We start from the raw sequence: 144,179 nt of genomic DNA on the forward strand, positions 1-144,179 counted from the left end.
AACGTGGCACAAGGCGTGGATCAAGCTTACACTATGTGGAAAGAAAACAAAAATCAGACGTTTCTTCCCCTTCAAGGAATCAGTCTGGGGGTTAAATGCTGAATACATATCATTCATTGCCTCAAAGAAACATAGCACATATGACACAAGGGTACTGGTCAAAGGTGCCTTCACATTTTGAAGCATGTGCACGCATAGGAAGAATCGATATCGAAGGAAATTTGATACAAAAATCCTTGATTTCAATAGCACAAAAAAGTGGCTTATGAAGATGCTGACATACAGACTCTACAATCAGCATCCAAGAGTGGACTATTTGCATTTATCTAATAGCTGAATTTTGTACACAGAGGCTGCTCTATCTGCCATTGAAAATTAGTGCAATTCACATTCTTCATACATCTCAAATGTTTCAGGTTCCATGTTACTCATAGTTCCTCACTTTTTTTTCGCAACAACTTTCACCCTGTTATTTGTAATTTACCACAAACTGAAAAGAGTGTGCAACAACTGAAAAGGAAGGTGCACACGAGAATGAAAATATCCAAAACATTTCTTGGTCAACAGTAAGTACTAAAACCTAGATATGATAATTCTTCAAATATATAGAAAAAAGGGACAGCAATATGCTGGAACATTTTCATGTCAACTTGATTTCAAACATAATATTCGTTAATACCAAATGGAACACTTTTTAATTGTTTCACTTTACTTTCAAGCCTTATGAGGACTTAGAAACTGACAGAGAATAATTGGTGATTTGAAAGAATGATATAAATAGCTTTGCTGCTCAGCTTTTGCTGCAACTGCAATTATGATACCAAAAATTTCCCCAAGAAATGAAACGCCAATCATGAATTTGCAGTCCATGAAACATCTTTGGACATAATTGTTACTACATTACGGCAGTAAAACAGTGGAGAACATCTTATGCACTTTTACAATCAGTCAGAGACAGTATTACCAGAATTTGTATCTTGATTATTTCATGTCAAACTGCAGCATCAGGGAGACAAGAAGCATCAAATGATTACCATTTCTGGCTTGGAGTTGCACTTTTTCCTCAAAATTTCTCCCAAGCTTTCGATTGCAGTCCTTACAAACAGGCTCAGCCGGCTTTACTACTAGTCGACGAGCATCTGCCGAATCATGTAGTTCAGGATTCCCCCGTTGCGATAGAATGTCAGCTCCACATCGGTATCAAAGCGCACAATGACCTCAAACGACTTTCCGTCACTGACCTGAAAAGGACAGGAATTATCAAGAGATGACATTTGCTGGAGATTAGTGCAAACATATCCCTGACCTGGATATCATTCTCAGTAAGACACAGACTACTTTTTGCAAGTAAGAATTACACTTATACAAGTAGAAGTAATACAGCAATTTTATTGTCATGTATTACACGCATGGCTAAATGTAGTTCAATCCTCGAACTATAAATTGTTACTTTGTGGGTTTGTTTTGTTTTTGTTTTTGCTTTTTTGAAGGAAGAAATGTATCCATGCAAAACGGCAGTGCAGCTAAATGGGGTAAATTCTATATATTTCATAAACAGTTAGAGACATAGGGTGATTTCAAGATTGTTAACAGACATAGCGCTGGCATTATTTCCTTCATAGACTGCCTTAAATAAAACTCTAACACTGACAGTCAGATTAATGGAAGCTATTGGATACCTGTCACAACTATCTATCCCCAACACTAGAGATATCTTCATACCATTGCTACGTCTATAGGATCATGCTGGAATTGCACGGTGTAAAAGGGACTGCATTTGATTCAAGTCAAATGTGACAAAGTACAGTTATGAATGCTTAGTTTTAGACATGTGCTCAGGAAGATGGATTAAAATGCCACAAATTATGCCACTTCTCAAAGGATCTTAATTTTGCTCCCCAAAATTAGATTTATGTGGTCATTCTCAGAGCGTTTGTGTGTGATCTACAGGCGACTATTGCATAAGCATAACATTGACCTTGTATCTGAAATTTTGGTAAAAATGACTTTTTTGGATTAATGGTTAAATAATGGGTTAAGTGATGTCCTGGCCAAATCCAAACTGTCTTACTCCAAAAATGAAGCCACCATGGCATGTCATATGAAAGGCTATCCCATTCGCTATAGTGCTTTGTCCGCCATGTTTTTGGGCTCTCCTGAACATTTGACATTTTGTAGATACGAGGTCTTGTCACCCCAGCGACGATAAGTTATGCACACACTTCTTGTGAGAGGGGATGATGTCTCATATAAATATCAATGCTAAAACCAACACTGAACTTGAGATGGTAAACTTGATTATCCCTAGAGGCTGGTGGTAACTAATGAAGATAAGACACATACATCGCCACATCTCGAGTCGGCTTTGGCCCATTCAGTGATTTTCAAGCAGGGTAACTACAGGCAGTTCAGGTTGCTAGAAGATTAATGACAGCAATGGGGCAACCTAAAGCTGTATTCTCACTCACCTGGACACTTATCCTTTGCCCTGCTGAGAGGTCCTCAGGCATGGAGATGGTGTACTTTTCCTTTCCCGTTAGTCCCAGAGACTCGGCCGTCTGTCCCGGTAGGAACTGGAGGGGTACGATGCCCATGCCCACCAGGTTGCTGCGGTGAATCCTTTCATAGCTCTCCGCTATTACTGCCTGCACACCCTGTGTGATTGACAGCCAAGACATAAAGTGTGAAGAAATGAATGTCTAAGGAGCCACGTGTTTCTCACTTCTATTCTAAGCAAATCAGCTCACTCATTAAAAATGCTTTATACTCTGCGGGACCTTGTACAGGGAGTGAGTTCAAAGCAAAAACTCTGTCATAATAAGATGCTAAACAACATAGACTACACCAACATGGCAAAGCATCCTGGCTTTCAACCAAAGTATCATACATCCTCCACACTTTTAACGGCATAATAAAATTGTAGTATTTCTTGGCTTGTCTTGTCCTTGCGACATTTGATTTATATTAGGACTACATAATCTCCTGTTTGTAAATAACAAAATACACCCCCACATATGCAACAAGTGTGGGTATTTCAGAATAGCAATATATTGCTAACCACAAATGCTCAATTGTAACAAATCTTTTATCTTTGAAAACAGTAGATCAATTACATATCCCCCCCCCCCTCCTCCCTCCCCTCAAAAAATACCAACAAACATGCAGAGCCCTCAATACAGCAAAAACAGCGTGCAGTAATCAGTCACATGTTTTCATAGGTTATAATATTTTAAAGGGATAGTAGAGTATTGGTGGAGATGAGAATTGGGCTTTTAACTTTTTGCGAGATACCAAGAAAACGCTTACGATATGGTACAGAGCATACCATTTCAAGAGGAATTCAAAGTTTATTTGATGAAAATCGGGTTTGGAATGACTGAAACATCCAAAAACAAAGTAAAACAAAGCGATCGTAATAAAGTGTGGGTCCCACACTTTATTAGAATTGCTCTTTTTTGGATATCTCAGCCATTTCAAAACCAATTTTCATCAAATAAACGTTGAATTCCTCATAGAATTACATGCTCTTTCATATTTCATAAGAGGTTTCTCATTATCTCACAAAAAAATATTAGAAACCTGAAATTAGGTCTCAACCAAACTATACGATCCCTTTAACTTTGCATGAATTCCTACACAAAGGTACACATATTCTACCACTGAAAAAACCCCCAAAAACTCTTCAAATTCCTATTTGGCAGGTTGTCCAACCTCCCTCCTTCAATTTCAGAATATGAAAATGAGTGATATCAGTGCATATTCTACCTCTAAATGAAGCTGAGATGAAAACCTCAACGACAGAAATGCTTTTACTTCCGTGGGAATTGCACATATCAATTTCATGCATCTAATATTGTGGCATACTAATAGTTACTCCGCCAATGGTAGTTCAAGGTAAACTCTAGCCAACCCTGTCGCTAGTTCAACAGGGAGGTGGGGAAGGGGCTTTACCTGCATCCATGGGCCCTTGGCTGCCCAGTCCCTTGAGGATCCAGCTCCATAGTCCTTGCCCGTAATGACTACCAGCGGATGCCCTTCCTGCCGATACAGGTCAGCCGCATCAAACACATCCATGGTCTTGCCGGAGGGAATGTGTATCGTCTTGGGCGCCGCCTTTCCGATGAACTTGTTGAGGAGTCGGATGTTGGCGAACGTGCCCCTCGCCATGACGGCATCGTTGCCGCGGCGACTGCCATAGGAGTTGAACTCGCGTGGCGTGAGGCCGAGGCTCGCCAGGTAGCGTGCCGCAGGGCTGTTGCGGGCGATGCTGCCGGCGGGAGAGATGTGGTCCGTCGTCACAGAGTCACCCAAGAAGAGCAAGACATGTGCCTCTTTGATGGTCCTCGGTGGTGGAAGCTCTTTGGTCTGAAGAGAGGGTCATTGAAAATCACGACCGATTCTCATCCATACACAGTATTAGAGAACAGTCGCACTCCATTACAGTAAACATCCTTAACAAAAATATTGGCAAACTCTCATAATTTTGCAGCCAATGGCTTTTATGCTGGATCATTATCTGAGATCATGATATACATCCAGAATCAGGGCTGATAACCTTTGTAGATCAAAAATCATACTTACGCACACTAAAAACTTAGTTAAGATGCAAGAAACATACTTTGGTTGTAAAATATTAGAAGAGTATACATAAAGCATGATACACTACATATCAGATAATCACATTCTTCATCTCAAAAGTACTTGTTTTTCATTGGAATGAAGAATAAAATTGCTAAACATAAAGCATAAAACATACAAAGGGGCATACTACCTCTACACTACATGAAAGGCAATGCAAAATGTAAGAAGCAGACGTACCATTGTTTCAAAGAAAGGAGGTGACTTGATGTACGTTGACTTTGGGTCCCAAGGATATAGCATGTCATCTGATGTCTCTAGGGCATTCCAGCTGGCATTTCCCTTCTGCTCATTGAAAGAAGAGGCAGGGGGCAGGGGGGGGGGGTGGGGCAGTGTAAAGAGTGAGAGAAAGTCATTGTCATTTGTATTGTATTTGCACTGCTGTTGAGGGTGAGGACAAATTATAAATTTTCAATGATCTAAGGGTGCATTCAAGTGCTCTCCCAAAGTGTACCATATCATACCCGTGCTAGAGTTGCGATTGAATGCTCCAGAAGTGTACCGTACCATAATATCCAGAGCCAAATTCCCGATGTGCTCTAAAAGCGTACCATTACTGTATCAGGTGGCAAGAGAAGAATGTGCGTAACACCCACATACATCATAATGCAAGGAGTTGGTTCTCTTTGTCCTTGACACCTGTAAGTAGCGCGAGTATACCAGGTACATGATCATGTTGCCACAAAACGTATGACCCCCTCTACAAGTAACTTACAAGGTAAGCTTTCTCCACAGAGCACTCATAAGCTCCAAATCTGGCATGGTATAGTATGGTACGTATTAAATTGGTTCACTTTGGTTCACTTTTGAGCTCTCAAACGTTGTCTTACAAATGAAGTACACTTTCACATTTCTGCACATGAGTTCTGTGCCCCCACAGGAGCTCTTTCTGCCAAAGATTAACAAAGGAAGCACTTCGTACTCTCTGAAGTTATCAGCATGGCTCATTATACTCAATAAATCTAATGATTTGAAGAAATCGTCTTGATATCTCCATCTAATCTTAACAAACGATCGATACAGCACCAAAGCGGGCACAGAGAGACCATCAAAAAGCACTTAAGACCTGTGGATGGACTACTCTCATGCCCACAAAGTCATTGTTCACCCATGAGCAAAGGGGAGTACCTAAAAGATACCAATTTGTCCAAGCCCTCTGAGCTGTCAACACAAATGACACTCCTCAGGGAGTACAGCTGTTGAACACACTGTGTGCAAACATGGCATATCCAGTAAATTGAACAGTATGTCTACTCTTGGAACCATGCAATATCAAAAGAAAATCTCCTTCGTTATCTTTCATTTTTCTTTGGGAATTGTTTGAATTCCACTCACATCAATCTTTGTGTAGACCTCCTCAAACATGGAAGGAATGACATATTTCTTCTCCACCTCCTGCAGCTCTGCCCTGGTTGGCCAAATGTCCATCAGGAAAATATCCTTGCCATCGGCATCCTGACCTGTAGACAGAACAGAGAGACAGATAGATAGTAAGATATACCGGGTGTCCCAAAAAAAGCGGAACGGTGGATTTTCAGTACCTTGCGGTCTGAAAGTTATATATCTTTTGACATCATTAGAAAGAGCATCTTCCGCAGAAGACTATGATACCAAAATCATTAAATTTGGTTCAGTACTTTTTAATCTACGCCAATTTCTGAAAATGCAGTCATTGTCAAATTTCGCCGGATTTTTGCGACTTATGAGATAATAATTTGAGTGCGACACGCGATCCATACGGTGAATATTGTGTAAGCTCGGTGATCCATGTCAACAAAAGATACAGCTTTCACATTGGGCACGGCCAGGAAAAAACAGTGTGTGTGTGTGTGTGTGTGTGCGCGCTCCCAATATGAAAGCGTTATCTTTTGTTGACATGGATCAACGAGCTTACACAATTCACCGTATGGAACGCGTGTCGCATCCAAATTATTATCTCATAAGTTGCAAAAAATTGAAAATGATTGCATTTACAGAAATTGCCGTAGAATAAAAAGTACTGATCCAAATTTAATGATTTTGGTATCATGGTCTTCTGCGGAAGATGCTCTTTCTAATGGTGTCAAAAAATATATCACTTTTAGAACGCAAGGTACCGAAAATCCACCGTTCCGCTTTTTTTGGGACACCCGGTATAGACAAACAGTTAGATACAGTATAGGTAGATAGATAGAAAGACAGACAGTTAGATACAGTATAGGTAGATAGATAGAAAGACAGACAGATAGATACTGTATATGCTATATATTTCGCGAGTCTAAATTTTCGCGAATCGGGAATTCCCGACGATTTTGCGAGTGGTTAAATTCGTGATCGTGGAGTCTGTACAGAACGGAGAAGTGTACACGCGTACGTCACATTCACATCGGGATCAGAGTCAATATTTTCGCATGTCTTTAATTTCGCGAATAGCACCTGACTCGCGAAATTCGTGAAATAAAAACTTCGCGAAATATTCGGCGTATACAGTAGATAGGTTGATAAATAAACAGGAAGATAGATAAAACAGATAGAAAGACTGATACAGACCATCCCATAAAGACCAGCGAAACAAGATTCTGCCAATCACAGCAAAAGTACTAATATGATTGACGACAGACATTGGAATGCTTTTTCTCCTTAAACCGAGTACAACATGGATGTTTTCATATTAATCACATAATTAACAAAATACATTGAATGCAAACATACAAGTTATGCTAAGACAGGTGGTCTCATCAACAGAATCTTGGTTTGGCAATCTTTCTTTTTTGTCGGCATACCCAAGAAATCTGATGAAAAATAGTAGAAAAATTATTACAAAATATATGTCACATAATTCACTTGGCCACACAAGTGATGTTGAGGGGATCATAAATCAACACAAGCCAACATGCATTTGCACTGCACAAGTCCTTCAACATATTGTCTTCAAGACATTGCAATTTTCCCATAAGACTTCATGTTAGATACACACAGTTCCTGTAGGAAATTAGTTTAAAAATGGTCCTGATCAACAGTTAGCATCATTACAAATAAGTACTATTTCTGTTCCTCAAATTTGGCTGGTAGGACACGACAGCAAACATGCCAATCGAATAAGAAATGCCCTTAATGTCCAGGTATCGGTCTTACCTAGAGGTTCTTTCTCAAAGTCAATGGTGACTCGTCCCGCCAGTGCGTACGCTATGACAAGGGGTGGAGAGGCCAGGTAATTGGCCCTGGTGAGGGGGTGGATCCGACCCTCAAAGTTGCGGTTCCCTGACAGCACACCACATGCTACCAAGTCACCCTACAACAAGTTGGGAAAAAGATTAGTTTCATTATTTAGTTTTATTATCATGAGCTTTACTACGACTTACTTTCTTTTTCAATGCAAATCTCTTTAAAGAGAGCATTCAATACCCAAATCTTTAACTGTGACATAATGATATAACTTTTCTGAAATGATATTTCATCTAAATAACAACAGGACCAAACAAATACAAGGGCTGAACATTAGCAGTGGCTCTGTGACTTGGTGGCCCAGTAGTGCGGTGGATTGGGGCCACCAAATCTTCAAAAAGGCTATCTTTTGGTGGCCTGATTAGGCAGCTAAAATTCAAAATGAATTGTGATATTTGCTACTATATTGGGCTACCAAAATTTAAAATTCAAAGATTTTAAGAGAGAAAAAAAAGATAGTGTGGAGCCCTGACAACACAATAGCACATATGAAATAAACACTGTAATCAGTGCACATAAAGCAGTGCAGGTCTCTTACATGTAAGCTAATGTAGTTAAAGAAGAGAATGACATTTATCATAATTCATATTGTCACTTGACAATGGCAAGTTCCTTTTCAATTTACACAACATTTTGAAGCTCAGAGATGTCATGCATTCAATGCTTGCTATCCCTCCGAGAAAAAAAAGAAGAAAAAAAAAGAAGAAGTTTCCACAGTTTCAGCGAAATGTGATTTACAACATCATACCTTCTCGATGGCTTGCCCAACTTCATCAGGTAGGGGGCCAGAGTTCCCAATACACGTCATGCAACCGAAGCCCACAATGTAAAACCTGGTGTACAGAAAGCATAACAATGTTAAATCTGCATGCTGAAATGATGTACATTGTGTAAATACAAGAGACATATTTACTTGATAACGAAATGCATAATATATAATATAATGTGACCCTGCATCACAAAACCACCCAAAAGTCGCCAAACATGGATTTATACTTAAGGACAGATTCTGAAAGAGCAGACTCTAAGCTTCAAAATGAGGTATAACTTAACACAAATGCACTTTCCTAACTTATCTAAATAATGGAGAGTATGTACACACTCTGGAAAAGTGTTTACTGAGAAAAGAGGCTTTGAAGTTCAGGGACTATTCAAGAGCTTAATCTCACCAAGCTGTGCTCTCTCCAATGAACTGGATTAAAAAAAAAAAAGGATGTAAAACTCCATAACAACCACAATGAAGGGATTATCAGATCAAGATGAAATTGTGCACACTCTAGGCACATTCTATGAATGTCCGCTACAAATTTTCAATGCACTGGCATTATTTTCTTTAGAAGTTATTAGAGTTGAGAGCAAAGAGTGTGTAATGAGTTTTTAAAACATGAAAGGGGCCTCTAAAACATAACTTATCACACTACAAAAAACTGTATTCTACAAAAAGTTGCACTAGAAAAACTGTAAAAATACAGTTTTCCGTTTGCTATACCATCAAAAATTTTAGAATGAAGTAGAATTTTTTTTTCAAAAAATATTTTACATCAGTTAAGACAGACTAGGTTTACCAATTTCAACTATTTTGAGTTTTCACATAAAATTTGGATCATGCGACTTGATGTTAGAGATGCACGGTCACATATAAAAGATGTATGATACAGCTCCTGCATCTTCAAGCGTTTATGTTCAATAAATGATAAGAGTTGTCCTCTACAATAGGCAAGCTGGGAATATAATAACTGCACTGTGACAATTCCAATCTTATCTTGAGATGAGGGCGACACTGTACGAATTCATCATAACAAGTGATCAGCAAAATTCCTCAAGTTTGCAAACTGTCATTCTCATACATTCCACTATCTTCCATGCCACAGAAGAAAAAAAAAAAGAGATGAATTTTATAATCATCACTCAGCCAGCACATACCATCTTTAAGGTCCTGTTTACCTTTGGGAGCAGTGATTTAAAACGTTTTCAAGATATTACATATTTGATGCATATGTGTAGGTCTGTTGTATCACGAAAAATCCTACCATATAAAATTTGGGCAATAAAGCCTAAAATATAAGGAGATATTAGTATTTTTCTCATTAAACCATAACTGTACATGGTTTAGTCTGGAAACATCTTCATTATAACTATTGTTCACATTTTGTGTATTTAACAATACTGAACATCGATTACACGGATTCAAATTTTTACAGTGGTTGTTTCTATCCCTAACTCACATTCTAGAACTATTTCCAAGCATTAATGCTGGGTTTTTGTTTCATCTGCAAATGATAAATTATGCCTTTAAGGCAAAAAGCTTACCCAAGCTGCTCTAGGTAAGGAATGACTCCGCTCTCCCTGAGGTAGTAGGTGACCACCCCACTGCCTGGGCTTAGACTGGTCTTGATGTAGGGCTTCACGCTGAGGCCAGCTTCCACGGCCTTCTTTGCTAGCAGACCTGCCCAGAATAAAATTGTACACAGAACCTTGATAAACACTGAGAGTGATTACACGGATATTGAACAAGTGATGAAAAATCATCATAAGTGAGTACATCTATGATATGGCCAAGAAAAGGAACAACACTTACCATCACTAGTTGGTTTTGAACTCTGGATATTTTCTTTTCCAATCATGCAAAGGAATAATTTTGTTACAAAAGAAAAGAAAGACAATTTCTACTATTTGAATACCAAACTAGTACAGAACTTATGCTGGACCATTAAAATGGGAAGAACATCTCTGTCTTTTGTTTTCTTTTAATATAAATATCTTCTTTGTATCTTTTGCAGACTTACATGACTTGAGAAATAAGGCTTTAAAATCACTATTTCTTATTATAGTTATGTCGAAGAAGAAACATATTCCTGGAAAAGGGCATCATGGGTCAACAAGTGCCCACTCAGTTGTTGTGTCCAACAAAATCTTTTAGCATCTTTCACATCAGTTTTTAAGCACCAATCTTATGAATCAGAAGACATACAATGCAGGCAATATAACTTGTTCAGGGTCCCAAAGAACATGACTTTTATTTTTGGGGTGGGGACGGGCTGGGAGGAAGAGGGGATTTTGAAGACAACCATATCAGTACTGTACAAAATGAATCAAATCTAAATTGATGGATTTACTCACCGGCACCCAGCATGACGGAGGGATTGCTAGTGTTGGTGCAGCTGGTGATGGCAGCGATGACGACAGAACCATGGTTTAGGGTGTACTCCTGCCCGTCGTAGAGGAAAGGTACAGTCGTCGCCTGCTTGTCAGCGGGGATGTCGAAGCCCTTGAAGCCCACCTTGTTGTCGAGACACTGCTGAAAGTCGTCCTTCATCACACTCACCATGACCTTGTCGTGGGGGCGCTTTGGCCCGCTCACGCACGAGTTGACCGTCGCCAGGTCCAGCTCTACCACCTTTAACAAAGAATGAACGTTTGGGACAAAATTCTCAAGTTGGCTGACAGCCGCTGACTGTACTACTTGCCTTATAGACCCAGTAATGTGGGGACACAATGGAGTAGGAAAGCCAGCCCGGTTCAAATACTAGTATATTCAAGAACCCCCATAATGAATTGTATACAGCTTTATCACCGATCTCTATGTAAGTACACACACAGGCGACAAATCTCAACTCGAGTCAACTGTTACCACTGAGCTCACACTTCTATGGCCGTATTCACTGACACATGGCTGACGGGCGCTACTAGTGGTTTTTTCAATGCCTCCGGTGGGTAGCAAGTTAAAATGGACCACCCATGTTTCCCCAAACTACAGGGTCCTTAAAGGACTTTGTCAGTCAAAGTAGAGGGTTCAAGACCTACTTTACATTGAACAGAGATCTTCAGCATGACTTTTGTTTCTGCTCACACTCTACCAAAGTGTATGTGGGGTTACCTGAAAGGGTGGGAAGTGAAATGTAAAATAATCTTGACCTAGCCAAGAGGAGAAGCCAAGCAATGCTCACTCCAGTATTGATATGGCAGACATCACTCTCTGATTCTGATATACATGCTCTCATATCATGAATAATGACTATCAAAGTGTACCAACAAAAAACAAACAAACAAATAAACAAATAGATAAATACCTGCATCTTTATCTTTAACTCTCCCTGTAAAATCATCAAGGAACACTATTTACACCTAATAAGACTACCACTATTTTGACTATGAAATAAACTTGGCTTCCTGTCAGCAATCTTTGGTAAGGCTGAAGAAAAGCTTATGAAATGACCAAGTTTGATAGATGTTGAATATAAGAGTACAGAATGGTCAAAACTTAGCCAAGTACTGGACCTTTGTAACATCAACTGATGCAAATGTTTTTCTTTGTTGTTTTTTGGTCCATATGCTAAAGGATTATCACTGCAGCATACCTGAGAGAAAATGGGATCCTCATCTGCTTTGCTGAAGTCCCTGAACATCTTGGTTGCTTTGAGGTATGCCTCTATACACCTAATCTTGTGCTCATCTCGACCTGACGAACAAGATTTTCAGAAGAACTGTGGTAACAAACATGGAAGTGTTGTGCTTTCGGAAGATTTCGAACTCTGCGCAGGCACGAGCATAAAGCTAGAGAAGGACGTCAATGCTGTTTGAGGCTGATATACCTATGTTATTATGGCATTCATCATGTTATGGCATAGACAACTTTTCTGCATTATCTATATGTTTCATTGAATGTGTGCGTTTTGCAAATTGTGCTTTGGTGGTTACATGATCTGATCATCCATGAACATTAAGAAGTAGCCATATTTGCTTTTCTTCCCCACTTTTTTTATTCAATGCAGAAATATTTTGATTATGAAGGTATACCATATCAAGATGAATATAATTTTCTCAAAACCATATGGCTGATACCCACTGCACTTGACCCTTGAGCATTTTAGGTATCTTATTTTTAATTCTCTATTTCATCCTGCTACAAATCCAGCTTTACGGAAAACAACAGCTTCATATATAATAACATTAATCAACATAGAAATCATGCAATATTTGTAATAGTATGGTCCCCACGGCAGCATCAGCTGTGTTAGCAGTGCTCTACAAAATGCTCTTCCACTATCATTCCCCCAGCAAAGACAACTTTGTCTCAAGATGACTAGGCTAGTTCAGTGTTCCGCTTTGCTCATGAGCAGAAAAAAAAAAGTCGTTTGTACCAACAGACATGTTGACTCTTAAATTTACTGAGATAAGCATCTGTGATAGAATGATTATTCATGTAATCCTTTTAAATAAAACTGGCCAGTTATATTCTTCCTGACAAAAAGCTTGGTATTTAGCAATATTAATAAAAAAGTTTGTAAATGCATTTCCATGCAAAATTATGAAATGAATGCTTCCCCAAGTGCTGAGCCACACCGGGCCCGAAGAACTCCACAAACTTTCCCCACCACCCCAATTTGTCTCAGGTGCTGGGCAAGGAATATTTAAAACAAAAAGAATGGTCATTTTCACTGAAAGCACCCAGCTACACAAAGCAAGAAATCAAAGGAAAGATTTCTGCCGATTTGCATGATAGCTAACTACTATTTAAATGAATACAAACTTTCATGACAGCATCTCATATCAACTATTGTTATGCAGCCATGACTTGAGTGTGTTCTAGATGGCACTTAAATACTGTTTGCATCTGCTTTTTGGTCCTCAATTTTCACCAAGGGAACTTTTACTTCCAGCAGGCTCTCCATCTACAAAATACTACACCACCTCAATTTAGGATTGATTCTGTTACTTCACATCATGCATGTTCACCGAGAGATCAATGTAATACAGAGGGGATAAGAACTGGCCTTCTAGTTTAAAAAGGATACCTTACAGGTACTTTCATATATAACCCTAAACTACACAATCAATCTCACTGAAAAAAAAAAAGATCCTGTTAAAATGCCATATTACCTAGATATGGTTAGTCTAGAAACCTTCCCTATAAATATAAGAAAAGTGTCATATTAGCATTGTTTGTGTCACATCTCACTACATGTGTTATCTGTGTTTCCAACATCAACAAATTGTCTCTTTAAAATGGAATAATTTGAAGATTTATCTACTCGACACTATGTAGATTTCATTTAAGAAATAAAAATGTTTATATTTTGATCAATTTTGTTAAGACTCATGAGACATGAATTGTCAATCTGACCACCACAATTCATCTTACCTTGGTAATGGTCAGCACAACATCAGTGGATGTGGCGAGTGGGTTCATCGCTCCGACGAGACGGTAACCTACGACCTTTGGCAACACCATGCTGATGGCCTGTCCGAGCATGACGGCTTCTGCCTCAATGCCACCAACACCTTGGGAGAAAAGAGGGAGACTTGCATCACACAACCTGCATAGCATTCCATCACAGATCTCTGTTAACCCTTCTTTTTCTTCTTCTTCTCCTTCATGTAGCATAATGCACCTGGTTAACACCTTTTTTGCTGACTATTGCGAGTAACCTGGGGTGGACCATACAAGATGGGTATCATTAGCCCGTATCATTATCATTAACTGAAACACAGGACCTCCATTTAATGTCCTATTCGAGGGACATCTGGCAACCCTGTAATGAGGTGTCTTCACATATTCCCCTTGTGGTTTAACCTGGTCTGTGTTCACGAAAGTATAGCTCACATTTATTTGAAACCCACTGGCATGTAAGCCTGATAGAGTCACCAATTGTTGATTTCTTGAATTTGGTAAAATCAATTTTCAAAGTCTCTAAGCTTCCAAGTGACACATAATTTGTTGAGAGAGTATACTTGATTTGTTTGTCCCACGATGTAGCAAACATAGTGTGACATCTGACACTATATCGTGTGACAACATGTGATGACATGCAACATCGTGAGACAGCCAATCACCTATACTCTCTCATCATCCTACACCAAGATGATCAACCTCTTCCATTATATTGATACAGAACTTGTTTCATTTTTCCAAGAAACTTGCAATAAAAATTTCTTTTAAATCCGGCCACCACACAAGCACAGTTTTGAGAAGGTCAATGTCATTTCTGAAGTTTGATGCTTTCAAGAAAAGGCATTTGAACACATTGGTCAATATATTACTCTATAGTTAGATGCTTCATAGAACCAGAGCGTTTCAAATTTCAAAACATTGTCACACTAAGAAATTTTGTACAAAAAGGATTTAAATTGCAAACTTGCAATGTCCACTCACCCCAGCCCACAACTCCCAGTCCATTGATCATGGTCGTATGGGAGTCGGTCCCGACTAAGCTGTCAGGATACAGGATGCTGTCTGTACTGAAGACTACTCTAGCTAAGTACTCAAGGTTTATCTGGTGGACGATGCCGGACCCCGGTGGGACAATCAGCATGTTCTGCAAGGCCTTGGATCCCCACTGCAACACAGAGAGAGAGAAACATTATCATTACTGTTTACTCAAGGCAATTTTTTAATCATGAAATATCTAAGTTGCAATTTGTAGTAGTGATCACTCGCTCATGAGGGGGTAAAGGGTCAGTATAAAGTTACTGGGAACATCTTACCAAGAAAATGCACCACGCAAAAGTAAAGACACTGTTTAATACTGAGGTGTCTCAAGTTCTGTACAATGTACAATACTGCACAGTGAGGTTCAAATGGTTGACAAAACAATTAAGCATATAAAAGGTCTAAAAATTATGCTATGATTATCGAGAACTATCATGAAGATAGTTGCTTTAATTTATGCATTATTTTGTCACCACTGTCTATGGAAAATTTTGAGTATGGTAAATCCAGTACTTCATCGACTTCCACCTTTTAAGAATGTATCTACATTGTATTTTCAACTGCTATTGTTGTATGACTTCAAGCAATAACAGAGAAACTAGCTGCATGTAAAAACCATGAAGTTCAGAGTTTTTAAACTGGATATATTCTTAAACACAGTCCCTCAATGTTATACTCACACTATGATCTGTGGATCTTTCCTACATGTGATGCACATTGCCAAAACTTTTAAAACAAAAAACAAGTTTAACTTTCAAGCTCTTACCTATTGCACTCTGACTACAAATTAGAAATACTACTTTCAAAAGCAATCCTGCAATAATGGAAATTATATTCTAATATCTCACATACACTATGTGTTATGCCCTATATAAACATAGCTGTTGTAGTTATCTATTGATCTATCTATCTATCTATCTACCAATCTATCAATCAATCTATCTATCTAGATCTACATGTATGTATCTCTTTACATAAGGTATGTAGTGGTAAAATGTTGATATTTCAACATTGGTTCTTCTCATCTCCAGTAGGTATCATAAGAGAGACAGGTGGTGACACAGGATATATTGAGAGGGCAGAGTCTCTTTTGAATATATAACATATTTGGAATTGTATGTTTTTGCAGAATCTTTTCATTTTTTGAGCACATAGGGACATTATCACTTTGTGTTATGCGCTATATAAAAACTGTCAATTATTATCATTATTATTATTGTTATTATCATTACTATTATTATTATTATTATTATCATTATTATTATTTATGTCTACATTACATACAGAGAGAGAGAGAGAGAGACAGACAGACAGACAGACAGACAGAGACAGAGAAAGACAAAAAGACATAAAGAAACAAGAGAATACAAAACTTTGGCATATAGCTCACCTTGAGGAAGACAAATCTTTCTTTGTTTCTCTTGAATTCAATCTCCTGATTTTTCTGCAAGGCTTCAGCACTGTATTGGGATAGCATAGAGTACAGAATAATGCAATGACTGATAAATTGGGGGACAAAAGAGTAATTACTACAAAAATGCACATTCTGCACTACTTGTCCACATTTTCCAGATGACAAAGGGATATGGAAAAGTGCAGGGCAAGGGAGCACTAAGCCACGCAAACATGCAAGTAGTGTTTTTGTTTGTTTGTGTGTGGGGTTGTTTTTTTTGTGTGCACATGATGAACTACTGCATGTACTAGCAGCAATAACGTGCATTGATTTTACACAATACATCTGTGTTTTCTCATGAAATGATTTGCATGACACATGTGACAATGATTATCACACAGTCCTGGCCACACACACACACACACACACGCTCACACACCTCTAATATGAGAAGCTCATTTAGCAGCCGTGTCAGAATATAGAACATCACAGGTATCTTGAAGCAAGGCATCCTATGCAAAAACTTTGTATGGCATTTGCCAATGAACTTGCAGCTATATATGTAAGTACCATGTATACTACAATACATGTAAAGTTTGTTGAGAGGGCAATTATAGTAATCAATGGTACTGCATTAAAATTGCTGGAGAGAATGATAATATTACTCTCTATTTTACATTTCCTTTTTTATAGTGCTTTATTGTCGTTTTTTCACATTTAGCACACATTATAAATGTTCATATACAATGCACATACAAATGGTACACTTTTTACATGATTTCCCTAAAATTTAAATTCATACAAGATGCATACTGTAATCACACACTATCTACACACATACATCTTCATCAGACGTTACAAATATGTAATTGATGAGTGCCTCAGATGTTTCAATTTAGTATGAAATAAGAACAAACAAAAACAACCATACTTGAGGCAGAATGTATGTTAGGAAACAAACATTCAAGCTGCACAAATTCAACATTCAGAAACCAAATAAGTCCATATGGTGTACGACTATGTCAATCATACCCTAGTACGAACTTGACAATCGAGCACAATTGATTTGAGACATTCAATAGTCAATAACTCAATTAGCACCACCTGCAAAATCCGGGTAAAGCTAAACAAGCAAATCAAAACCTTGACAACAAAACATAAAAATGATGAGTTGAAGACAACTTGTTTCATTCTGAAAGTTGTATACTGTTTGAATACTACAATGGTACTGCAATGGAATCACAAACATGAAATGGCATAACTCCACACAAAATGGAAGTAAAGAAAGGAAAGACAAGTTATAAAAGAAATAAAGTTCCTCCTATGCACTAATTTGACTGGAAACATAATGTTTTGTCCGCAGGTTCATAAATCAATATTGTAAGAGCACAGAGTTATGGTGAGAAAAATAAATCCTGGCAGCCAAATCAATATTGTAAGAGCACAGAGCTATGGTGAGAAAAATAAATCCTGACAGCCACGGAAATGTGTGAAAGCAGGTGTTCTTCCTCTTTTTCGTGCTGCGACAAAAATTCTTTTTCTACCATCACTTTTGCCCTCAGATTCCAACTTCACACCCTTCTCCTACAACCTACTTCACCTTTTCATAATTTCCTTGCTTTTTAACAACTATCGGTGTGTATTTGCCCACAGTGCCTTCTCTTGTGTTTTTCCTTTATTTTTCCTATTCTAACATTAACTTGTTTCACACGCTGTGAAGTGCATGAATACACATTCCAAACCTGGACCCTGTTTCATAAAAGATGTTAGGATAGCAATTCTTGCTGGAATAGCAACTTCTCATGGCAACAGCCAATCAGTAAGCTTGATTATTGTCCTTACCATGACAACTGTCATTCCAGCAAGAGTTGCTATCACAGCAGTTTTTTATGAAATACGGCCCAGGTGTGTCTCTACAAATTATAGGAACTTAGAAAATGCAGTGCAAATGCATGTTGACTTGTGTTGATTTTATGATACCCTGATCATCACTTTATGTGGCCGAATGAATATCTAAATATGTGCCATATACATGTATGTTATGATAACATTTTTACTATTTTTCTTCAGATTACATGGATATGCCCCCCCCCCAAAAAAAAAAAATCCTCCAAACCGAGATACTGCCAGTATGGCTATGCGATAGATATTCCTTTGGCCAAATATCTAAAGTGATGATCAGGGGGGTGTTTCATCAACGTTTGTCAGCGCTGACAACTTGAATCACCATAGTAACAGTCAGTGACCAAAGCATCTCAGCCAATCAAAACCAAGGATTTTGCTGAAATTGGTCAGCGGCGACAGTTGTCGGCGCTGACAAGCGTTGATGAAACACCCCCCAGGATATTATTGATCAACACACGTCATTATGCATTTCAAATGTATAGCCCCTCCTAGTTTTTGTACTTAGCAATGCTATCGAGTTTGTAGCATCTTACACATTTCTAGGGCTTCACCACTCTATCTGTGTCTATGCAGACATACAAAGCAATCAGTTAGCTGCAGTGTGTATGAAGATGAAAGCACACACAGGTAAACATGCACTCACCCACATTTACAACAACGCATAAATGTATTTCAACACACTCCACATCTTCTAAGCAGAGTGAGGCCATATATGGCGCAGACAGAGAGAAGAGAGGTATTAGAAATGCAGTGCAAGAAAATTAGTTGTGTACATCTAGCTATCACAAACAATCACAGAAAGTCATACATACAATACATGCTTTATCCACACAGATACATACACCGTAGTCAGTCACACAAATACGAAAAACATGGAAGCTTAAGACAGTAATATGGGGACAGTAAATGCTCCCATGGAAGGCTATTTCTGAAAACACAAGCATAGACAGAGACTTGCCTGAAAAACAGCAACAACAAAAGAGCCAGAAATAAAGCTACACTATTAAGAATATCATTTTTTCTGAGAACTTTGCACTTCTTTTACAGGTTCATTCATAGAGGCTTCTATAATATCACCCACTGTCATAATGTTTGTTTGTTTTTTAAACAAAAGCAATATCCATTAATTTTCCCTCCTGACCAAATACTCTGAAGTATCATCATGATAAACATCCTTGTTCCTAATCAAGACTGGGTTATTCAAATTATGTTTTGATTGTAAATCAAATACACATGTAGATTGGAATTGGCAAAATTTGGTAATTAAGAGATGAAGATTTATGCTTGAATGATTCATCTATGTACAGTATTTGTTGGCTCTACATTTAGTGGGTTCTGCAGGTACGTAAAACTTGCCTGTCTTTCTTAAAATTTCTTTTCAAATATCAAGAGTGCCTAATTGCCCAACTCTTATCTTTTTAAAATTATTGGATGAGATAGAAACTGAAGCTACACTGATAAAGGAAACTAATGTTGAACAGTATCCCTGTGAAAAAAAGGTTAAATGCAGTACTAGGTTTTAGTTTCCTTTATCAGTGTAGCTTCAGTTTCTATCTCATCCAATAATTTTAAAAAGATATTTGTTGGCTCTACATTTAGTGGGTTCTGCAAGTACGTAAAACTTGCCTGTCTTTCTTAAGATTTCTTTTCAAATATCAAGAGTGCCTAATTGCCCAACTCTTATCTTTTTAAAATTATTTGATGAGATAGAAACTGAAGCTACACTGATAAAGGAAACTAATGTTGAACAGTATCCCTGCTAAAATGGTTAAAGGGGATGGCTAGTAACTGATCAGTGGGAATCAGTGGGAATGCTGGGGGATGATTGTTCCAATCCTTGTTGAATTCATTTAAGAGTGCCTTATATATCTATTGTTGTGTGAAAATTATTTGCTTCAAAATGGTGTCATATTCAAGTAATGTGCAGTTTAATGTTTCCAGGTTAGCATGCCTGTACAGTGACGGGGCGATCTTTAATGGCCCGTTAACGATCGCCCCGTCACTGTACAGGCATGCTCACCTGGAAATATTAAACTGCACATTACTTGACTATGACACCATTCTGAAGCAAATAATTTTCACACAACAATAATATATAATGTACTCTTAAATGAATCCCACAAGGATTGGAACAATCATCCCCAAGCATTCCCACTGATTCCCACTGATCAGTTGCTAGCCATCCCCTTTAAATGCAGCACTAGGTGAAAATGCTGAAAAGCTCCCCAAGAAAGGAGTGCAGTGAGAGCAATGTTGGTGTGAGTATGAGTCTGATGTACAAGGTGATGAAATGGTGCAAAGCCTTTTAAGCACTACAATGTAGTGGAGAGATGCCATACAGCAAACGACTGTTCTTAAGTTTGTTATGCTTCGAAATGAAATGGTTAGCCAACAGTCCCAACAGCCAACAAAAACACATGCAACAAGCAAGCAACGCGAGCGCAGGTCTACTGAAGAACAAAATGGAACTAACTGTACTCTTTGTAACACAGTTTAAAGACAGTTAGCACACAAGTAAACCAACACAATGAACATTTAGTACACTGTACATACTAGATTACTACATCCTATCAAGTTCTGACAGTCTGATATGCAATATGTTGTATTGTGTTTGTACAAGCAACACTGTTTTAAAAAAGAAAGAAGTTAGCTAGCTGCTTACCAAAGCAGATTTGATGCTGATATCTCACCAATCCCTTAATCAAACATTTACATATGAACACCTCTGCATACATATGGGAGATTTATCAACTTCTTTTTTCATTCTCAGCAATAATGTTGAATTACGTTTTTAAAAAATACATTAATTTGACTATGCCACATTCACAGGGAAATTTAAAATGACTGAAACTAGAAGTAATTGCCCCCAACCCCTTTCCTTCAAGAGAACATGACCCAATCTCAAATTTACCAATCTGAGGGCAAGTGATGGTACGGACAGATTTCGTCTAGTATGGGCAGCCGGTAGCCCTGTCCTATGCATGCTACACAGCTGTCCACTGCACCTCCACAGGACGACCGCCCTGCATCACCCCCACCTGGGTTGGGCGTATTGCGCGTTATCCTGGGACGGAAGCTGAAGAGGTAGTGAAACACCATCACTCAGGGGTGTTAGCATTGAAAGTCAGGGAACAGGACTCAACAAATGGAGGGGGGGGGGGGGGGACAATGTAGCTATGGTACTCTTGGATTTGGTGGCAGTATGTTATGAATAGTATGTATACATTATCACAACAGCACAAATATGGCATTTGGAAATGTCTGTCCACATTTTTCATATATAAAGATTACATGTATCTAATACTCCTTACTTTAAAAAAAAAATCTTAACTTCAAATTTAGATACTAATTCCCATATACAGTTGTATAAGTTTTGGTTATTTACATGGTATGTCTTATTCATACCCAGTGATGCATCTACAGTATCACAGCACAGGATGGTGCTCTCACTGTGTGTAATAACTGCCTGATATGTGGGCAACTGCTAATGACTGCAACTCTTCAGTCAACAGCCAAAGAGCCAGCTTTAATCAATGTATACTTTGATCCCTCTTTACTTCAGGCCAAAATGGCTGCTAACATGCAATCTTCTCATCTGCCACACACACACACACAGAGCAGACTATTAGTGGTTGTTTAGTTGTTTTTTTTTCCTTCTTTCTCTGAACAGCTTGGTATTTGCATTTACTGTTCTTTTTGAAAGAAGCTTGCAAAGAGCTTGGATGCATTACTAGTATGATGCTGATCTTGAATTAGCCTTCAAAATTTTAGGTTCCTGCAATGTTAGTTATAATCATTAAAAGTTATGACAGTAAACCACAGGGTCCCATGTACCGTATTTTAGCATTTGTCTCTTACTTTAGGGATTTTGCTTTTGAAAACTAATTCAAATCCTTATTGACAAAATAAAGTAAAACTTAGTTATACTGACAAAAATTCAGACTAAAAAGTATCATACATGTGAAATCTATTCAATGTGGCAACAACACTAAAAGCTTATATACAATGTATGAAAATACATAATGTTGGCGTTGGATAAGTATAGAAAGGACACATACAAAGGAAAGTACTGCTCTCAATATCCCCCTTATACATCAACACAAAAGGGAAACTGGTTAAATTGCTACATAATATTTGATTTAATCATACATGACTAATGTATGATTAAAGAAACGTGTGGCTTCTTTTACTTGTGACAACTATGTAAAAAGCATGTAATGGAGAAATTAGATATGCAACACTAATAAATTCAAGTAGATTATAAATGTGATCCATCACCATGTTACCCTGATAAAGTTGCAGAAATAAATGCACCACAAACAGAATGTGTGTTCCAAAATCAAAAGACTGTTATCCTTTCTTCAACTTTGTCTTCTTCTATGATCACAGCCTAAGAATATTCTTAACATAAAATAGACTTTTCTGCTTTCATGAAAGATACCACTTTGGTGGTGTAAATCACCACACTGTGTTTTAATCCACAATCATGAAAACATCCTTGTCCTGCAACTGAATCGAAAAGCTGCTGCTCATATTCATCAGGTGATGAACTTTTGAATCTGTTCTGTGGTTGGTTCGGGGGTTTAGATTTGGAGGATCAAAGCTTTATAGTGTCAGAATTCAATTATGTCAAAATCAGCACGTGGATGTTCATACAGCGACTCTGTCAGGCTTTCACAGTGTAGGCCATACTGTATGCATCAGCAAAAAGAAGCAGCCTGCATGTGCCTAATCAAAGCACTACCGAAGGGATTAAAAAACAGCATTTTAGTGTTCACAGACCATTTATGCCCATGCAAATCTACTGACATTTAAAGTCACTAAACTTATTCACATTGGGAAAAAACGTCAATGGATAGGAAATTCACATGGGGTGCTTTAAACAAAGCTGCCATATAAATAAATTGCAGTGAATTTATATAGATGTTAACATGCGGAAAAATGAAAGGAGAGTATTACAATGTCAGATGCAGAGTAATGTCACAGCAAAGAGAAATGAAAATATCTAAATAAGTTTACGGTTCATCACACAAATCACACTCAATGCAAATAATTCAAGAAATGCACTCTGTGACACAACAGATCAGAAAAACATAACTGTAATTAAACTCTGAATATTTAAAGGAAATTTGGGCCTCCAGTTTCATCTGTACAGATGAAATCACAAGTTGTGTCAATCACTTCCTTTCAAATTCTTTTATTTAACTATTTTTTTCAAGTTGCTGTGGTCATTTTGTAATATATCTCCTATTTGTGGTGAATCAAAGAACTACTAAATACTCCTTTTTTTTGTGTACATCTTTAAATGGAACTTTAAAAACATACACTTTGTAGGTGATGTATTTCAAATAATTCACAAATTTTATTCGAATTGCGAGACAAATGTTCAAGTCTCATGTCAAAAATGAAATGACTAGTGTGTATTATGTATGAGAAACACATCTCACTCCCAAATATTTGGTGCTTGCTCTGAGAGAGATGAAGGCCCACAAGACTAGCTCACCTCCGCGTGACATCTACTTGGACCGAGTGGTCGATGACCAGGTCTGCTGGACACACAGGGTTGATTTTCTCTGGGTTGCCGCCTAGCCGCTTCACCGCATCCCTCATGGCTGCAAAGTCCACTATGGCAGGTACACCCCTTTGGTTCAGAGCAGGTGCAAAGAGAACTGATCAGTATTCGTAACTGACATTGTCATTGCAACTAATTGACAAATTGCTCTACATCGACATAAATAAGCACTGAATTGATCAGTGTTTTAGTAGTAGCCATGATAAAAGAAATCATGGGCATACATACTCGAGCAGGATTCGAACCTACACGTACGACCTCCTGGGTCCCGTTTCATAAAACTTGTTATCAGTGACAACTGGCACATTTCTATGACAAATTTGCTCTCAGCCAATCAGATGCAAGGATTTCAGTAGCTTATGACAACTATGACAACTTGTCACTGATAACAAGTTTTATGAAACAGGGCCCTGATCTCCAGACAGGCGTCATCTCCACTAGACCATTGAGATTCCGAAAGTGTTGGTTCTAATCCTTATTGCATGTAGCAGGTCATTCTGACATTGTCATTTCAGAATCTGCACATTTCGCTCCTTTTGTTTGCATCAAAAGTTTCCTCTATCCCTCTAGTCCATTTCTTTGTTGTGTCTATAAATGGAATGATTGATATCATTTACAGCAGATTCATTCTTCTCTCATATCATTCATAAGTGAAGTGCATTGTGCATAAGAACATGTCAGTACAACTTCCCAGTGTTCTGCCACTTTCTACACCATCTATAGTTTGACAATCATGCACACAATGGAAGTGGAGAGACATTGTATGTGAATTGATCGCAAGTGTCAGATTTCGGGACTTTGACCCAATGGGGAAAGGTAGACCAAACAATATCCCAGTTTGCCTACAATTCCCTACCAACTGATTTTCAGTGGGTACTAACGTGAAATCTTGCATGATCACTCTCGCTGGCTTGAATGGAACTTCGACCGAGTTGTGTTGGTTCGCCTCCCAGTTCAAGATGTTCTCAACATCCTCCTCCTTGATGAAGAAGTTGTCACAGTTTCTCATGGCGGATTCCAGCAGCACACGTATCGAATATGGCAAGCGATCTGTTTGGTGAGGAGGGAAGCATAGATCATACATTTTCTATGAATTTGTATTGCAATTTTCACTAAATTTCAATCGCAATACTGGGATGTTACGCAAGCGATAACACAAGTTTCACAATAGTCATGATTAAAAGAAGAAGCCTGGTATGATGGTAGAAGGCAGGAAAATTCAGCACCTTGCATACACTAAACTGACATGAACTATGACTATGTGTAACTGTCATCTCACCCTACGACACATAGTTAATACTTTGATATGGGAATATCATTTACCTGTGGTACATGTTTCAAATAACAAGAGTTGTATCAGAGAATTCAACATAAGACAAAGAATCCCTCTCTATGGCCCGAATTCACAAAGGTGGTACAAATGAAACCATGGTTTACACCATGGACAAAAACCATGGAGCGTCAAGTGTCGCACGTAATATTTTGTTACGAAATTGGTCATTTCATTGACAAAATGACTGTTTCGTTAACAATCATTTCCTGGAAGAAATGTTCATTTAGTTACAAAATGTTGTCATTTCGTTACAAAATAATCATTTCATCGACGAAATGACTGATTTCGTAACGAAATATTCCATGCGACACTTGGCGCTCCATGGTTTTTGTCCATGGTTTAAACCATGGTTTCATTTGTACCACCTTGGTGAATTTGGGCCTACAATTTTGTTCCCATTTAAAGCTATTACACATACAATGTAGCTACTGACAGATAATTGAAAAAGAGTAAATTATGTACAACCTTATTGTACATATTTTAACTTTCTTACAGTTGTAGATCACATGATATGGGTGGCTCTGGTTTGTTGCTTTCATACAATGCTGGCTTGGAATCGCTACGTGATTTTCAGTAGTGCACAAATACAAAGTTAGGAATCTGACACAAAGAAAAGGCGAGGGGCTTCTTTCACCAAATACTTTGCTGAAACCTTCACCCATGACTGCAGTTCCCACAACGCATTGTGGCAAGCCCCAATCAACTGTATGGTACTGTACATGTATGTGTGTTATTGTTAATGTCATTAGAACTACCTACATTCATTGTGAATTGCAGTAATTGAAACTCTCATCATCCAACCAATGGTCTTGGACTCACGCATTATCTTAATGGGGTAATCAAGGAGAGTTGAGAAGGATTCAGTTTGACATGTTACAAACATAACTGAAACATGGTACAGTACATTTGTACATGTACAATGACACAGAGCAATCTTTTATTCATTCAAACACGATCCCACTTACATGCGTATCTTTTTAGAGTAATTGTATATGTGCCTTTGATATCATGTTTAGAAGGTTGTTCATGAAAGACATGTGAAGAATAAGAGCTTACAGGTGTACTGGTAATAAACAAGAACAGATAACAAGTCAACGAAAAAATGAGTCTTTGAAGATAACCTCTATGCTTACACTGTGTATAAACGCATGCTTCATAATGAAGTGAAATTTGTAGGTTAACCAAAGTAAATATTGAAAGCTTTCAAACTCTAAGATGCTTTTTTCTCTCTGTTTGACACTCAACCACAGTTGTGCATGACCTCTAATGACCCCAAAAGTGGAAGGCAAACTATGCCTCAGAGAATTCTTGCCTAGTTCAAGCAGCTAGTAGATTTTAAGGGTTGCCTAGTGCAGTCTATGTTAATGATCATGATGGTCAGATTTTACAAGTTTACATTTATTCCTGCCTTGGTTCAGCAGCTTGTAAATTTCAAATTGACACACAAGTAAATACGAACAAATAGGGCACGGCCTAATTGGTTGTGAATTTACCAATTAGCTGCCGAAGGCTGTCCGTAGGTTTTAATCCTGAATGTAATTAGAGTGCTGCGAATGTTGTGCTGTGTTTGATACTAAACCAGGTGTCTGACCCACATTTTTTTTTTAAATTATTATCATTTTTATTTTTATTTTTTTCTAACTGAACATGCATGAGACAGCCCCTTACAATCTTGGCTTTGTTTCTTCTACTTTTTGGTAGACATTACATGAAGAACTGAGAAACATTGGCCTGGGTGTTTTGCTTTTAAAGAAGTACGATCAGTACAGAATCATGTGGATGGAAGTACATGTACTGCATTTAACATGATTTCATGCCAACATTAATTTCTGAAAGGCTCCATCTAAGTGATTTACACTGCTGCAGATTTCCCTGATTGTACGGTCATGTGACACTGAGTAAAAAATCTCACCATATCTGCTGTCATTGAGAGCTGTGACATTGAAGAACTGGTAGCTCTTGCCATCCACTTCAATAGCCTGTTTAAGGCTGTCAAACTTGTTAGATCCTGAAGAAAAAGAACAAAAAATCTTATATTCAATGAAACTGTAGTACAAGAAACAAATATCTGACACGTTTTATGCTGCAAAAATATATTTGAACTGCAACATTTGCTCTTGAATATATTCATACTTTGCATATGTGACCGCCCAGCTCAAAAGCCACAAAAAGCAGGCCAAAATGAATATCAATTTTTTAGTTTTCCACATATAAATTAAAAGAATAAGGTCTAAGCTTACATATAATGATATATTCAACCATCCTAACCCATTCAAAAAGTGATTTACATTGTAAATAAGAGAGAGTTAGGAGGTGAAGTTTCATAGATAATGAAGAAAAGAAGAATTAAAGATTAGGGGCACTCAGACATGCCATGCAGCAGTATCAATGAAAACATGTCTTATACATAGTGAATGCAGCGCCTGTCTAGGAAAAAAAAAATAGAGGGTCCAGACAAACTGCTAATATCTTGTTTTCAGTTCAGTTATAAGCAGCCAAGTTTTGACGGTGGGCTGAGAAAAGATTACTCTCCGATGTAAAGTTTACAAATTTTAATCAGACAACCCAAAGGACATACAATTTTTGTACTGTACTTTGGTCCATTACAGAGAATTCTAATCTGTGACTTTGACCCCGTTTACATTGTGCAAAAGGCCAAATGCGAGGCCAAAATTGGCCGTGCATTTGGCCATGCTCTGGAGGTGGTCTCGGCCATGGCCGAGCTGCGGCCGAGCCCGGCCTTTTCTTGGTGTAAACAAAAACTGGGCCAAATGCGCGGCCAATTTTAGTCTGGCTTCCAAACCCCGTTGCCTGTACTATTTCGCTATTCAGGATATTAACCCCCTCAACATCGAAAACTAGTATAGTTTAAAGGTGGTTTTGTCCTGCAAAGGATTTTTCCTTCGGCAAAGGCCTTTGCTCGAACGATGACTTCGTCGCCACGGAATCCAGTTGGCAAAGGGTCTGAAAACCAGACTATACCAAATTGCGTTTGTTTACAAGCAGAGCGCCACTACGAGAAAACATTGAAAGGTTTGAATTAAAAACGCGGCCGAGCCTTGCAGTGTAAACGGACAAAATTGCGGGGCTCGGCCTCGCAATCGAGGCTGGGCTCGGCCGCAGCTCGGCCCAGCCCTGCACTGTAAACGGGGTCTTTTAGTGGGCTTTGAGCAGGGCAGTCACAAATTGTATCTACTGTAGTTACATATGTCACATCGATCACATAGATTAAGGAAGATGGGTTTCCTCATCATAAATGTTCATACTCTTCTTCACTATCAAAAGCAATTTCAGTTTGACACTGTTTTTCAAAGGATAACAAAACACTCAATTTTGAAGTGCACTAAGACTTAACTTTGCTAAATCTGATAGCTTTGTGACAACACATTGCGAGGCTACAAGGTACGTGAAGATCTATTTTCTTTTCTGTCATATCACTTGGGCAGTTTAGCTTTCCGTCAGATCAGCGATCTCCTTTATTTACAAATGCAATTATCTGAAATGTACAGTGTATATTTTAATCTCATTCTCCCATGGCATTATTCAGAAGGAATATTTGTCTCTTATCAGCACTGCCAATGAAAATAAAACAATACAGAGATATTCTTTTCAAGTGCACTTCAAATAAAGTGCTAAATGTACAGAGTACACTGACTGACCTGCACAGTACCACAAAGTGAGGTACTTCACAAACAATGCAAGATTCAGTACAAAGTCTAGTTTATCAGCAGGGCAATGCGTTTATTAAAACAAAATGATAAGTGCATTCACAGCACAATTCTTGTAATCACAGCATATGTTCAGGGTCACGTTAAGAGGTCATTCAGACAAAGGACACAGTTTTTAAACTCTACTTACTCTAATCATCGGCAAGGTAAACACATAGATCATGAGACAGAAAAACTTCTTCAAAACCAGAATAGACTCCTATGGAGAATCTTTAATGATAAGTGTGCAAATGCACTAAACAAAAAGTATTGCAAACCAAGAGCTAGCCTATGAATGAAATATTCAAAGAATCTGATGAAAATATGGTTGTATATTTAAGTCATCTGCTATCACATTTAGAAACTCTTTAGTATATGTACATTGTGTATACTAAATATACTGTCCCAGTTTAGACATAATATTCACAGGGCTTGTAAATAACCATATGTACATTGTACCAGTGAGAACCAATTGTACATGTAAATATCAGGCCATACCAAGGAAAAATCAAATAAGAAATGAATCTGGTATAATGACAATGAACCAGAATGGATTCATGATAAAAGAGTGGATAAACATGCTCATCTCTAATTACGCAGATGATATGCGACTTTATCTGTCTTTTAAACCTACTGTGTCTTCACTGTCATCCGGCATTGCAAAACTTGAAGCATGTTGCAAGACCTGAAAATCTGGCTTGCATCCAATGGCCTTAAACTGAATGATAAATCTGGGTTTTTATTACTGGGTTCAAAGCACATGCTAAGTAAGGTCGATTATCAATCATGTCATGCCCGTATCGGTAGCATATGCTTTATTCCATCAAAAACAGCCTGTAATCTAGGTGTTTTAGTTGATAGGAAATGTCATTTCGAAGTCATATAACTCAAGTTCAGCAAAATGGCTAGAGATTTCAGCTGCGTAATTTACAATGTAAGTTTTATAAGAACATTTTTGTCGAAACCCGTGCAGCTGAAATGCTTATTCATGCATTGATTTCTTCTCGGTTGGATTTTTCGAATTCGTTCAAAACTTATGTTTCATGTTGACAGGGAAGAAGAATCAGATCAGTCAAAATGTGGTAGCACTGATTAGGAAGCATATTAATCCATTGAAGACTAGTCGCGGGTATACTCGGGCAGGTGCCTATGGGAAACGTGTGCTATTGCAAAATCAGCTGGTCCCCAACGTGTTAAAGGACAAGTCCACCTTCATAGACATGTGGATTGAGTGAAGGCAACAACTATTAGTAGAACACATCAGTGCAAGTTTGGGGAAAATCGGACAATCCGTTCAAAAGTTATGAATTTTTAAAGTATCTGCGCAGTCACTGCTGGATGAAAAGACTACCACAGCGTATGATGTTACATGCGTGCAACGATATAAGGAAAGTAAAAAGAGAATTTCACAAAACTTTAATTTGTTAATAAAGTGCACATTTCTTTGACTTGTTACTGACGTATGTTAAGGGTAATAGTATTCCCTATGCCTTCTGAAAGAGAGGAGTCGAGTGTTCTTTTGTTACGCGAGAAAAGGAAGAATATGTCAAATTTTCTTTATACTTTCTTTATGTCGTTGTACTCATGTGACATCACAAGCTATAGTAGTCTTCTCATCCAGTCGTGACTGAGCAAAAACTTCAAAAATTCATAACTTTTGAACAGATTGTCTGATTTTCCTAAAACTCTCACTGATCCATTCTACTAAACCCACATGTCTATGAAGGTGAACTTGTCCTTTAATGAGGGTCTTACAGCATTTGACAGTCTAAAATGACATCGGAGTAAAATTAACTGCTACAAGATCATAGCATCGATTGCAATTATTGACTGCAAAAGTAGTGCATTCAATTGTCTACCTACATTGTATTTAGATGTCAAAACACTAATTATGTCAGTTGAGTGTTGTGTGCCTTACGGTAAATCTAGCTGCATTGAGGTGATTCCTTCCTTATTCATTGCTTTGTGTCTGGCTAAAAAAGACTTTATAATGTATCTACCATACTGTCTTTTTGCTATTCTCTTCATACAACAATGTAAACACTAGGTTATAAACAGAAACTCTGAGCACAGAAAGAAGGCAATCTTTTCGTTTTGAAGCGCCACGAGCACTGAAAGGTGGGCCTGTGCGCTATACAAGTAGCCACTAATATTATTATCATCATTATTATAAACCCTTCCTAACATACACTAGTCTACAGTCTACTTGAGCATCTAAACAATCTCTGTCTCAGTATTGCTGCGTTACGCTCCTATTTCAAAATCAGAATATAGAATCCATAAGAGTGAGTCGTTTTGAGCAATGACATGAAAGTCAAGGTCAATGTTGACATTTCAAGATGTTTAACTGATTTCAGATTTAAATAGTATGGGTTAGTCAACTGGGTTGGGTCATCTTTTGTGACATACTATTTGTACTCGAACTCAAAATTATCCAGACCTCATTACAAAAAAAAAAAAAAAAAAAAAGTGGGCAAATGTATGCCAGTAATGATTTCAGAAAGAATATGCCATCCAATTACTGTAAAAGTGGATATTTTCGCATGACCAATGTTTTGCGCTTGGCCGAGTAAGAAGAGTTTCGCATGTTTTTAATTCCGCGGAATCAAGACATCAGCTATACTGGAACACATAGCAAGCAAAAATATCCGTATGCTTTTATTTTCCCGCTAGTTTTTGGTTGCGCGAAATGCACGAAAATTTCAACACCGTGAAAATTTTAACTTCTACAGTACCTAAGTTTTACTGCTCAAGCATAATGGGAATTGCAATTTCAGACCATGAGAATTTATTGCAAAAGTTACTTTGTATTTTTACAATGTACATGTAAATGTGATGTCCATGTATTAATGGAGGTAAGAAAATAAATTTGCAGTGCAACAAATCCATGAAAGAGTTCAGATTTAAAAATGCATCAACTATAGCACGGGGTAAAGTTCATATTGACACAGTAAAACATAACCACATTTGAAACTAAAGAAGCACTCTGAGAGCGCAGACAGCTGCCAAGCAGCTGATTTCCACCAATGATCTTGTTCTTCCATAGAGATCAGTGATTTCCTCCCATATGTATACATATTGAAAATCATCCAAATTCACCAAATAGAAGCCTTTTGTTATGTCATCAACCCTCAGCTGCATGGCACACCTTGTCCTCGCAGAAACTAGCAAATGCACTTTAGTGCGCGTATGAAAACCTCAAAAATGTGCAGCTGGAACTCCGAAGTTCATTGACCCTACCTACAAAAATATTGACAATCCTTCATAAAATCCATGAAAATTTCTCGATCACTACCAAAATTTAATCATCTGTTCCTTGTGTCATTCTCAAGTTTTCCTGCAGGTTTCATTTAAATCCATTCACAACTTTTTGAGTTAGTTTGCACACAGACAAGCAAACCAACTAACAAACATTAATGAAAACACAACCTCCTCCCTTGGTGGAGGAACTAGGACCCCGTTTACAGTGAGTGAAAAGGCCGACTCGGCCGTGGCCGGGCCCGGCCTTCATTTCACTGTAAACGCGCAAAAGGCCAAATGCGGTACCAAAATCGGCCGCGCATTTGGCCAAGCTCTGGAGGTAGTCTCGGCCGAGCCCGGCCTTTTCTCACTGTAAATGCAAACTGGGCCAAATGCGGTACCAAATTTAGTCTGGCTTCCAGACCCTCTACCCGTACTATTTCGCTATTCAGGATATTAACGCCCTCAATGTCGAAAACTAGTATAGTTTAAGGTGGAAACCAGACTATACCACATTGCGACCGGCGCCTGCTCCCACTAATAGTGTTTGTTTACAAGCAGAGTACCACTACGACAAAATATTGAAAGGTTTGAATTAAAAGCCCGGCACTGTAAACGGACAAAATTGCGGGGCCGAGTACCGCAATTGAGGCCGGGCTCCGCCGTGGCTCGGCCCAGCCCCGCACTGTAAACGGGGTCAATGATCTTCAGTGTGAAGTTAAAAAGCAGAGAGGTCTCCCTCCATTAGACTCATATCTAGTCAGTAGTCTAGTACATAAATTGACAGCTCCTGCCTTCTTCTTTCGTGAACTGCTTTCTTGATCCCACACCAACCCATGCATGAAGCTGCCTAGACAGAAAGATCCGTCTGTCCGGAGGACTCTTTTATATTTTGCCATTAACGCTGTCCTCCGTAGACAGACGGAAGGTTGCAGTACCCATTGCTGTGTGGATGTTCTTAACCACTGTCTCTATTGAAAATTGGGTGAGGTACCTCACCCTTCTCGATTGCGTCTAATTCACGGCCCTAGGTCGGCAAATTTAAGCTTGTATGGTGAAATTATTTTTTTAAGAATACGTTACACTCACCAGATTAATGAATAATCCAACATTTTAGGAGAATTTTCAACGTAAAACACAGCCTGTCGCGTCGTCACATTTAAACTGCAGAAACATACTATATGAATCTATTAGCCAATCACATGCGAGGTAGTTTCTACGTGTTTGTTTTACTAAAACACATACCTCGCATGTGATTGGCTTAGCAATTGTTACAGATTCAAAATGGCGACTTACTGCTCGCGAACGGCGATGTTGCGATATCGATAAAATTTCTGCATTATAACCGAGGTTATGTGAGTATTTCGATTGCACAATGTGAGAAATTTATCCCAAATATTGCTGCATAATGTGTCATGTCATGTCATACTTGTTTGAATGTAAAAAAGCTGTCTGAAATTTGGTTTATCGTAACGTTTGATCTGTGCGCGACTGCTCCACACAGGAGCCGCAATCATTGACTTCGGTCTGTATACGGAGGGGATCTGTGAAGCCAGACGCAGTCTCCGCGGAACATTCCCCGACGGACAGATACAGACCGATCTTTCGGTCAAGAAGCTGCCATATCATCATCCTTGTTCATTGTGATACAAGTTGTACGTTTTAAATTTTGAAAACATTCTTATTCCTCATCCAAAACACTACACATTGTCATTTACTTGGTACCCAGTAAAGGAACCTACATTGTAAACCAATTTTAGTTGTTCAAATTTAAAAGTCTGAAAGTCATCCGGATGGCAGAGGTCTCCTTTTTTACTACTTTTAACGTTACTTGGGCCTGGATTTCAGTCTAGGGGGAGTTTAGTTTGCTACTCCTCGCACTTGTACAATGAAATCACACACATTGTTGGAGTACAGTTAATTCTGAGCATACCGACGGAACTGGAACAGAAACAGAAACATGATTACCAACTGGAACAGCAATGCAATGCCAGGCATAACCGCAGCATGCAGCAGTGACTGGTCCTGGTTACAGAGCCCCGCGCCGGGGTTATGCCAGGCAGTGCAGTGATACGACCACACTTCCCAACAACTAAGTTTGATTTAGATACACCACGCGGTGCGTTAGGATTTTCCTCTAATACAGTAATGACCTTACGATCTTTATGAATGAATGAATGAAACAGAAAACAAACAAAAAACAATGGCCAGCGTACAGCCACAGATCAGACAGCCAAGCGGTAAAGGGATCGAAAGCCACTGCTGCTGCTGCGGATCCTACGAGCGAGCGGAGCTGGCAGCAGAGTTCGGCCGGACAAGAGCCGCCACGTTAAGGCAACTGTACCGCTTTTCACACGCGCCGGTCAGCCACTACATCAAGGTCACCAAACTGGCAAAAGGCCGGGTGGTTCGGGAAGTCTAACTTTTCACTAGCGCCTCCCTGTCTACCTGTCTGACAAACTGATAACTATATCCTTCACATTATAAGAAAGTGTTGATTATCAATAGCTACCATATATTCAATAGTAATTCCGACAAAAAGCGTGAGGAAAAGAGAGTCTATTTACGTTTTAAGTCCGCCATGACGAGTCGTCCCCAGCTCACGTATGCGTGCTCGATGTTTTGTCAACGCTATCGCTACAATGCATCACCAATGCATGTGCGATCAAAGATCGTATTGGTGCGATGCTCCATACAGTATGCATGCGATGCATGCGCTCGCTCGCTGCTAATCGCTCACGATCGCTAGTTAAAAGAAGCTCCCAAAGGTACACGTCACACACACACATGCACACACACAATCAAGATCGGCTCGATACGACTCGACGCGATGGATCGGAGAATCGTGTACAGTAGAGTAGTATTGTACTTTAGTTTAGTTTAATAGTTAATTAATTCAATCACCCCATGGGGTATGCGAGTTCAAAATAAAAAACCAAACACAAAATATGAAAACAGCGTATGTACAGAATGGCAATGACCCAATAAACTTGATGTCAAAATCTAAACTCGTACAGTATACGCGGAATATTTCGCGAGGTTGTTATTTTCGCGAATATCGCGAGTTAGGTGCTATTCGCGTTAAAGACACGCGAAAATATTGACTGATCCCGATGTGGATGTGACATACGCATGTATACATTTCTCCCTTCAGTACAGGACTCCACGATCGCGAATTTAACCACTCGCGAAATTGTCAGGAATTCCCGATTCGCGAAAATTTAGACTCGCGAAATAATGGCGCATATACAAGGGCAAGCCAGGGTGCTTTTTGGACGATAACCGATATTATACTTACAATCGATGCATTCGGCAAAGTAAAACATGTTGTAGTTGTTGAACCCTTGTTGATTTTCATGTTGAAATAATCATATTGCGCCTTTATAAACCATTCAGCAGTAACTTGTAATACAAACAAAATAATAATGAATTTCCGTGTTGATTTTCCTTTTTTTTTTGTCAGCATGATCTATCAATCAAAACATCATGCACCACATGAAATAAAAGCCAGAAAGCGAAGGTTATACTTTCGGCCCAGATGGGAATACAATAAAGATATCTTAATGTTATCTTATGCAGTGATTATTTCGCTTTCTGGCTTTTATTTTATGTGGTGCATGATGTTTTGATTGATAGATCATGCTGACAAAAAAAAAAAGGAAAATCAACACGGAAATTCATTATTATTTTGTTTGTATTACAAGTTATTGCTTGGCCGGGCCGGGACAATCGGCTCAAAAGTTTTGGTTAAAACCATGTGCTGTCATTGCAGGATAAGAAGATCTATCCCTGCAGCAATTCGTCATCATCTTATAACAATAATACTAGTTTTAGATAAGGATAAGAAGACTATACAGCAATTCGTCATTATATATCTTATAACAATGATACCATACTAATTGTACCAAATTGACTACTGTCATTGACGTAATTGAATGTGTTTGATCATGATCACACAACGTTACAACATAAAGGAATACATTTTAAAAATAGATTCTCCACTCACAGACTGCCAGAAGATGATTAACAGAGATTACAAAAAGCTGTTTCATGCATTGGCATTCTCTCTCTGTATACCCAATACACCCTATAATGCCTATGGGTCTATCACTGCCTATTACAGGGCTGCCAACATCGGAAACTAGTTGAGAGTGAGACTCCCATAGGCCAATGCTGTAATTTAGGAGTCAAAATGAGTGAGATCAATAGAAATGCATGCAAATGAAATAAAGTTTTAGAGTGAGAAAGGACCAAAATGAGTGAGAGTTGGCAGCCCTGCTATTATCATATCAGCCCCCAAGGGGGAAGTTTCCTTTGTTTTGTTTGTTTTGTTTTGTTTTTTGTAAATGATGGAATGGTAACATGGAATTACATGTTTGATGTATTGATAAGTGACAACTAAAGAAAAACTATGAATTGAATGTGTTTAATGACATCCAAACAGATCGACCCCTGCTCAGGGCACCGGGGGAATCGAGCTATCATAATATTATTATAGGCCTAAACAAATGGTCCGTGCTTTAACACAGTATTATTGTGATAAAAAAGAACAACTACAATAACAGCTTGGCTGGTGGCAAACAATGTATAGCCATGTAAAGCGATTTTTAAAAAAATCTATATGTTTTTTATTATTAATATGCTGTTTGTTATTATGTCTCGTATCACGGGTATTGTACAAGATCTTTCTGAAGTCATAAGTCAATTGCTATTTTTTGTCAAATGCTGGTGTTTTTTTTTTTTTTAACTGGCCAGGTGCTTTCCATTTCATTTTTTTTTTTCATTTCATTTATTGAGTTTCCACACAAATCATTAAGTGTTGCGTCTACAACATCATCCATCCATGGCAATGTAAACACATAAATCATAAGTTATACGTTCAGTGTATATACAAATAGCATTTACATAATGGCTATAGCACAAAATCAATTGAACATCATTCTCAAGGGTACATTCATGACGGATAAATAAAATTGTGTGTGGAGGGAACCTAAATTGTCCACTCCCCCCCCCCAGCTTCACCAGTCACTAACTTTCAATCCTTTCTTCTTTTCCCAGCTCATCTCTCACACCACTATTCTCCCCTTTATCTACTTCAACATTTTTTTTTTACTGGCTAGGTGCTTTTCATTTCATTTTTTCATTTCATTTACCACTCAAGTTTCCACACAAACCATACAGCGTTGTGTTTACAACATCCATCCATGACAATGTGATAACACATTTCTCACACCACTATAAATTCTCCCTTCATCTATACTTCTCATCATTACTTAGGGGAGATGGAGGGGGGGGGGGAGGGACAAGAGGAGATGAAATTTCTTGAGGGGATGTGTAGGGTTTTTAAACAGCTTGTGTGTGTGTGTGTGTGTGTGTGTGTGTGTGTGTGTGTGTGTGAGGGTGTGTGCGTGTGTGTGTGTGTGTGTGTGTATGTGTGTGTATGTATGTATGTGTGAGTGAGTGTGTGTGTTTGAGGATGCGACTGGTGGGCGTGTGTGTGTGTAGGTAGGGCCTACGTATTGTGTACGTTTGTGCAGGTGTTTGTGTGTAGATTTTTTATATGAATTATACATTTTTGTTATTCATATCAATCAAGACACCGTCTGTGCAATGCTTTTGTTTGTTGTGATTTGTAAGTTTGTTATATACTATTATCATTTATCAGTGGAAGGCGAATTTCTGTATTCATTTAAGAGACAATAACGTTTCTTGTATCCTTGTACACATAATAACTTGTACAGTGTATACCATTATTATATGTATACATGGGCGTCACCAGGGGGGGTGCGTTGGGTGCGAACGCACCCCCCTTCAGATCCTTAAAAAAAAAAAAAAAAAGTCTGCGAGCGACCTCAACGCCGGGCGCTAAATAATTATTCTTTTCTATTTTTTTTTCATATTTTGCACCAGGGACAGACACACACACACACACACACACACACACACACACACAAAAGAAAATCGTCGGCAAAAACAATTCGCACCCCTGGTTCTGGCAGCACTGATTTTATAAATATCTACATATAGTATTCTACAGTGTTTACTATTTATCGATGTACTGTACATCCGTACGATACGGACCACTTATACACCACACGTTTGCATGTACGTGTGCTACTTACAAGTATGTAGGGTCTATGTACGTTACTTCTGACCAATCCATATTGCCAGCCCAAGAGCGAGCCTTAGCCTCATTAAAAAAAAAAGAAAAAAAAATGGAGGGGCAAGCATATTTTAGTTTTGCCCCCCCCCCATGATTAATAATTCCCGAAATGAGAAGATTTTCTTGCTTTTGAAAGAAAACAAAAATGTTGCCCCCATAAAAATATTGGGGGGCAAGCGCTCCATTTGCCCCACCCCACATAATCATAATTCCCGCGATGAAAAGATTTTCTTGCTTTTTTGTTAGAATCAAGAAATCTGTCCAATTATTTCACCCAAAAGCAGTGGCGTAACTACGGAGGGGGGGGGGGGTGCGCCCCCTCCCAATCCGCTGGTAAAAAAAAAAAAAAAAAAAAAAAAAATACCGAAATAGTAGTTCAAGTGTTAGTAAACTGCTTTTGAATGAAAGGGTGATCCAGAAATAAGATATTTTTCTATGATTTCTTTTAACCATAATTAAATAGGTATATAGTGTGAAACATTGTTCAAAAAGCCCGGACCCGACAAAAGATTACGATTCCTGGTTGGCATTCTGCAAATAAGCAGGATGTGCGCAGTGTACTCAGTACATCCGAACGAAGAGTCGCTACAATGTTGCGCAATGTGATGTAGAATGTACACCTTTGTACCTTACGCTTCGTTTTATCAAAGCTAGATCATTGCATTTTGCAGTGTTGCTTTACATACTAGTCTATATAAAAATGTCTTGCATTGCCAATAAAAGACTTGACCTGGGCTAATTCCTAACTTTTCCATGTATATAATACACACACACAAACAAACACGCACAATTAGTTTAGGGGATGCTCTAAAGTGCAGATTTTGGACATCCTTTCCCTGCTTGGTCACTTCGACGCCACCTCGCTGGTCATACCTCCCCCAGTCATGAACATAAACCCACACCCTGGACTACCAGTGGCGGATCCAGGGGGAGGGGCGCACCGGGCGTCCCCCCCCCCTTTAATTTCCAAAGCGAAAAAAAAAAATAAAATAGTTGCAAACGGCAGTTTTTGGACAGTAAAATGTCAAAAATTTTCAAGCTCCCTCGCTCCTCTCGCTCGCATTTAGTCGTAATGCCATTCTCCGAAGTTGCTGCCAGTAATTGCCGGCAGTTGCGCCTGGTGCATCCCCCCCCCCTTAATTTCCAAAGCGAAAAAATATAGCCATACAAACGGCAGTTTGGGGACTGTAAAAGATGATGTCAAAATTTTCAAGCTCGCTCGCTCCGTTCGCTCGCACTTAATCTTTATGCCATTTTTCTGATGTTGCTGCCAGTAATTGCCTGCAGTTGCGCCCGGTGCGCCCCCCTTAATTTCCAAAGCGAAAAAATATGGCTAAGAACGGCAGTTTTTGGACTGTAAAATGTAAAATTTTCAAGCTCGCTCTCTTCGCTCGCTCGCATTAGTTGTTATGCAATACACCTGATGTTGCTGCCAGTAATTGCAGCAGTTCCGCCCGGTGCCCCTCCCCCTTAATTTCCAAAGCGAAAAAATATGTGTAAGAACGGCAGTTTTTGGACTGTAAAATGTAAAATTGTCAAGCTCGCTCGTTCCGCTCGCTCGAATGTAATCATTATGCTCTCCTGATATTGCTGCCAGCAGTTGCGCCCGATGCGCCCCCTTAGATTCTAAAGCGTAGAAAAATAGCTATACAAACGGCAGTTTGTTTGTTTTTTACTGTAAAATGTCAAAATTTTTAAGCTCGCTCGCTCGCTCGATCGCATCTAATTGTAATGCAATTCTCCTGATGTTGCTGCCAGTAATTGCCGGCAGTTGCGCCCGGTGCGCCCCCCCCCCCCCCTCCTTTACTTCCAAAGCGAAAAATATGGCTCCAAATGGCAATTTTTGGGCTGTAAAATGTCACAATTTTCAAGCTCGCTCTCTTCGCTCGCTCGCATTTAATTGTTATGCCATTCACCTGATGTTGCTGCCAGTAATTGCCGGCAGTTGCGCCCGGTGCGCCCCCCCCCCTCCTTTATTTCCAAAGCGAAAAAAATATGGCTCCAAATGGCAGTTTTTGGACTGTAAAATGTCAAAATTTTCAAGCTCGCTCTCTTCGCTCGCTCGCATTTAATTGTTATGCCATTCACCTGATGTTGCTGCCAGTAATTGCCAGCAGTTGCGCCCGGTGTGCCCCCCTTTATTTCCAAAGCGAAAAAATATGGCTCCAAATGGCAGTTTTTGGACTGTAAAATGTCAAAGTTTTCAAGCTCGCTCTCTTCGCTCGCTCGCATTTAATTGCTATGCCATTCACCTGATGTTGCTGCCAGTAATTGCCAGCAGTTGCGCCCGGTGTGCCCCCTTAATTTCCAAAGCAAATAAATATGGCTACAAATGGCAGTTTGTGGACTGTAAAATGTCAAAAATTTCAAGCTCGCTCGCTCGCTCGCTCGCATTTAATTGTTATGCAATTCTCCTGATGTTACTACCAGTAATTACCGGCAGTTGCGCCCGTTGCGCCCCCACCCCTCCTTTATTTCCAAAGCGAAAAAGTATGGCTCCAAATGGCAGTTTTTGGACTGTAAAATGTCAAATTTTTCAAGCTCGCTCTCTTCGCTCGCTCGCATCTAATTGTTATGCAATTCTCCTGATGTTGCTGCCAGTAATTGCCGGCAGTTGCGCCTGGTGCATCCCCCCCCCTTAATTTCCAAAGCGAAAAAATATAGCCATACAAACGGCAGTTTGGGGACTGTAAAAGATGATGTCAAAATTTTCAAGCTCGCTCGCTCCGTTCGCTCGCACTTAATCTTTATGCCATTTTTCTGATGTTGCTGCCAGTAATTGCCTGCAGTTGCGCCCGGTGCGCCCCCCTTAATTTCCAAAGCGAAAAAATATGGCTAAGAACGGCAGTTTTTGGACTGTAAAATGTCAAATTTTTCAAGCTCGCTCTCTTCGCTCGCTCGCATCTAATTATTATGCCATTCACCTGATGTTGCTGCCAGTAATTGCCAGCAGTTGCGCCCGGTGCGTCCCCCCCCTTAATTTACAAAGCAATAAAATATGGCTATAAAACGGCAGTTTTTGGACTGTAAAATGTCAAAATTTTCAAGCTCGCTCGCTCCCTTCGCTCGCATGTAGTCGTTATGCCATTCTCCTGATATCGCTGCCAGTAATTTGTCGTTTCACACCGTCATTCCATAATCCATTTATAGGGGGTACAACCCCCTCCGGCACTTCCACACCCTCCCCCCACCCTTGCTCGCTCCCTCGCATACTAACCCCCCCCCCCCTCCCCCCCCCCCCCCCCCAAGATGAAATCCTAATAGCTAGGCCGGTGCCCCTTCCCCGCTTGGTTTCCCTAAAAAAAAACAGTAAAAGTCTAGGGATCGAGAGCTTCCTATATTCCAAATGTCTGTCTAAAAAATCTCGCAAACATTTAGTCTCAAAACGCACCCCCCTTGAAAAAAAGCTGGTGACGCCCCTGGTATATATACTAATGCATTATTGTATTTACTAATTAATGTATGACACAGGACATTACACTTTTGTATAATCATGGACCTACAACACATGGACATTCATCGCTCGTTAATTAATTCGTGCACCTGTTTCTGTAAAAAGCGTCACAAAAACACTTTGAACATGCTTTCCTGCTTTGATCCAGTGTTGCCGATAGCCAGCCTGGATAAAAACAAGACGGCGCTTTGAGAAATCTAAAAACTACATGCGCAGAAGCTAATAACTCTCTTAAATCAAGAAAAATGCATGTGCAGTTGTAGTGTATATTGCGAAATCATCGCTAAAGCAATTTCATTTGCGAAATGCAAGTACTTTACAAGGAAAAGCAACTATATCAAGCAGATTGACTGTGATTTGTAATCTATTTTCCCCATTTGTCGGCATTGTTTCAGAGTAAACATGGGCAGTGACAGTAGACGACATGCTTGTCTTGCCGTTCAGGGATGTTACATGCATTGCCGCAAGTGGCCGCTTCAGTAATTACCAATTTTGTGACGCAAAATTTGTCCTTGTTTCAGGTTTGGTGCTCCCCATCATTGGTGTTTATTCAAAGGCAATTGAGTCTGAAAAGGCACCTCAGCCAAACAGGACCAAAATGAGGGAAACCCGGTTCTTTTGTCAGTGATGATGCACGATTACACAATCGTCATTGTCCAAACGTCTGAATGTACTCATTAAGATGCACATAATCAGGTGGTGGTGGTGAACATTGGATCAAAGAAAGACCTCCGTTCATGGTCCATGTGTAGTAGGTCCATGGTATAATCAAGTAGCCCATACACAGTCATGACAAGCTGAATGCATAACTCAAGTTATTCAGGTATCCAGATAAGTCAGTAAGCCAGTAAGCTGAATGGTCACACTGCTTGTTTTAAGGAATTAATGTTCTCTTCTTGAGGGGGACTCGTGTTTGTAGCTTGGCTGAATGATAATAATGATGATGATAATAATATGATGATAAAATGATAATAATAATAACTGCATTTATACTGCGCTTTACACGTCAGTGTTTCTAACCGCACTGGTGCTATTGCACACACACACACACACACACACACACACACACACACACACACATACAAACAACAACAACTATTTTCTCTTTTGACATAAAATAAATGAGAATATCATTAATTATGGTCTTTTAATAACATAGCAACAATGACTCTAAGAGAAAAAAAAACAGAATTTTCTAAATCTGCAATGGAAAAAAATATATTTTTCGTATACAATTGAACCAATGGGAAAGCTTGAAGGAGGTGGTGGTGACCACATGAGTCTCATCTAATTTCTGTATTTGTGAAAGCATTTGAAAATTTAACTCTTATTTCTATGTTGAATCATTATTGTGATACATTTTCTTGCTATTGCATTCGTCTTATCTTTACTCTAGTATCTAAAAAACAAAAAACAGAAACATAAAACCATAACACAGACCTACGTGTTCGTGTTTACGTGTATATGAACGGAGAGGGCGTAGTGCAGTGAAAAGCTGAACTCGATCTCCGTACCACGTACACAGTGTACATATACACCGTAAGAAGCGTAATATACCTTGCATTGGAACCTGTGTGAAACCCCAAATCTACGAAGAGCAAAGAAATCCAAGAAACATTCGTGAAGCTGTAATCAGGTAGGAATTAGATATGAGGGAAAGTCTTAGGGGTAATAGAATATATGCCGTACGTGGTATATAGTGTAATTTGTAGTAAAGTACGCAAAGGCTGACGTTGTTTTACTCCTTTCAAAGGTCAAAACCATCTGGCGACCAACGCCTTTCTCCTGCTCCCAAAGCGATATGTGTACGCTCTAGATGCGTGTTGTGTGTATATCTTGTCAATGCTGACACAGTAAGCAGTGTATGGGACTAAATGTACGTCTACATCGGTACTCGGCAAAGTCAAATTCTGGATATAAATAATGCTAAGGATGACGCTTGAGTATGGTGGACGGTTGCGCAAATATTTAGGCGACATGATGGTGCAAGTAAACTAAAAGACTAACAGGTTAGAACCTAGAATCTATAGCTAAAAGTCATAGAAGTGACTAACTATACACAGCCCAGTCGCTGTACATGGTATAGCCAGGTGCCCGCACCTCGTCAGGGGCCCGAATACCGTCACCCCGCTTAAAATCGTTTTGAGCGCACTGAACAAAAATGTATGCCCGGGACTGTGTTCTGTACGCTTGAAACTTGGCAGGACTACCACAACCAAGCAAATTGTGGTGAAAACCGAACAGTTTTTCGCGAAAATCTGAAATTTTAATAGGGCTATATAATACGTGTTATGAATGTCACCCGCACGCATCTTTTACGTGTATGTCTACATGGGAACATCACGGTCACCCGCACACGTCTTTTACGTGCTAAGTCTATGGGAGAGCGGGTGACGAGTTGCGGGCCCCTTCCTTAGCGCGCAACTTTTTCGCATCGTTCGCCTTTGACAACGACAGCTGCAAATTTTCAATATCAATCAGTGAACTTGTGATTCCATTGGAATTTTCAGCATTTTTCCTGTATGTGAGTTGGATTTCAAAGAATTTCAGTGGCGAAATGTGATTCAATTATGGGCAAACATTAACTATGACGAGGTGCGGATCACCCAAGTATACGTCGCGACATAGCGTAACAGCGTCTGGTCGGGCTAAGAAGGGACTAGCCTATCCGCCTAAACTCAGAGTCACAGTCACACGCAGCTGCTGTCGCGAAGTGACACTTTTACTCCTTCACGTCTACTAAACTTACTCCTTCGCAGACGTTGTTATTTTTCAGTGGTGGGTGTACGTTTCCTTCATGAATATCTTTATTAATCATGGAAAACTAAAATATAAGGAATCCCCGTAATCTATGATAATAATTCAATAACTAATTGGTATGCATATTTTTTTTAATTACGTCAAAAACCCACTGAAATCCGTCCTCAAAATTAGGTCTGTAAGCGTCCGTATTGCTTCACTCCTCATACTCCTCTTCTGCGTGTTATTGAATGGCAATCACTCTCCTATACTACAACGTAGCTAGTCGGAGCGGAAGTGACGTCAAATCATGAGAGCAGCACGCGCGGAAATACATGTACATAGAAGACGACAAGCTTTACGTAACACACAAAACGCACGGACGTACATAAAATGCTACCACGGTACCTCGGGTTGAGCATTCGTGGTAGTTCGTTGATTTTGTGAATCATCGCACAATCTACTCTGAAAAATTCAACAATAAGGTTTGGATACCAACAAAACACCAAATTCAACTCAACCATCAGCAAAATACGATATAGGTGGGTGGTGTTACTGTTAAAATCAAACAAAATAAAAGACATTTTTTGTGGTCTTGCCGTCAAAAGTGACGGTCGTTTACAACGTTTAAACGCTAGTACATGTCAGACTGCTGTGCTTTGCACAGCTGTCTGTCAGGCAACTATCCGCCTAGACTTATTCAGTAACAATTTAATGTGTTACTGTTAGAATAGAGGTACGAGGTCTAGGATCTACATGTATATAATTTAGCAGCATAGGCGTGCTACCTCCGGCTTAAAGTGCGACCAGCCCAAACGCTTTGCGTTATTCCCACAGTATAACTGTGTGAAGGAGCGCCCTGGGGTTACCTCCGGCTCTACTAATCTCTTTTAACTTTGCTCTTCATGTCAGGCCGGCTTTTAATAATACTGTTCATTTTAGTATAGTTCGGGATCACACTCCTCGCCTCGATCCTCGGGCAGCGGCAGTGAGTAAGTAGACATGTCTTCACACTGGACTCCAGTGTGAAGACATGTCTACTACCTGCAAACTATATTTCTGGTGCTACTTCCAGGTTTCATCTCATGTTTTCCTTGTTCTTTTTCTTTTTACAATGAATAAAGGGGGGGGGGGGGTGCCTGCCCGGTGCACCCCCGCTGCCTCTGGATCCGCCACTGTGAACAGTAGCAACAGTAGCCAGACATGAATAGCAAAACTAAAAAAGAAAGAAAAAAGATATTCAGATAAATAAGTAGGCACTGATGTAGTTTTGTACTCTCAAATTTCCTTTGCCTAGCAAATAACCTGTTTAGACTGTAGATATGTAAATGTAGAGTCTAGAGTAGTTAGGTGTACAATTTTGTAAAGCCAGAAGGCAATTTAGACAGATGTAGACGTCAGCACTATTGTAATTCTATGAAACTGTAATTAGATTCTACCATAACCCATGTCTAAGTTTACAGATCTAGAACTCTAGTTCTACTATTCTAGTCTATAACATAAGAAATATCAAATTTGTATGACTCCCACAAGAGTAGTAGGCCTCCCTCCTGACCTACACAGTACAACTTACAAGACTAGGACCGATGATCTACTGACTGAATTACAGTATGAACCACTCTTGCTTGTACATGTAAATGTGTTTCAAATCATGTTTACGAATCCAAGGCTACTACTTTAATGTTAAACATTCAACAAATTCCGTTCGTATTAAAGCTGTGATTACCACCATTACCACTGCTAAATGCAGAGATGCTAAGCCAAGGTCAGAGAGCAGCTAAGCATAGGCGTGAAATTTTGTGGTGCATTTTTATGTTTACCACTGCTCGGGGGAGAAAAGCATGGCAACCGAGCAGGCTGGTGGGAGGGGGATGGAACTTCAGCATTTTTAATCTGTAAGGTGTACATCATGTGATCTGGTGCATAGCAAATGTAATATTTGACTCGCTCTGATTAAAAAAGAAAAAAATGATTCCATTTTCTTTTCTGTCGAAAATTCATATTTTATTTTGTTTGTTTGCTTCTTGTTGTTGCTTTTTAAGGGGGGGGGGGGGGGGTGAAGTGTGCGGAAAAGCTTTTCAGGCATGAGAGTGTAAAAAAGACCTGATGCATGAATCTCATGCCTAACATGTAAGACTTAATAGGTCTGCAAATCTGATAATTCTTCAGATGAGCAAGTGGGTGATTAGTTTCAAAGTTTCCACAGCTTTTTTTTTCCCACTCACATAGGCACATGCACAGTCACCACCTATTTTGTTTCTTTTGTTGTTTTATTCTATTTTATTATTTATGTGTTTATTTGTTTTTTACTAGACTCGGCGCTGTTTCTTCATGTTGTCTTGTCGGGTTAGGGTTTCTTAAAACTCATAAAATCATCAATTTAAGTGTATAAAATACATGTATCATGATTAGTTACAGCTCTGTTGTTTGCTCTATGTGATTGTAAACTTATGTTGATTGTATCCAATTCTGTCGTTTTGGTGTTCTTGCAGCCAAAATGTCTGACCGAACCAAGGTTACCAAGGCTGAACTGGAAAGAAAGAGACTTCGTCTCCAGCAGATCAGAGAGGACAAGAAACGTCGTGAGGAAGAAAAGAAGAAAGAGGTGTGACATTTATTTGCATGGATTTATAATCAAGGTGGCCATTCAAACTCTTTATGTGCCATGGTGGAAACCCCCTATATGCCACATTATTCTGAGACACCAACGTAGTCATGCTTTGAGAAAGCGTTCAGTTAAAGTTGTAGAGAAAATGCCAAGCTTTGCTCTGATGAAAATTGTAAGACAAATTGATGACTGTTTTTCTTTGAAACGACCAAGAGCTATTTGTACATAACTGTAAAGGCATGACTTTTGCACACAAAACAGTGAAAAAAACTTAGAATTTACACGCAAATCTATTTGAGAACACCGCTTGATAGTCAATCACCACATAAAATGCGAGCTTGATGTGAGACGAACAGAAGCTTAAGAAAAGCTTTCATTGTACTCTGGCATTTGGCGATTTATCGATCGGTTTGGGCGGGTTTGTGGGTTTGAACAGAATATGCGAATTTGGCATGTCGTCGATTGATTTGGACGTGCGAACGTTACACATAAAGAGTTAAGGGAGCACTCTAGTGCTCTTTAGCAAACTATGTACCATGGGGCTGACAGCTTTGACAAACTTGTCAATGGACATGTAGTGAGCATAGATATCAATTAGTTTTTATGATTTGAGATTGCACAATTATAATAATTGTTAGATTATGAAATGATTGTAGTGTCTGGAGCATTCATTGAATTCATTAAAGTAGTGAAACAGAGAGATATATCTAATTTTTAGCACCATTTTCTCAGATTGTACTACTTTGAAAGAAAATACTGTACGATAGACCTACATGTCATAGTCTGCTGTAGACACAATTCTGAATCAAATACAAAATTCTACAACACATTCTTTTCTGTTTTGACTAGCTTTAATGGTAGAAGAAATTATGTCCTTGTATTTGTAAGGAAAGTTGAAACAAAATAATTTTAAAAGCCCAATGTTTTATTTAAAAAAAAAGTGATCATGCCAATCTATCACATCTGACAGGTATCTGCTTATTAGTATCTGGTGTACACTGTTGTGAACTATAAAATGAAGATACTCGCACACGTGTTATTTATGTACCAGGTGAGATCTTGTCTACCCATGTACAAGGCAGAAGAGAATTTTCAGGATGTGGTATTGAGAATAAAACAGAGCCATATTCATTTGAAATAATTGTAGGTTTTGTCATCTGAATTCCATGTGGCTTATAGCCACTCCGCTTTGAGTCACTTTGTGAGCAACATCTTTTATTCTGTTTGTGTTTTGTTTGATGTTTTATCCATTCAAGGCTCAAAATGCTGCCAAAGCAGCAGCCGCGGCATCCGCCGCGCCTCAGTCAGAGCTGGAGAAGAAGAGGAGAGATGCTGATGATATCTTGAAAGACCTTGATTTACCTGAAGCGGGTAAGAATTCAAACTCCAGGGGTGCATCTAACATCTTGTTGCCTGCCTGGCAGAAGGTCCCTTGTAAGAAATTTCACCCCAAAATCGAATTTTTGTTCATGACATAATTTGACAGAGTTTTGAATGCTCTTTCATATGATGCAATCATCATTTTTTCTTTTTGATTTTTTTTTTTTTTTTTTTTTTTTTTTTAAGTCCACAAGACTTACGGCCCTTTTGCTAGGCAGGCAACAATTATTCTGCACCACTGATCTGTGTGTGAAAAAATGGACAGTTAATGAGTGGAATATGCAGAGCAAGTACAGCTGACTCATACAAGTCTGCACATTTCTTAACATCAAAATGTGTCTGATATTGAGGGGGTTGCATTGTCATTAATCAGTGTGCCTTTGTATCAGGTGTTTTGGAAGGCGTGATGGAAGTAGGCCCACAGTAATGTATGTATGTATGTATAGAAACCTGTTGGTGCTTGTAGTTGCAGGACATTGGTTATTTCAGATCTGCATGGGCGGCATATACAAGTTGACATATTTAAGCATCTTCATTGGGCTGCAGTGCTCAACTCGGATCCAAATTTTAGCTGTCATTACATTTGTAAATGTATCACTCTTTAGCCTGTGTGCACACTACCTATGCAAATTTGTGCATCATGCGAAGTTCTACTGGGTAATGGTAATTGATCTTTCAAGTAAGTCGAGCGGTGTGATTACAACAATTTTTGTTTTGTTGTAAAAAAAAAGTAACAGAAGTTACATTCTGTAAATAAAAGATATTGTCTCTGCTCTAAACATTACTTCTTCCTTTGGAAATAGTTTAATTGAATTTCATAAATGATGTGAGCTTAACCAAGATGCTATAATGCCCAAGAAAGTTTGGCTGTGCCCAAATTTAGGCTAAATCACCTGGAACTATTAGAAAGAGATAATTTGTGGAATATTTAAGCTGTACCAGTAAATAAGATCATATCTATTGTCATCCACTGCGCTTAAAGGGTTTGAGGACAGCCGTATTTTGTACAGCTATGGAGGATTCACAGTAGATATTACTGAGTGAACTCTGCTTTTTCTATAAGACTTGTATGTGAACAATGTCAGTGATAGAAGTTACATAACATCTTTGTTTTTTTTTATTCGCATCCTCTGTCACAGTTCCAACTCCAGCAGCTCCCTCAGACGAGGGTAAAACTCTGGATTCATCCGACGCAATCAAGCCAAAGCTCAGGTAATCTAAATGACTATTAAACTTGTTCTCAAGAGACATCTAGGGGTGCGTTCAAGTGCTCTAAAGCGAACCAAAGTGAACTGAACCAATGCGTACCGTACCGAACTGTGCCAGTTTTGGAGCGTTCGAGCACTCTGTCGAGAAAGGGTACCTCACAAGTTATTTTTAGAAAAGGTCACGCTTGTTTGTAGCAAGAATGTCATCCACCTGGCGCTTGAACTACTTACAGCTGTCCCGAACAAAGAGAATGATGTCTTTGCATTGTGATGTATTTGCATCAATGGAGGTAATCAGTGGAAGTGGATTCCCTTCATTTGTTTTGTGTCTGATTTTGATTAAATGGTGTGATGAGTAGTACTGTTGCTTTTTTAAGCTCAATGCAAAATGTCTGTCATCACATTGTTTTTCAAGATTTGTACATCTTGTTCAATTAAGGGAGGGATTGTTGGCCCCAAGAAATTAACACTCACATGGTTTCCCTTTCTTTACCTCATACATGCTTGGGGCAGCATCTTTTTACTGGAGCATTTACCCCAGTCAAAATGCTTGACTTGATATTATTTCTTCCAAGGCGATACAGGGACTTTTTCAGTTGAATTAATCAGTCGTCAATCTTCTTCTTTTTTTCTTTTTTTTATCCATACAGTGCTAGCCCCAGACACAGGACCAGCAAGCTGACAATGTCTGCCACGACCCAGGCTGGGTTTCCACCAAAAGAGATGGTGACCTACAGCAAAGAAACACAGACTCCCACAGAAACGGCAGATGATGAGGGTAAGTAGCCTCAGGTCACCTGTAGAGGGCGTGTTCCATGTCAATTGCCGATACATTTCTTCCAGTAAGAGCAAGACCTGTCTCAGTTTCAGGAACTTTTCGATTTTGTTCATTTTGCAAATATGTGTTCTAGTTTTCACTACAATGAGAGTACACCTATTTAAAACAGAAAATGACACACAAAAGCAAAACAAATTTTGTATCTATGCCATACTTTGGCTGAAGAGGTTAAAGAGTGATTGAATTGAGTTCGTGAAAGAGGAAACTCTGAGCTCCAGGTATTTGTGATAATATTGCATGTTGTGAAATGTGCAAGTTAGTAGGTCTCAGTGATAATGATATCCCCATGAAGGGGCAGAATTTTGCTTCTGTGATTTATGTCAGTACAAAATTTGTACTTGAATACTGCTCTTTCACAGAAAATGTGCAAGGAAGAAACCAGCATATTTATATCTGTTTGCAGCAGTATGGAATGATAAAGAATGTTGCTTCTTATGCAGGATTTTGTACAAGCACATTTTATGCTTACAAAACAAAACCTGAACTGATGCACTCTATCTTTGTCACACAAGTAGCCATTGATAATGATTATATTCATATCCATATCAAGTTTATAAGTGATGCCACTATGAGAATAAAATACTGCACACTCTACCCAGTGTGGTATATTAAAGCACTCAATTTCTTAACCAGAAGGGCAAATCTCCTTTAACTGTCCTTGTGCCAGTTGGACTCATGTATGTCTCTATTAAGAGGGACAACAAAGATATGATTGCAAAACAAAAGAAGGGGAATGCTGTTTGTTATTTGTAATGCAGTATACTTTGATTTTGCATAGCAAGCTGCAATGTCAGTTGATGTGTACCACAAATGGCACAATAAAAGAGAAGTTCTGTGCAGCATAGCAACTGAATGTGATTTTGCACTGGATGCTATTTTTTTTTTTTTGCTGCTGCCTCGCCAAGCATCCAATATTATCGTGTGTTGTGCTCTGCTCTGTCTTCCTCCACTCCAAGTATTCACAGTTTTTTCTTTGAATACTATGAGCGTGATCTGTTTAGAAGCAGCATTTTAATATATAATATAACGACTTGATGTTGAGATGCAAAGCCATTGTAATCTATTACCGAATTCATGTGCCAATATTTATTTGCACTCTTATATCCTCATCCATTTTGCATGTAATGATGATTTGTGGATGATTTTCATTCTGTCCATGAAAGGACTTTTTGTATGACCACTCTTACTTGTGTCTAGCTTGATTTAATTCAGTTCCTTGCAAGGTTTATTCTCTATATGGATGCATTTCTTTTTCTCCTGTGTTGTATCCCTCTGTTTTCCCCTTCCCTAACACCCCTGTATTTATGACAATGGAATGCCCCGACAGGACACTCTGAAGGTAAAATGTCTTGTTGCTTGTTATGGGGATGCCTCATCCTGTGCCCCCCACATAGACATGCTAGAATCCTGCCTTGACCATTTTTGCATCCCATGCATCTCAGTCAAGTGTGAAGTGCTTGAATTTGATGTCGTGCATTGTTTCAGTAGTGCTACATGCTTTTCACCCACTGTCTGTCTCTGTCTAGCATATAATCTAGGTGGAGGATGCAGCTATGGTCTTTACTGTCACGCTAAACGTCTGATGCTGCGAGACTATTGTCTTTGCTAAGCGATATGTCTGATGTGGTGAGACTACCAACAGTGGATGCGTGCGAAGCATCCACCACCTGTATCCACTTGTCTTGCTTTAATCGTTGTTTTCTTATTATCATCTCTGAATCTTTGTCAGTTTTTCGTGCAAAAACTGCCACTGATTCTTAGTCGATAATAAGAAAACAACGACTAAAGCAAGATGAGTGGATATAGACGGTGGATGCTCCAACTGTTCATAGTCTGGCCGCATCAGACGTATCGCTTAGCAAAGACAGAGTCTCACCGCATCAGACATTTAGGGTAACAGCAAAGACAATAGCTGCATCCTCTGCCTAGATTGTAGGCTAGTCTCTGCCTTGTGTAGCTGTGTTTGTTCACTGCCAATCAAATTTCCCTAAACCAAGGAAACAGGAAGTGTAATCCAGCGAGGGAGTGTGCTGTAGTGAGGCGCAGTGTTGTAGATGTTACAGATTAACACCTACTACCTTTTCATTTTTTCCCCCTTAATCTTTACTGTGATGCTAGTTCAAGCTGAATTAGGCCATATCATGCAGTACCCGAGAGAATGGAGTCTTTGTGGCAAAGCTTAATGTATTCCCCTGGAAATCACATGAGTATTTGTCCCACTGAAACATTTTGTTGTGGATAGAATAATGCCCTACTCTGTTCACTGTTGTAAAGTCCATTATGGCTTATTTACTTCATTGTTCAAGATACTTGTTAACATTCCCATAACAAAATATATTGCATTCCACAGTAGATGCTATGTGCATACATATTTGTACAGCAGAGCACTTAAAACATTTCATTCCCTTTAACAGTGCTTTATTTCAGCAATGATGTATAGCAGACAATTTCATAAAATTATTTCATATCATACCACAACATCAGGCAGCCATACAAGCAGAAGACTGACTTCTCTAGTCCTACGTACATGCAGGCACAGACCTATGAATCCACCAAAGGTCAAATGAATCCTTATGAGAATGATGGGAAAAACAAATTCAGAACTAGTCACAGATTAGGAATAGATAATGCCACACTACACTGAGAAATACAGGCAAGCACATTTTCTTCAGTATGAATTGTATTAACCGTGTTTAAAGGGATTCTGTGCTAAAGACATTGTGTCCGATGCATTACAACTGTGTTTGGAGAAGTTCTTAAATACAGCTAGAAACATATTTCATGGTATATTAACTGGTTGAATGGGTTTTATGGATACTAAGTTTATCAACACAGAACTATGATCATTTCTTTAATGTCTTTGTGTCATCGTACATGTCTCTTCTCAATCAGGCTCACATGTATATTATGCAATGGAAGTCAGCAAATCCGTATGTGCCTCCAATGATAGAAACAATTTTTTTCCCTTTCCTGAGGAAAGATGCAAGCCTTTTTTTTTCATAAACCATACTGTGGTGGCATCTATTAGCAGAAAATTTATTTCCGAAGCATTTGAGGAATATTGCAACTTTTCCAAATATGCAGAACAGTGTGATAAAAAGCCAAAACAGTAAAACACTTTGTATCATAAGCATTAAGAAAAACAGCATCACAGCTTTGTGAATTTTATAAAGTTGAAAAGAAGGATGGATCTTGTGGAGTTGAAAAAGAATATGAATTACATGCTGATCTATCTTAGATCTATTCATGCTGCAGTGTCTTCATCTAGAACTTATTCTGTCAATGTGAATTCCCCCAACCTAGTGCTGACTCACCAATAATGGCCTAAGTCCTTTTGTGTTGTGTTGTGTTGTCGTTGTTGTTGTCATTGTTGTGTTTTCATCAGCAAGTGAATTCCTTCCTAACTTTTGCTAAGTAGAAAGTGCCTTGTGTTTTTTGTCTTTGGTTGTGTGCAAAGTGAAAGTGTCTTGTAAAATTTGTGAGCTAACAAATGGTGGCCTTCTTATAAGATAAAGACAGTTTTCGTGAGTAATTCCATGTCATGAGTAACTTACTCTATATTGCCACATCAGTCCCATCCCATCATTTTCAACAGACTGCACTCTTCTTCAGTTTGTTTCAGAATTGTTCAACTTTGAACATAATTATGGGTGTTTTCTCAATGCCCCCTACCATTTCGTATTCCATGAAACGTTATGTGTCCACCACTGACATGTAGTATATACCAAAACAAAGCTAATGATTGAAGTCTCGTACTGATATGTGCCCATGTCTTTCTCAAGGTAGCAATGTACTGTTCGTCAAAGAAAGGATTAAGGTGAAATTGTGAAATGTGCATTTGCTTGTGGCTTGTCTCACTAGACTAGAAGAAACGTGTGCATTTAAATACATCCCTGCACCTTCTCATCTCTGCTATGATGCTATGTGATTGTAGACCAGTTTGGCTTCCCTTTAATCTTTAATGTGCCCATCGAGTCTTCCGTTAGTACCGATGTGCTAATTTCCCACTGCCACATTTTAATTGGAGGCTTCAAAGTAATAACAAGGGGGGGGGGGGGACAAACCTTTTCCAGCAAAGAACCCTGAATAGAACAGTCGTTGACTGTAGCAGCACATGTCCGAACAGGCAACTATACCTGTTGTTGGAATGCTGGAGGATCGCCAAATTGATTGAGTCAGCCAGTGTTACATACACTGCAGTCTGCACAGATTAATAAGCATAGACAGTGGATGCATATTAATTGTGAGAAAATGTGTGAAAAGCACCCTGCAATGCGCTGGTAAACATGAATATGGCACTCTCTCTGAAGTTTAAGAAGCAAAAATGAATGTGGCAAATTGAAGATTAAATGTGGATGAATATGGCACTCTCTGAAGTATAAAAGCAAAGATGAATGTGGCATATTAAAGATTAAATGTGAAGCCAGTCTGTACACCTAGATTTCCTCAGACTTTGATGCCAAACTTAAGTGCTTAGTTCAAGTGTTTGTCAACAATAGTTCAGATTAGACTCAAGCAATATTTCCCATAAAAGTGACATGATGAATGGGTGTCCTGTTTACATTGTTGGCTTGGTGACCCTTGTAAAATGTTTCCTTTAATAAGCTTAGTACATTGCAAAATCTCATTCAAAGAGTGTTCAATTCTCAATTATGATTAAAAGGGAACTATCAATTTGTCATTAGTGGTTTATATCTTTATCATGAAGTGCAAAAAAGCTTACTGCATGTCAGAGTCCATGATCTGACATGATAGAGACCAACCAAGAGGGATTTGATAGATATACTTGCCAGATTGCACATATTAAACAAACACCTGTCAGATCAACTATACCAGAAATATATATAAGTAAGTATGGAAAAGAAAAAAAAAAATGATAGAAAGACAGACAGACAGACAGACAGACAGACAGACAGACAGACAGATACATCAATAGAAGGAGAAATTTAATGTATAAATTAGTGCATAATTAGTATTATTCTGTTGATATTAAAAAGAAGCTGGCTTGAGAAATTTTGACCAATGTGCATTATTGCTATTAATGTAAAACACTACTTCATTCTTTTTATAAGACATCTACCTCACTGATGCTTTATAGTCTAGTGTGTAGTGCATGTTCATCCCAAGTAATGCTTGTACTACTTGATAGTAATGTGTTACATAAGTCACACAAGGCGGAGAGACCCAGGACGCCATGAATACCAGTACATTTTCCTTAAAGGGGATGGCTAGTAACCGATCAATGGGAATCAGTGGGAATGCTGAGGGATGATTGTTCCAATCCTTGTGGGATTCTTTTAAGAGTACATTATATATCTACTGTTGTGTGAAAATTATTTGCTTCAGAATGGTCTCATATTCAAGTAATGTGCAGATTAATGCCCCGTCACTGACCAGACACGCTAACCTGGAAACATTAAACTGCACATTACTTGAATATGAGACCATTCTAAAGCACATAATTTTCACACAACAATAGATATATAATGTACTCTTAAATGAATCCCACAGGGATTGGAACAATCATCCTCCAGCATTCCCACTGATTCCCACTGATCAGTTACTAGCCATCCCCTTTAAGATGGGCAAACACTTAATATTTACTGAATTATATTGAAGTCTGACAAGTATCACACTTGTATGTCTATGGATAGATGAAATTACCTGTCAAAATGCTTCCTTTTATAAGAATATGATTACCTCTTTGCCAGTATCTGATACACCATATATACATATTAACTCTTTTCTTTCAGATGAGGATGAACCCAGGTCAGAGCAAGCTGCCCCACCCGTTCAACCTGTGCCAGAGACACCGGTCCCTGAGGAAAAGGAAGAAGAAAAACCAGAAGGTGTGAAAGTGCTGAAGTACTTTTGTCTGTGTTCAAGTTTGTTTTTGTATATTTATGCACCTGTGATATAACTATTCCTCTCTTCATGTTTACCTACATTTTTTTTAATTGTCATAATACATAACTCATGACTTTATGATAAGCTTATCACTTAAATAGTATTGATAGCACATTACATATGGCATTATCTGTAAGTTCTTATCTGTACAGTACCACTTCCATCAGACATGTTTTATTTTTCAACTGCCTCTATGCAATCTGTATTGTCTATTTGTTTCTGTAGGGAGATGATTGTGACTATCTTTTAAGAGATTTTATCTCTTAAAATTAGCAAAATAAAAGAGAGAAGAATGTAAATGAATGATGCTCCATACCATGTCACTGATGAGGGGATTACATGTCACCACTCATCCCTTTTGATATTTGTCGTCATTCGTGACACTCAGCGCCCAAAGAATTGACGGAGGAGGAAAAGCAAAAGATTGAGAGCTCGGAGGACTTCCGGATCTTTGTGGAGAACACTGCCAGACTGCTTGAAAGGGCCCTGGCGGAAAATGTGGACATCTTCTTCGATTACAGTGGCAAGGGGGACGGTGAAGGAGAAGGGTAAGGGCAGTGTTAGGTATGATTTTTGCTTGAAGTCAGATAGTTGGAGTAATGTCTCCGACTTGTTAATGCTCTTGTAACATCGCATCTGGATTATTGCAACAGTTTGCTCATCAACTTACCTGCATGTCATCTCGCTCCACTTCAGCATATACAGAACACTGCTGCCCGTCTCATCACCTGTACTAGAAAGTATGATCGCATCACCCCTGTCATCCGCAATCTCCACTGGCTGTTAATCCCACAACGAATCAAGTTCAAGATTCTTCTCATCACCTACAACATCATCCACAACCGTTCACCTATATATCTAACTGACCTGATCTCATCGAAACCCAGACCGGATACACACATTAACCTAAGATCATCATCTGCAACCCAACTTAAACTTGGCCCTCGCACCCACAATCGTTATGGTGACCGTGCTTTTTCCGTTTGTGCCCCCCTTCTTTGGAACACTCTCCCTACTCACATTCAGACCTCCACCTCCGTTGACATCTTCAAAAAGAAACTTAAGACTCATTTATTTTTAGAGCAGAATTAATGATTATGTAGGCCCTGTATGCATTTGTAGTAAATTATTTGTTATTCTAAGCTGATTTGTATGTTTGGTTGTTTAGCATTGTAAAGCGCTTAGAAACATGTTGTATTAAGCGCTAAATAAATATTTCATATTATTTCATATTATTATTATTTGTCTAAAATATTAGCATGACTCATCCATTCTTGAGTCTGCGTCAGCAATGAACAAATATTGCGTCCCATGACACAGATACATTTGATATCACCTCGATGAGTGTTAATCCCTAACTTTTTTCTCTTGGACAGGGATTACATTGCCTTGTCAATCACAAATTCAACTGCCCCTGAAATTGTCCTACAAGTCCCAATTCGCAAAATATTATACTCACCAAATAAATGCCAGAGACAGTACCTACCCATCTGAATGTCAAAAATGCATCATGGTGTGAGAGCTCCGCATTGTTTATTTTCTCCTTTCGCAGGGACAAGGATGCTGGAGCCAATTTGTCCTTGAACCGGGCATTCTTTGATGACCGCTGGTCCCGTCACAGGGTGGTCACCTGTCTCGATTGGTCCCATCAGGTGGGCACTTTGATAGACTGATTGCATTCTTCAGCTTTGAATATGAGTGTCACTGTTTCAGTGCCCATGATCGTGTCACACAGGCTGTCAGTTACTGCCTGTTTTGTTATTGCATCATACAATTGTACTGAGAAATCTGATATTGGATGAAACCAAATACAGCCCCATTCTGTGCCTTGCTCTGTGTCCTGTGAATAAATACCTTCAGAGCTCTATCAAATACTTGTTCTACCTCAGCAGTATTTTGGAGTTCTTCCAAGCATACAGAAAGGGAAGAGGAAATGCTCATACTGTAGTGATAATGCTAGAAACACACAATGATCATAAATTACTAGAGTATGCATACTTTGCTACCTTGGCAAGGACTTGAATTACAGCCAGTACAGCAAAGATGACCGACAAAAGTGATGTAAAATTGCAACATGGTATATTTACATGTACATCCACTTGATTCCTCAGTTTAGTGCTGATGAAACCAAATTTGGGTACAAGTGAAAGGAATGTTATGCCTAAAAAGCACTTACTTTATATGATGCATATCTGCACCTTATCATGCAAAATCCAACAGATCAGAGTATCAGATATTGAACTCACTGCAATAGAGCCAGAGTAATTGCCACTGACATACCAGTTTCTAAAAATCTTGAAAACTTTTTAGTAAATTAATGTGACTATTCTCATTATACTTTTTAAAATTGCTGTCATAGTTGGACTTTAGTGCAACTTGGTCTAGGTTTGATAAAACCCTAAAACAGCCATAATAGAGATTGAACTAATCTTTCTTGTCTATGAGCTAGCACATCAGGTGTCAAGTAGTCTGTTTTTCCTGAATTGGATATGAAAGGCTTAATATATGCAATTTTCAGGTTATTAAAAATTTGATTTTGCCTTCAAAATATATGTGTGTATTTAACTATGCTTAAATATGTTTTGTATACCCAAATTTTTGCATTGATATGTGACTGAATTTTCCATAACACAGTATCCTGAGCTGTTGGTAGCATCATACAACAATAACGATGAGTCTCCCCATGAGCCTGATGGTGTGGCTCTAATATGGAACATGAAGTACAAGAAGGAGTCTCCGGAATACATCTTTCATTGCCAGGTAAATGTTGAATGCAAACATTTCAGTTTTGTATTCCATCCTCCAAAGGAACATCATATTGGTGAAGATTGCAACTGACCCAATGATGTCAAAGGTCACCAGGTGGAGATGTTGTTGATGCTTACTCTACCAGCTTTCTTCCTATCTTATGCTGCTTCTTATTTTATTTTTTCAACTTCACTTTGGACTGAAAACGAATTTCAATCGTATAGTGGAACCTTGTTGTAATAAGTTGGATATAACAAAATCTTTGTCTAACAAAGTGATTTTGCAGGTTCCAACTCTTTATATTTCTTTGTTTTGGTATCCTGATGTTGTGAAATACTCCTGTTCCTTTGCTATTGATTTCCCAGTTATGGAAGAGTTTTTGTCAAAGAATCAAATAAAGGCTGCGTGCTTAAAAGTCTTTGTCAAAACTTTTTCGCCCCTGAATCATATTCTTATCATTGTGGAAGGCACTCAAAGGGAATATGACAAGAAAGGAGATGTACCTCTCCATGATGATGTTTTCATTTATCCTGTTTCCTAGCTCAATATACAGTGCACTCCCGTTTTAACAAGCACAGTTATTACGAAATTCTTGAGTCACGTCACAATGAAGTAAAAATTCAAGTCCCAATATTATAATCTATATATCTTGGCTCCATCAGAAATTCGTTACAGTGAAAGAAAACTGCCAGTCCTGGAGGACTTTGCTTTAAGTGGCATCAAGATAACATGCAAGAAGAGCCTGTGAGAAATGTATGCTGAGAGGAATAAAATTGAAACTGAAAGTGTCAAGGCACAAATTATACCATCACAGACAATCAATGAGCTATAAATATTGTGTCATAATCCTCTTGCTTCCATTAGCTTCCCCCCCCCCCAAACCAACTTGCTCCTTTGATTGAGGGCTCTCTCACAGACTTTCTTCCTCGCATCTGTTTAATTTTGTGTCTGTTCTCAGTCTGCAGTGATGTCAGCTGGCTTTGCAAACTTCCACCCCAACCTGGTGATCGGAGGGACGTACTCTGGCCAGATCGTCCTGTGGGATAATCGCAGCTCTAAGCGAACTCCAGTTCAGAGGACCCCACTGTCAGCTGCTGCCCACACGGTGAGACCATGCTTGTTTCTTCACTCTTTCTAAAATTAATATAGGCCTTATGTAACAATAATTAAAAGTTGATGTCCCTTAACTGCACAGTCCTACATGCTATCATTGTCTCTGAAACTGGATAAAACTAAAGCTAAGGAAGTCTTCCAAAAATGCTTCATAGAAGTGAAAATCTGTATAAGATCAGGTTTATCATACTCCATTTTCCCCACAAGCAGTGAAGTGTTGAAATAAACTGCCCTTGAATTGTTAAATGGCATAATTCTACTTGCTGACAGATGCTGTCTCAATATTTTTTTCAGAATCGTTTTTTTTTTTTTCAAAATAGTAAACATCATTGCATAACTCAGTCAGCATAATGTGACAATATTTGGAAATTGAATCAACAGAACTCTTTAAAAAAATGTATTTGTGTAATAAGCCTTCACAAAATGGTTTAGTCAATTTTTAGCTATAGGCTAAGGCTTATATCAAATACCTGTAATCTAATGTCATATTTCTTTGCTGAGCAAAATTTTTTTTTTTCCATGTGCTGTGAGACCAGCCCAATTATTGGATAATGTTCAACACTGTTGTTTGCAGACCCTCATTCAAACATGATAAAAGTGATATCACTGGCTTTTCGTAACTATGTGTTCCTATATATGTCTGTAAATCCAAATACTACAGCTAGCATAATTAAATGAACAGTGAAATAGTGATACATCTTTTATTTCCTGTATATCTGAGTATATGTAAATCAATCCACAATATAAGTAAGCATGAAATCACCGTTACCAAAATGGTCAGTTTCATATTTTCCGTCTTTGTAAAATGAAGTTGCCATTCATCAAAATTTTTGTCGATCATTTCCTCCCCAGCACCCAGTGTACTGTGTGAATGTTGTTGGGACTCAGAATGCCCACAACCTAATCAGCATCTCCACCGACGGCAAGATGTGTTCATGGAGTCTGGACATGCTGTCTCAGCCACAGGTAGGTTCACTGCTTTCAAGGTCATTCAACTTTAGGTCAATGAACCTGGCATTTCATTGAGAATCCATCGTGTGAATTGAAAAGTCTTTTTGAGTCTTAGCCGTAAAGATCTTGTTTCCGATGAAATCTTTGTACTTTTTATGTTTCAGAGGAATTAACATTTAACCGTGGATGCTATGTGGGTGTGAACTTTCTTTGTTACAGTCAGGGTACCTGGGTAAACAGTAAAGCTTTGTTTTGAAAATCCTTTTTTGTATACAGGAGCAAGGCATGTATTAAAGAATTGACATGAGAACACTGTGAGATTACTCTCTATTTTACTATGATATACCTTTGAGACTGAATTTAAGAAACTCATGATTCATTATCTTGGGAATTTTTGTATTAAAAATGAAAGGGTTAGGTGTATATGCATTCTTTAATCTAGGGACATGTTAAAGGGGAATGCTAGTAACTGATCAGTGGGAATCAGTGGAAATGCTGGGAGATGATTGTTCTAATCCTTATGGGATTCATTCAAGAGCTCATTGTATATCTATTGTTGTGTGAAAATGATTTGCTTCAGAACGGTCTCATATTCAAGTAATGTGCAGATTAATGCTCCGTCACTGACCAGGGACGCTAACCTGGAAGCATTAAACTGCACATTACTTGAATATGAGACCATTCTGAAGCAAATCATTTTCACACAACAATAGATATACAATGAACTCTTGAATGAATCCCATAAGGATTGGAACAATCATCTCCCAGCATTTCCACTGATTCCCACTGATCAGTTACTAGCCTTCCCCTTTAAGTGTGCACTGTATTCAATGAAAATACATGAATTGAATATCCCATCCATTTGGTTTTTATTTGCGCTCGGCCTCACAGGACAGTATGGAGTTGAAGCACAAGCAGTCCAAGTCGGTGGCTGTCATGAGTATGACCTTCCCTAGCAACGACGTCAACAACTTCGTGGTTGGCAGTGAGGATGGGGCTGTGTACACGGCCAGCAGGCACGGAAGGTATCACATGACCACTGTGTTAGAGTATCGAAGTGATGATCTTGATGTCATAGTCTTTTGTTATAGCTTGGGTTGGAACCAGGTGCGAGCATGCTTAGCAACAATAGTGTTCACAGGTATTTGGGCCAGTTGAGGTTGTTTAGAACCAGTTACCATGGTGATAAATGGCTGTGACATCACACTTTGGTACTCTATACTCAGTAACCTAGCATATTGTATGAAAGCAAGCAGTGTATTGAGCACTAAAATTTGCACCTGCCAAAGTTTAAACTCCATTCATGTGTCAGCAAAGCAGTGAAGCCGTGATTTTACAAGCTGAAGAATTTTGTACTGTAACATTTTTAATCAGAAAAATAATTTATATAATGTGTGAACACAAGATATGTTTACAAGGGAGACTAATGCTGTATGTTACAAATAAAAGAGAATGACAGTGGCTATTTACACAGTGTGGTATTAAAGTGTTGTTGCTTTTTTTTTGGGGGGGGAGGATTTCAATTTAAAGAGCTTTTCAAATGTATGGTGGGGCTAAACTTAACTCAGTTCTATCAAAATGTTGTTGGAATTGATACATCTTTTAGGTAACAAGTCCACAAGATATTAGCTCACGGTAAAATAAGATGTGTCGTGTATCTAATGTTCTATCAGGAAAATAGATCTGCAGATGAGATGTATGAAGCTCAAATTATACACAGTGCCACGTACTTGTCATTTCAGCAAAGCCGGAATCAATGAGGCTTACGAGGCACACCAGGGTCCCGTGACGGGAATTGATTGCCACCACGTACCGGGTCAGCTGGACTTCTCCCATCTCTTCCTCTCATCCTCCTTTGACTGGACAATCAAGCTGTGGAGCATGAAGGTAGATACCTGCTGGGCCCTGTTTCATAAAGCTATTCGTAAAGTTACGAATGACTTACGAGCGACTGGTGATCAGTTCTAATGTGCTATACTTATCAGAATTTCCATAATTCAGCATAAGAACTGATCACCAGTTGCTCGTAAGTCGTTCGTAACTTTACGAACAGCTTTATGAAACACCCCCCCTGGGCACTATTTTATGAAAGTTTGTCAGTCTCTGACAACTTCAGTAAAATCCTAGGTTTTGATTGGCTGAGAAGCTCAGGTGTCTGATTGTTACCATGGTGATTGTCAGTAACTGACAACTTGTCAGTGCTGACAACTTTCATGAAACGGTGCCCGGAAGGAGGGAGGTTAAATTACTGTAAAAGCTGTTATTCTCATGTAGGTTTAATTTTCACGAATTTTGCATATCACCGTTGAGCCGAGAATTAAAAAAAAACATACAAAAAAAAAGTATGAGAAAATGTTGTCATGTTCAGTAAATTCGCTTAGCGTTGGTGTCAAATTGAGAAAACAACATGTTGTGAAAGTGTCTATGACCTCCTCATTCGTGAAAATATCTGCATGCGAAAATAACGGTTTTTACAGTAACAACAAGAACATGCAGGTCTGGGTAACTCTGAGTTTAATGAAAAAGTGAGAACAATATGAACATGTGAATATATCAATGAATGATATAACGTGGCAGTAAGTAGAGATAACACTATTTTGGCCAAGTCTGTTTGGGTATTTTTCAATTCAGATTGAGCTAAAAATCAACATTGGATGATACTTGTTTATAACTTCCTGAGCTCTTTTACTGGCCTTCCTTCCAGATTCTCCCAAAAACTTGATCTTTTTTTTTGTGTGTGTGTAAAGTTAGACAAACCCACTCAATTGTCACTATGTCTTAGTTTTCATGAATGTTGAGATGGAAACAGTCAGGATTAGAGGATTGCATAATCCAAATATTTGTCGACAGCATGTTTCCAAACATCTGTGGCAATTGGCTGAGAAAGCAAGCCAGTAGATGACAGGTTCGAGTCCCGTGGTTCCTTTTTTCCGACCTGTTTGTTGAATTATAGATCAGCAGTTGTGATCTTACAAATTTCATTTGTAGAGGGAGACAAGTTGAAGAAAACTCATACCTCAACCTTCACCCCTCTGCTTAATAATCTCTTGCTCTCATTAAAGCCTGTAGCAGTTGGCAAATGATGGGGAGTAAGAATTAAACTGTGCCTAAGAAAGTGGCACGTAGGATCACTGTCATGAGACGATTGTCATAATGTCAACAACATTAGGATTGATATGTTTGAGACAGAGGGCACCCAGTGTTGTGAGCAATACTTACTGAATTTGCATTTGATTATGCGTGCATGGCTTGTTTCCTCCTATTTGTGTGCAGAAATCATCCCCCGTGTACTCATTCGAAGACAACAGCGACTACGTGTACGATGTCCAGTGGTCGCCCACCCACCCGGCTCTCTTTGCGGCCGTCGATGGCATGGGGCGAGTGGACCTGTGGAATCTTAACAATGACACTGAGGTACAGCACTTATCTCTGTTCCAGTAGAATGACATAATTACACATGCTGAAAGTTTACTCATCCTTATCTCAAATTCACACTATTCATTTCTAATGCGAGAAAAATTACCATGAACGGAATTAATGCAAACAATAGAATACAACCCAAGAAGAGATGTTTCAAAATAAAAAGCCAAACAGCAAACCTTTGTAAGTGCAAAAAAAAAATATATATATATGTGTGTATATATATATAAAATATATATATATATATATATATATATATATATATATATATATATATATATATCATTGTTTTGTTGTTACTACTAATAAGTACTGAGTCATTGTTTGTGGTGTATCATTTACATAATGAATACAGAAGAGGACAAGCATTTGAAAAACCAAGACCATGCTTGTAGGAGTGCTCAATCTGAAGTTGATAATGATTCATTCGCTAAAAGCTAGAAAAAAAAGCAACAATAAGATACACATAGCTGACATTGGGGTAAGATCATTGCAGATGTGAAGCAAAAATCAAAGAATTTCTGAATATATAAATGTAACATCACAAATACTGTATCATTGTCAAGTGTTTCGGTTATATAATGCTATTTATACAAGTCCTTGGGGAAAACTCTTTCGAACTCAGTGCTGCTACACGACAAGACATCATTTATATCTTGATTCGAACAAATTTGTCTTTATAGGTTCCCACAGCAAGTGTGACACTAGATGGTCTGCCTGCTGCCAACAAGGTCAAGTGGGGTCACCAAGGCAACCAGATCGCCGTGGGTGATGCAGAGGGCAAGATATGGATCTACGATGTTGGAGAGGTGCGTTAAAGTCCTTGCTTTGGGTTATTTTTTTAATGCGAGTGTGATTTGGTGTTGTGCATTTGGTTTGTACTTACACATCTGTCCTTATTCTATTCACTTCCTTCTGTTATATTTAGTGAAGGGCAAGAGGGGATTTTACAATGTCTTGTAGATAAGCTTAATCTTTGTAGTAGCTCATGCTTTTTGCATATCAGGTTGACCCATTTCACTCGTATCTTCGGTGAGAATGGTTTTTTTTTTTTTTGGTCTTCTTTTTCTTGGTGTGGAATCTTTTAAGTATGATATATTGCATTGTATGGATTTTCATTTTGCTTGTAGACTAGGGTAGCAGGCTCAGTCTGTAGTGTATATTCTTGTTGTATTTGCTGTTGTGTTTTGCATTCCAGTCATGACACTAAATATAGGGTGCCATACTGCCATGGAGATACCTTGACAGTGTAATTAAAGGGATATGTCATATAATTTGATTGATATTTTGGGTCAAATTGGACTGGTCTGACCCAGATCTAAAGACAATCTCTCTCCTTGTAATAGTGCATGGTTCCTCTAGAGAGTAGGAACTTCATTGCAATGTAACTGTATCAGTTCCTCATTATGTGTTTATTTAGAGGAGGGTGTGACATAAGAGAAAATATAATTTTCATGCAAAGTTATGGTTTTATGTCAATTAAAGAAAAAAATCAAAACAATGGCTTATCAGACTGTTTCTTAATTTCATTTATGATGGCATGAAGATTAGTAAGTGACCAAATGAATTTTTCTCATATTGCAAAATGTCTGAAATTGATTGCTAGAACTTACATTTTTTTCTTCAGACTGATACCTGGTATGTAGCCTATGGTTTTAGAGAATACAAGTGTGAATATATCTACATGGGTGTGCTGATCTTTTTCAGTTTCATCGCATACCATATGCCATCAAAGTGTACATCAATCTTTTATTTGTATGTCTCAATAGGGTTTACATCCCGTTTCTAGGATAAAAATTCTTGTTCTGATGGATAATGATCAGTGTGAATGATAGAAATATTCTATAAGTATTCCATGTGCAGAGCTACCAAGTTTCCCTAGAAAATGCAGGGCTGCCAACTCTCACGCATTGAGCGTGAGACTCACGCAATTCAACCAATTTTGACTGTCTCACTCTGATAACGAAATCTCACGCTAAACCCCCAAAATGGAATGTACATTACTACAAAAATAAATATATCTCTAAATTCTCTGATATTCCAAATATCGATATGCCCAAGCCGAAAATTTCGAGATTTTCCCGCGCGGGTGTAAAGCTTAACCAATAATAATCGTTTTCGGTTCACGCGCAAAGACGAGCTATTGGATTACGATTGGTTTCTACCTATACCACGTGAGCGTAGCTTGTACTTTTGGCAAATTACAGTACATGTATGGCTATGACGTGTGCTTTACATCGCTTTACATACACTGACTGTATACGTAGTACGTACGGCCGCACAGCAGGCCGCCAGGCGCTAGCCAGGAGGTCGCTCCGCTCCCTCGCAGTGTCTCACGCCAAACTCTCACCCAAGGTTGGCAGCCCTGGAATATGAAATAACTTACATCTTGAAAAAAGGAATATCGGAGCTGTGATTTGGGCATAAACGTTGCTTATTGACATGTATGCAATATGCAAGTATGTCCCTGAAAACTTTTCTGGATCCTGCTTCATTTTGATGTGTGACTGTCAGCAGTTCTGCATATAATTTTAGCGCACAAGGTGAGCTATGTAACGCTCATTTCCATAGACACCTACTGTCCAGCTGAAAAGTAGCATCTGTGTATTTTAAAAGTAGCCAAGCTAACATTGTCATGTTGATTCCTCCCCATGCCTTTCATGCAGAGTTTGGCTGTCCCACGCAGTGACGAGTGGTCCAAGTTTGTGCGCACGCTAGCAGATATCAGGGCCAACACGCAGACTGACACAGATGATGAGCCAACACGTTAACGGACAGGAATGCTAATTAGCAATTAAAGTGGCACACCGACACGCAAACGCCAAGAATCAAACAAGTTCATTCCCTCTACTTAATGTCTATGATGTCAAATTTGTAAGTCTTGCTGGAGCCTGGGCTTAAAATGGTAAAGCTGTGCTGACAGTCTCCAGTTTTATGCTGAAGTAAAGTGAATGATGGTTGTTTGTTATTATTAATGCAGCAAATTTATAGATGCAATATGCTAAAATCTTGACTGTCTCAGAGAGTGAAAATAACTGCAACCATTGTCAGATAGAAGTTCTTTGTGGAGTTATGAGTGTAAGAAGCCATGTACTTGAGTATGTAGACAAATTATCTGAACATTCATCATGACTGGAGAGATCAATTCTTTGCAAAGTGTGGGAATCATAAAACAGTGGTACCATGTAATCAGCCACACAAGCTACCTGAAAACTTTACCCCCAAAATCTATGTATGAGGCATGGTAATCATTCAGCAAAGTTATGGCAGTGTGGAGTTATGTGAACTGGTCTGAGATTTTTCAAGTGCAGTAAGTCTGTTTGAAAAAGAGTATAGTGTGACATCACAGCATATTTATTTCTTGTAAATAAAACAAATGTTCTACCTGTGGATGTCTGTAGGGAACTGGTCACACAAAAATATAGGTGTGAAGATGATATATGAGCAAATGGTTATTGATGCTACTTTCTTCATTAGCAGATTTGAGTTACCTAGTTGTGTTAAAACTTACTTCCTGGGGGTGATTGTTAAATCAGGATATTGCATATTCCAGTAGTGAAGGGTTTTCTAATTTTTTTTTTCTGTCTCTCTCTCTCTCATTGAATTCAGTGTGTTTCCAAGGTTTATCAGCTTACTGATGACTTTTCATGCAAATACCATATTACATGGATATTTTCAACCCACATTGATTAAAATCACACAATTTCTCAGACTGCCGTGCGCTGTAAAAGCTGTGGTTTTTTTTTTGCGTACAGATATTTTCACAAATAAGGAGGCCACAGACATTATCACGACATGTTGTTTTCACGATTTTAACACCAAGAGAATCGTAAGTTCACTAATGTCTGTCTGTAAATACCATGCAATCAAGATCAGGTGGTTTTATTTCCGCATGTTGTTAAACTCATGGCCTAAAAGTGATTCGTGAAATTCACAAAAATTAAACCCTAGCAAAAATAACCGCTCTTACAGTACGATTCATAGTATATGTAAACATGACTTAGTTGGCACGTGTGCATGCTGAAAGCCATGAGTGGTACTTGTGATGCTTTTTATGCTGCTGGTAGGTCATGTTACATTAGTTACTTTTGATTTTGCACTTTTGCCGCCCCACTCCTTGGATTAATACTTCTGTTTGTGTCAGAAAATGTGATATGCTAAGGGATGTGACTACAATAAGACTGGAATACATCTGACAACTTGCAAGAGGTGTTTTAAAAGGTAGTGCAAGAGTTTGTGCTGTAATGATTTGTTGACAATGCTTTCTTGCCAGTTCATTTGATATCATTACATACAAACTTGACTGATATAGGCTTGTAAAGGTTAAGTTTCAGCTGCATGTTATATTACATTAAAAAAAAAATCCTAGTTGACAAATAATGACTAGCAGGCATGTGAGGTTGTAGGTTTGATAAGTTGAAATGTAATTTTTCCAGTGTATCAAAATGTTTTTATTATTTGTTTTAATGGGGTATGACTCAACAGGCTTATGATAAATTAGAAATGTGATATTAAGCATTTAAACATGTATTGCTAACTGACTGTGAGGGTGTGCTTTTTCTTCAAATACTCATAATATTAGTATTGCAAGCATATTATCTTTTTAGGGAAAATATGCAGCTCAAAAAAACAAACAAACAAACAAACAAACAAAAGCTTGACTTTCATTGCTGTTTCTTCTATTTTCTTTACCGCTTTTATCAAAACTAACTCTCCCTTTGTTACATGTTTTCCTCTAATGCAAGGTAATTCATGATCAAATGGCAAATGTGAATTACATATATGGCACAAGCAAATATCTGTCAAGTTCTAGGATTCTCATTGCTCATGTCTTTGGCTATGATGTATGCAGTGCTTGCAGATTTACACTGTTCACGTAGTTGTTAACGAAGTTCTTACTTACTGTGACACAGTCTGTTTCTATACGTGGTATAGATCCAAATGGACCTACAGCTGGTTTGATGCTAATTGTGATATTGATCATACATATAATGACATTATGAAGCCAGACAGATGGTACCAAAATTGATGAGAAAAATTCTCAGAGATTATCTAGCTGGTCTTTGCCCAGGATCAGTTCATCAAATATGTCATTATGATCATAATTATGTTAATTACATGACACTTCCAGTATGTTATGTGATTTGCCTTTGGTATAGAGACCACAAATACACCATTTTTAATGCAGTTTGATGTAGAGCGCTGTTGGTATGTTTGGCTGATAACCATAAAGGTAGTTATGAATGACTTGAAGAATGATGGAAGTATATCTTGCTTGGTTACACTCTGTTACTTTGCCACACATCTCATGCCACAGTTAGACTGTGAAGCCTCCTTTTACGTGGTTCAAAACATGTCTGCCCCCAATGCAGTGTCTATCCCTAACATTTTAGGTGGAATCATGACAACATTCTGTAATCAACATATTTAGTGGAGATGAAGATATTTCGAGATGATAGATATCAATAACTTAATACCCCTTCCAACACTCGAATAACAATACATCTTTTCATGTAGTAATACATTAGATAATATAATGTACATAGAAATAGTGATAACAAGTTAGTGTAGGTAGTAGCTGAATGTAAAGATTTTATGTAGCCAGCTGTGCATGCAAACCCACTGTGGGATTGTAACAAAAGTATGAAAACAAACAGTGAGTAATAATAAAATATTGACATGAATGAGCAAGAAGTATTTGTCTCTCTCCAATTATTGCAGTGTGATATGTGTTAATGTGATCACATTTATTAATTGCATCTGTAAAGTTAGGTCATTTACGATTGGCACAGCGAGCTTTAATACTACACTCTGTGCTTCACTGGTGGTTTGTAGAGGTGATATAGAGGCTTGTTGATAATCATGTTCTGTTGATTACCAAGAAGGCAGAGATAAAAGAGTTTGTAGAATGAGTGAAATACATTTTGCTTGGACATAAATCATGGTTGGTTGCAGACTGGTTGGAGACTTTGTTTGGCCAAAAATAGGCCTAATTGGGTGTAATTTTCTCCCTTTTTTAGGCTGGTAAGTATTCTATTATTTTCAATTATTTAGCACTTTTACCTAGATGAAAAAAAAATAAAGCTGACTACCATACAGATTCTTTAATTGGGAGAGACTTATTGTCAATAAAAACCACTTAAAACAAAACAATAAAATTCCAACAATCTCATGTGACATGAATAAACCTAGGAATGACCCATTTCTCAAGTCAGTTTGAGTATGCCGTGTATGCTTTGACAAAGACAACAACAACTACATGGGGGGGGGGGGACTGTACTTCAGTATACGTAGTGTGCACCAGGTGTTTGTGTTTAGAAAGGGGAGGGGGTGGTGACAGATGCAAGGGGAAGAGAGAGTGAAGAAGGATTGGAAAAAAAAATGGATTACACAGGGTTAGGATGGGCAGCTGTGGAGAGCAGGGGTTGGGGAAGTGTTGTTGCTTTTTTCATGTTGACAACCCACATTAATTCTGTTTTGCTGTAGGGCCTATGTAAAATTGTGGGTTTTTTTTTTTCCATTTAAATCATTAATTTTTTGATGGCTGGAATGCCAATATGCGTTACATATCCTAAAGTTTTAATTTTTGTTTCTAATGAATTACATCTGTAGTCCCCAAATAACATTACCCAAAACGTGTGTCAGAGACAATGTTAGTCAACAGCTGGATGTTTACTTTTTATGTTTGAATGTGGAAGAATAAAGATTATTGAAAAAAGTAGGCCTATGTGTGTGTGCATGTGTGTGTGAGTGAGTGTAAAATTGCACTCTGAAAAACACAATTATCCACCATCAACCTGGCATGGCTATAGCAAGAGTATCAGGCGGAAAGATATAAACATTTACCCACTGGATAGGTCCCTAGGTCTATATGTATCGGAATCATTTCAGGGAGATGGAAATAATCAAACCCACCACTTCCAGATCACTTCAAAAGATATACAGTGTATACCATATAGCTAGCTACGATTCCTTCTAGTATTCATAACATTTGAGTGTTGAAATGAATGGTAAAATTATGGGTAGTGTATTGTTTTGGTGCAATTTTATAAATGCTTTCATTATTTCTCTTTGCATCATTTCTATATCACACATTCTATACTACACACATACACACACACACTTTTTTTTTTGATAATTCTTTATTTGAATTTCGTTTAATTTGACATCACAGAAACAGAAATGTTCACAGAAACAAAAAACATCACACAAAGACAAAACTGCATTATACACAAACATTGTACAAAATGTATTACGTCAATCTTACACTATGTAAGGACAAAATGCAGTAACACCAACATTGTGCAAAATAATTTCAAACTTACATTGTAACTCTTTTAACCAAGGAAACGAAATCCACTTTTTGGGCTTTTTAAGCTTTTTAACAACACATCTATTCTCGCAAAACTCAAAACGGGGCATATTTCATTGCTTCTCAAAAGAAAACACAAACACACACACACACACACACACACACACACACACACACACACAAAGAGTTGCATTCAAACTTTTTCATAATTAATATGTTCAATATACCGGTACATAAAAATATAGATGGAAATTGACCCTATATAGCTTCCACCTCACATGGTTCTTGGTTGGATTTAAGAAAATGTGCTCTTGTTTGCTCAAAACAGTTTTTCTTTTTTATTTAATTCAGAATTTCCTACAATAATGATATGCATATCTATTTTAATTCTCTAATTTGTAACTATTGGTTATGGTTGTTTGATCTTGATTATTATTGTTATTATTATCTTTTTGCCTGCATGACGTGTGTCTACACAAATATTTTTAATGTTCTTTGACAGTCGTGTAAATAGGCCCACATGTATGTGGATGTTATTGGTGTTGCGTAGATACTTTTGTTATATTTTCAATATACATCAGAGATGTCAAGTTCAAAAATCTTTTATGAGTGAGATTTTAACAAAGAGATTATATCTCTTTGGATTTTCATGACTCGGCGTCTCGGCGCTCGCGCGCATGCGCGCGCGAACGAGGGGGATGTCCCCTCTCCCATGGTATAGGGAGCTTTTTTGATTATGAGCACTTAATGATGCGATCTGGTGCATACTTAAGTGACTATTTTTTACTAATTTTGAAAGACAAAAGGGAAATATACCTTCAATTGCAACTATATCCTTTGAGCTGTGCTCCTCATTTTTAGCCCACAGACTTCACCCGGCCGATGCGTGAGAAAAATGGGTGTCATGCGTGAGATCGTGAGACAGACCCTAAATGCTTGAGTCTCACGCAGAATGCGTGAGACTTGGTAGCTTTGTAATGGGTCTATAGGGCAATTACCCCCTGGGCAATTACCCCGCACCCTTTCCCTGGCCCTAATCCTAATCCTAATCCTGAACCTAACCCTAACCCTATTCCAAGCTCCTAACCCTAAACCTAACCCTAACCTTACTCTAACCTTACCACTAACCAGTATTTGGCCGGGGGGTAATTGCCCTCTGGGAGTAATTGCCCGGATACGCTTTGTAATACATGTACTGGTATCCTGGATTTGAAAAAGAAACCCACGAAAATGTTGTTCCCAATGTCACATCGGAATGTCAATGAATGACAAAGATCACTTCACTATAGCACATACTGGCCTGGTACCCAAATTAAATACCCGCCTTTGGGCCTGCTCACTCGAGTCCGTCAAGATCATTACGCTTAGCATTATTGATACAATTGACTTTGATTCTCTCCTTTCTGAATCTTTAATCATTTGTTTCTATCCTTTCAAAAAAAAATTTTCATGTTCCTGTATATAATCTTCATATTTCTCAAATATCCTAACAAAATGTGCACTATATTTTACTTTGTGGATGTACATTGCGAATGAATGTGTGAATACGTCGTTCACACCATCACACGTGCACGCACTCCCGCGAATGCCTGTTCGAATTGTACCCCTTCACCTCTTGCCTTTCAGCCGTGAACATTCGGGTGAGAGTTGTCCTCACGTTCCGCTGACTTGTGGGATTGTGTACGCGGTACGAGTATGTACGTAAGCTGAATTCGATGAGTGCGAGTGCAGCTATCACTTTATCAGTATCAGGACGGACCAGCTGAGCTGGAAACTCTGACCAAAGACCAAGTTATTTTCCTTCCACCTGTCCCTAAAACGCCAACCTAGACAAGAAACATAAGATGGCAGCTCAAGAACTTGGTGAGTCGCACTTTGGAGAGCATAAATGCGAAACCACATTGCCAAATAAATATCACCGCAAATTTTGCCAATGCATGGCCATGGGAATGAACCAGTCAGTCGGCATCATCTTCATCTCTAACACTCAACAGTTAGACTCTGCTTTGCGTTGTTTGTACAACGTCAATGATGACATGTAAATTTAACCTATGTTACAGACTACAGCTACAGTATTTGTACAGAAGGCCTATTAACCTTGTTAGTTGTTGTTTTTTAGTGATGTAGTAGGGTTGGGGGTACCACGTATCGACACCCTAAGGATCTGTAGCTTGTTTATTCTAAAAATATAATACAAATCCGCCTAATTCTTACCTCAAATATGCCATAAATACTGCAGTTTTGAATGTCGTGACCGTCTCGTTGATTATGAATCTCCGTTTTAAAATAGCGCAATTTTAGTGCGTGCGTTCCGTTTTCTTCGCGCAGCTAAAAAGGGAACCTTGCGATCGACACCCCCTCTCCTCCATAGGTATACACGTGAATTTCACAGCATAGGTATACACGTGAATTTCACAGGCCATAGGTAATACACGTGAATTTCACAGCCATGCGTCGTTACTGATCGGATGTGTAATTTTTAGCTTGGTTTGTTTGAGTTTGATTTTCGTTTCTTCGTTTTTATTGTTTTTATAGCTAATGACACTTAATCCCGCGCGTACTTTTTTGTTCTATACGCAAACAGCCATGATACGCAGGGTGTCGATGGGAAGGTGCCCTGTCGATAGGTGGTGCCCCAACCATACTGTAAGTGTAACAGGTCTACATCATACATGATGACGGATGTCTTTGTGTGATTGTGAGTCCTCATCAAAATCAAATGTGTGGAAAATGAATCAGTTGTTGCTGTGTGTGTCTGGTGATATGCCAAGACACAATTCTGACTTCGTAATATTATGATAATGATGTGTGAAGAAGAAGAAGAAGGAGGAGAGGGAGCGCTAACAGTCAGGAGGAGGTAAATGGTGTTGAAGAAGAACAGGAGGAGGAGAAGGAGGATGAGGAGATTAATACTAATCAGTCCGGGAAACCCGCTCATGAGGACTGCTCCCCCGTACGAGGACTGCCCCGCCTCATGAGGACCCCCTGTACGCCTCATGAGGCCCCCGGGGGAGGGCCTCAAGAGGCCCCCTATTCACTTCTTATTCATCTCACATCTGATGTACAAATTGCATGGGCGTCACCAGGGGGGGTGCGTTGGGTGCGAACGCACCCCCCTTCAGATCCTCTTTAAAAAAAAAAAAAAATCAGTCTGCGAGCGACCTCAACGCCGGACGCTAAATAGTTATTCTTTTCTATTTTTTTTTTTTTTATATTTTGCACCAGGGACACACACACACACACAAAAAAAATCGTCGCCAAAAACAATAATACACACACACAAACAAACACGCACAATAATCCAGCTCGTATAGTTCCACTTTGCGCATGAGCAGAAAAAGGTCATTTGCATTTTGTACCAAGAGGCACGTTGGCTTTTAAATTCACTGAGATAAGCATCTGTCATATAATGATTATTCATGTCATCCTTGTTTAATGTTGTTTGCCAGTACATCCACCTGACAGCAAACTTGGTATTTGGCAATATGAATACAACATTTTTTTTTTTAATGCATTCAAAGCAAAACAATGAAATAGATGCTTGCCCGATGGTTGATTGACGGACCATTCTGGTTACCTGGTCTATGCAAGTTCATTTATTATTTGAACACGAATTCCATGAATATTGTTACGTCTGGTAAGCTTCCCGGTACGAATAATGTCTCTTTGAAAACGATTAAAGTGCCTAACCAATTGAGAAAAAAGAAAGGTCATTTGTACCAACGTGCCCATGAGCTAATTAGGAACTGGCTTATGAGTTTAGGGGATGCTCTAAAGTGCAGATTTTGGACATCCTTTCCCCGCTTGGTCACTTCGACGCCACCTCGCTGGTCATACCTCCCCCAGTCATGAACATATAAACCCACACCCTTGACTACCAGTGGCGGATCCAGGGGGAGGGGCGCACCGGGTGTCCCCCCCCCCCCCCCTTTAATTTCCAAAGCGAAAAAAAAATAATAGAGCTTCAAACGGCAGTTTTTGGACAGTAAAATGTCAAAATTTTCAAGCTCGCTCGCTCCTCTCGCTCGCATTTAGCCGTAATGCCATTCTCCTGAAGTTGCTGCCAGTAATTGCCGGCAGTTCCGCCTGGTGCGCCCGCCCCCCCCCCCCTTAATTTCCAAAGCGAAAAAATATAGCTACAAACGGCAGTTTGGGGACTGTAAAATGTCAAAATTTTCAAGCTCGCTCGCTCCGTTCGCTCGCATTTAATCTTTATGCCATTCATCTGATGTTGCTGCCAGTATTTGCCTGCAGTTGCGCCCGGTGCGCCCCCCCCATCCCCTTAATTTCCAAAGCGAAAAAATATGGCTAAGAACGGCAGTTTTTGGACTGTAAAATGTACAATTTTCAAGCTCGCTCTCTTCGCTCGCTCGCATTTAATCGTTATGCAATTCACCTGATGTTGCTGAAAGTAATTGCCAGCAGTTCCGCCCGGTGCCCCTTCCCCCCCCCCCTTAATTTCCAAAGCGAAAAGATATGGATAAGAACGGCAGTTTTTGGACTGTAAAATGTAAAATTTTCAAGATCGCTCGTTCCGCTCGCTCGAACGTAATCATTATGCTCTCCTGATATTGCTGCCAGTATTTGTCAGCAGTTGCGCCCGATGCGCCCCCTTAAATTCTAAAGCGAAGTAATATAGCTACAAACGGCAGTTTGTTTGCTTTTTACTGTAAAATGTCAACATTTTCAAGCTCGCTCGCTCGCTCGCTCGCATTTAATTGTTACGCAATTCTCCTGATGTTGCTGCCAGTAATTGCCGGCAGTTGTGCCCGATGCGCCCCCCCCCCTCCTTTATTTCCAAATCGAAAAAATATGGCTCCAAATGGCAGTTTTGGGACTTTAAAGTGTCAAAATTTTCAAGCTCGCTCTCTTCGCTCGCTCGCATTTATAAGTTGTTATGCCATTCACCTGATGTTGCTGCCAGTAATTGCCAGCAGTTGCGCCCGGTGCGCCCCCCCCCTTAATTTCCAAAGCAAAAAAATATGGCTACAAACGGCAGTTTTTGGTCTGTAAAATGTCAAAATTTTCAAGCTTGCTCACTCGCTCGCTCGCATTCAATTGTTATGCAATTCTCCTTATGTTGCTGCCAGTAATTACCGGCAGTTGCGCCCGTTGCACCCCCACCCCTTCTTTATTTCCAAAGCGAAAAAATATGGCTCTAAATGGCAGTTTTTGGACTGTAAAATGTCAAAATTTTCAATCTCGCTCTCTTTGCTCGCTCGCACTTAATCATTATGCCATTCATCTGATGTTGCTGCCAGTAATTGCCAGCAGTTGCGCCCGGTGCGCCCCCCACCCCCTTAATTTACAAAGCAAAAAAATATGGCTACAAACGGCAGTTTTTGGACTGTAAAATGTCAAAATTTTCAAGCTCGCTCGCTCCACTCGCTCGCATGTAGTCGTTATGCCATTCTCCTGATATCGCTGCCAGTAATTTGTCGTTTCACACCGTCATTCCATAATCCATTTATAGGGGGTACAACCCCCTCCGGCACTTCCACACCCTCCCCCCACCCTTGCTCGCTCCCTCGCATACTACCCCCCCCCCCCCCCCAAGATGAATTCCTAGCTACGCCGGTGCCCTTTCCCCGCTTGGTTTCCCTCAAAAAACAGTAAAAGTCTCTAGGGATTTAGAGCTTCCTATATTCCAAATATCTGTCCAAAAAATCTCGTAAACATTTAGTGTCAAAACGCACCCCCCTTGAAAAAAAGCTGGTGACGCCCCTGAATTGTCGCAACTTTGCACAGTGATTTTTTGTTACACACACATGTCCATATCCATGATGAAAAGAAGAAAAAATCTCGTCTATTTTTTTCTTCAAAAATCGAGTTTTATTCAACCGATGCAGAGCACCCATCAAAACACGGGCGCCAGCTTGTTCGCACAATGCAAGACTGCTGCACCTAGCGGCCTGATCTGACTAAATATTTTTCAGTGCTTTTTTCTGCGGCTCTCACCTCTCCGCGCGAGAATCAGCATTGTGAAGCCAAATTCGTAGCGAGAAAAATAAAATCAGTACTAACCTGATCTTGTGCATATTGATATTCCGAATTACTATTCCACACCGATAGAGTAGGTGGGTACTCCAGTTTCTCAGCAAACTAATCACTTTGTAGGTATGACGAGTTCACTTCCTTCGTCAATTGCGCGCCGTCCGCTAACCTTTGGCCAGTTTTGGCGGTTTCCTGGAATCATCCCGTGGTGCGACGTCACATCACATCACGCATCCAGCACATCAGACAGCGCGCAAGCTGAGAGATTTTCAGAGTGAGCTTGCGCACGCACCAGGGGATGCATGCAGTATCCTTCGGTGCATGCGCAAGCTCGCTCTGAAAATCTCACAGCTTGCGCGCTGTCTGTATGTGCTAATGGGGATTCCAGAAAAAGCGCTCAAAGTTTAGCGGACGGCGGAATTGACGAAGAAAGTGAACCCATCATACTTACAAAGTGATTAGTTTGCTAAGAAACTGGAGTACCCACCTACTCTATCAGTGTGGAATAGTAATTTGGAATATATGCACAAGATCAAGTTAGTACTGATTTTATTTTTCTCGCCACAAATTTGTGTAAAAAGATGTCCGACTTCAGCTTCACGATGCTGATTCGCGCGCGGAGAGGTGAGAGCCGCAGAAAAAAAGCACCAAAAATATTTAGTCGGATCAGGCCGCTACAATGTAGGTGTGGCAGTCTTGTATTGTGCGAACACGCTGGCGCCGGTGTTTTGATGGGCGCTCTGCATCGGTTGATTTAAACTCGATTTTTGAAGAAAAAAACAGACAGGATTTTTTTCTTCTTTTCATCATGGATAGTGGGCATGTGTGTGTAACAAAAAAATCACAGTGCAAAGTTACGACAATTTATACGTCAGATGTGAGATGAATAAGAAGTGAATAGGGGGCCTCTTGAGGCCCTCCCCTGGGGGCCTCATGAGGTGTACGGGGGGTCCTCATGAGGCGGGGCAGTCCTCGTACGGGGGAGCAGTCCTCGTGAGCGGGTTTCCCGGACTGTAATAGAGCTAGAGGAGGACGTTAAGTTTTAAATGTTACTCTGACTACGTATAGGCTGACTACATATAGTACATGTAGGCACTGATCATGCATGAAGGCTTTTTAGGGTTTTTACTCTAGATCTATAGCTCTCTGAACTTCTTCCTATCAAATTGGCCTTGTTTATTCAATGCTGATGCAGACATTATATGACCACAAGTAGTAACGTACGAGAAAATGCTCATACTGGTAAATTGAATGTAGGCCTACTGCTGTAACTGCTATAACGGCGAACGCCCGAAGTGGAGATCACTGTTAATTTGTGCTCTACTCATATTGCAGGGACGCATCTATCTTATTTAGAATGCACCACAAATGTAATTGATTACACTTAAAGCTACTATAATGCTACTAATAAATACTGTTCCTAGATAGCTGGCTTGCAAGAAGACATTCCATGGATACTCTTTTGCCCAGATTTGTGTACGCAATTATGCGACTAAGACCCTGTTTACAGTGCGAGGCTCGGCCCAGCCCCGCTTCAGAGTAAACGCGCAAAAGGCCAAATGCGAGGCCCAAATTGGCCTCGCATTTGGCCTCTCTCTGGAGGTGGTCTCGGCCGCGGCCGAGTCCGGCCTTTTCTCAGTGTAAATGTAAACTGGGCCAAATGTGCAGCGAATTTTAGTCTGGCTTCCAAACCCTCTGCCTGTACTATTTCGCTGTTCAGGATATTAACCCCCTCAATGTCGAAAACTAGTATAGTTTAAGGTGGTTTTGTCCTGCAAAGAATTTTTTCCTTCGGCAAAGGCCTTTGCCCGAACGGCGACTTCGTTGCCATGGAATTCATTTGGCAAAGGGTCTGAAAACCAGACAATACCAAATTGCATTTGTTTACAAGCAGAGCGCCACTACGACAACATATTGAAAGGTTTCAATCAAAAGCGCGGCTGAGACCGACAGTGTAAACGGACAAAATTGCGGGGCCTGGCCTTGCAATTGAGGCTGGGCTCGGCCGCGGCTCGGCCCAGCCCCGTACTGTAAACGGGGTCTAAAACCTTTCCCAAGCTGACAGCTGTAGTGCAATTACACTCCAAGTGGTGGGCTTGAATGCACGAGTAGGAAGGTGTTCTCAATAGGAGAAGAAACAAGAATCTTTCCTTACCCATGCTCCATTCGTGTTCTAGCATCACAAGTTTTGATAAATTTCTTTGACAAAAGACAGCCTTCTGTTCACAATGTATGCATTTTGATACTCACCTATCCAAACAAGCCCAGCAAGCAGCTATTGGGTGTTCCCTTCATTATTTTTGGCTGCAATTATTTAGTGTGAAGAGAATAGGGCACATGAACAGAAATGAGGAAACAAAGTACTTCTTTAACTGTTTAAAAAAAATAATAAAATGAAAATAAAATTACTCAAGTATGCAGTGAAAGCACACATTAGCCAATTGCTTCATTTGACAGAGTTAGCATTCAAGCTGGCAAACAAAAATTATGCACAAATGTGCATAAGATGGTTATTCACAGGTTATATGTTATCTTTTTCTGACATATACTCTCGTTGTTGTCAGCACTAGGATATCTTAAAGCGAAAAGATTTGAAGGAAAACAGGAAAGATTTGTTCTGTACCATCCTACTACCAAGTTCCATACTAGTTAGGTAGGTAAATAGATAGATAGATTGATAGATATTCATTTATTTCATCAAAAGAAGAAGTGATCCATGTATAGCAGCCCTGGGCCCGAGACAACACAATACAATGCTTCTTCGCAATAAACAAAAAAACCAAAACTGCTACAGGATTTCAACATTTCCTCTTATAATACAATTTGATTTTTTAGCTCACCTGAGCCAAAGGCTCAAGTGAGCTATTGCGATCGCCCTTCGTAAACTTTTTACATTTTCATCGTCTTCTTGAAAACCCCAAAACCGATTTTCATCAAACTTGGCAAGTAGCATCCCTAGGGGGTTAGGAACTCAATTTGTTAAAATGGGCACCATACCCCACCCAGGGGCCCCCAGGGGGCCCAAACCCCCCAAAATTAAGGAATCTGTAAAAATCTTCTTCTCTAGAACCAGAAGTGATAGAGCTAAGTTAATACTATGAGTTAGTACATTGATGACTGTAGTTTCACGTTTGTTCATGGCAGAATAAGGGGTGCCCCCCTTGGGACCCAGGGGAGGGGGTTGAGGAGGGGTCCTAATGGGGCCTAAATTTTACATTTTTATCGTCTTCTTGAGAACCCCATGACCCATTTTCACCAAACTTGGCAGGTAGCATCCCTAGGGGGTTAAGATCTCAATTTGTTAAAATGGGCACCATGCCCCACCCAGAGGGGCCCCCCAGGGTGACCCAAACCAGCAAAATAAAGGGATCTTTAAAAATCTTCTCTAGAATCAGAAGTTATAGAGCTAAGATAATACTATGAGTGAGTACATTAATGACTGTAGTGTCAAGTTTGTTCATAGGAGATCCAGGGGTGCCCCTCTTGGGGGCAGGGGGGGGGGGGGGGTTGATTGGGAAGGTCCAAATGGGGGCCTGAATTGTGCATTTTCATCTTCTTCCTGAAAACCTCACGATGGATTTTCGTCAAAATTGGCAGGCAGCATCCCTAGGGGGTCAGGATCTCAATTTATCAAAATGGGCACCATGCCCCTCCCAGAAGGCCCCAGGGGGCCCTAATCCCCCCACTTTAAGGAATCTTTAAAAATTTGGGCCCTTATTGTACATTTTCATCTCTACTTGAGAATGCCTGGGTCAAATTTTGGTAGAGCTGTGAATAATTTAGATTAGTGGCTGCGTGAAAGGTGAACTTGCGATACTTGGGTAAGCACTAGACCCGCGGGTCTCTTGTTTTTCTGTCTGACCATCATGTAAACTACACTGTACTTCTTGAAATGCTCATTTCATTCCATGTTTCGTCCATCCCCATACTATGTGACATTCAAGCAATCCTGAGTGTGTTCAACAAGGAGGGGCTCATCGACTTTGCCACCCAGCTGCATCGTCTGGGTCTGCAGCTCATCGCCTCGGGGGGAACGTCAAAGGCCATCAAGGCAGCAGGAATTCCAGTCAAGTATGTACAGTTCATGCTTTTAATCAGTCTGCTTTAAATTATAGACTAGAGAGAAGTAATTATTGTGGTAAATTATCTTAGACCATCATCCCTTGTGCGCACATCAAGAGATAACTTAAATTCATGCCACGGATCAAGCTTATCAAATTATCAGTGGATGATGAGTTTACCTGATCTTGGATGTTGTGAATGTGATAGCAAAAGAATTCCGGAAGAATCTATCATTTGGGGAAGTGTCCAGCTTGCGAGTGTTTTAGAAAGTATGTCATGATGCTACTCAACCACACAGACCAGCTTCGATCATACTTTTACTGATATATACTTATTGTATATTTGATTACACCCCTACTGTAAATTTTAGCTTCTTGTTAGTCCTCCATTCCCTCTGTGATTTTGTATTCTTGCTATGGAAGGCATGTGTCTGGAATGAATGTTAAGCAAGGAGTTGATGCGAGGGTTGTTTGTAGAGTGCTACCAAAGCATGATGGCATAGCCATTCATTGCCCTAGAAACCGATTCTAAGCAATCTCATGTGGCCCAAGTGTTTCTATGCTTGCACCTGGTTCCAAACCAAGCTATAACAAAAGACTGTGACATCATCACTTCGATGCTCTATTTTATTCCGACAGGGATGTGAGTGACATCACGGGTGTGGCTGAGATGCTTGGGGGAAGAGTGAAGACACTTCATCCAGCTGTCCATGGAGGTGATTCACTCATTTTCGTTGACCCACTGAGGACAACCTGATTTTGCTGTAACAGGTGTCACATACATGTAGACACATGCCCGAGTATACTCAGGACTAGTTTTCAAGGGGTTAAACCCTGACTCTCTCTTTGCAACAATTTATGGATGTGATAAATTTGTTCAGCATGTACAATTATACAACCTGGGCCTTCAATGTCTGTTTCAGCAACCACCAATCTTACAAAAGAAAAAAAACAAGTGTGATCCCCATTGCCCTGATTTACTGGTCTGAAGTTATACAGTACTCAGTGTGTACAGATAACATACAGTGTACTTTTCCAGTTCACGTTTTGTCTTTCCCCTGAGGAAACAGACTTGCTAACCATGTAACCAATTTTGATATGCATGCTCAAATGTGGGCTTTAGTGTTCAGTCATTGTACTTTTTATTTCACAGTATGTGATAATTTACAGATTAAATGCATTATGTAATAGTATTTGAGGAATATTCCTGTGATAAATGAGGAATAGGGAAATGTAATGATATTTGGCAAAATAGCAGGAATAAACACCAATATGTTCAGAATATTATGACACCCAGGAGATCTTGGCAAATTTTTAGAAAGTGCATACTTGCCCACAGGGTTCTTGAAACAAGCTTGGGAAGCTTCTTTTATATATTCTAAGCTTTCTGTGCTCTTCCTGTAATACTAAGTTTGGGAAATTGTTACATCACTATCAATTCAAGTCAGCACAGACAATACTCTCCAACTCATTCGTTTTAATGTATGGAAGTATTATTTATGCCTTATTTTATTGTTCTTTAAAAGGAATTCTTGCCAGGAAAACTGAGGAAGATGGCGAAGATTTGAAGAGGAACAGCTACCAATACATCAGGTAGTCATGTGTTTGAATGTTTTGATGTGATTAAAATGTTTGCTTCTTATCGTCTGAAAAGATGACTGAACGTAATTCCAGAATCCATACGTTTCATTTGGCTGTTCATCTATTATTTCCTTTACCTTCCCTTCCCCTTGTAAACAGGGTGCTACTTTTATGGACAGATTTCAATGTGAAGTTTCAACTCTTGTAATAATGAAAATGCTCACAGCTGACTGATTTTTAAATTTGATTTTTTTATGTTTACCATTGAGAGTAGTGATTTAAAAAATGTTCAAGATATCACATTTGATGCATATATGTAGGTCAGTTGTATCACAAAACAACCTACCACATAAGAATTTTGCAATAAAACCTAAAATATAAGGAGATATCACTATTTTTCTCAAGAAACCGTAACTGTAGACGGTTTAGTCTGGAAACATTTTTATTATAACCATTGTTCACGTTTTGTATATTTAACAATACTTATCATTGAGTATACTAATTCAAAATTTTACATTGGTTGTTTCTATCCCTAACTCATATTCTAGAACTATTTTGAAGCACTATTGCTGGGTTTTTATTTCATGTGCAAATGGTAAATTATGCCTTTAAGCAGCTACTATGGTGGCTTCAAGCACCACTGGTTGTGGTTGTAAGAACTACATTGAACAACTTGCTACTGTATGTATGTATGTATGTATGTATGTATGTATGTATGCATGTAGTCAGTTTCTGAGTGGATGTTTTCAGGAGCCCTCTCTCTCTCTCAGATGTAGCTGCCTCATACTTTCTTTGTATGTTTGTTTTTTATTATCTCAGAGTTGTGGCCTGCAACCTTTACCCATTTGAGCAGACCATCGCCAAGCCTGACGTAGCTGTGGCAGATGCTGTGGAGAACATAGACATTGGTAAGAGGAGACAATCAGTTGTCATAATCCCACAGTCACAGCACTTTCAATTCCTCTTTACTGGCACATGAGCTGCATTTTTTTTAAGTGGAAAATTCAGTGGAACTTGTAGAAAAGGACCTCAGCTTTTGAGGAAAACCACACTGTAAATGTCATACAATGAATAATCAAACTTTGCATTTATATGTTCTGAGAAAGTTTGCACAGTAATAGCAGTGAGGAAGGGGGTTTGCGATATCACCATCATAGTGTCACTGCAAACCTCTCTTCATCAAATTTCGCATTGTTGTCATCAAAATCAAGACCCACCATTAATTCAAATAACGGGTGTAATTGATGTTAGATAGGATATATATGTTTATAAATGGAGTAAAGCAGTGATGAAAAAGCCCTTATATATGTGATGGCCCCCACCCCATAAGATATTGCAGCAGATGCTGACAATTCTCAAAGACTTTTATTGGCTGGGTTAATCTTACACATGATGGTTGCTGATATCAAATCATTCCTTCATGCATTCACACTGTTTTTGTGGGCATTTATGTGTTTAATGGTCACAAACAAGAAGACAATATATTTTCTACTATCTTGATGACCTCCCTTTGCCAATAACAGGTGGTGTCACCCTTCTGAGGGCTGCGGCCAAGAACCACGCCCGGGTCACGGTGGTGTGTGACCCCTCTGACTACTCACAGTAAGATGCCCTGATTCTAGGATGCAGCAATTTGATTTTGACTTGTGTGACAAATGGACTGCATACGTTTTATCATCTGACATGGAAATTCAGCTGAGCCTTGAGAACAAGCGCTTTCACCTTTCTGGTGATGGTGATCTGTAAAGCCCTTAATTTGGAAATTCAATTGAACTCAGAGAATGAGCACATTTACTGACAAGTGAGATGCACATTACTCAACTAGGATATTTCATTTCGCTATTAAATGGAACAATCCACCAGTTCACCCTATATTGATATTCTTTGTTTTTCCGCTCCTTCTTGGTTGCTTTTTGTTTGGTGGTGTAAGTCATTTGTAATTATTAAAACATTTTATGGAACAGAAAAAGGGAGCAACAGTCAAATTGCAACCAACTCTACAGAAGTCATCCAAAATGCTATAGACTCCATCTCTCTTCTTGGAGGGAGAAAGTATTTCTTTGCATAGTTAGTTTTACAAGTAGAGAATGACACTTGAGCACAAGAGATGACTTCAGTTTAGTCATTGAAATACTGTGGAATGACACCAAAGGGAGTTTGTATTAATGTTATATTTATTCTGAAACTGAGATTAATCCCCCCCCCCCCCTGTTTTGGGACTTTAAATCTTCCCGCTGGAATGTTTCAAACCTCTTTCACTTTCAAGATTTCCTTACCCTATGTGTCGACATCTTCACAACATATTTTTGCTTTTCTCTGTGACACCTCAGCATCATTCAGGAGATGATTGATAGACCTGATAATGACACAACCTTGGACACAAGGAAGACCCTGGCTGTGAAGGTAAGACTTAAGGGACATTTCTCTTCTTGTTTGTGTACATCTGTTTGCTGCAGCTTGACATATCTTCCATTTTGGTGTCGGCCAGTTGCATGCTATCGTACTGTAGTTTTCTAGACAGCCTTATAATAAACAGTCTTTTTCCATTTTGTGATGCTGTCATACACACACATACACACAAACACCCACATACAACAGTACACCTTCTTGGTGGAAATAAATGTTGACATGTTGATATATGGGCAAGTCCAAACTAATCGGCATGTTTCGCATGGGACATTTAAGAGACTTTCATTGTTAAAGAAAGAAAAAAGTCATGTAATAGGAGAAGAATTTGTATTAATTCTTTGTAGTCAGCAGTTTTAACGTATGACAGAAGGTGAAGAGTTTGTACTCCTTGCACTACCTCAGTTCTGAGGCCGTACAGCTCTGCATGTACTCTGCAAGGTTTATTACTAAGACTTCACCATCCCTTCTGTTATTTTAAGCAAGATGAGCTCACAAAGAAAAACCTCGCTCAAGTTACCCCAAACTTCTCTAAGAATGGTTTCTTCTTGCTGTCTTTATCGTTTCCATTTGCTCACTTCCTTTTGGCTTCTAAGTAGTCCCTCACTTTCACAGTATCCTCATTTCTGGATAGAACCTCAGGGCTATTTTTCTTTCCTTCATGAAGCATGTGTAGGACGTGCTGAATGCAAAAACATTCCCATTTTCACTTAACAACTAACAAAAGACTCATCTCCTCCAATTTTGTTGTGCTTTTCACACATGAGTGCCAATTTCTGCAGAGAATGCTCAAGTTCCTTTTCTTTTAGTCTTCAAATGACATAATATGTCAGTCTTAATGAGATTACCATATTAGCATGAGTCTCATTGATGGCGAGTTTTTGCTGCTGGCAGCTTTCAATTGATGAGACTCATTTTGTAGCTAATATCAGCTTTTTTTTTCTTTCTTTTTTCTCAGCAGCTTGGGCATTTAGCAATCTGAAATTGATCAGATCTTAAGTGAGCAATAATAAGATATGCATTAGCCAAAGGACACTGCTGTTAGTTTTGCATTGTGTCTTCTCATGCAGGCCTTCAACCACACAGCCACATACGACATGGCCATCTCCAATTACTTCCGGCAGCAGTACAGCGAGGGTGTGTCCAACCTGCCCCTGCGCTATGGAACCAACCCCCACCAGAAGCCGGCCCAGCTCTCCACCTTCCTGCCCAAGCTGCCCATGGAGGTGGTCAATGGGTCGCCGGGCTTCATCAACCTCTGCGACGCCTTCAATGCCTGGCAGCTGGTCAAGGAGCTGAAGGGCGCCCTCGGCATCCCGGCCGCCTCGTCCTTCAAGCATGTCAGTCCAGCAGGTCTGCAGATTCGAGAAATATTTTGAGGACCTTTATTTTCAAACTCTTTTTTTTTTTTTTTTTTTTGGTTTAGAGGAAAAATGCTTGTGTGTATTTTGTTGGGGGGGGGGGGCGGTGGGTGGCAGGCAGGAGGGGGTACATTTGCTGTAAACTAAAACCACATGCATGTGATGTGGGAATAAAAACAAAACTCTTTAGTTTTGGTTGCAAAATTCCTGTTTTTTTTTTAATTTGGAAACAAACGGAGCAAACTTGTCTCTTTGTCAGTTGAGTGTAAGTGCTTTGTAGCTGACAGTTGTGAATTTAGAATGTTTTACTTCTGTGTCTCTAACGATCACTGCTTTTTGCCTTTTTGTTAACATATCTAGCTCTAAAGCATTAATTTGTGCACTGAAATTTTATTGAGTTTGATTTTTGGTTAGGAGCGTAAAGTTATTGTTCATAATTTCCATTACGTGTCTTTAAATAAGGCTTAATGCTTTATTATGTGTATGTTGTATAATATAAGAATTAAAAGGCAGTCAAAACTTCTAACATTTCAAACGACATTCTCATGTACTTATGATATTCCTGCTGATGACAAATGCTGTATAGATCTTTTCTTGCATGCAAGGTTTTGTATGCCTTTGATGATTCAAATATTGGTCTTTAAAGGCGCATAGTCCCCCAGGTGTAGAGGGCGCTGTTGATGATACTGCCGATCACCGTTAGCATTGATACGAAGATTGCCGAAGTTGAGCTGTCATCAAGAGTAAAGCGCGTAGGTGTTGCTAGGTAGCGTTGCCTTCGTTGTCTTCTCTGCGCATCATGCAGTCTGTAGTAATGCCATGGTGAGTGCATATGTGCTTCTTATTATGACATCACAAAAGAAGTTTGCTAAAGGTGTCATCCCCCTCAGCCGAATCATTAGCCGGACGGTGATCGGACCACTGACTACAGTAGATCGCACTTCTTCAGTCTTGGGAAAATGGGTCACAGCGTAAGTGCTAAAGAGGAGTCGATAGCGTAGGTCTCTATAGGAAACTTGCGCCGTGCGCCCACGTGCGCATTTGACTAAACCACCGGGACCATGTGTCTTTAAATGACTTTTCTCTACGAAGACTGCAATGACAATAATTGTCCACCTCCTCTTGCTGCAGGTGCTGCGGTGGGGATTCCCCTGACACGGGAGGAAGCCAGGGTCTGCATGGTGGAGGACATGGTGGATCAGCTCACTCCACTGGCCATTGCGTATGCCAGGGCTAGAGGTCAGAGTTTAGCCAAGAGTTCACCCAGTGCTGAGAACACAGTATTGTTGTTTGATCATGAGCATTGTGATGCTATGAAAAAAACAAAAACAAAAACAAAAAGAAAAACAAAACAAACCCCCAAAACAAGAGCAGAAGATATGTTAAAAGCTGTAGCAAGTGCACTGCTACAGCAGTTGCTGAATTTCTATAGCCCACACAGTTATGTTATACATGAAGTGATAGCTAGGGTTCTGTTCAATACTATGCTCTGTCTCTTAGTGGAAGTATGACAGCTTATGAGTTATTTTTATCAGGTTTGCATGGCTCATGTGTACCTCGGTCTTATATTTTTTTTTAAGCTAACTGTTTTCCTGTACAGCCCTTATAATTCATGATTATGGCGTATCATTTGTCGCAAAAAGCAATCAGCATCAAGAGCTGTTGCAGAACACTACAGAGCTACAAGATCTTTACACTGTATATTGTCTGCAGAGAGTGATAAGAGCGTTAAGTTGCCACTAAAGCCATGTTCTAGGCACCTTAGCACCTTTCTCATTCTCAGCCAATGATATGATATTTATGAAAAAAAAAATGTTCTCATTGTAACATATTGCTGTGCAGATTATTGTTCCAGTTTCCATCAAAGCCCTAACATTAAATAAAGCGTAGTATTGTTTTCTGAACCAGTATTTTCTGTGCCTGTGGTTCGATCCTTCCAGGAGCTGATCGAATGTCTTCATTTGGCGACTTCATCGCTCTCTCAGATGTCTGTGACCTGCCAACCGCAAAGATCATCTCCAGAGAGGTAATCGTGTATGCCTGTTTTGATTGATTGATTGATTGATGGATGGATGGATGGATGGAGGGATGGATTTAATTGATTTGCAGTTATTTTTTCTTTGTGTTCACAAAAAAAAAAAAATACAACTTGATTACTGTGGCTATAACAATACAATAACATTTGTATTTTATGATGTAAATGAAGGTCTAAATATAAACTTTAGCAGGAAGATATGATACAAGCTAGAAATTGGAATAAAAGTGGGGGGACCTAAATTAAAAGCACAGCTCATATAGTCATATTACTTAGCCCCCCCCCCCCCCCCCCCCCAGGGAAAAAAAAGATAATAATAAAAATAAATAAATAAATAAAAATAAATAAATAAATAAATAAAAAAATTAGATGCATGACAAAGCATTTGCAAGGCATGTACCAAACATTTACTGTTGGCCTCGGTATTTATGCAGCTTTATGCTTAATGAAAGACTGCATTTTTTTGAATGTATTTTCCCCAGTGATTGATGCTCTAGGGAAGCCATTAAAAATGGTTGTTGTTTTTTTTTGTAAATGGGAACACATTCTGCAAACCATTTCCTCGATGCTAGAGATAAGACAACAAGCATGTGTGGCCTGTTATAATTAAACTATGAATAATTGACAAATGACCTTCTGAGACTGCAGTTATCAAACCTATATCGCATGGTTGTAAAGAATGGGTGCAGATAGGAAGCGTTTGTACAGAATTATCATGTTCGACCACCGGAAGACATGAATTTCATACATATTATTAATGCAGTCGTAGAGTTTCTTGTATTGATACATGTCTGACAGTGTCTTACCTTTCGAGGTCTTTCCGGTATCTCATGAGGGTCCTCGTCCATTTGATCTATCATCAGGTGTCTGACGGAATCATCGCCCCGGGTTATGATGCGGATGCTCTGGAAGTCCTCACTAAGAAGAAGGGAGGAAAATACTGTGTGCTCAAGGTGTGAAGGAAAAACTGCATTGCTGCCATAGATTGGTTTACTGTTAAATATGCTCAAATTTAAACAGCTTGTCGACAACTTCAATGGGAATGAAACCCCAGGGTTACATGTGGATTGAGTGAATGTAATAATATTAGTAATACAGGGAAATTTTGAGGAAAATTGGATCAAGAGTTATGAATTTCTACAATTTTGGTGCAGCCATCACTGGTATAGAAAACTGCAACATTTTAGAAACATATGGAAAACAATCTAGAAGTAGAATTAAGAGAATTCCATGAAATTTAATTTTTTAATGAAGAGTACACATTGCTGTTATTTGCTGCTGCCAGTGATCCCCCTGCCTTGTTAAAGAGGTAAAGTAAAGTGCATTTTCAGTATAATGCTAGAAAAGTGAAAATATGTTGAAATTTCTTTATTTTTCTAAACGAAATTTCACTGTGTTGTAGTCTTCTCATCCAGTGATGACTGCATTAAAACTTTAAAAAGTCATAATTTTTTAACAGATTGTCTGATTTTTCTCAAGCATTGCTCATGCCTTCTACTAGTATTGCTGCATTCCCTCAATTCACATACATCAGGGCTGCCAACTCTCACTCATTGAGAGTGAGACTCACTCATTTTGGTCCTTTCTCACTCTAAAACTTTATTATACCCCCGCCAAACGAAGTTTGAAGGGGGTATATAGGAATCAGCGGACGGTCGGGCGGGCGGTCGGTCGGGCGGTCGGTCCGTTGCAAATCTTGCGTCGCGAACTACTTCCTCAGTTTTCAACCGATTCCCATAAAACTTGGCACAGATGTGTGCCTTGGGTTGTAGATGTGCAAGACGTATTTTTTGACAGTACCCAAAAGTACGTTGCCATGGTAACGGCATATTATGGGCAAAAATGGGTACAAATCTTGCGTCGCGAACTCCTCCCACAGTTTTTGATCAATTTTTATGAAATTAGGTACAGATGTTCATCTGAATATGTTAATGTGCAAGACACATATTTCCGCAGTGGCAAAAAGTGCGTTGCCATGGTAACGGCATGTTATTGGTAAAATATAGGGCAAAATGCTTCATGGCAAAACTGCTTCATCAGTGTTCTTCCAATTCTCATGGAATTCATATTGAATGTTTGTCTTAGGATATAGGTCAGCATGACACATTTCTTGACAGTGACAAAAAGTATGTTGCCATGATAACAGCTCACATATTATGAGCCAAAATGATGGAAAATTTTGTGTTGCAAACTACTTCCTCAGTTTTTGCCCAATTTCCATGAAATTTGGTACAGATGTGTACCTTTGGTTGTAGATGTGCAAGACGCATTTTTCGACAGTACCCGAAAGTACGTTGCCATGGTAACGGCATATTAATGGCAGAAGATCAAGGAAAGATCTTGCGGATTTAACTACTTCCCCAGTTTTTTGACCAAAGCTTATGAAATGTTGTTTGGCGGGGGTATAACCAGTCGCTGTAGCGACATTTCTAGTTTCATTTGCATGCATTTCTATTGGTCTCACTCATTTTGACTCCTAAATTATAGCATCGGCCTGTGGGAGTCTCACTATCAACTAGTTTCCAGTGTTGGCAGCCCTGCATACATATTTGGGTTTCATTCTCCTGTGAGGTTATCCCCAAAACACCAAAAGCTTATCTGAGGCTTGTCCAACATAGGGACAGTTCAATAAGTAATACATACACATGCTATTCCGAAATATGGAAAGTAGGCATACCTATTTATAGAATCATTTACAATGTAAACGGAAAAGGTCATGACTTGGTTTTCAAGAGAGAGAAAAAAAAACTATCCAAGAGTTTTCATTAGGCACTTTGCAAGCAGGCATATTGGGTGCACTCTGTAGCTTACTAAAGTATCACTCTTAAAGAAACAAATGATATAATTATTTGGACTTTGTAAGTTCCTCGCAGCCTACCATGTAATTCCATGCAAGCTGATTATGGCCCAAGCACTTGATGCAAGACCTCATCAGTACTGAGGTTTACATGTCCTATTGCTTATGCTCTTTGTGTGTGTGTATGTGTGTGTGTGTGTGTGTGTGAGTGAGCGTGTTTCAGTTTGTACCCAAGAATATGTGGGGTATTCGGTGTCAAAGATGACTTGTAGATATCATATTCATTTGTCCCCAAGTATGTTTGTTTGTAATATTGCAGTTAGGCAGTTATGTGATATTTGGATGTGTGTGCTTGATCTATAAGAATTGTTAGGTGTAGCTTCAAAAAAAGTGTTTGTTCGACACATATGCAAGTGAGCAGACCAAGCAAAACTTTTTCTCCATCATGAATAGGATACAGTAAACCTTTCTTGAGTCAACCTCTCATAAGTTTGATAATTGCCTAAATCGAGGGTCTTTTCAAGTCCTCTTCTCTTTGTATTTCTATTGATTTTAATCCCTCGCGAGTCAAATTTCCTGTAAGTCAAAGCTATTTCTTCAGTCCGAATAGAATCAACCTAGGCAAGGTTGACTGTATTTCTGAATAATAATATATAAAAACCCAAGATATTTGTGGTAATATGACAAACAATTCATTTTCTATTGAAATTATCCAGAGAATGTAAATTGTCTTACATAAAGCAAAATCATGTGGGCTTTACTGACTTTCTCAAATGAATGCCCTGTCAGCATGTAAAACATACTCAATGCTATTGCATGGTCTTTTAAGAAGATTGGTGGAAACAGCTAGTCCATGTATTTAACCCTAATCAGGCTGGGGGGGGGGGGGGGGCGGAATCCGCCCCCCTCGACGTTTCGCGCAATATCTTTGCAACGCGATAAGCTCCCACCACGATGTTTCATGACTTTTTTCTTTCAAGTATCGCGCAACTTTTGAGACCCAAATTGTTGCGCCCGCGCGTACCGTTTTGACGCGATGCCTGTTCGAAAAAAATTTGTCAACCCCAAAATTGCTCCAAAACGTGATTTTGTGTGCAAATCCAATGCAAATTGTGTTTTTTCAATTAATTCACATAAAAATTCATATCTTCACTTAGAATGGCCGAAATTAATTTATTTTAGCATAATAATGCTTCGAAAAATGTCTGTGACAAATTTTGGCCAAAAAACAAACAAAAACAAAAGGTCAAAAAACAATGAAATACATAAGAAATTCAAAAAACAATAAAATACATAAGAAATTAATTTCGATACAGATTTCTTTTTATCCTATGTCTCAGAAGAATGATACAAGAAACATTTTTAAAAAGAAATTAGCTTAATTGGAGCATTAATAAGTGATTTAGAGCCCAAAACTGATTTTATGCATAAATTACAATAATTAATTAATATAAAATATAAGAAAAATTTTTCGGAGAAAGCAACCATACATTTTGATAGAATACGTCGCGGGCGTCGTGTGTGCCGATTTTCGGCGCGATCGCGCGTTCCATAGGCGAGATCTGAAGGGGGGGCGGAATCCGCCCCCCCGATATAGCATAGCGAAAATGCCCAGCCTGATTAGGGTTAAGAGCTTATGTGAATGACCTTTGACTCTAGATGGATCCTAGCTACGAGCCAGAGCCCATGGAGATGCGCACTCTGTACGGTATGCAGCTGACCCAGCTCAGGAACAACGCGAACATCACGAGGGCACTGTTCAGTAACTTGGTTACAGAGAAGGCTGTGGTGAGTCTTGGTTTCAGACAACGGGAAGAAAGGGGAATACGATCAGCAATGTCCTTTCCAATACTGATGCTATATTATACTACAGAATATCAGGGATTATCTTAGGAGTCATAAAACTTAAAACCTCCAGGCATTTAAGTTTAGATTTGGACAAAGAAGGGAAAACTCTACAAAGAGGGATGGATTGGATTGTTGGGTGTAGCTGTCTGAGCTGTAATCGTAAAGCTGTAGCCTGCATGTACCAGATTGTGTAGGGAAAATATTGGATACATAAAAGCACAGATGCATGATATTGCTGTCCAATCATACTAGCAAAGATATATGATTTTTTGCGACAGCAAAAAACAAACAAACTCTGAGTCTATACACCCATTCACAAGGTCAAAATGAGATGGAACGTGTGATAATTGTAAACTTTTGTGTGCAGATGTAGCTGATGTGTACTCCAGTATGTTTGTATTGTTTGTATGAATCCAGTGATGCTTTTAACTCCTTTTATGCTATCCTTGACACATACTTGTCCTTTTATGACAGTTTGCGTGGAGAGTTGATATTTCCATGCAGCCACTAATGCCACTGATGCCACTAATTTTCACTCTCTTTATGAGTTTATTCCACTGAATTGTGCTATTAAATCTTGTGTTTCACAGTTAAGTGAGGATGCGATGCGCGACCTCATCGTCGCCACGGTAGCCGTGAAGTACATCCAGTCCAACTCGGTGTGCTATGCCAAGAACGGCCAGGTGATTGGCACGGGGGCGGGGCAGCAGTCCCGTATTCACTGCGTGCGCCTGGCTGGAGACAAGGCCAATAATTGGTGAGTGATGCTGGGGTGTCACCTGACCATCTAGCTACCGACTATTAAAACAAATGGGGCAAAACAGTCGTTTTTGTCATTTGCATATGTTGAAAAAAACTCACACAGAACTCTGGTAGTTTATCAGTGAAACATTAACCGATTAAGCAATTATGTTATTTTTCCTGGACAATTTCAGGAAATATGATTATGGTTATATTCATAACAATTTCTACTACACCACCACTACGATGACTACTACTATCATCATCATCATCATCATCATCATCATCAATATCAATTCAAGATGATGATAATCATATTGCATATCGGTACATAAATGATCATATCAATGGTGAGATCTTTTGTTGTCCGTTCTTGTACTTTTATTTCAAACCTCATCTTGCAGTTTCATGGACTTGTCATGATAATGCAACTATAACAAAAGTAACAGTGACTGTTATTATGATTATGATATTCCAGACCATGCCATCATTAGCCTCCCCAGGCTGGGAAGTATGTCTCGTGAGAACCCCCGAGATGCTCAATAAGTTTTCAGCCAGTGTAAACGTGCTAATCCCTCAAGTGCCAGGTCTATTCGGGAGACATAGAATAAATTGTAGCACCTGCAAAAGACATATGCAAAAGATATCTGAACAGGCAAACAAGAAGACCTAGGATTCTTGGGGATTACCCAAATGATACAATCAGTCTTGTATACAGTACGATCTGCCAAGAACAGTAGGCATAAGTAGTGTGTGTGTACTAAGAAAACAGGCACGTAGCACTCTACCATGCTCTCACTAATATGAATATGGCACATTAAGGGTCAGCTGAGAACCTGTCTGACTCTGTTGTCTGTCCATAAGGTGGCTGCGACACCACTCCAAGGTCCAGGGGATGAAGTTCAAGCAGGGGGTGAAGAGAGCAGAGATGTCGAATGTCATCGATGTGTACGTCAATGGGACAGTGGGTGAGGTGAGACAATGTCTGCTCGAAGGATGGTGAAGGTGTCATTTCCAGAGATTCAAACTCTCCCGCTTTGAGACCATTTTCGCAAAGTGTTCCGCTTTCTCGCTTGAGTTTACATCTCTCCTGCTCCAGCTGTGTGTTCTCCTGCATAAGATGCATTTTTTCCAGCTTAAAATTCAGCTTTCTCCCACACAACTTTGGTTTTGTCATACACTACTCAAAAAAAGTTAAGGACCACTTTTTAATGTGTGTATACAATTTTCAAACCGGGTGTTGTATTTCTAGAAATACCCGAATATGGCTGTCTTGAATCTCCTCAAACACCCTGTAACAATTTCACACATGGGTGGTTTCAGTTGTTGCATGATGTCTCTCGCATTATTGCATATCCTGAAAAGTGGGCCCATTGTGAAGTGGTACAAATGTGTACAAATGTGTACGTTTTAAAAAGTGGTCCTTAACTTTTTTTGAGTAGTATATATACTCAAAAGCAAAGAAAAGATAGCACCAGAGAGCACAAATAACCCTAGACCCTGGTTGCAAGGGATATCGCGTTTCATGCCCATGATGTGCGCTAGGAGCACATAACATTGTGCGTATGTCCACGCAATCTGAATCTCCAGTTTGCTAAGGGATCCAGGCAGGAGAATGTCCAGTTTAAGAGGTGCTAGTGGTTTGGGTCTCAGCATTTTCTGTGGAGGATGCCTCAAAGGGAGTATGGTTTTTCAGAGTGTGGTAATTAATTCAACCAAGTCTCTCCGTTATCGCCCTTATTTATCTTTTCATGCCTCCGCCACGAAGTTTCGCCGGAGGCATTATGTTTTCGGGTTGCCCGTCCGTCCGTAATGAATTTTGTGGACAGCGTAACTAAAAACCCGTTCAAGGTATCCTAATGAGACTTGGTATGTATGTGCATGAGTAGACAAAGTTGTGCCTATCAACTTTTGGGTGCACATGCTCAAGGTCAAAGGTCAAAAGGTCACGGTCAAATGCTCAAAATTTCACTATTTCCCCCATATCTATGCAATGCCTGGAGGTTTTTTCTTGAAACTTGGTGTATACATGTAATACCAAATAAAGATTCTCCAGAGAGTTTCGAGTCATGAGGTCAAAGGTCAGAGGTCAAGTGAAAATGTTAAATTTCACTTTTTTCTGCATATCTTGGAAATGGTTCAAGCTATCTTCATGGAACTTAGTACATATGCATGTACTGACTAGCAGTGATTATCTAGGGAATGTGGGGGTCATGGGTCAAAGGTCAAGGTAAACTCCTCATAATTTCACTTTTTCCCTCATATTTAAATGCAATACTTGCCAGATTTTTCTTGAAACTTGATATATAGGCCTACATGTATAACCCAATAGAGATTCTCTGGGAAGTTTCTAGCCCAAAGGTCAAGTGAAAGTGCTAAATTTCATTTCTTTGTCCATATCTCGAAAGTGACTCAAGGTATCATCATGAAACTTAGTACATATCTATGCAGATGCATGTTCTACATGACAGTGATTCTCCTGGGAATTTTAGGGTCATAGGGTTAAAGGTCCAGGGTCAAAGGCCGAGTTAAAAGGCAAAAATTTTACTATTTGATAGTAAAATTACACTTTTTCTCCATACCTTGAAAGTTAATCAATGCATAGACTTATAAAAAAAAAAGAGTCAAAAGTGAAGTAAAAATCCTCAAATCCCCAAATACCTGTGCTCTTAGGCAGTATGGCCATCCATCCAATTAAACCTAGTTCAAGAAAAGTGAACATTCAACACATTGGTGACAAACCTGTCATTCTGATATTTTGCCAATTATGTGAAACTCATCACACATTGTCAAGACATTGTAGGAGAACCATGCATTAAGGCAGAGGCATACCAGTCGCCATAGCAACATTTCTAGGTGTTTTTTTTTGTATGACATGATTACAAAAGGGTTATTAATAGTAGAAACAGTGATATTCACTGCGCCGCTCCGTGTTGCAGCAGGAGTTTTTAAAATAAACAGTAAAATGTAGCAGTCAAAGATGATATCTTGCAGCTTTTTGTAATCTTTATTGAATGAACCTTGAGAAAAAAGAAAAGGGAGAAAGATGAATCTGGTAATTTTGTTCCCATTCTGCTGCAGTGCAGGCAGTTGTAATGATTAAAGGGATCATATAGTTTTGGTTGAGACCTAATTTCAGGTTTCTAACATTTTTTGATGAAATAATGAGAAACCTCTTATGAAATATGAAAGAGCATGTAATTCCATGAGGAATTCAACGTTTATTTGATGAAAATTGGTTTTCAAATGGATGAGACATCCAAACCAGAGCGATTCTAATAAGTGTGGGACCCACACTTTATTACGATCACTTTGTTTTACTTTGTTTTTGGATGTTTCAGTAATTCCAAACCTGATTTTCATCAAATAAACTTTGAATTCCTCTTAAAATGGTATGCTCTGTACTATTTCAAGAGTGTTTTCTTGGTATCTAGCAAAAAGTTAAAAGCCCAATTCTCATCTCCGCCAATACTGTACTATCCCTTAAAAAAACCAAAAAAAAAAAACAAGCCTTGTGAATAATTTTGTCAGTGTTGATTAAGATTTGTGTGTTTTCTTTTCCCACCCACTCTCAACAGGATATGAACCGTGAGACCTGGGAAGGTATGCTTGAAAACCCTCCAGCCATGCTGACTGAGGTAAGACATGGTTTAAGTGCTGATAGTACAGCAAGATAAGAGTGAAGCATACTTGACTGTGTTTTCCATTAATATTGTTTGATGGTCAGTGCCTCAAAAGAAACAAAAAAGGTTTTCTGAAATGAAGTGAAGACAGAATGTGAAGTTTGTTTCTCGTAAAATTTTCTCTGACACAAAGTCTAGTGTAGTTGAAGTGTAGAGTGAATTGTCCTCATTTGTTGTTGTTGTTGAAATGTGCGATAAATAATACTTTAAATAGCAGTATTTGGCTAACGGGTGGAGCTGAGTGTGTCTTGTATGACCTTGTTTGATCTCATGTCATGATAACATAACAAAAGCGTGAGTGTGATGTTTATCTTGCAAGTTCTATCTTTTTGTTTCCCTGCTTCTCTTTTTGAAGTCTTTATTTGTTAGCATTTCTGGGAAATGGTGTTTCATAACTGTAAATTGCTATTCAAGTTACATATTCTGTGCCCTTCTTTCACAAATGAGACAACTCCACTAAATTTGGGAGAACATTGAAATAAAAATCTTATCTGATTATTTCTTTTTTGTTCGTGACATAGTGTTAAAAGATCTGTTATTTATTGCAATCATAATCAGATAAGGAAAGTAAGTGCTTATAGAAGTTTTTACCCGAGATGTTTTCAGCTACTGAAGTGATCTTTAGGCCATACTGCTAGGAGGCGATGCTTTTAAGAATACAGTGAAACCTTGCTATAATGAGGCTAGATACAGTGAGGTACCTGAAATAAGAAAGTTTTCCAGATCCTATTCCTTTTGTGTTATCCTTAATTTTATCTCGCGATAAAACAAAGTATGCAATGTAAGAAGGGAATTGTAGTGGTCCTAAGCAGCTCATTAGTACGAGAATCCCGTGTATTGTGTTGTCACCTGGTCCTAATCAGTTTACAGGCTGTCTTCTCAGATCTGAAACATCAGGGTTCCCAGCCCATCAGGGAAATCAGGGAAAATTATTTTACTTTTTTCCAGTCGGGGGAAAAGTCTGGGAATTTGATAAAAATGCCTCAAATCGGGGAAAAGTCAGGGAATTTTGATTGGCCCCAAAATCGAAAGTAGTCAGTAAAACTCGGTTATATTTTGTAGCATATCAAAACAACATCCATTTGATAAAACTGGGTGAAAATTGGATGTAAAACTGGAAATGAGTTGAAATAGTTATCATGGAAATTGATACTTCATCAGGGAAAAATTAGGGAAAAATCAGGGAATTTTGTTTTCTTGAAATGCTTGGAACCCTGAACATCTTTGTTAAACTTTAAACCACTTCTGTCTTGAAATTTCATAGACATCTGATGCACTTCAATTTCCATTGATAGTGACAGAGGTATTGAATCCATTGAACCTTCAATCATGCATACTCACTCTCCTTGTGTTTGTTTGCTTCCACCACAGGCTGAACGCAAAGAGTGGCTAGCACAATTGAGCGACGTTGCTTTGAGCTCAGACGCTTTCTTTCCTTTTCGGGACAACATAGACAGAGCTCGCCAGGTAAACTTACAACTCTTGATGGCTTTTTAATCTAAGTTTTGTGATTTAATGTTGTTATAGATTATTTAATTGATACTGGTGTTATAGATGTTACTGTGAACACTGAATGAATGTTTTGTCTGTATGACAATTAGGTTGCTCCTCGTACTGCCCAATACTTTATACTGATATATGCCTTTCTTTTCCACTTGCTTTGTGCAAATGTTCAAGCCAATAGTCTTATTTGAGTCCCAATCCTTGACTTTTTTCCCAGATGCATACAGCGAATAGACCTAAATTCTAGTTTCTAATCTGAACCTTGAGCTTAATACTGGTTTTGCTGTTGAATGTAAAATAGAATGTAGACTCCATAGAACTACACCTTATGGCTGAATGCAGACAACCTGGCACTTACCTTTTATCCCAGTCTTGTAAACACACTCGACTATGTGAGAGGTAGCTGACGAGGGAAATTTTAAGCTACCTTGTCTTTTAGCTCACCTGAGCGGAAGGCTCAAGTGAGCTTTTGCGTTCGCTCTTCGTCTGTCGTCCATAAACTTTTTACACTTTAATCTTCTTCTTGAAAACCCCATAGCTGATTTTTACCAAACTGGGCAGATACATGTATATTATCCCTAGGGGGATAGAATCTCAATTTGTTCAAATGGGCACCATGCCCCACTTGGGGGCCCCAGGGGGGACACCCCCCCCCCCCCCCCCCAAATAAGGAATTGAAAAAAATCTTCTCAATAAACCAGAAGTGATAAGCTAAGTTAATATGTATTATGAGTTAGTACATTGATGACTGTAGTTTCAAGCTTGTTCATGACGGAACCAGGGGTGCCCCCCCCCCCCTTCCCCGGGACCCAGCCAATAGAGTTTTGCATTCGCTCACACAAAAGCTCTCTTTGAGAAGATGAAAGCATTCCCCCTCGCTTGCTAGGTAGTGGAAGTTTCCATAACCAGCCCAGCAAGTTTTTGGAGGTACATGTACATACATGCACTAGTACACATTCATTGCGAGTATGCAATCGATCAATGTTGAACATTTAGTAGTTTGGAATCTTTATCATGCTGGTGACCAGCTCGGTACTTCAGCATGTGTCATAATGTTATGTTTAGAGCCTGTAGGCCTCATAAGTCGGCGAGTTTAATTCAAAATAGCAAAAAGAGGGAGATTGAAAAAAATACAAATTCTGATGGAAAAATACGAATTTTGGAGCTGCTGAGTACTAATTTGTGCTTGCAAAGGTTGGCAGCTCTGCCAGGGAAGGGTGGTGGGAGGAGTCCTAATGGGGGCCTAAATTGTAAATGTTCATCTACCTGGCAGGTAGCATCCCTAGGGGGATAGGATCTCAATTCCTTCAAATGGGCACGATGCCCCACCTTGGGGGGGGGGGGGGGGTTGAGCAGGGGTCATTCCCCCCCCCCCAAGTTAAGGAATCTTTAAAAAAATCTTCTTCTCTAGAACCAAAAGTGATAGAGCTAAGTCAATACTACGAGTGAGGATATTGGTAACTGTTTTTTCAAGTTTGTTCATGGCAGAATCAGGGGTCCCCCCCCCCCCCACCCTTGGGAGGGGGGTGGGATGGGTCCAAATGGAGACTGAAATTGTACATGTTCATATTCTTCTTGAAGACCCCTTGATGATTTTCACCAAACTTGGCAGGTAGCATGTCTAGGGGGTTAGAATCTCAAATGTTTAACTGGGCACCATGCTCCCCTTGAGGCCCCTAGGCCCCCCAGAGGTTATAAAGCAACTATAGTTAATACCATAAGTTACTTCATTGATGACTGTACTTGCAGTTCCCAGTTTGTTCATTGCAGATCCAGGGGTGCCCCCCCCCCCTTGATTCATGGGGGGGGGGGGGGATCCAAATGCTTGCCTAAATTTTACATTTTCATCTTTTTATTATTGAAAACAACATAATGGACTTTCACCAAACTTGGCAAGTAGCATTCCTATATTGTAGGGGGATAGGATCTCAATGTGTTTGAATGGGCACCATGCCCCAGGGGGTCCAAACCTAGATAAAGAAATGTACAATAATATTTTTCTTTAGATCAGAGGTAATACAGCTTTAAGTCTTTTTTCCCTCCAAACTCCATAGTTTTAACATTCTATAAAGTACAGTATATTGGGCAGGTATTTTTAGCTCACCTGAGCCAAAGGCTCAAGTGAGCTATTGCGATCGCCCTTCGTCCGGCGTCCGTCGTGCGTCGTGCGTCGTCCGTCGTCCGTCGTCCGTCGTGCGTAAACTTTTTACATTTTCATCTTCTTCTTGAAAACCCCAAGACCGATTTTCATCAAACTTGGCAGGTAGCATCCCTAGGGGGTTAGGAACTCAATTTGTTAAAATGGGCACCATGCCCCACCCAGGGGGCCCCTGGGGGGGGGGGGGGGGCCCAAACCCCCCAAAATTAAGGAATCTGTAAAAATCTTCTTCTCTAGAACCAGAAGTGATAGAGCTAAGTTAATAATATGAGTTAGTACATTGATGACTGTAGTTTCAAGTTTGTTCATGGCAGAATCAGGGGTGCCCCCCTTGGGACCCAGGGGAGGGGGGTGGGGAAGGGTTCTAATGGGGCCTAAATTGTACATTTTCATCTTCTTCTTGAGAACTCCATGACCCATTTTCACCAAACTTGGCAGGTAGCATCCCTAGGGGGTTAGGAACTCCATTTGTTAAAATGGGCACCATGACCCACCCAGGGGGCCCCCAGGGGGCCCAAACCCCCCAAAATTAAGGAATCCGCAAAAATCTTCTTCTCTGGAACCAGATGTGATAGAGCTAGGTTAATACTATGAGTTAGCACATTGATGACTGTAGTTTCAAGTTTGTTCATGGCAGAATCAGGGGTGCCCCCCTTTGGACCCAGGGGGGGGGGGGGGGGGGGGGTGGGGGTGAGGAGGGGTCCTAATGGGGCCTAAATTGTACATTTTTATCTTCTTCTTGAGAACCCCATGACCCATTTTCACCAAACTTGGCAGGTAGCATCCCTAAGGGGTTAGGATCTCAATTTGTTAAAATGGGCACCATGCCCCGCCCAGGGGGCCCCCAGGGGACCCAAACCCCCCAAATGAAGGAATCTTTAAAAATCTTCTCTAGAATCAGAAGTTACAGAGCTGAGATAATACTATGAGTGAGTACAGTAATGACTGTAGTTTCAAGTTTGTTCATAGGAGATCCAGGGGTGCCCCTCTTGGGGGTGGGGGGGGGGGGTGGTTGGAAGGGTCCAAATGGAGGCCTGAATTGTACATTTTCATCTTCTTCCTGAAAACCTCATGATGGATTTTTGTCAAACTTGGCAGGTAGCATCCCTAGGTGGTCAGGATCTCAATTTATCAAACTGGGCACCATGCCCCACCCAGAGGGCCCCAGGGGGCCCCAATTCCCCCAAATTAAGGAATCTTGAAAAAATTGGGCCCTTATTGTACATTTTCATCTTCCACTTGAGAGTGCCTCGTCAAATTTGGTAGAGCTGTGAATAATTTAGATTAGTGACTGCGTGAAAGGTGAACTTGCGATACTCGGGTGAGCGCTAGACCCGCGGGTCTCTTGTTACCAGTGTGATGGAATATGCAAATGGACACCATACCCCCAGCTCTCAAGCTGCTCCTGTCCCAAGTTTCCAATGTTCTCAGATAAGATTCTACTAGAATGCATGGAAGGTGAACTTACGATACTCAGATGTGCTTGAGACCTTCTGGTCTCTTGTCTGATCTTTACATACCATTTGAGCAAGTTACTGAGGAACGGTAGATTTTGAGAATGCTCCAGGCTGATAATCACGTCAAAATGATAGAACTCTTGTTCAAGCTTAGTTTTAACAATAACCTTGATTTTGATCCAAAATGCTATCTTACTCCTTCCTGACAGAGTGGAGTTTCGTACATTGCCAGCCCCCAGGGCTCTGTGGGTGACGCAGCAGTCATCGAAGCCTGCAATGAACACAGCATCGTCCTCGCCCACACTGATGTCAGACTCTTCCATCATTAAAATATCAATGGATTTGTCAACAAGGTCCTTTCTAGAATTTTCTTTTCTGAATTTATGTTGCTCTGTTGCTTTTCCTTGTTCAAAGTAAGATAATGTGAAAAATGACCATTAAGTCAATAAAATAAAGAAGAAAAAAAGAGAATAAGCAGTGTTTTATGTTGTTTTGTCTGTTTGTCTTCAATTTTCAGTTGTATCTGTTTGTAGGCTGATTATACAAGCTTTTTTTTTCCAAGGATCTCAGTCAAAACTTGAAATCCTAACTTGAGAATTATGTCTGTCTTGTGATTTTCACACAAAAAGAGTTAAAGTACGTTTATCAGTGTATCAAAATACAAACGTGCAACCTATTGGAGCATAAGATACTTAAATCATTAATTATTATGCACCATTAGTAACTTTTTTTTAATGAAAGTAATCAACCACAGGAGTATGAGATGCTCTGTATTACTTCATTCAAGAAAAAAAAATCTTTCTATGAAAAGTTTTAAATTATTTCTGACATGATGTGTTTGTGTTTGTGCTTAACCAATAACAATAGTATGATTATGAATATGAATTTACATTATGTACGTATCCCCGTGTAGGCTTCCCTATATTTGAGCTCGTTTTGACTTACTCATCAATTTTGTGGGGTTTTACGACTGCTTTCCGTTTTTTATGCCTGTAAGCCAAGGCAGGGAATGCTGAAAGAAATGAATCCAAGGTTCTCTGAGAATGAGAATGTTCATGTGCCGCATTTGGAAGACCAGTGTTCACTAATCAGTTTGTATTGTTGCTGTATTGTATGTTATTGCCTTTGAAAATATTCAGGTATGATTAAACTTGCATGCTTGTGGCAACAAAGTATTGAAGAATGTCCAAGGAAAGTAGTTATGAATTCATTACTCTCCCTTCATTGCACAGTACTTGTTGGATTTGTGATGGCATTTTTGTATTTAAATACGAAGGAAGAGATTTTGAAGAGTTGCCAGGAATTCTGTTTAAATGTCTGTCTGTTTGAATGTTTGATTAAGAAGTACAGTATTTTGTAAACTATTTGTAGGGGGCACATACATTTCTACACAGCCTCGTATATACATTCCATCTTTGGAGAAACCTGTCAAAACGTAACAGCATTTTCCCCCTTTTAGGTGTCTGAATTCAGTCTTTATTTCTTTATGTTTTATAATTTGTATTGAGGCAAGGAACTTGCCCTTTTTAATGCTTTGTGGACAGGGTACTCCCTAGGTTTTCAGTGCATTTAGTTCCATTCAATTGACTTTGTCAATAGTACATACATTTTGTAGTTCAATTCTTTGGTGCTTTAGCAGTACAGTGTAATTGTGTCAAGCTGTGAGGCTTGATAGACTTTCAATTCTCATGGTTGGGCATCTGGGTATTTGGCAGCGACTGGAGTGAAAATAAGCCCACAATCAGCATATTTTTCTAGACAAAATTGTCTACTTTTGTACATGCATCATAATTGACTTTGAAATTTCCATGAATTTTATTAAGTAGCTGTTTAGTATTTTTTGCTGACACATTGCAGATATACTGCTTCATTCACACACTAAAATACTGTGAAGTGAAGACTAGTAACTTTGTTAAGGGGTTTTAAAAGGAACAGTGTGCAGAAGTACCTTTTACTCTTTTCATTGCATGTGGATCAGTTGTCAGTGGCAGTTACTAAATATGTCGAGTATGTTCATATTTCTCTGTGTATACATTGATATGCATTCATTCCACACTGTAATACATGGTACAGTACAGCTGTATCTCACTTATGTACAATGTATAACATATGAAAGGATTATCCTGCATTAAATTGAAATTTAACACATACCAGTATTCTACAAGATGTACAATGCTGTACACTATTGCACATGTGGACTGTTACATATTGTTCATTTAAGTGTTTGTTTGTTTGCTTAAAAAAACAAAAAAAAAAACAAAAAAAAACTAATGTTTGTTATGCTATTCAGAATATCACAAAAGCAGTGTTGCACTGAAATCAATGATGGGAAATCCTATGGCTGTAGTGTATTTACTGGCACTGCCTTTCTGCTGAATTTATTTTGTCAACGAAATATTAAATGGTCTGGAATACTATATTAATGGCTGTGTCATGTGCTTTCTTTTGGTTTGTATGTACGTGTTAAGGAAAAATACATGTACAATTGAACCTTGTTACAATGAAGTCAGTTACAACAAGATACTGTAAAAGTGGATATTTTTGCACGAATACATATCATTTTTTGCGCCCAGCCTGGTTAAAAGAGTTTCGCGTGTTTTTAATTCCGCAAAATCGAGACATCAACTACTGGAACATGGCCAGCAAAAATATTCATGTGCTTTTATTTATGCGCTAGTTTCTGGTTGCGCGAGAAATGTGTGAAGATTGCAACACAGCAAAAATTTCCACTTTTACAGTAGCTGTTACAGTGTATAACAAGGTGAATTTATAGGTTCCATTCCTTTAATACTCTTGCTTTTATCTCTGATATGACGAGATACCTGATACATAGAAAACTTTAGTGGTCCTAAGTACGAGGTTCCCCTTTACATATCATCAAAATACAAAATTGAACAATCCATTTTGATTGTGGAGCTCTTGATATTGTTTGTGAAAGGCAATCATGTACACTGTAATAATATGACCTATGATTATGCAGAGCGATTTTGAAGTACAGGTACATGTACACATTTAATACTTGTGATAAGTTGTTTGTCTTATTTCAAGGCAATTGCTGTAGATGGCTATTGGTGATGGTGTAAATCATGAAGTTGTGTGCAATTCAAATGTATTCAGTCTATTTTGATGATTTTTTTTTTTTTTTTTTTTTGGGGGGGGGGGGGATTTAGCCAATGCACCAAACCTGCATAGCTTTGTTGAAATAATGTCTATTCTATACAATATATTTGTTATCTTCTGAAAATGCACCCTTTACATGACATCACATTGAGTTATAATGACCCTAATTTAGTTTCAGTTTAGTTTATTTCCACAAGTTCATTTAAAAAACATATAAATATACAATCAATCAAATCAAACATATGCATATACAGACCAAAAATTATTTTGGGTAAGTACATAATCACAGTTAAAAAGTGTGTGTTCAAGATTGACATAACAACTAAAATAAATGGTGGAGGAAATCAGCAGTAGGCCATTGGCCTTTCGAGGCTGATCCCATGAGCAAATATACAATATTAAAACTGTATGTCGTTATACGTACACTGTTTCATAAATCACGAGTCACATTAAAAAGAACTGGATTTGCAATAAATAAGGACAAGAAAAGAACATCCAAAAGGAAGGAACCAAGACATACCAAAAACAACCATAAAGGGGTGGGACAAAGGGATGGGCAAGAATTGTGATTAAATGCGATTTAAAAAAAAAACACACAATTTGTGCATACAATACACATTCTATAAAAATCTGCATAAGGGCAAACAAAATTACATATCGTAACACATACTGAGTACCATTGAATATACTGTGCAGCTGTATAATCGTGAATCTTAATTTCAAGCCCAAATTTCTCTCCCACATGATAATGGCCGGGTTTAGGTTGAGTAATGCTATCCTTTCTGTTGAAGGATCTTCTACAATGTTTTAAAAGCCAAAACATATTTCTCAGAAAGGCTTGAAATTCATCTTCCACCATTTGGAATTTGCTTGCAATGCATAATTAAAATGGTCTGCCAAGAAACTTGTCTGGCTGACATAATTTGTTGGAACATTGAGTTGTTTTGTTGGGAGTACAGTGGACTCCTGTTATAATGAAGTCCTCGCGACCTGCAGGTTTCTCATGCCGTCAAACCCCCGTTTGAGACGAGACCCCATTGGCAAACGAAGCTGATGGTGTGCTATACCCCCCTAACGAGTCCTCGTTTGAGAAGTGGGAGGATATGTATTTGCCCATTGCAAAATAACTTTCTACTCAGGCGTGGCAAACCTGGAGGCCAAGCCAGGGTTTAATGACTACAGCAGCTGTCATATTACGTAAGAGCGTGATAAGGATATCTGCCTGTGGCAGACCATTCAAAGTGAACTAGATTTTCTCTATTCTTTCTAAAGTTTTCAATTTTATATTCTATTGAGAAATTCTATGGTCATCCGTTTTAAATTTCGAACAAAAAAATTTGACCCATAAATAACGAAAATACAGGAATAAGAAGGAGAGCATTGTAGAAGTGTACACACACACGCACCATGGAGCTACATAGCCCATGCCAAAACAAAACAATCTCCTCCTCTCGCGCGGGTGCCCCCCCCCCCCCCCCCCCCCACCCCCGCTGTGGCAGTGACTGATGCTTAGATTAGGCCAGGGTCAAGAAACATGTGTTTAATATCTTTGGTTTTTAAGTCCTTGATTGCCAAGATATACACTGGCATTGTCTACAGGGGTGTAGCTTCTTCAAACGAGAGATTTGCCTCATGTTTCGTTGTATGGAATTTTTGTTATACATGAACAAATAAAAAATATAGAGACGTAAAGCCAATGATTTTGCGACCAGGATTTTTATTTCGTTGTAACTTGAATTTTGTTATAACCATGCTCGTTATAATTGGAGTACACTATATAGTGTATTTTTAGATCACAGATGTAAAATAATTTTGACTGTAGTACCCGACTTTTATTACTGAAGTGCCCTCCCTATTCCTAGAAGTAGGGATGGACAATGTTACACGATGATAGATCATGCCCCAGCAATTGTATTTTCCAACAAGCTGCATGTGATTCACTCTAGCATGGAAGATAAAACTGTACTGCTGTGGCCTTATTTGTCGATTGTTGATAATTGATTATTAAAAATTACATGTATATACCAACCAGGATTGGGTCGAGATTGTAATACTTCTGGCAAACCTTTTTCACTAACATTTCACATTTCATTGTTACCCAATTGAAATTCTGTTATTACAGCATTATATTACACATTTCTTATGCATATAATGTGTACATTTTAGAGCAAAATTTCATAGTTCTTCAAGCAGGGGAGAACTGTTTTCACTTTAAGTGCCATTTTTATTGTGAAAGTTGCATGTGTGAGAGTCTAATCGCTCCTTCATAGTTTAGAAGAATACAAAAACAAAAAGTTGCTCGTTCAACAAAGCAGTTTTTTTTTAATCCTCATTTTCTGCTTTTCAACAGTTATTAACTGCTCAAAGGGCATACATTGTAATGCACCCAGGCAGCATTGGCCAGCAAAATCAGGGAACAAATACGTGTATTACAGGACGAACCAGCATAAAACAGTGAAGTTGAATTTTACATTCACATGCTATCGTCAATCCTGTGATTTTTCTTTAATGTTTGAGATTGTAATTCACGTCAACTAAAAAAAAAAAAAAAAAGGAAGAAAGAAAGAATTATAGATATGTGGCCAATGTAAGTTCTGATCGAGTGTCTCCTGACAACAAGATAAAGCCAAACTTGATGAATGGTGAAGCCCATGCAGAAATTTAACAGTATAAAGTATGATAGATACAATTTGTATGGCTCAGCAGGCACAAAAGAGAGATATCACTGTTGCACTTTGCTAAACATCTGATATGGACTCTGAAAACTTCACATTGGATACTACATAACTATGACATTCTAGAGGTGTATTAAACATTCCCTCCTCCCCCCACCCCCCCCCCCCCTCCGCCAAAATAAAAGAAAGAAATATAATGTATAAGTGATATTCTAAGGTTTTATTGCCAATGATTACTGTAAAACTTCACAGAAGATGATTTCTGTTTGTCATAAGAGTTTGCCGTTCGTCTGCATGTTTGCTTTTTGGTTTATTTGTTTTGTTTTTGGTTTTTTTTTTGTTCGTTTGTTTTACCGAAGATGGAATCTCTTTTGTTTATTCTTCTTCTTTTTTTTATGCCTCCACCACGAAGTGTCGCCGGAGGCATTATTTTTCTCTCTATTTTGGCTCCTTTACACTACCATAGACTACTGTACATTGTGTACTACATGCCCACGCCACCTACCTCTGCACGATTTAACATGCAACTTGTGAGTTTTGAAGTGTTTTGTGCCTATTAGAGTGTCGGCAAAATGAGATCACAGGTAAGAGACAGACCTCACATATATACTCACCCCACAAACCGGGCCAAATTTTATACTAAACTACTAGTAGCTGCGAAGACGTAAAACGAAGTTGTACTCAAGGCTCAGCTCCGGTCTAACCGTGAGTGTGATCTACGCTACGGTACTTGGCTATCTATGGGTCCGGCGGGCGGCGTGTTTTTGACGGCACAGATTGGGGAAACTAAAAATTTATCGGGGACCCTATCCCTAAACCTAACCCTAATCCTAATCCTAACCCTAACCATCAAACCCTAACCCTAACCCTAACCCTAACCCTAACCCTAACCCTAACCCCAACCCTAACCCTAACCCTAACCATAACCATAACCAAAAACCCTAACCCAACGTTTTTCCCATAGGTTTAACACGCGTCATGCCCCAATCTGTGCCGTCTTTAAAAAAAAACGCCGGCGGGCGGCTGCCGGGTGGTCGCTTGGAGGTGCAGCCCGCGCGCCGCGGAGCCTAGTCTAGCTTCTGGACTCTTTTTACTCGTAGCCGTGATTGTACGCGACAAGCCGTATGAGGGCGTGACACCCGAGGATTGCGATACCCGAGAAAAAAGAGTCCAGTAAAATACTTTCGCCGGGTCGAGCAGGGTCAAGAGTTCACGCTAAAGTAGTCATGAATATTCATGACTCGCAGTCAATCAGACAGTTTTACTAGTTAATGAGAATACCAGCTGATCGCACTCCCGCTGGTAGTGTGTGGTAGTGCTGCCCACCTCCACTACACCATGGAGCTACTAGCTCCATGACTACACTACAGCATTGTCCACCAAAATAGGGGGTTTTGTTCTGAAGTAGAGCCCACTACTTCGACCGCCAGCTCATCATACTGCACTATGTAGGCCTACGTGCTTTCTTTATGCATGATGAGAGACAAGCTGCCCATTCCATGATTTCACGAAGTCATCATAATATACAAAGTCTTTACATAAAATCAAGGAAATTCCAAAGACTCTCACAATTATGTAGCTATTTATGTATTAAAGAGAAGTAAAGTCTGTGTGTCTTAATGAGAGAGAAGTCTTTTCATGAAACGTAGCCTCCATCCAAATAGGGGAGGTGTATTAAGTGTATATACCACGATTTATAATACAATGGGAAAAAAAATGTTTCATTGGACATTATACTACCATAGGCTTATTGCAGATTACAGACTTTATTTTAGATTGATTCCTCCGAGAATAACAGAATGACATCGGTAAAAGGGTCAATCCCACTATATCCGCTAAAATATGTGATCTTCATATACATGACTTCTGATCCCTTGTCACAGAAGTCATATTTTTGGTAAAGCTACTCTAGCAAAGATATTAAAAACCAGACCCCCCCCCCTCAAAAAAATTATTATTATTATTATCATTACAAAATATCAAATGTAGGAACCAGATTCAAATAGTCGATCGTGCCCAAATAATTTTTTGTCTTTAAAAGCCTGATTGTAGATAGGAATTAAAAAATTGTCATGGTCAACAAAGGCAAGTGAAATTCATTGGATTGCGCCTGCGGGTAGGATAACGAAGAGGTTCGTGTTTTTGTTATTGTTTTTTTTTATATATATAGATAGATCGAGTCATATACAGACGGATTTCACTGACGAATTCCATAAGGTATTTTAAGATTCAACGAAACATAATACCCTGCCATGAGATTTCTCCTCAAGGATTATGGCAGCCTTATAGCTCAACTGCAAGGAACTCCTCCCATATCTCACTATAGAACACATTAAAGTAACTTTATTATCTCATTTCCATGGAAAAGTGTAGGTGAGAAACGTATACGTTACGAAAACTCACTCCCTGGTCAACATAACTCGCAGGAGTCATCCAATTATAAACTCAAACGCTCAAGGGAATTCATTCAACAACTTTCATATATAGTCAAACTACTTCATCTAAACGTAAAAGCAACATTATTCCTTTCGTCCTTTTACCAAAACACTTGTGGCTTGCCTTTAAAACAGATTATGCTGATAGTGCAGCTATATATTCGTGGGAAATATGGTGCTGGTTAAAATGGTGCGTTCTTCCACAGGTTCTTTATTCAGAAAGCTATGTCTGTTATTCGGAAAGTTCGCTTATTCGAAAATAAACTATTGCTCACTATTTTTTTTTCTGATAATGAAACAATGTTCATTAGACAAAACTTAAAAGAAGGGTTTGTAGTTATGTACTTGTAATTAATAGCACACTTAACCATCACAACAATACCCGTCGTTATTATCACACGGCATGTGCTGATACGTGGCGATAACAATATGCCAATTCTTTCAATTTTATCAACTGAATGGATTTAGAAGTAACAGGAGGGTTACACACATCTATTTCCATAAAAAGGTGTTAGTGCTAACCTATAGCAGTAAAGAAAAACAAAGCAAAAGGAACTAACCTTGATCGAAGGATGATAATACAGCATGACATTGTAATGATGAGAAGCAGAATGCTTCACAGACGCAGGTACACAGTGACTTAAATTGTCTTATGACTTTGAAAGCGAACACTTTTTTTAAGGGTTCTCACCAATGTGAATGCAGGAGGGAATACAGGTCATTCTCATTGATAGTTGATACACACACACACAAAAAAAAAAAAAACAAATGGGGGCAAAATTGAATAAGATACGACTATAGCAATTTACCTCCCGCAAAACCATACTGTTGAAAAGACATGCATTTTACTTCTCTTTTTTAATGGGAGTGGACTTTCTCTTGTCTGTGTGGTTGAAGATCACCTATTGGAAATCAATACCCAGAAGTAAATGGTTTAGCAAATATTTACACATCACAGATGATATAACTTTCGAGCCCAGCTATTAGTAAAATTGCATTTATATGCATTGAACATCTGTAGTATTGATGATGCGCAGTGTGGGGCACGACATATTGCAATTTGTCTTAACGGTAACGTATACTATTATGTTTCATTGGAAATACCAGATATTTCTCCTTTTAATCATGCTGTTAATGAACATCTTTAATCATCGTCCAACAATGAAGGATTAAAAATCTAGGGCAGCTAGATAAACTTTATAGGAGTCCATACCATGTTGTTATCATGTAAATACGTATTGTTCTGAGGGGTGAACCCCGGAGACTGTGGTATCATAAAGTTTAAATGAATAATCAATAAATTTATTTTGCACTTCGATATATTCATAAGCAAGTGTCGATCTATGCCCTTCAGCATGGTGTTGTGGAGTTTGCCTGTTTATCAAGGAGGCTCTCTCGCCTTCTCGATGATTATAGTTTACCTCCTGATGGTTACATGGCATCATCATTATAATGCAAGGTGAATATCAGAATTGAATAATATCCGCTGGGATTGTTAAATGCTGAATAATTCTGGAGTCAGAAATGTCTTATTTCTGTTTACAGTTTGTTTTTCTGGAGGTTCATTTTCAGGGTTTATTGTTACGATGGTTCGGTAATCCAAAACGAAATAAGGTTCGTTTAAAATACTAAAGGATTGGTCTTCCGAATGTTTGTTTGTATAGCCCCTAAAAGAAAAATTAAGAAAAAAAGTTTGCAATCCCGTAGGTTCGTTAATTTAGAACGATATTGGTTAGTAATTCCGAATGTTTGTTATAAGACAAAGTATGCAATTTTTCCATTTGTGGATTTACGAACCTTGTTTCATTTGTTTGTTTGTTTGTTTGATGTTTGCTTGTTTGTTTGTTTGTTTGTTTGTTTTTGGGGGGCTATCAAACCTTCAAAATGATAAAGTTTCTCTTATTTTCAGATCAACGAACCTTCGGAAAAACAATGCCTATTCAATTTTTGGATAAATAGCGTGTAGGTTTAATAATTGCCCCGTGAATTCTCCATCAAACATGTGATATCTTTATCTTCTTTTGGTAAATTAGGTCTGAAGAAAATACCAGCTTACTTGTTTTTTTAATCAAAACTGATAAAATACTATTCCTTGTGAAGCTCAACGCGGTAAACCTTTTATGCTCGCGTAATCAAAGCGTGTTTTTGTATTTTAACCTGTTATATTTTATAACACATAAAGCTTTGATGGCTACATATTTCATCAATGAAATCACTTATTACTAGTATATTCATCGTCAGAGCCACACTCAGAAAGATTTGTAGATGTTTTTATTTGAAATTGCGTGGTATTTAGGCCTGTGCTGATAGTATTGTGGTTCATGTGTTGTGAATTATTGTTCTCCAGACATAGAAATTCAATTGTAAACCTACTTTATACGTTTAGACCTATACTTGGCTAAAAAAAAAGGGGGATTCCAGAAGTTCAAGGCATCATCTTATAGGATTGTCCCACAAGTACAACATACAGTCGACTGCAGTCGTAGTATACCCAGTCAATTTGCATATAATATCATGAACAATTTGATATTTAGACTCAGTGCCTCGATCTTCAAAGTGTTTATGGATTCACTCGGACACAGTGCAGCCAACTGAAATACCTCTCTCTTACCAAATCCTGCTGCACAAACAAGATCGCAAAATCAAGAACATTTCTAATTATGATACGAACAGTCATGGCTACTGTTGGGCCCTATTTTTTTTTTTTTTTTTTGTACAAAGTTGAAAAAAAAAAAACATTAGAGAGAAACCACTGGATTCTGTACTAGAGATAAACGATCGTAGATCGCCATTCGTTTTTAGCTCCATGGCCAAATCATGGAGCTACAACTAAACACTTATATTGGGTAAGTTACATAATTATGCAATGCATGCATGCAGTACTCCATCCGCCCATAGTGAGAAGATCTGCAGGGTGTTGGGAAAAAGCAGGGAGGTGAGAGGCCTCCCTGGAGACAGGTACTGAACTGTGTAATACCTATAACAGTCGGTGACTAGTCTAATCCAAATTCAGCAGTAAATTCAGTATCATGTGTTCGTATTAGGCCTACTGTGAAGAAAAAGGTACTGTATCTTTTCTGCAGAAGAATTGAATACTCTGAAACCAATTTGTGACCTATATGAATCTACATATCATTGATATAGATCACATACGAAATCAGATTTACTTACGAATTTACGAATTCCATTTACTGAGACTGGCTCAACAGACTACTACCATTCTCGGTGGGCGGGACCACAGAACTCTAGAGTTCTGTGGGCGGGACCTGTCAGAGCGAATGATTTATCGCGTTCAGTCAAAATCCGATCGGAAAGTCGTAAAACTGAAACTTTCTTCCCGGACCCTTTTTCGACCACAGTCTCTCGATTATCGCAATCAGAAAATTTGCGCCCTCTCTTGGTCGCACCAAGGAAAAGGGGACGGAGCCCAGACTACGCGGAGCCAGGCTGAGGGTGCGGGTGAGACCTCGTGAACAAGCCCTCCGAGGCCGCGGTAGCATCCCATTTATAGCAACAGATATAGATTTAGAACTGTTAGAGTTTCTAACACTTATACAGTGGACTGAAGTGGTGAAGACTTTCGAGACAATATCGCCCGAGTTGCCTCTCTGGGGCTCTGCTCTGATGAGTGATTTTATAGCATCGACACGGACACTAAAGCCTAAAAAAGCTGGAATGGGGATGGTAGATAGGTTCTACAGACGGTTTTGGTTGAGATGGGGCTTCAGGTTTCAAACGTTTTTTGATGATGATTCTCTGAGATGATGAGAAACCTCTTATGAAATATGAAAGAGCACATAACAGTCTAAGAGGAACACACCAAAGTTTATTTGATGAAAATTGGTTATGAAATGGCTGAGATACCAAAAACAAAGTGATACTATGAACAGTACTGGTAACGTTAGTGTTTTAACAAAGTCCGTGGGACTGGCAGTTTTCTTTCGTTATATCGAAATTTTGTTTTAACCGAACAAATAATGAAAATACATAGAGTGGATATTAAATACTGTGGGTTGTGGCCTGAATTTTTACTTTGTTGTAACCAGAATTTCGTTGTAACGGGAGTGCACTGTAGAAGGTGGGACCCACCTCTTATTCGGATTACATGTACGGTACTTTGTTTTAGAAGTAGTTGGTCTAGGTTCTAGTTACTATACTCAGTTTTTAGATACCTCGGCCATTTCAAAACCAATTTTCGTCAAATAAACATTGAATTCCTCTCGAATTGTATGCAGTGTAGCATTTCATAAAGTGGATTCTAATAATTCTATGTAGATATATGTAAAAAGCTGTTTGAATCCTTGCCTCAAGTTTACGGTATTTAAAAGTACCTACCATAGTTACGGGTAAACTCAGCCACTTGTAATGTGCGCACTGGGGGCCGAGTTTACCAACTAGGCTGAGTTTACCCATAACTATGGTACAGTATTTTAATCTAGAAAACCACCAAACAACTGTTAGATGAATTCTCTGTATAGCAGGCCCTATATGTAGCTGTAGAGCATTATGATGAGGCAATCCAGCTTCTTTAGTCTTGGAATCAATTTTAGTGAAACACTGATTTTGGGGAAATGCATACATGTACATCCTATTTTGTGTTCTCTTTTTATAGGTTCTGACCTTGTACAAATCGCTCCAACGAACAGCTCAGACAACCTTCCAGGGGGATACCAGGGCACTGCAAGGTACATCGCAATGTGCTCACATCCTTAGCTCAAGATATCACCCCGATGGCTAGACAAGGAAGATCAAATTGTTCTAAGTTATTTCAAACTATGATTATATAGCCACATAACACTTTAACAGGTTTTTTTGGCAACACAAAAATGCTATGGTTACACAAGTTTCCACACAACGATATGCATATAATACACATGTGTATTTTTATATATATTTATTTTTTTTTTTTTTTTTTTCATGTGGACTCCCATTCAAATATTTTGGAGACCATGTGTCAACACAGATACAGAGTGTATCACTCATGTATTACCATTGGAGAGTATGAAATTTCCACATCAAATTTTTGTTTTAGTTTCAATGCATACTTTTCCTTATTTCCTTGTAAACACGAGCTGTATACAGCATGTAATGGGACAGTATAATATTTCATGAAATGAGACATGTAAGACAATGTTTTGGTTGAATTCCCGATCGAGATCCACATTGACGGAATGAGAAAGAAATGTTACTAAAATAAAGAAACAAGTTAGCAATTTCTCACCTTAGGTCATTTACAATGAGGAGTGGCAACATATTTGTTTTGCTTGAGGTAATATATTTACATAAATTGTTAATTTTGCAAATTAAGTTGACTCGCAGACATTGCAAAGATAAAAACACTGTGAAATACCAGTATGCCGAGTGAAGGCCTATTGTGTGTCTTGGAACCTCATTTGTATGATCATGAAAGAAATGCAGAGTTTTGCAACATGTTTATTGATCGTTTTTACCAACAATGTAGGATTCCAATATGGTATGATTGTAGCTCTGTATTAACAACATTTGATTAGCACCATCATTCATATTTCAGGTTGCTTTCTACGATGTGAATATTGTTTCTTAAATACCTCAAGAATGTTTGTGAAAGTAATGGTAAATCTTTTTTAGCACCACAAATCTTCTTTGTTGATATGATCTATAATAAATCTATCCCATAGATGGGACATAGAATAGAGGTCTTGTTGTATGAGAGTCACAGCTCATATGTTAAAAAGATCTCACTGTACTCTTTAAAAAGATACAATTTGATGATAGGCAAAACAGGAGATCAGAGATTCAGTTGAATTGATAGTAAAATATTTTACCAGCAGCATTTATGTTTATCTCCCTTTTACAGCTGCTAGAGTGAGAATTCGAGATGAATTCAAGAAGAATGCCACCGAGTCGGACACAAAGGCTTTACAGAAGGTTAGTAGAGATGAGGTGAGATGGGCAAAAGACAGTGAGATCTGTGATATTAATCTGCAAATAAAATTTGTGGAAACCATGTACATTATAATGAATCATATACTGAAAGTCAGAGCATTACTGTAGAAGTCTGTTGTTAAGGGAAGTACTTATACAACAACAACAACAACAACAACAACAAGTTGTTAAGGAAAAGCAATGCAGAGAAACTTGGCTGTAATTTGTTATGTCTACTCCCAAAGGATGCTAGAGGAATTATGTTTTGGGGTTGTTTGTTTGTATGTCCATCTGTCTCTTTCATGATTTGAGAAATATTCACTGGATACTGTATACGCCAAATATTTAGCGAGGTTCTTATTTTCGCCAATTTCGCGAGTCGGGTGCTGTTCGCGAAATTAAAGACACACGAAAATATTGACTCTGATCCTGATGTGAATGCTACATACGCGTGTACATTTCTCCGTTCAGTACAGGACTCTACGATCGCAAATTTTACCACTTGCGAAATCGTCGGGAATTCCCGATTCGTGAAAATGTATACTTGCGAAATATATGGCGTATACAGTGATCTTGGTACCCCGCCACGGTATGTTGTAATAATGCATGTTAGATGGGCTGATTAGAAATTGGGAATTACCATCGGGTTGAGCGGTCACTGAACTTTTATTTTATTGTATCCCCCGAACAGAGTTCGGAGGGATACTATGGATTTGGCCTCGCTGCGCCGCCGCATCTGCCGCCGCGTCCGCCGCAGAGATTTTCTTGTGAGCGCTCTACTGGCTGCAGTTCCTCTTAGATCATATTCAAATTTGGCATGAAGGTGTATTATGGTAAAACGAAGACGCCTATTGTTTTTGGTGATGGCGCCCTCGCTTGTTCCGTTCTTATACATGAAAAGGTAGATTTAACAGGGTCTGCTTGTGTGTGCGACGCTGGCCTCGTTTCTTGACCGCTTTTTTTTTCAAATTTGGTATGTAAATGTGTCATTATCAAATCTATACACCTATACCTATTGATAATGCTGCCCTCACTGTTCCACCTTTTACAGGGTCAAAGGTCACCCTGATCATGTCAAAATTTGCAAAAGTGCTTATTTATGCAATAACTTGATTGTTACTCAACAGATTTTATTCAGATTTGCTAAGGAGGTGTATGGGTGGTCATTCTACATGAAGGACACAACAGTTTGTGGTGACGGCGCCCTCAGTGTTCCAACTTGGATGCCATGTCACATTTCTTGTGCGCTCTATCAGCTACAGTTCTTATCAGATTCTTCAAATTTGGCAAAAAGGTGCATTATAATGAAATAAAAATGCCTATATAGTTTTTGGTGATGGTGCCCCTCGCTTGTTTTGTCTTTATACATGAAAAGGTAAATTCAACAGGGTCTGCTTGTGTGTACGATCCTGGCTGTGTTTCTTGACTCCAAATGGGGTATGGGGGGGGGGGGGGGGGGGAGCGGGTTCGGGGGATACATGTGCTCGATCGGGTACCCCGGCCGAGTGCTCTGGTTTTATTTTATTTTCTAAAGAGATGTGACTTAGCTAGGTGTGATCAGTGGTAATAGAGTACCGAAGTGATGATATCACAGTCTTTTGATACAGCCGTGAGTTGGGGCCAGGTGGGAGCATAAATGTTTGGGCCAGTTTACGTTGTTAAGAACCAATTTCCATGGTAATGAATGGCTATGACATCACACTTTGGTACTCTATATCATTTGCATGGATTGGTTGAAGTGTAAAGACACTCATTTACAAAAATGACAATGATGAAAGGTCAAGGGCAAAGTTTTTTTCAGCCATTAATTTAGCAACTAAACCAATAATTACTTCCATAAATGGTCATAGATTAAGGTGAAGGTCAAGTTCAAAGGTCGCTGAGCTTTTATGGGATGGGTAGAAAATCTATTTCATATTTCATATTTTATTACACAGAGATATTCCAGACTTTAGTGCTAAAAGATATAAGTCCTAGTTTGCCAAACATTCCCCTTATTCTAAGTTTAATGTAGGCTAGTATTTTTCCTGCTTGTTTGTTATTGTGTGTGCATAATTATACTGAGTAAAAGGTTTTGGTCACTTTTGGTCGAAAAGCAGGCATGACCTTGGCCTTTCTTGAAATCTGTACCATATGTCCCCCAAAAAAATTACATCAGGACCCTCCGCAATGATATCTTTCAAAATAGTGAATCAATCCAAATACAAATTCAGGGTATGAAACTATAACTCATTGCCCACATCTTACAGAAAACCCCATTCGATTTGCTTCAGTGGTCAAAGAGAAATAAGGAATTTTGTAGAGGATGTCAAGAATCTCTTCCCTCCAAGTTCTGTCTATTGTATTCACACACAAAAGCATCGAAGTGCTAAAGAATCAGACTCATGATATGCTTCACAACATTCCACATTTCTCTATGACCGCTTAACCAAATCGAATGGGGTTTTCTGCAAAATAGAGCTAAGATGTTATATTTTAAGACCCTGTAGTAGCATTTAGACAGTTTAATCATAATGGGCGTTTATCAATGCGAAAAATTTGATTGTAATTTTTGGGGGGACATACTGTATAGTTTGACATCAATGATTTACAAATTTTTTTACATCTGTTAGTAAGTTTTTGGCCAGTATTTTGCAAAGAAATGTAATTTTGGCCTGCTTTCCAAGTCAGGCCTAATGATGACTTCAAGTTAGTAGTCACAGTTTGTTGGCAACCAATTTGAAAATTCCAAACCTGTATCTTCCCACTAAAATCACCCTGTCACATCCAGGCCATGAACAATTTGGTGTAATAGAATTGGTAATTGGTATCTCACAAAAGCTTACCATGAGGATGATACAGATTTATGTATGTGTAGGGTGTATGTGTTCATGTATTAAATGCATGTGTTATGAATACTTTATGCAATTGATTGCAAAGAGGGGAGAGAGAGAGAGAGATAAAGAAAGAGAAATAATCACGCTGCCATCTCATTGTGAGGATGATGTGTGAAAATCTTATTGTTTCCAGCATAGCTTGCAGTATGATGTGAAGAGCTCTTGAGACTAATGAGAAAAAGAGGGGCATGGGCGCAGGTGTCTAACAGATAATGGAGGCCGTGGATGGTGAAGAAGTGCCGAGGTCAAGCATAAAAGCGAATGTTAAATCTAGTGTGTGAAATGTGACATGTTGGGTTATATTTTTTAAAAGATGTGGACTTTTTAAGCATACCCTTTAAAAAAAGAAAGGTGCATGTACAGTAGGCAGTCTTCTTGATGGGAAAGTATTAAATTTCTCATTTTATAGTACAATGTACAGAGCAAATGGAGGTGAGCTTGTGTGTGACATCACAGAATTGCCAATTTGTGTTTGATTGACCACAACTTCAAACAATCATAACTCTCTAAGTTTTCATCACATCTATTTTGCTCAAACTTTCATTGTCCTACTCGCCCAGTTTTCCTGCTTCTATTCACACAAACTATATTTTTCAGGATGGGAGTTCCCCTTTTGAGAGGGGAGACAGGCATAGAGAGATAGTCTAGTTTACAGACACGGGTGCAGTGCATTGTACAGAGTCCGTGAAGCAAACTAATTTTCAGGATAGAGCTCCCCTTTGAAAGGAGTTTAGAGACATGCCTATAGAGAGATAGTCTTGAGTACAGTGCATTGTACATTGTGCATTGTACAGACTCCATAAAACAAACTGATTTTCAGGATGGAGCTCCCCTTTAAAGGGACTGTACAGTACTGGTTAAGTTAAGGATTCAACTTGTAACATTTTGCGAGATATTTAGGATCCCTAAAATATTTTGCTACATCTTAACGAGATTGTATGTTTTGGTTGAGACCTAACTTCAGGTTTCTAACATTTTTCGGTGAGATAAGGAGAAACCTCTTATGAAATATCAGAGAGCATGTAATTCTACGAGGAATTCAACGTGTATTTGATGAAAATTGGTTTTGAAATGGCAGAGATATCCAAAACGGAGCAATCGTTACAAAAGGTGGGACACACCTTTTATCAGGATCCCATTGTTTTACTTTGTTTTTGTATGTCTCAGTCATTCCAAAACCGATTTTCATCTAATAAACTTTGATATCCTCTTAGAATGGTATGCTCTGCATTATTTCAAGTAGTTTCTTTAGTATCTGCCAAAAAGTTATAAGCCCAATCCTCATCTCCACATATACTATACCATCCCTTTAAAGGTCCTGTTTACATACCTTTGGGAACAGTGATTTAAAAATTTTTAGAGATTTGACATTTAATGCATATGTATAGGTCTGTTGTACCAAAAAAAAAAAAAAAATCCTATTAATTATATTATATAAACTTTTCGGGCCAAAACCTTAAATATAAGGAGATATCTGCATTTTTCTCAATAAACTGTAACTGTAGACAGTGTAGTCTGGACACATTTGTTCACATTTTGTATATTTAACTAATATGCTTAACATTGATTTTACTTAATAAAATTTTTACATGCATTGTTTCTATCCCTAACTCACATTTTAGAACTATTTTAAAGCACTAATGCTGGGTTTTTATTTCATCTGCAAATGGTAAATTATGCCTTTAACATCCTGCAAAGAATAAGGCCTCCCTCTCTTTGGGATCATCATCTTTTCTCGAGATGTAACACTCGATTATCTCCCTGCTAGCTCTGTGAACGTGGCACAACATTTGCTCTGGCAACAGTTGGTCCAGTCTTGTTTTCTTCAAGGACTAAAGGTTAGGGTTGTGATAGGATTTTAGGTTTATTTTGATGTGAGGATTAGGATTAGGGTTAGAATTGTGTTTGTGGGTAGGTTTTATGTTTGGCTTGGCATGCAGATATTTCATGGAAATGTTGTCGCAGGAGCAAATGTCATGGAACCTCTGTGGAATCTCCCTAGTTTAGATGTGTGAATATGGGCAGGTGTGATTCTAGAGCATGTCTTCCTGCAGGTGTAAAAGATGTAAAGATGGTCATATGACATGGAAGATGGAAAACATGTTAAAGAGTTTTAATCATACAGTTTGTAACATTATACAGTACCTGTACGTATAAAAAAAAAAGTAATCCAACTTTCAAGGGCTGCTAGATATGGAGAGCACAATGTTAGTAGTGAGGAAAGGGAACTCTTCCTCTTTCCATTGAAACCTGATTGTTAACAAATGTCATACATGACTGAGGACATGAACTTTAAAGACAACAATGACAAATTGCACTTTTTTATGCCTCCGCCACGAAGTGGTGCCGGAGGCATTATGTTTTCGGGTTGTCCGTCCGTCCGACCGTCCTTCCGTCCGTCCTCCGTCCGTCCGTCCGTCCTTCCGTCCGTCGGTAATTAATTTTGTGGACAAGGTAACTGTCAAAACCTTTTGAGGTATCCTAATGAAACTTGGCATGTATGTGTATTAGGGAGTGAAGTTGTGCCTATCAACTTTTTGGTGCACATGCTCAAGGTCAAAGGTCAAAAGGTCAAGGTCAAATACATACAATTTCACTATTTCCATCATACTGTATCTATGCAATGCCTGAAGATATTTTCTTGAAACTTAGTGTATACATGTATTACCCAATTAAGATTCTCTGGTGAAAGTTTGGGTCATGAGGTCAAAGGTCAAAGGTCAAAAGGTCAAGTAAAAATATTAAAACTTCACCTTTTTTCTCTGTACCTTAGAAATTGTTCAAGGTCTCTTCATGGAACATAGTATGTACTGACTGGCAGTGATTATCTAGAGAATTTAGGGTTCATGGGGTCAAAGGTCAAGGGCAACACTTCAAAATTTTACTAAATATTTCCCTCATGTTTATGCAATGCCAGCAGGATTATTTTTTTTTTACACTAGGTGTATGCATGTTTAACCTTATAGAGATTCTCTGGAAAGTTTTTTTTTTCTTTTGTTTTTGCCTCAAAGGTCAAAAAGGTCAAAGATCAAGGGAAAGTGCTGAACTAAATTTTTCCTCCATATCTCGGAAGTGGCTCAAGTTATCTTGAAATGTACTACAAATGCATCTTCTGCCTGACAGTGATTATCTTATGAATTTAGGGTCAAAGGCCAGATAGAAATGGTAACAATATACTATTCAATACAGAAATTGCACTTTTTCTCCATACCTTGAAAATTACTCAATGCATAAACGTATGAATGGGTCAAATTCAAGTTAAAGTCCGTAAATCCCAAATACATGCTCTCCTATTCATCCAATTAAACCTAGGTCAAGGAAGGTGAGCATTCAACACATTTGTGACAAACTTGTCATTTTTAACATTTTGCCAATTTTGTGAAAATGTAATCACACATTGTCCACATGTACTATTTAGACCTATTAGGAGAATCATGCATTATGGCGGAGGCATACCAGTCGCTTTCTAGTCCAAGTTTGTTATTGTGAAGGAACGGTTCATGTCTAACTGCATGGATGAGATCTGTCAATGAAAGTGGCCCAATAGGCCAGCCTGTATGAATGCAGGTTTGTGTTTAGGGTTTGTGGATAGGGTTTCTCCTAACATCGTATAGTCCATAACCTTCAACATGGCCATCTGTCTGATAACTTGGTCACTCCAACTAAAGCCAACCCACACAGTCCATTTTTCTCTGTTCTTATTCAACACATAGCTCGCAGCAACAAACCATGTCTTGAATATGAAGAGAGAAAAATGGATGATGGTTTAGCCTTTATGGGAAGTACCAAGTTATCGACAACATGGCCATGTTAAAGGTGATAAACAATAAAAGGTTAGAGGAAACCCTAAACACGCAAACTTGGAAAAAGTGCAATTTGTCATTGTTGTCTTTAAAGTTCCTGTGCTCTGTCATGCATGACGTTCGTTAAGATAATTAGGTATCAATGGAAAGAAGAAGAGCTCCCCTTTCCTAACAACCAACACTGCGCTCTCCATAGCTGACAATTATGAAATAGTAGTCCTCCAAAGTTGGATTACGGTACCCTTTTTTTAAGATATGCATATCCCATGCACTGTATGCCATAATTATATGTAGATGGCCATATGACATGGAAGATGCAAAACATATGTTTAGAGTTTTAATCATACAGTTTGTATCATTTTGTGTGATATGATATGCACTAGACAGCTATATGATATGGAAGAATCATGCAAAACATATGTTCAGGGTTTTATTAAATCATACTGTTTGTAACATTACATACCACAGATATATTGTGTCAGGTGCCCCGTACACTGTGCTAGTCATGGACTGGTGTACAAATGGACAAAGCTTCCACATTTCTCAACGTTGCTGCAGTTCTGAATGGTTTGATGGTCATAGTACACATAGTTTTCTTGTGTGTGTGTGTGTGTGAGTGTGTGTGTGTGTGTGTGTGTGTGTGTGTTTGTTATGTGAGTGTGTTAGTGTCAAAACTCACCTGGCCCCTGTAATGTATTCATTTCTTTTGCTTTCATTTTGATGAGTTCCTTGAAGTGACATGCTCAGAATATTTTTATTTTCATCCTCAGTTACTGAAGATTGGTGAAGATGTCAAGGTTTTGCTAGAGAAAGCAGTAGCACAAGGAGTGTTGAATGAAGATGGCAGATATGGTAAATATGATGCTCTCCATTTGTCAAATATTTGTTCATTTGTGACCGTGCATCACAAAACGAACACAAAGTCGCACACAGTGATTTTGTGTGAGGACTGAAAATAGGAGAAATGGGTCAACCTAACCAATCTTGAGTTTTTCATATTTACTGAAAAGAGCAAGTATTTTTCTATATTATATTAAAGTTTGGGATCATAAAACAAACAGGAACTTGTGTTTTCAGCAGTTTTTCCTCCAACACTCTTTGGTGGAATAGTATGAATAGGTGTTCCTCATAGAACCCTCTTCTCATTTCTTAAAAACCCTGTCCATACTCTTGACTTTCAACTCCAATAACTTTTGAAAGAATGATGCTACTGCATTGAAAGTTGGCATTAATCATCTACAGAATGTGTTAATGAAGCATGCTTAATTTTAGCTTAATCTGATAATCCCTTCATTTTTGTTGCTCCGTGGTCAACATACTGTTTTTTGTTCCATTTATCACACAGCCAGCACAGCTCGGTAAACTTGAATACACCCTGTACTTCAGAGCCTGTTTTCTCAGTTCACACTTTCCAGAGTGTGTCCTTTCTGTCCAATATTTAGATAAGTTAGGATAATCCATTTGAATTGAGTTATACATCATTTTAAAGCTTAGATTCTGCTCTTTCAGAATCTGCTCTTAACTAAAAATCTATGTCTGGCGACTTTTTGTTGGTGTTGTGATGCAGGGTCACATTTCATCTTCATAACAACATTATCAATCCAAAGGCATTCACACTGTGAGAGATGAATATTTGTACTTTCATGAATCAAATCTTAAGTAAAGAATGTGGAAAGATAAAGTAGAGTTTCAGAAAGTCACATCACATGTGGAAAAAAAGATTAGAAATTGGATATTTAATCATTGATTAAAGGACAAGTCCACCTTCATAGACATGTGGATTGAGTGAATGCAGCAATAATAGTAGAAAACATCAGTGAGAGTTTGAGGAAAATCGGACAATCCTTTTAAAAGTTGTGAATTTTTGCAGTTTCTGCTCAGTCACTGCTGGTTGAGAAGTCTAAATACAGCTTGTGATGTCACATCTTTACAATGATGTAAAGAAAACATGAAGAAAATTCTACAGATTTTCATTTTTCTCGCATAATAAAAGAATGCTTGACTTGCCTCTTTCAGACAATGGGGAATGATATTTCCCACAACATATGTTTATTGAATTTGGACTTGTCTCTTAACAATTTTCTGTCATTACAAAGAAAAATATTCACATATTTATGTGGTATGCGACTATTGCGAGTACATGGTAAGTCAGGAATACAGTACAGTCAAGCCTTCCATTGCACGTATGTGGATTGACAAAGGTATCGACTTACATGTACATTAATGCAATATTTGATGAACATGATGGCAGTTAATGCATGATTTCAATACTTGAGTCTAGGAATTTGAATCAACTTTGCCAGATTGACTTTGACTTCAGCTTTATACACAAGTCCGACGTTTGATATGCAGCAAGATTTTTCTTTTAAACACACCAAGTTTACTGTAACTAAGGGCTCAGTCACACTGCCCAAAAGTCGCGTAAACGCATGAATCACGCAAGAAATTTGGTTATGCGTGCTTGTCCGTCGAGAATTTTTGCTGATTTACGCGATGAAAATCACTGATGAAATGCGCAAGAACTACGGAAAGATCACGCAAAAATCACTAACAAAACCACGCACTCTAAGCGCATAGGCACGCAAAGGCCCCAAATAGGGCGAATACGTGGTTGACTGAGGTCCACGGTAAACCACGCATAATCTGCGCGTTAACACTAATGAACTGCGTATGAATCGCGCATGATTTGCGCATGAACGCGATAGCTGCAACATTTTCGCGAACGATCACTGATTTTCCACGCATATTTCGCGCATTGTCCGCGTGAAAACTACGCAAACTACGGAAAAATTACGTAAATCAGCGCAATACTGCGTAAACTTTTACACGAAGCCGAGTTTTGAGCTGCTGAAAACCTGGCATCGCGTAAAGCGCCGATCCAGTGCACATCGGCTGACAACTACAAAGGTTTCACGTCAGACAAACTCATGAAATGCGCAAATCGCGCATGTATCGCCTAAGGCTCGAATTTCTTCCGTGATTCATGCGTTTACGCGACTTTTGGGCAGTGTGACCGGGCCTTTAGCAATTTTTTATTTTAATTGCTGGTATTCTATTTCATTTCATTGAAATGAAATTTGATTTCATTACAAATCATGGTTTTGTTATGAAATTTCATTTCATTTCATTTCATTACTCCACAAAGGCAGGGATGTATCAAAATTGCATGATGAAATATCCAGAACAAAGGCACTCGGCTTCTGTCAAAGTGGATTTTTCATTTGCAAAAGTCTGCAGTGATTTAATAATGCTTCGTTCATGGTGTATTGTCATCCTTGCTTTGTTTTTTGATTATCTCAATGTTCATGTAGCTGTGAACAGTACTACATCCGTGAGAGGCAATTGACTTGCTCCAAATTTATAGTTCAGCAAGAATATTTTTGTTTCTCACATGATTGAATTTGAGATGATTGTGATTTTGCCCCAAAGCGTTAAATTCATCAACAGAAGAAAAGTGTCTTGCGAAGCCAAAGGATATTGGATTTATAATTATAAACACCTTCAGCATGGTTGTGATGCTAATTGTGACAGAAATTGCTTTCTGATAACATGGGCAGCTTGGAAAGACAATAGGTACATGCTATTTGCACAAATTTCTGACAGCATTGAATATTAATAGATCCCATGTACACAGAAAAGTCTTCTTGTATATCCCTGAAATATATGTGTACTATTTTGTTGAATGCCAAAACATGATTTTTTTTTACTTCAAAGCAAGAAGAATGTTTTAATTCTCTTTGTGGGACTGGAAGATGTCCTTTCTACCCGCAACTCGAATACAATATTTTGAAAGGGAAAGGGGAAAAAGGTCATAATTATCTAGAAGTTTTCATTCACCAAACAAAAGAGTTTCCATGATTTGAATTGCGTTAATTTCCACATCAAGCATTAAAACAACAACAGCATCATTGGTCATACAAAAAAGACAAAAATTAAAGACAAAAGCAAGCAAACAAACAGAGAATATGATAGCGGAGGAACCACAAAAACACACAATAGAGGCTTGTTCATAGTGATCCCCTAAAATAAAGTAACACAGATTCGATGTACAAAGAAACATAATCATGCATGTCAAATTTATGAGCAGGAGATTACAGAGGTTTTTTTTTTCTTCTCCAAATTTAGTGGTGTTGTAAGTGATAAATGTTGTTCCTCCATGATTTACAGTCTTTACATCATGTTTCACTCTTTATCCACCTCCGTTGACTCCCTTTAAAGCTTTAAGAATTCATGAGCACCTCCTCAGGGAGGACAATGCCCCACTCCCAACCAAGAACACAAAGGACAAGAGATGAATGGAAGATGGTTGCCATGGGATCGTGGATACCATGATGATGACAATTTCAGCATCAAGAGGAGACGGCATGTGCAAGGAGTGGCTGCGAGAGTGTGTGGATAATGGTGCTTTCTTGGAAGTTGTATCGAGTTACACCCTAAGAAGATGTCATTTTTGTTTTCTTTTTCTGTTTTAGATACATTAATATCAAGTCTAACAAAAGAGAGGCTTGAATTATCATTCTTTAAAGTTAAGAGAACAGATTATCTTGTTATACACTGTACTACATATCGTAAGTTCAGTGAAATCGATGTACAGTGTAGTCTCAAGTGACTTATTGAAATACAACTGAATGTACATGATGCAGCATTTAATATAGTGAAAAGATTACAATGAATGGTAGTATTTTCTATAATTGCACTTGAGGAAACACTGATAACACTGATGTATCTTTCCTCTTGAGTTAAAGGAAGAAAAAAAAAAAGAAATTAAGAAAGTTGTGTGATTACCGGTACATTTTATCCTCCCCACACATTGTACTTGCATGTCTGCTGATGTGTGTGAAGACAGCCAATACATTGCTTGTTCAATACTTGCTCTTCAGTTATGCAGCATGACTGATGACAGAGACTATCCTTTCAGGGCGTGGCCCAGGGGACAGGTGTTTTGGGGTGTGGGATTACCCCATCCTGGGATTCCTGCAGACACAGTGAATCCCCATGGTCGTACACATGTTTTATGACGAGAAGTCATTGTGTTGGCATACGTCACACTGTCCAGATATTGACACAAGATGGCCATAAAACTATGAAATTTTAAATTTTGTGCGAACTCAGCCCCGAAACTAGTCAACAGCCACTCAACAGCAGAAGCAATTACGTGTACCATGCCTACAAAAGGTCACACTGAGGCACCCAAACCACATACGAAGGTTACACGAAGATGCAAATTTTTATCAAGAAGTTTACCCGAAGGACACACACCATGAGATAGGTGAGGGTGCAATGGCCCTTACACGAGGGACAGAATGGATACATGAATTCAACACAAATATTAACCCTCGCAAGGTATTTGCGCAGTTTTTGGGGGGCCTTCCAGAGATTTTATCACCGGTCACAAAGTTGCTGCTGAAACCTGAGAAACTCTCAAGAATAGCACGATTTTTATACGATCTGGGGGTGTTTCATAAAGCTGTTGGTAAAGTTACGAACGACTCACGAGCGAGTGGTGATCAGTTCTTGTGCTGAATTATGGAAGTACATTGTATGTATAGCACATCAGAACTGATTACCAGTTGCTCGTAAGTTGTTCGTAACTTAACGAACAGCTTTATGAAACAGGGCCCCGGGCCGAATTTAAACATCACTCCCCTTTACCTTGTGCCCATCTTCGTTCAAGTTCGGGAGAGTGTGACACCTGCATCAACAAGAACTTTATTTTGAATTTACGCAGTTGTATATGCATGGTACCATTATTTTTTAACTACACGCAGGATGTGTTTTGTTAGCCAGTCTATCTTACCCCCATTCCACTGAGTTTTTCTCTCATCGGTCACTCATCAGAAGCAAAATTTATCGCACCCGCCCACCAACATGAAGTGTATCAAATCACAGTCCGATTACAATACGCAATCCGCCTTGTGTTGGTTAACTATCGGGTCAAGTTCGTACGATAAGGATTAGGTGTGACATGTCTTATACCCCCATTCCACAGAGAGTTTCTGTCGTCGGTCAGTCATCGGAAGCAAAGTTTATCGCTTCTGACAACCCACCGAAGCGTATCGGATCGCAATCTGATGAATATGACTTGCGTTCGTCGACTATCAAGTCAGTGTCAGACATGTCGGGCGGTGATCGTATCGTCCGATGAGGATCACGCGCCACACGTCTACCACTCACCTAATAGATTACCAATCAAGTCGGATTCATCAGACTGCGATTCGATACACTTTGGTGGGCGGCCGGAAGCACAAACTTTGCTTCCGATGAGTGACCGATAAGAACAAATTCTCTGCGGAATGGGGGTATTATTTTATTCAAATTGATGGCTGTTTTTTAACAACATAGACAAGCCATTACGATAACACCTGCACATGCTCAATGCATTTCAATTACAACAACTTTCCGTTTGTTACGACAAATTTTTGTTATAAAAGTACAGTTGTATGCATAAAAGTTTGGTGCGTCAGTGAACTGTTCCAAGACCAGATCTACAGAGTACATGCATGTCCATTTTATGACGACCAGTTATCTGCATAACTGTTCTACAAGAAAATCTGGAGATTAAGAATAACTTTGCATTGACCCAGCGAGTTTCATGGTCGTGGCATGTATCTATGACAACAACACAAGATGTACTAAGTTAACAAAACTTGTGTTCCTTGGAATGTAGATGAACATGAATATCAGAGACTAAAACGGGATTAGAAAACTGTGAGTGAATGTCAAATGAATAAACAAACAAACTAACAAAGGAATCAAGCGTCATTATGTTTCTCTGTCTTTGCATTATAAGCCCTGTTTTAACAGACCTTACCTCGACAACGTCAGGACAATGTCCGGAGGACAAAATTCCTTGCCTTGGGCAATAAAATCGCTGGAAAGAGCGAGGGGTACCGTTTTAACAGACTCACACTGAAAACCTCCTGGTATGTTTCCATAACAACCTACCCGCTCATGTGTGAAGGGGGAGTGGTAGCGATCCATGCACATAATCGGCGAGCGGTGTGCCATTCTGTTTGGACTATTGCGCATGCCAATTGGCGGTATCAAAGGAATGTTGCTACGAAAGCATTTTAACAGAACAGTTGTCGGGGTAATTACGCTAAAAAGCTGGCTAGGGTTATAGAATGTGGCAAAAGTTACCACGTCAACGTCCGTGCAACATTTTGCGAAGACCGACAGGTTTTAACAGGCAGGGTAAAAATTAAAAAACGAATTGCCCAGACTTTGTCGAGGTAACTGGTTTGAAAGGCTCTGTTAAAACTGGGCTTTACAACTTGGATTATATTAGAATCTGATTTACATAATTTTATCACTCATCTTGATTTTAGTAGAAATTCTTGTTGATTATGTATATATTTATTTTGTATTTCTTTATTCATTAATCTATTCATATATGCATATTCAGATCATTTCAATTCAATTCAATTAAATTCATTCGGCGCAAGAAATAGGAAGTAGGCCTACATTGTGTACACAGTAAAAACAATTTAAGCAATGCGTCTGCATGCACATGTTTAACAAATCAACGCAGGGACCCCTTTGAAGCAACTATAGAGCTTATCAGTGGGGCTTAAAACAAGATTTACATAAGGTAAATGGCTGATAGTACAAATGTAATACGTATTGTGCAGAAAGAGGAAAAAATGACACAAAAACTTGTCAGCCCTTCACTATCAACCTACACACACCATGCCCATATCACACACAAAACACACGTGCAAACACATATTTAGATGCAATGCAAGGATAAGAAGAAGAAATTTAGTAACGAACAATCTACTCAGTCATGGATAGCAGTTTCTTAAGAGTATGCTGTTCAGATAGTGTTCTGAAGCGAGAAAGTGTATAAGGGATGGACTTGAGATCTACAGTAACTGAATTCCATTCATGTAGGCCTAGACCTGCAAAGCGAATTGAATGAGTCCTAACTGTTAGACAGGCTAATGGCATTCTCGGGCTATCTCTTACCCGAGTAAAATAACCATGAAAACGTAAATCGAATTTAAACAAATTATGATGAAACAAAATTGGGAGCGGAATACCTTTATAATTCTTAAAATAAACACTAATATATCAAATCGAACAAGTTCATAAAGGGAAAATTCTTAACTAAGCAAAAATTAGTAAAGTCGGTGTGGACTGATTAATTGATTGCATGATTAATTGATTGATAGTGGGATGAATATTGAAGTAGGCTAATATCAAAGCTACAAGAACAATGATTCATGTAGTGAATAATTCACAGTATGTGATCTGGAATGCCCCTCCACATGTAGGCCCAGTGTGTTTTCAGAAGGCAGTGTCTAGGGGGAAAAAGTCACATAAACTATACAACATAGAAGTACAGTATGATGGATTATACTGTAAATATCGTGGATAAAAATGTGTAGGACCTGTCTTAATGCTTTCCTTGTGTTTTACTCTTAAATAGCAGCTTCGGGGACAAATCGCTATTACTATGGTACATCTTAATAATAAAAAAAAAAGACTAAGCAGAAAGCTTTTGCTTCCTGTTTTCCGCTGTGTATTCACAAATGAATATCGGGTAAGATTATACATTTTGAAATGCAGGTAAACAGCATTGGTGGGGATGAGAATTGGACTTTTGACTTTTTGCGAGATACCAAGAAAGCACTTATGAAATAGTACAGAGCATACCATTTTATTCACAATTTATTTATTCACAACATCTTTTAACAGGGACATTCCTTTCAGTTCTGCTGACAGCCAGCAGACCTGCTTTTCAAGGAAGCCCTGTATACAATAATACAATGCATACATAAACTTTCAGGTAAAAACAAACAGTAGGTGACCTACACAAAAACAAACAAACAAACGAACGAATTATATACAGTATTTACAAGTACATTCACAAATGGTACTAGAGGGGTACCAGTGTATTACAATAACATGTGGAACGTATATCAACTCAACTCAATGTATAATCAAATGAGCAAAAAACAAACAAACATTATTTTCTACCATGCTTCACAACCTATAGATCATAATATAGTAGTAGCAATGGTCGGCAGTGCTTCTTGAAAAGAGGTAATGAACTCAACGTCTGGACGGGAAGGGGTAACTTATTAAAGAGCATTGGACCATAATAAGAAAAGCTACGTTTTTTGTACTCAGTGTTAACCTGAGGAACAAACAGTGGACTGTTGGTAGCATACCGTGTTACATAAAAAACGGGTCGCTGTGTGATCAGGCGATTCAAGTAAGGCGGTGCAAACCTGTTCAAAATTTTAAAGACCATGAGACAATGCTGGTATTTTATCCTTTCTGCAATAGTTTGCCAATGTAGTGTTGGAATATACAGTGATACAGATACATGTTGCTTTATATAAAAAATCATACGAATATATTTATTTTGCATTATTTGTAACTTCTTAATGTGTGATTTGGAACATGAACCCCAGCTGGTGGAACAATAATCTACGTGGGGTAAAACTAATGAGTAATACAAAATGATAATCGTTTTACGTGATAGAAAACATTTCACTCTTCGTACACTTCCAATTGCACGAGCAATTTTAATGCAAATATTATCAACATGTTTCGACCAGTTTAAAGTAGGTTCCAGAATAACTCCTAAATACTTAAATTCATTTACCTGTTCAATATACTGACCATTGTACATTACAGAAATTGTACAATTTTGCAATTTCTTTCTTGAACCAAACACCATTAATTTGGTCTTCTTTACATTTAACATCATCTTGTTTACTTTCATCCACTGAGAAATTTTATCGAGCTGTAGTTGCATTTCCTCTTGTAATAACTGGATATTCTTGTTTCTACAAAATATCACCGTATCATCTGCATAAAGAGACAATTTAACATTCGATGATACATCTATATTACACAGGTCATTTATGTAAATACAAAACAACAATGGACCCAGTGTTGAACCATGGGGTACTCCAGATTTGACCGTTAGGCATTCACTGAGAACATCATTTATAGAAACACACTGTTGTCTATTGTTTAGATAATTTGTGAACCACTGTAGTTCTTTGGAAAATACACCATATTTTTCAAGTTTATGAATAAGAAAATCATGTGGGACCAGGTCAAAGGCTTTTCGTAAATCCAAAAATAAACTTCCAGTGCAGTAACCAGTACATCGATTTTCTAATAGGTATTCGTTGATGTCACATAATGTTGTTGAAGTTGAATGGAATTTTCTGAAACCAGATTGGAATTGACTTAGCAATGAGTGATCTATGAAATATGTATATAATTGATTATGGATAGCTTTTTTGAATATCTTGGCTACAACAGGCAATAGCGATATTGGTCTGTAATTATTCAAATCAGTTTTACATTTACTTTTATAAATAGGAACAATTTTAGCAGTTTTAAAATCAGCTGGTATTATCGCTGTGGCGAGAGATTTGTTAAACAGAACAGACAGTGGTTCACAAATGTGGTCAGCTGCTAATTTCAGTAGTCTTGGATGCATACCTAGAATTCCCATGGATTTACTAGAATCTATATTTTTCAATTCCTTTCTAACATATTCAGAATCTATTTCAGAAAATTCAAAACATGTATGCGTTACATCATCAATATATGAACAGTGAGTCATTTCACCAGTAGGAACATCTACATCATCATTCATATTACACACGTCATTGAATATTTCATTGAATGTATCTGCCAAATCTTTTTCATTTTTCAGTAACTCACCATCAATAAGATTGCTAAACTGATTTCCTTTTTTATTGTGAGGCAATAATTCCTTCAACACTTTCCAAGTTTTCCTCATATCGTTATTATAATGCTTTTTCTTCAATTTCTTATTCAAATTATTAGCTTGATTTCTATAATGTTTAAATAAATTCCAGTGTCTGTTTCTCTCGGAATCATCAGTCTCACAATACTGAGTGGTTTTTCGTTTTGCAGTTGAAAGCTTATCAAACTGTTTTTTGTGGAAATCACGTTCCTTTGCCAATTGTAGATATTCTTGTGTAATCGAAGGTGCACCTTTAACTTTCCTTCTGACTTTCACAAAAGGAGCATGCTTATCATATATATATAAGAATAACTTTTTAAATTCATTCCACATTTGGTCAACATCTTTTGGATACAACACACTCCATTCAATGCTATTTAGGTCCTCAAGAAATCTTTCCTCTCGGAAAGTCTTAAATGATCTAAATGTGCATGCTTTCGGACATAATTTTGCTGTAATGGCTTTAAGAATAAGATAAATCAGAGAATGGTCACTGAGTCCCACTGATTGTACACCGGAGGGTAGGTCGCCACATGAATCAGAAACTAAAATCAAATCAATAAGTGTACTGCTGTGCGGAGTCACACGGGTGGGAGACGTTATTACTTGAGACATCTGAAACAGACTACAGAGTTCATTGATCCTTTTTGAATGTATATTGTGGGTTAACACATTACAATTGAAGTCTCCCATAACGATAACATTATTCGATATAGAGAACACTTGTTCTAACCTTTCTTCTAATACATTCAAAACATCTGAACATTTGGTCGTCTGTAGAATATTCCAATAAGATATATGGTGAATGGTTTGGTTGTATTAATTCTATCCATAGACATTCTATGAGCTCATTTTCCAGATCAAATCGCCTAATATATTTGATACCCTCTTTGATGTAGCAAGCCACTCCACCACCAGTAGAATTTCTATCTCTTCTTTCAAGATTATAATTTGGTATTTCGAACAATGAAGCAGATGATCTATCGTCGAGCCATGTTTCAGACAGTGAGAGCATGTCATATGGGTACATTTTTAAAAACACTTCTACTGCTTCCTTTTTATTATTTAAGCTCCTGATGTTAAGATGACTCAATTTAAGTCCCTTACTAGTCGGGAAAGTAAATATATCTTCATTATTTACATCAGAAGATCTCAAAGAAAGGTAAGTATCAGCATTATTTTCACATATATTTGAGTCGTCATAGAATGGGAGTTCTCGCATTAAACAGTTGGGGCATTGCCAATTCGTAAACTTTTCATTAGAATTATACAGTTTCTTAGTAACTCTCGCACATATAATGTGCATCCACTGGTTGCACATGGTACAGCATAACGCTGATTGATTTTTCTTCACAGATTTTTCACAGCATAGTTAACTACCATTTTTTACATGGATCATCACATTAGAAACACAGGCGTTGAGTTTCAAAGTCTTTCCAGGTCACGCTCTGAGTTGATTCTCACCTTTTTGTTGTCAGTGGTAAGTGCCGTGATCTTGAAATCTCTTGTCCATGCTTTCCTTACACCTCGGTTGCTGCGGACTTTGTTGAACAGGATCTGCCGATCTTTCGTGAGGTGTTCGTTGATGAATATCTTCGAACCGCGCAGTTTGCAGCGTGCTCGGTAGACTTCGTCTCTCGCTGTGTATCGGGTGAATTTGACGAGGAGGGGGTTCGGACCGTGTGTTCCCTCAGAGTGCCTGGCCTGAAGACGGTGGGACCGGTCGATGTCACTGGAGCCGAGTTCGACGCCGAGTTTCTCTTTTGCCAGATCGATGACCATCTCGTCGGTGTCCTCGTTCGGGGTTTCAGGAAGCCCAACTATTCTCAAACAGTTGCGACGACTGTAGAGTTCCTGCTCTTTGAGATCTTCTGCGACTTTGGACAATTTGTGCTCAAGATTGCCCATGGTCCATTCAAGGTCATGAAGTCCTTTTAGCTTTGACTGGAGGTCATGGTCAAGTGACTGATAGACGCGTTGAGTGACGGAATCCATGATTGCTTCTGTGACGGCTTTTGTTATGACCTCTACCACAGCAGGGGTGCACAGAGCTTTAACAATGCGTTGTTGTAGAGTGTCATTGAGATCGTCCATTGTAGGTTCCGAGTGACCGCCGCTTGAGTGACCAGCCGAGCTGTCCATACCTTCATCGTCACTTTGTGTCGGGAGAGTTTGCCCATGGTCTGAAGCTGGGGTAACGTTGTTGTCTTCAGCGTTTTTACCCTTTTTTTTTTTTTTTGGTGCCTCTTCCACTACTCCTGGAAGCCATTTCCAAGAATCGAAAGTGATCCAGATGAACCAGCAAGGGTACAGCAACGGCTTTATGCAAATATAGTGCTTCGACTACGTTAATGAAATGATGAAAAATAAAGAAATTAAGCCACTTGTACGAGGACAGAAAATCAAGAGTGTGCGATGCCGAGAGCGCCCTCAGAAAAAAAAAGAGGAATTCAAAGCTTTTTTTTTAATGATGAAATCTGGGTTTGGAATGACTGAAACATCCAGAAACAAAGTAAAACAAAGATAATAAACAATGAATAATAAAATTTATGATAAAAAATTAATTATAAAAGGTGGGTCCTACACTTTATTAAATCTGTTTTGGATATCTCAGCCATTTCAAAACCAATTTTCATCGAACAAACATTGAATTCCTCATGGATATTACATGCTCTTTCTTATTTGATAAAAGGTTTCTCATTATCTCACAAAAAAAAAAAAAAAATGTGAGGATACCTGAAATTAGGTCTCTACCAAAACTGTATGATCCTTTAAATCTCTTGTTCCTCACTTATCTAATTGATTTCGTAGTTTATCGACTTGAAATGTGGAAGGCGAATTTCTGTTTTATCAGTTTGTATAGCTGTATAGGACATGTGTGTGTGAAACTGTTTCCGATGGTTACATGCATATGTGTATTTAATGCTTGTGTGTGTGTTTATGTTGGCTACAGTAAATCTAGATTTTCGCTCAGTAACAGCATGTGGTATATACATTGTGCTTGTACTCATACATGATTGTACGCGTATCACATGTATTTGACTCCTATAATTATTTCGATATCTCTTCATTACCCACAGGACGCAGAACTGTCACATTTTGTTTATAACTTCATATGATGTATGTATATGTGTGTGTGTCTGTGCGTGTGTAATGCATTTGTATATGTACTTAAATATACATAAGAATTACATATTGCGCTATGAAGTGATCACACCAGGGAGGTGAGAGGAAACCTCCCTGATCACACGGAGTCATATCACAATTAATATTAGTAACTAAAGTACGTAAAAAGACTTAGTGTGCCAAATCAAGGTGAGTCATTTTTTTTTTCAAAATTGTACCTCTCCCAAGATATGGGGTTTGTGCAAAATAACGTGTGTTGCAACACAAATTGTCGCCCTGTCACAAATTGTCGTCTGGCGACAATTTGTGATGCTTGTGCAGTTCCCAATTTTTTTTTTTTTTTTTTTTTTTTTTTTTTTTTTTTTGCAGCATGAAACGTACAGTAGCTGCGCAAATTGTCGTCGGCCATGCACTGTTTTGTTTCAACAAGAAATAAAGGGGGGGGGGCGTGCGCCGGTTGCAGTCCTCCCTGGATCCGCCCCTGAGCAGGGGCGGATCCAGGAATTCCGTAAAGAGGGGGCGCGTTTACAAAATTAAAGGGGGGTGCACGCACCTCTCCCCCATTTTTTCTTTTTATTTCTTTTGTTTCAACAAGAAATAAGGGGGGGGGCGTACACCGGTTGCGGTCCTCCCTGGATCCGCCCCTGTTTGTGTGTGTGTGTGTGTCTGTGTAATGGTTCTATGATATTAGTGATATGTGTGAAAATATCTATGAATTTATGATGCAACTTTCATTTCATGATATTACAAACAAATGAATTACATATATCTTACGAATAATGCTAATGAAATGCCTACACAATCATACAATTTACCATTTGGAAATGATAATCTAAAGATGCAGGCTATTACCTCGCGAAATACAGAATATATTCGATTTGCCCGGGATTAGAATAAGGGCAAATGTGCAAATATGTATATATACAAATGGTCACTTAACGCCCTTATCATTCTCTACCAACGTAATATGAGCAGAAGGGAAGTGAAAAAGTCGATCCCGATCAACACGATTAAGAAGCACGATTAGATGAGATTTACTGCGTTTTGATACGATCCAAGACAACCTGGTGCGATGATCACGATCAAAAATTAATTGTATAAATCGTAAATTTTTTTTGAACCGTCCAAAAATTTTCTACGATTAACGCGATTGCCACGACTGACCTCAAGATCTGATACGATCTGATAACGTCACCACGATTCCTTCACGATTAAGACAACGATTTCAATCTTGGCGCCAATCGTGATAGTGGGAACCCCGCTTTAAGCAAATTTTGATGAAAACTTCGAAAGTTACGTGATCAAACAGACACATTGGAAATTCTGTTATGTCACACACGAACTTACCCCCATTGCTCTGTACTGCATGTATACATCTCTCTACGTTGTCAATGCACCTTTGACATGTTCACTGTGTATTATTTGTCGATATTTTTTCTATGTAACCCTTGCATTAAAAAATGGAATCATCAATTACATGTACATGCATGCACAGGGCAAATGGAAGGAGAGCTCACACGCTGCATCGCGGAGTTGGCTTGGTGCTTTATTGATTACAACTTTCAAAAATAATGACTTTCTTAGTTTTCATCAGAATTTTGCTCAAATTTTCACTGCCCTGTCCTCGTTTTCTTCTTCTATTCACATAAACTAACTTCAAGGTGGAGTTTCTCTTGACGCGGAAAGTGGGATGTAGAAATAAACTTGGCCAAGTAGACCACATCTTCGACGTCACCAGTGACAATATTAGCCTGCAGAAGGAAAATTAAATGCCTGTGTAGCAGGTGCGCAGGGAAACCTTTCACGTGCGTCATCTGCGTGGATTATTAAAGCTCATCACCACTGCCTCAGACAGGGAAACACGACCCCTAAAATATCCGCTGATGACCAAACCGAAGACAGGATGTATGTGGAGTAATGGTCTACATAGATATGTGTAAATGCGTATGCCCTGGTTGGTAATTGGCCATAATACATTCACATGACTGATACAGCGAGTACCGAAATCTTTATATTTGCCTGCAGTAACGTCATGTCTGGTAATGTAATATCGGAGTTTTATTTGACTGCCGACGGGGATAGAATGAAATGGTGTGTATTTATGTAGACCACATAGCAAATATTGCCTTATCGTTGTAATCTGACACTTGACAGTCCCTTGGGAGTTATATTTCCCCCTTGAGACAGTATTTCCCTTCAGCGCCTAGCACTTCGGTAAAACTTACAGTATCTTCGGGAAAAAATAACTTGCGGGGATCCCCAGTCGCCAGTGTTATATAACACCTCCAAAAAGGCAATATCTGTACGATTTATGTGTGACAAATCGCGAAAGAAAATGAAAAACAAAACACGCGGAAAGAGCTACAGTGTGTTTCCCAAGTTTAACAGCTAGAATATAACTTTTAGTTCACCCAATCCTGTGATTTGCATGAAACATAAATAGATGCCGAATGCTTCTTCACTTTGGCCTATACATGTATTATAGATCTTCACACATCCTTGAAAATCAAGCTGACAAACGAAGTAATGATACATACGAGGGTTCGGTTTTGGGTGATTTTTTTTTTTTTTCTCGAAACTGAAAGTTATAACATGAACGACAAAATCTCTCACGATTACAGTCATGTAACTTTACATGCCGATGCTTGAATACATACTGCGTGGCCAAAACCTCAGACATTCATCATATATAGAGTTGTCGCGGACTAGACATGGATGTAAGTTTGTGCCGATAGACACAAACTTACATTTGCGAAATTCAAACAGTGTGGAAATGAACCTTCGGTCTTCTGTTTACAAAGGGTAAGATTATGTGGAATATGCAGAACGTCATCCTCTGGCAATTCTGAATTAATCCTTCATTGCGTTAGTTTTACTTCATAAATGAAATCCTAATTGCTTATCAATATGTGATTTATGTTGCTTCTTACGAAATTGCAAGGCATAATTCGGGTAAGTATATCTACGTTGTGTATTACTTTCTATTTTTTTTTTGTAGAAAACAAAGGACTTTTTATGATGAAGGCCTACGTCAATATCGCACTGCAGAGACGTCATATTTAACGTTTCTCCAAAATATCATCTGTATGATTCACTCATACAGTGTATTCGGTTGCAGCTACATTTTGTCCGAATAAGCTCATATGATTCGCCCATCCACACTGATTTATACGACGTACAAAATGTTCGAAAACTTTTCGAGGTGAATCTTGTGGATGAATAAAATATGCGAGCCTGTCCATGTATAAAACGCCTCAAGCATTGTAAAAACTGGTTGATATATTACATGTTTAACATCAGTAGCATACTCACATTTCGTACCTATCAAAAATTCACATTCTCCTTTATCATAGACATATCTTTATTAAGATAACACGACAGCATCAATCGATCTCCAACATTTATCATGAAACAAGCCAACGGTGCCATTTCTTACGTACACATGACTTTTGCTACATGTTTAACATTAGTAGCATACTCACATTTCGTACCTATCAAAAATTCACATTCTCCTTTATCATAGACATATCTTTATTAAGATAACACGACAGCATCAATCGATCTCCAACATTTATCATGAAACAAGCCAACGGTGCCATTTCTTACGTACACATGACTTTTGCTATTTGCGGTGCATTGTTTCTGACGAGATCACAATTTTCAAATACGAGTGTTACTTTCACGTTTGTCATTTACTGTGTTGCCGTATATACACGTGTAGTACACTGTATTATATTGTAAAACAATGCTGTCTCTTCAAATACGATTAAAAAAGATAATTTCCATATGTGAAACAAAAGACGAAAAAATACAATGCGTTCTTGGAAATTAAAAACAAGCACCAATCAGCAATTTAAATTAATCCCGACGACGTGAGTGAGGTGATTTTGTCACCTATATTCTGTTTTCCTTGATATTGTATCGAATACGGAAATGTAACATTGGAAATAAAATTTGAATTAAATTGAATCGAATTGAATTTAGTGAGTTGCATCATACCTGAGTTGCATTTTATAATACAATGTTATGAAGATAAATGCATTGAAAGAAAAATAAAGAACAAAAGCTTAAAATACATTGTAATAATATCTTCATGAATCATGTGTCCATATCGAAACAGTGGTATTGGTCATGCTCACATGGTCTGTTCAAATTAATGGTCTGCTTGTGACATACCATTGCAATTTTTCCCATTGGGTTTGCGAACATATCTTTAAAATGTTCTTCTTTTGTCTCGTTGTTTGAATTAATATCTCAGCGAATTTTCTGCATTAAAGTTTTTTATTTTTAGTTAATTCAGTCACTCTCTCCTCCAGTATGCAGAAGTCAGTAATTCTCGAGTAATTTCCTCAACAGCCACAATAAATGTTTCCATGTACAAACCAGTGGGGAGTTTCGAGGTGATCTGATTGTTCCTTCATCGAACTTGTAATCCTAACGTCTACGAAAACATGAACATTTCTGTTCCCTGTCATTTTCTCCAATGTTTTGTTCACTCCACTTTTTGTTTGACTTTACTCCTTTAATCAAAGACAAGTTGAACTTGAAATGAAGTTTCCCATTTAAGTTTAATCCAGAAACGTAAAGGCATGCCTGTTTGCTCTTCAGCAACATATCAGTGGGTACATCCGCAGTTCCTCCGTTAATGCACCATATAACTGTATTTTCTGCTGGTATTTTCCCCAACATATCATTAAAGAATTACAAAGAGAATAACAGATATTATGGCAATACGCAAGAGTACGTGATTGTCCTCCTTCAAAACTTATCCAGCGATGACGGTGTGTGTAGATTTAACCAAAACTTTAAAATTCCATACCTTTTGAACGGATTGTCCGATTTTTACTGATGTGTCTTGGTGTATTTCTGCATAGTACTGTAATGAAATTAAACACAAATTTACGATAGGAACCCTTTTCCCTTAGTCACAGTCTTAACGGTTTGTGATTATAGTGTCGATCGTGGGTGAAAATAACGGTGAAATTTATATTCATTGACCATCTTGTCAACCTACTCTTAGTCTGAAAAGCCTATAGAGCTTACATGGGAAGATTTTCTTCAAAATACTCCGGAAACTGGCGTTCATCAGCGAGAAGATGACGAAATTCCACCAACTCCCGCTGACAAGGATGATGCGACAGATGTAAATGGCGATACGCGGAACGGTTCCTGGTCCATTGACAAGCACCACCAGACGGATGATGCGATTCGGGATGTTGGTGAGCGTGAAAGCGATGGTGACGGCAAAGAACGTAAGAATGATCTTGAAGTGTTCGTTGCCACGGTACTGTGGCCGAGGAGCAGCCGATACCACTGACAAGCTTATGGTAGATGATGGCAGGTTGTTGTTGGTAACCGAGGTACTCTCTTTGGCGTGGTCAGTGGCAAGTTGTTGGAGCGGGTGGATGCGAACCATATTTCTTGCCATTTTCGTGACAATGAAGAGGAGGTGGGTGTAGACGGCAATCATTGCAGCTAGAGGAAAGAAGTAAATCAGCGTGGCCGATAACGAGGCGCGAATCGCGGAAATCCGGACGTCGCAATGTCGCTGCCGGGGGTCAAAGAAATAGTTTCCCATGGCATTTTCGATGATGTCGGCCAGTGTTGTCAAAACCCAAGCGCTGAGCATCAGCCCAATGCACACCTTCTTGGTGGCTAATCTCTGATGTCGGAAAGGGAACACGACGGCCAAATAGCGATCGACGATGACGAAGATGAGCGAGATGACGCTAACCCGCACGCAGGTGACGCTGACAACGAGAAAGAAACGGCAGATGTGCTGGCGGACATTGATAAGGATTGCGCCAAAGGCAGTCGTTGCGCCTAGAAGA

At 38.9% G+C, this 144,179-nt stretch overlaps 2 protein-coding genes and 1 pseudogene across 2 annotated transcripts; 2 read left to right on the forward strand and 1 right to left on the reverse strand.

The window, feature by feature from the left end:
• Positions 1 to 697: 697 nt before the first annotated feature.
• Positions 698 to 34,827, reverse strand: LOC139730574 (cytoplasmic aconitate hydratase-like; annotated as a pseudogene).
• Positions 34,828 to 43,358: 8,531 nt separating this feature from the next.
• LOC139730552 (cytoplasmic dynein 1 intermediate chain 2-like) lies at positions 43,359 to 67,765 on the forward strand. The gene is made up of 16 exons (XM_071641406.1): positions 43,359 to 43,455; positions 47,051 to 47,163; positions 48,423 to 48,537; positions 49,686 to 49,758; positions 50,405 to 50,532; positions 56,346 to 56,441; positions 56,888 to 57,047; positions 58,052 to 58,151; positions 59,134 to 59,259; positions 60,206 to 60,352; positions 61,213 to 61,326; positions 62,203 to 62,336; positions 63,054 to 63,198; positions 64,585 to 64,725; positions 65,415 to 65,540; positions 67,398 to 67,765. Exons 2-16 carry the CDS (start codon positions 47,056 to 47,058, stop codon positions 67,500 to 67,502), a joined length of 1,818 nt encoding a protein of 605 aa, XP_071497507.1. The 5' UTR covers positions 43,359 to 43,455; positions 47,051 to 47,055; the 3' UTR covers positions 67,503 to 67,765.
• A 5,994-nt stretch (positions 67,766 to 73,759) lies between these two features.
• LOC139730554 (bifunctional purine biosynthesis protein ATIC-like) lies at positions 73,760 to 104,344 on the forward strand. Its single transcript, XM_071641407.1, has 17 exons — positions 73,760 to 73,906; positions 81,982 to 82,108; positions 82,738 to 82,814; positions 83,625 to 83,691; positions 84,499 to 84,587; positions 85,203 to 85,281; positions 86,010 to 86,082; positions 87,156 to 87,438; positions 88,578 to 88,685; positions 89,387 to 89,472; positions 90,345 to 90,434; positions 93,938 to 94,066; positions 94,717 to 94,883; positions 95,732 to 95,840; positions 98,446 to 98,505; positions 99,922 to 100,017; positions 103,878 to 104,344. Exons 1-17 carry the CDS (start codon positions 73,888 to 73,890, stop codon positions 103,995 to 103,997), a joined length of 1,779 nt encoding a protein of 592 aa, XP_071497508.1. The 5' UTR covers positions 73,760 to 73,887; the 3' UTR covers positions 103,998 to 104,344.
• Positions 104,345 to 144,179: the final 39,835 nt, after the last annotated feature.

This window comes from Diadema antillarum, unplaced genomic scaffold (assembly GCF_040938485.1).
Source record: "Diadema antillarum isolate AM-2024a unplaced genomic scaffold, OU_Dant_1.0 seq00000321_RagTag, whole genome shotgun sequence".
In the NCBI taxonomy this organism is placed as follows: Eukaryota; Metazoa; Echinodermata; class Echinoidea; order Diadematoida; family Diadematidae; genus Diadema; species Diadema antillarum.

Bases quoted from the DNA above. Each gene is read 5' to 3' on its own strand.
- LOC139730552 (XM_071641406.1), top strand. From the start codon at position 47,056: ATGTCTGACCGAACCAAGGTTACCAAGGCTGAACTGGAAAGAAAGAGA. The intron at 47,164-48,422 runs GTGTGACATTTA...TATCCATTCAAG, and splicing joins AGGAAGAAAAGAAGAAAGAG to GCTCAAAATGCTGCCAAAGC. The intron at 56,442-56,887 runs GTGTGAAAGTGC...CGTGACACTCAG, and splicing joins GGAAGAAGAAAAACCAGAAG to CGCCCAAAGAATTGACGGAG.
- LOC139730554 (XM_071641407.1), top strand. The intron at 82,109-82,737 runs GTATGTACAGTT...TTATTCCGACAG, and splicing joins GCAGCAGGAATTCCAGTCAA to GGATGTGAGTGACATCACGG. The intron at 83,692-84,498 runs GTAGTCATGTGT...TTATTATCTCAG, and splicing joins AACAGCTACCAATACATCAG to AGTTGTGGCCTGCAACCTTT.